We start from the raw sequence: 144,179 nt of genomic DNA, 5'->3' as shown, positions 1-144,179 counted from the left end.
GGAATAAGGGGAAAGTAGTCATTGTAAAATACACCTAAAACTTTTTTTTTGTTGTTATTTGTTTGTTTTTAAAGCCTTGTACTCCAGGTTAAAAATAATTTTCCAGAGCTTTATCCCAGTGGGGGAAAATGTATTTTTCCAATTCAGTCACTTATATTTATATCATTTCATCTAAGGGAGTGGAGAAACATAGTCAAAAAGAGTTGAGAATAAGGAAATAGATTGAGAATGTTGCAGCTAAGGAAGGAGCTAATGGGCATGAGAAACAAAGCTTTACAACTCAGAAAATATTTGTGACAGTCATAGCCAGAGACAGAGGTTTATAAAACACTGAAATTTAAACAGAAGATGAAAGAATATTCCCTTTCTTCACACTTTATCATCACACTAACTGGTTCTAGTCTAATACCAGCCAAATATGATCTAAAGCACAGATTCTTGCTGAGTAGAATTGGTTAGTGAAGTCTAAATTCAAGAAAGGAAACACAAATAAGGACACAAGAGGAATCTGAAAGTTCAAGCACTTATAACTACATATAGGAAACATTAAACACAGTCTGACCCCTACTAAGGTTACTGTAAATCCTCATGCTAAAGACCTTTTTACCTCATGTTTGTTCTTAGTCCCCAATGTAACATACTCAGATTTTAAGAAAAAAAAAAATACAAGACATGACAAAAAGCAACAAAAACACAGTCTATCTATAATATAGAAATGATCAGAACCTGACATATGTTGGACTTATCGGACAAAGATTATAAAATAGCTATGATGAACATGTTAAGGACTATAACAAAAAAAGTAGATAAAAAGTAAGACAAAATGTGCAATTTAAGCTGAGAAATGCAATCTCTAAGAAAAAATCCTAAGGAAATGCAAGAATTGAAAAACACAGTAAAGTGAAGAAGGTTTCAATGTCCTCATTATTGGACATAACACAGTCAAACAAATAATTGGTGAGCTTAAAAATAGTTCAACCAAAATTTCTCCAACTGCATTGCAAAAACAACCACCACCACCAAAAAAAAAAAAAAAAAAAAAAAAAAAAAAAAAAAAAAAAAAAAAAAAAACCCAGAATAAAACATTCAAGAAATACAGGACAATTTCAAAAGATGTAACATATGCACAATTCAAATCTAAAAAGAATAGAGAACAGAGTGGAGCACATGAGAAGAATAAACACACACACAAATAAAAATGAAAACAAAAAAATTTTGGCATATAATACTCAACCTGAAAAACATAAAATCAAAGAGAAAATCCTGAAAGAATTCAGAGGGATGAGAACAACTCGACTAACGATGAAGCAGTATACATATCATACCTCAATTGTTGTCAGAAGCCATGCAAGCCAAAAGTGAGTGGAATAAATTATTTAAACTATTGAAAGAAGAAACAACACAATCTAGAATTCTATATCAAGCTAAACTATTCTTAAAACATGAAGGAGATATAAGGACTTTCTTAGATAAATTAAACTGACAGAATTAATCACCAGCAGAACTGCATTGCAATAAATGCTAACAAACAGTGTTCTAGCAGAAGTAAAATGGTATAATTAGCACTTTGGATCTACATTTAAAAAGAAGAGCATCAGAGATAGAAAAAATGTGGGTACAATAACATCATTTATTGTTTTTATTCATAATTGATCTAAAAATATATGTTTAAAGTAATATTTACTAATAAAATATGTGTACTGTGATTATAGCACATGACAAAATGAAGTGAATGACAGCAGTATCACAAAAGATGGGGGAAAAGTAAAAATACTCTGTATCACTGAAAGTTCTCTAGGGGGAAAACAATAAAATATGCATATCTATCTATCTACCTAGATATGCATAGAGAGAGAGGAAGAGAGAGAGAAATAGATTTATTATGAAGGATTGACTCATGTATTATCAAGACGGAGAAGTCTCATGATACGCTGTCCACAAGCTGGAGGCCCAAGAAAGTTGTTGATATAGTTTCAGTACAAGACCAAAGGCTAGAGAATCAGAAGAGTTAATGGTGTGAGATCCAGTCTGAATCTGAAGGTCTGAGAACCTGAAGGTCCTGATTTCCAAGGGTAAAAGAAAATGAATGTGCCAGCTCAAGTAGAGAGAAAAAATTCACTCTTTTGATTTGTTGTTATTGTTGTTCTATTAAGGCCCTGAAAAAAATGGATAACGCCTACCTGCATTGGTAGATCATTGGTGAGAGTGATCTTTACTCAGTCTACTGAATCTCTTCTGGAAATACTATCAGAGACACACCAAGAAATAACATTTTACCAGCGATCTGAGCATCCCTTAGCCCAGTCAAATTGACCCATTAAATTAGCCATCATACTCTGCTATAAGGCATCTGCACTACACATAAATGGATATTCCGTTATTCGAAGGTAGGCTTATATATGTTAAAAATGTACCAAATGTACATTATAGATTTGATGGCAAATACCAAAAAATTTAATAAGGAAACAAAACTGATTAAAGTAATAACATAAAATCATATGAAATGGTCAGTTAATTAATATTTTTAATATACTTTAAGTCCTGGGATACATTTGCAGAACGTAAAGGCTCATTCCATAGGTATACACATGCCATGGTGGTTTGCTGCACCCATCAACACATCATCTACATTAGGTATTTCTCCAAATGCTATCCCTCCGCTAGTCTCCCACCCCCTGACAGGCGCCGGTGTGTGATGTCTCCCTCCCTGTGTCCATGTGTTCTCATTGTTCAACTCCCACTTCTGAGTGAGAACATGCAGTGTTTGGTTTTCTGTTCCTGTGTTAGTTTGCTGAGAATGATGGTTTCCAGTGTCATCCATGCCCTTGCAAAGGACATGAACTCATCCTTTTTGATGGCTGAATAGTATTCCATGGTGTATATGTGCTATATTTTCTTTATCTGGTCTATCTTTGAGGGGCATTTGGGTTGTTTTCAAGTCTTTGCTATTGTGAACAGTGCCATAATAAACATTTGTGTGCATGTGTCTTTATAGTAGAATGATTTATAAGCCTGTGGGTATATACCCAGTAATGGGATTGCTGGGTCAAATGGTATTTCTGGTTCTAGATCCTTGAGGAATTGCCACGCTCCCTTCCACAATGGTTGAACTAATTTACATTCCCACCAACAGTGTAAAAGTGTTCCTGTTTCTCCACATCCTCTCCAGCATCTGTTTTTTCCTGACTTCTTAATGATTGCCATTCTAACTGGAATGAGATGGTATCTCATTGTGGTTTTGATTTCCATTTCTCTAATGACAAGAGACGATAACATTCTTTTCATATGTTTTCTGGCCACATAAATGTCTTCTTTTGAGAAGTGTTTGTACATATCCTTTGCCCACATTCTGATGGCGTTGTTCATTTTTTTCTTATAAATTTGTTTAAGTTCCTTGTTGATTCTGGATATTAGTTCTTTGTCAGATGGATAGATTGCAAAATTTTTTTCCTTTTCTGTAGGTTGCCTATTCACTCTGATGATGGTTTCTTTTGCTGTTCAGAAGCTCTTTAGTTTAATTAGATCCCATTTGTCAATTTTGGCTTTTATTGTCATTGCTTTTGGTGTTTTAGTCATGAAGTCTTTTCCCATGCCTATATCCTGAATGGTATTGCCTAGGTTTTCTTCCAGGATTTTTATGGTTTTAGGTCTTACATTTAAGTCTTAAATCCATCTTGAGTTAATTTTTGTATAAGGTGTAAAGAAGGGGTCCAGTTTCAGTTTTCTGCATATGGCTAGCCAGTTTTCTCAACACCATTTATTAAATAGGGAATCATTTCCCCACTGCTTGTTTTTGTCAGGTTTGTCAAAGATCAGATGGTTGTATATGTGTGGTATTATCTCTGAGGCCTCTATTCTGTTCCTTTGGCCTATATATCTATTTTGGTACCAGTATCATGCTGTTTTGGTTACTGTAGCCTTGTAGTACAGTTTGAAGTCAGGTAGCATGATGCTCCCAGCTTTGTTCTTTTTGCTTAGGATTTTCTTCACTATACGGGCTTTTTTTTGGTTCCATATGAAATTTTAAGTAGTTTTTTTCTAATTCTATGGAGAAAGTAAATGGTAGCTTGATGGGGATTGCATTGAATCTATAAATACTTTGAGCAGTATGGCCATTTTCATGATATTGATTCTTCCTATCGATGAACATGGAGTGTTTTTCCATTTATTTGTGTCCACTCTTATTTCCTTGAGTCCTGGTTTGCAGTTCTCCTTGAAGAGGTCCCTCGCCTACCTTGTAAGTTGTATTCCTAGGTATTTCATTCTCTTTGTAGCAATTGTGAATGGGAGTTCACTCATGATTTGGCTTTCTATTTATCTATTATTGGTCTATAAGAATGCTTGTGATTTTTGCATGAGAGAATGTATAAAGAGAGGGAGAAAATGAAAGAAACAACTAATAAAATGTGACAAATAGAAAACACAATCATAGTAGATCGATAATTGCTTTAAATCTGAACTGCCTAAATATACAAATGAAGAGCAAGAGATTGTCAGAGTAGGTAAAATAATAAAACAAGACAGACTCGGTTATATATTTTGTATAAGAAACTCACTTTAAACCTACATACTAAGAGAGTTAAAATCAAGGGCAAAGGAAACCATGGTAACACTAATCAAAAGAAAGCTGGGGTTACTATATTAATTTCAGGCAAAGTTGACTTTCGAACAAGGAATATAATAATGGTTAAGGAAGATAATTCATAATGCTAAAGGAATAAAAAAGTAGAAAACTTCAAATAAACAACCTATTGATGTATATTAGGTTTTTCTAGAAAAACCTAAGCAAGAGCAAAACAAGAGCAAACCAAACACAAAATTTATAGGAAAAAGAAATGACAAAAGAGCAAAAATAAATGATATTGAATCAAAGAAAACAACACAAAGGTGAACAGAAGGAAAAATCACTATTTTAAAAGACAAAGAAAACTGACAAAAACAAAAAGAGAGAAGATTCAAATAAATCAGAAATGAAACATGAGACATTACAAACGATTCAACTGCAGTTCAAAGGATCATCAAGATGAATTTGGACATTCATCAAAAAAGACCATATTCTTTGTCATAAAACACAAAGTAACACATCTAATATGATAGCAATTATACAAAGTATCTTCTCATATCACAGAGGCATCAAATAGAATGGGAAATCAGAAAAATAGCTGAAAAAAATCCCCAAATATCTGGAAAGTAAACAACATAAATCTAAGTAACCCATGGTTTGAACAATACATCTGAAGAGAAATTTAAATAATATTTTGAACTAAGTAAAATGAAAATACAACTAATCAAGATTTGTGCAATATAGTGGGTTTATCTTTCTAAGTCAATAGATTTGGCAGTGGCAATATTAGATAGCAGAGGTCACTGTTGGGTCACCATGGGTTTGGGGATGATCTCTTTATATTTCTTATTCTTTTAACAACTTTCTGGCCAGTAACACATGATCAGAAATTGAGACAACTATAACTCTTGAAACTTCATTGCTGACATTTAAAGGAGAGAATCATTCATATATTTCATTATTGTCATGGAATTTACTATTCTGGATTCCATTTGCTCCCTAATCTAGAAGCAGTGAGTTATTATTATATAAGAAAATGAGGCCCTTTTACTTTTACTCTTTATTTAGCAGGGCTCTTCATATACAAAATATATCACCAAATAAACATGTATCTTGATCTAATCACAGGAAAACACTGTCTTTTCTGCAGTTAGATGTAAATAGTCTTGATATTTACCAATATGGTTTGTTATTAATGATCTTGGCTTCCTAAGAATTTCATAAGAAACATAAAGTAAATGTGTTGATCGTTTGAAGAATTATATCCATGAATTCCATGTGCCACTCTTGATTTTCCCCACCATGGTTTCATTAGTGGAGGCAAAGTCCATTGCCTGGATTTCTTCCATGTCTAGCACTACAGAGTTGCTTATTACATCAATGTTAACTCTTAATTAGAAGTTAATAACCAGAAGAAACTTATTGAAGTCTCCCCACAACCACCACTATCATAATCTTTGTAATTTGGGAACTACTTGATACACAAGTAAAGTTCTTCCATGTTTACTTTGGATGAACATTTTATGTACATATTTTACCCTCTCTGTTTCTATTTTTTTTGAAAAAGACTATGAGATAGTCCTCAAGATATCTGTCTGTTGAGCTATGGATTATTTTTAATTTGCTTATTGACGGAGTTTTGCTCTTGTTGCTCATGCTGGAGTGCAATGGCGCCATCTCGGCTCACTGTAAACTCCGCCTCCTGGGTTCAGGCGGTTCTCCTGCCTCAGCCTTCCCAGTAGCTGAGATTACAGGGATGCACCACCAAGCCCGCCTAATTTTGTATTTTTAGTAGAGAGGGGTTTCACCATGTTGGTCAGTTTTTTGTCGAACTACTGATCTCGGGTGATCCTCTCGCCTGGACCTCCCAAAGTGCTGTGATTACAGGTGTGAGCCACCGCCCCTTGCCAAGTGACACTATTATTTTTGGTAATTATCACTGGTAATGAGGCTGCCCATTACCTTTTTCCTAATAACTGACTTCATATTTTGAGAACAAATCCAAGATATTTTGAGTTCATATTCCCTGCATCCCGTAATTTTCCTCTATTCGATTTCATTACTATTAACTCTAGCTATGTACATGGTAATTACTTAATGATGAGTATATGTTTGCTTATATGTTCACACATGTGCATACAAATTTTAAGTGTCAGTGACATGAAGAATGAACCTTGCATAATTAATCTGATAGATGGTATATATAAACATGACTGTAAGGTTGTTATTTAAGGGTTTTTTTTTTTTAAAATGACCATGCCCAAATTTCTTGATTTTTTATTGAATTATACATTAGAAAATAAATGTTCACAGAAAATATATTTTTCAATTCTAGCCCAGAATCTGTAAGTTATGAACTTTCATAAGTTTTAAGCTCCCCTCGATTTGCATCCCTGAGTGAAATCTATTCACTTGAAACGATAAATATTTTTAAGCAATTTTCATGCTCAAATGGTCATGAAATTGAGGGGGCTTTCAGGTTCAGCAAGTCGTATACATTTCCTGTTCTCCTTAACTCACTTTTCTTTGTGCAGACGTGGCATGTGTTCCTATGTTACTAAGGGGAATCCTTTTGGCAAGTGGGTACCATTAGGAAGAATTTTATGTTAAATTATTTTCAGCTTTACTTAAAGGAAATGAAGAACAATTCAAAATGCCATGAAATATAAAGCTTATATCAAAACATCACCATTAAAAACATATAGAATAGAAATTTTCATTGCTTCATTTTGAGATCAAAGACAATAATTAGTATTAATCCAACAAAAGAAACTATAAATAATAGACACTATTATGTCACTCTTTTCTATTTTATATTGCCTGTCATGCTTTTGTTAACATTAAAACATTATTAAATTCCTATAACATATTAATAGCCTCATCATGCTGTTTCCTACTGCTTTTCATGTATTACTTTTTTTTTATTCTCACAAAAAACATACCAAAGCAAAATCATTATTATTTATATATTACAGATTTGGGAAAAAATTTAGAGAAGTCATACAACCTTCACCAATTCTGGATTAAGTGTGCTTAATTCTCACACTATATTTCGTCTTCTCTTCTTACATATTTCCTTCAAAATAGATCAATCAGGACATGATATCAGCTATTTATTGTCTATGTTAAAATTTTATTCAAAATTGGTTAATATTCCTACACATATATTTGTCATTATATGTTTTTATTTAAGATTATTAAACTGTAACATGTGCATTGATTTTCACTTTTTTTGCATGTGTTGTGAATACAAATAGTGTGAATTCTAAACTTTATCGAGGTTTAATGATGCAATGATGTTATATTAAACATAGAGAGGTCACATATTCTAAATGAAATTCAGCTAATCATAATGCATGATAAAAATATATTTATTTTGCGATTTTTCTGTGGACCAGTCAGGACTATGACAAAGAGATACTTCATGAGACTGATTTATGGGAAGAGAATAAAATTAGGAGAAAGTTGAAGATACTATTGTAATGTTTCCAGAATCATATTTGTTTTTAAAAAAGGTTTTACAAAAAAAATGTATCTCTGTGTGTAAGACTTGGATAAGGTTAATACCATTTTTATAATGTCATCAGGCCTCTTATGTTTGATGATAAATTTTGCAAGATTTACTCAAGCCATTGAAGTCTCTAATCTGGTACATTATGTTAGAATCCTACAGGAATACAACTTTTAGAAAAGTGTTTTGAACTCCTAAATCATTTTTTAAATGGTTACTCAAGAAATGTTTATATGATGCATCATTTTCCTATTAACATTGTCTCTAAAATACATTACCCAAGTAGATAATATCTGAAATACAACACGTTATATAGCTTCATAAATTATTTATGGACCAGAAGGCTCTATACAAATGTGCAATATCACATACACATAACGATATTCAATAAGTATAATCCATAATAGTGCAAAAACTGTTTTTGTAGGGAAACAATACGTAAGTAATAATATCTGCTTGGAGTCCTTTTTTTAACAAAACAGTATAAGATAACTTGATTTCCAGGTTTCTCTTAATAGTTTACAGATATGAAATGAAGTCCAGATGAAGTCCAAGATATGTACAATTTCATATCTTACATTTGTAAACTACACTAATGTGCTTCAATTTTAATTAAAAAATGCATATTAAGCAATGATTATTATGAATAACTTTATCTTTAAAATGATGTTGTGTAGAAAAGGGGGTCTCACTGTGTTGCCCAGGCTGGTCTTAGACTCCTGAGCTCAAGTAATCCTCCTGCCTCAGTCTCCAAAAAAGCTGTGATTATAGCCTTGAGCTACTGCACCTGGTTGATTATGTGCAATTTTAAAGGCAATTTATATGAAAGAAACTACTAATAACTCTCTGTGTTATATAACATATCACATTCCATTTTGATAGTTGAAAGATGTTTGAAGATTGAATATTTGGGTGATAGTAATACTATTTTAAGAGCAAATACTGGTAATATTAGTAGATGTTGGATATGAGGAGAATTGACTTTGACACAAGAATATTTCAGTGTTGATAAGAGCATAATGACTTATTAGGACAAGGCACCATTCAAATTATTCAAACTGGTTAATATGGTGTTTTCAGGAATACTTTTTTAAATTGAAACCATTAAGTTTTTAGAACAAAACAAAATGCTTTATTTTTGAAGGTGTTTTTATGTGAAGACAAGAGAAACGTCATAATAGGTCTCCTCATCAGCTATGAAAGTCTGTACAACTATCCATGGCCCTTGGATAAATGAGAATTTAATCAAGATTAGTAGGCATCATTTCCCAAAACATCTTTATACAAAATTTACTTCCACACATAAATTGCTCATATTTATCTTAAATTGTGCTTCTATATATATATATAGTGTGTATATATATACACTATATACTTTAAGCTCCCCTGGGCCTCGATTTACATCCCTGAGTGAAATCTATTCACTTGAAATGATAAACATTTTTAAGCAATCTTCATGCTCAAATGGTCATGAAATTGAGGGGGCTTTTGGGTATATATATACACATATATACATATATGTGTATGTGTGTGTGTGTATACATATATATGTGTGTGTGTGTATACATATATAAATATATGTGTGTGTGTGTCTACATATATACATATATGTGTGTGTGCGTGTGTGTCTACATATATACATATGTGTGTGTGCGTGTGTATGTGTCTACATATATACATATATGTGTGTGCACATGTGTGTCTACATATATACATATATGTGTGTGTGCGTGTGTGTGTCTACATATATACATATGTGTGTGTGCGTGTGTGCGTGTCTACATATATACATATATGTGTGTGCGTGTCTACATATATACATATGTGTGTGTGCATGTGTGCGTATCTACATATATACATATATGTGTGTGTACACATATATACGTGTGTGTGCGTGTGTGTGCGTGTGTGTACACATATATACATATGTGTGTGTGTGCGCGTGTGTGTCTACATATATACATATATGTGTGTGTGCATGTGTGTGTGTCTACATACATACATATATGTGTGTATGCGCGTGTGTGTGTCTACATATATACATATATGTGTGTGTGCGTGTGTGTCTACATATATACATATATGTGTGTGTGCGTGTGTGTCTTCATATATACATATATGTGTCTGTGCGTGTATACATATATACATATGTGTGTGTACACATATATACGTGTGTGTGTACACAGATATACGTGTGTGTATGTGTGTGTGTACACATATATACGTGTGTGTATGTGTGTGTGTGTACACATATATACGTGTGTGTGTATGTGTGTGTACACATATATACATATGTGTGTGTGTACACATATACATATGTGTGTGTATGTGTGTATACATATATACATATGTGTGTGTATACACACATACATATATGTGTGTGTGTGTATACACACATACATATGTGTGTGTGTGTGTGTATACACACATACATATGTGTGTGTGTGTATACACACATACATATATGTGTATGTGTGTGTGTGTGTATACACATATACGTATATGTGTGTGTGTGTGTGTATACACATATACATATGTGTATGTGTATGTGTGTGTGTGTATACACATATACATATATGTGTATGTGTATGTGTGTGTGTGTATACACATATACATATATGTGTGTGTATGTGTGTGTATACACATATACATATATGTGTGTGTGTGTATACACATATACATATATGTGTGTGTGTGTGTATACACATATACATATATGTGTGTGTGTGTATACACATATATGTGTGTGTGTGTGTATACACATATATGTGTATGTGTGTGTATACACATATACATATATGTGTATGTGTGTGTGTATACACATATACATATATGTGTATGTGTGTGTATGTACATATAGGTATGTGTATGTACATATATGTACATATATGTATACATGTGTGTGTATATATATATTTTTTCTTTTCTAATGGCCAATGTTATAAAGACATCCACAGGCTAACTTAAGAGCTCATAGAGATTTTAGGATTCAACCACATTTAAGTATTTGCAGGACTGAGGAGGACTTCATACCATATATCCATATATTTCAATATGTAAGTAATGCTAACAAGTTATTAAATAAAACATTCATTCTGCCTTGGTAAATATGTGAATTATACAAAATTTAAAAATATGTACATGTACTATGACTTAAAACATGAATTTATCAAAGTTAAGTATATTTAATTATTTTGATTCTGCTGACACCCATGTCAAAGCAAAAATTACACTGGGCAAAGTTAAACAGGCAAGGAAAAATGTAGTCAAGGCTAATGCATTAAGAGAGAGAGACTGCAACCTGAATTCCACTCCACTGAAACAGAGGCCTGGAGAGTTTTAAAGACCTAAGGTAGGATGGGGAATAGGGAAGGATTGTAGGACATGTGTGTTTATTAAACATAAACTTTCTCATATTGTCATAATAGAAAATAGTCTTATTAGTAAAAGAAAGTATCCACAGAAGATAGGCTCCTACTCACAGAGAATAAGAGATAAGCGTTCTATCTTCTTTCATAATTATATTTCAAAGGCATGGCTGTCATGTTCTTGAATAAGACAGTCCTGGATTATAAAATTGGCCAGAGGCTTTTCACAAAGGTTTACATCTCATAGGGGCAGAGAAAATTTATAATAACAAGTTTTTTAAAGTAAATATTTCAAGAAGAGAGAAGGAAGAGACCTCTGAGATTATTTTATTTGGATTTAGATTTTGTAATGGTCAGGGTGAGAACAAGGTCTAGAGACGGGAAGAAATGTGACCATAGTTTAGTCAAGCTGAGGAAAACAGAATGCTTATTTTTGTTACTTCAATAAGTAATAAAATAAAAATATGCATTATTTATAAAATATTACATTTTTAAATTTATTTAGTCAAAATCAATATTAAAAATAATGCTCTTTAAAAAAGCCAAAAACAAGATATAACTGTGTTTGAAATATACAAATTGAATGTAAAATAAATTTAAAATTAAAAATAAACCATTGTATATGTTTTTCTTCAAATGTTATATTAATATTAAAAGGAAGATACATGTTATAGTTGAGTCATACTTTTTTATCTAAAAAATTGAAATTGAATATTTAAAAGTGAATTTATAAAAACATAACTACGTATCTTTTAAAATATTTTGATAAAAATGAAATGGCTTTACTTACTATTCTAATGTTCAATGTCTCTATAGAAGGCTATGTTAAGAATTGGGACCATGTTTCTTGAATGTTTTATCCAGATCTATCCATCCAACTTTCAGAATATTGTGATTTATAAAATAGGGAAAAATGTTCCTCAGCCATTTTGTAAAAAGGATTCTCAATTCCTTCAGACAAACTGGAACACAAAAGTAATATCTTTTACTTGTTTCTGTAATTCAGATCCTCCACATTCACAAGCAGTGTCTGATTCCAGGCTCAGTAGCAGCACAACCCACAGATTTTCATGCTTTGGGATTATCACCTTTGGCTTTCAGGGTGTGAATCTGCATGTTGGTAATGACAGAAAATGTTTCCAATATATGATGTCCTTGAGCTCAGCACTGAATTTAAGTGTCATCTATATTTTCTTCAATGTATTTATTTCATATATGTGCTTGTGATATACAGGTTTCTTTAGAGTGTGAGGGCCACGATAGTGGTTCCTCTTACCAGTATCTATGCAGAGAGTTCATCCCAGACTAAATTCTACGAGGTATAGAATCACTATCACGGTACACTTTTAATTTTTTATTAAAACTTTAAACATTTGCCTGAACTTTGTTCTAATGATACTATAGTTTTGATAATAACAATGAATTAAAAACTTGTGTGGATCTAACACAAATGTATGGGATACTATGTTCAATTACCTGAATGTAGAGAAATAAAAGCATTAATCTGTCTACATTTGGTTTATACCTTTATCGAATCCACATAGCATTCTTTGACCTATACAATTAAGACAAATAGCATGTTCCAATGAATGTTTCATTGCAATAATTCATATCTATCAGCCAATTTCTACTTAGTGAGACTGTGTACTTGATAGAAATGCTAATATTTGTTAGAATAATGCTGCTGTTTTTCACAGGCTAAAAATATTAGGAATGGAATCAAAGAAGAGAAAAAGATTAAACTCAGAAATGAGAAACTAACTCTTTTTTTTTTTGAGATGGAGTCTCGCTCTGTCACCCAGGCTGGAGTGCAGTGGGCGATCTCGACTCACTGCAAGCTCTGCCTCCCGGGTTCATGCCATTCTCCTGCCTCACCCTCCCAAGTAGCTGGTACTACAGGCGCCCACCACCACGCCTGGCTAATTTTTTTTTTTTTTTTTTTTTGTATTTTTAGTAGAGACAGGGTTTCACAGTGTTAGCCAGGATGGTTATTTTTAAATTATAAATCAAAAATAATGTTTATATCACTCCAAAACTTCATCGTTATCTAGTCACAGAAGGTTTTTTTTTGTTTTGTTTGTTTGTTTGTTTTTTACAGAGGTCTTGCTATATTGCTTAGGCTGGACTTGAATATGGGGCTCATGAAATCCCCCCACCTGTCTCAGCTTCACAAGTAGCTGGGCTGCAGTGGCTGGCTTATAAGATGATATTTTAGTAAATGACTTGACTGAGGGTTGTAAATGTTTCCATCAAACCAAAGTGAAATATTTGGCTCCAGTAAAATATATTCATTTTAATTAAAAGTGTATGGCACAAATCCATTGTGAATACTTGAGCTATGTGTTAAAATATTCCTGGGCATACTAGTAATATGTAAAAGGCCAGCAAGAAAATTGGAACTAGAAGGTAAACAGAATCTCTGAGAATATTGAATCAAATTTGAGAACATTAAACTCTTACAAGGTAAGAATGTTTTTTGAGTAAAACTGATACATCCTATAAACAAAAGTTTACTCTAAATCATATCCATGTATACAATTAAGAGGCTGTAGAGCCATTGACCATGAATTACCACAAGTAATAAGGCATAGTCCATTTCCCAATATTGAAGAATAAATTGTCTGTTACTTGCTTTCTTAGGCACACCAGCAGTCAAGGTGCTGGCATATGACATAAACCTCTGCAATCACTTATGCCTTTTGGAGTTGAAGATACAAAAAGTAGTAAGTGTGAGGAAGCTATTCTCCTGAGGTCTGTACCAGGGAAGGCAGCTATATCTACATTCAGGTGGCAGTACTGGAAATGATTTGAGCAATGCTCTCAGTATGCAGAGCTGGTGGAATCAGAGATGCATATTGAAGTGTCTGTACTGAATGACAGCTACGGTCTGAATGTATCCCCCAAAATTCATGCATTGGAAACTTAATGCCCAACGCAACAGTGTTGGGAGGTGGGGTCTAATAAGGGGTGAATAGGTCATGAGGGGTCTGCCCTCATGAATGAATTTATGTTGTTGTCTCATGAGTGTAGTCATCACAGTAGTGGGCTTTTTCTAAAAGGAAGTTTGGCTTCCTCTTGCTCTCTGGCTCTCTTAGCCTTTAGCCTTGTACCATGGGATGATGCATCAAGAAGGCCCTCATCAAATTTGGGCATCCCTATTTTGGAATTATCATGCTACACAACTGTAAGAAGTATTTTTTTAAATAAATTACCCAATCTATGATAGTCTATCATAACAGAACAAAATGGACTAACACAAGAACATTATTAGCAAAGGAGCATTTGTGCATTTATTATGTGATATAACCAACTTTTGACATTACCCTTGGCTACATCAACTCTGAAGTTGATTCCAGAGATCCCCCATAACTTGTATGAGCTATCAAGATTTTTATCTGAATATCCTTTCTGCTTAAATTAGCCAAAACCAATATCTGATGCTTGCAATTAATAATCCTGATGAATGTAGGACACAGATTAATTAAAATACTTAAAACACTGTCTTCTAAAAATAAAACTTTCCCATAGTTCAAAACTTTTTATGTCCTTAATTATATAAACAAATGGGATATACACTTATTATATGTGACTTTCTATGGTAGAGATAACAATTTTTGAAGTACCTTGATTCTCATGCTTTATTGTAGTTATTCTTTTATTTTTAACTAGATTCTAACTGCTTATTGACAACTGGAAAGCATTTTCTCATGTGACTCCCTAAAGGGACCAGCTTTATTTCAAGTCAAAGCTGTTATAAAAACATCTTTGTAAAATTCTCTCTTTATCTGTTGTTTATTTCATAATTGATATATTTCATTATATCATTATATCAATAACCAGTGAGTTTGCCATTGTTAGCATCCATTTATGTACACAGTCTGCTTTCTGTATTTGCAGGTTTTGCACTCACAACTTTAACCACAGATGAAAAATCTTTATAAAAAATATAAAACAACAATAAAAATATAAAAAACTAAATGTTATAAAATAAATGTACATAGCATTTACATTGTATTGGGTGCTACAAGTAATCTAGAGATGATTTAAGGTTTATGTAAAAAACATGGACATTTCATACATTTTGTTATCCATAGGAGTCCTGTAACCAATTCCCTGTTAGAGATGACTGTATACATTTGATATATCTATATCAACATCTATCTCGCTGTCTATAAAGAGAGGACTTTTTTAAAAGTAAAATAAAGGAAAGATGCTCTTTAAATATTTTTCAAGTCAAGTATCTTGAGGAATGAATTGAATTATCCAGACAATGCTTCTACTTTATAAATAGTTCACTTTTTCTCCATGCCTAACACCATGGGTACTTTATTTAAGACACCTAATACTATGGTTTTAAGCTTAAGATTTTATCCTACAATTTGTGTTTAAGCACTAAATTCTTTTTTGTTTTTGTTTCCCAGCCTCAATTTCTTTCTTTGATAATTAGGTTTTCAATCTCTGTACCTCTGCCCTCTCCCCTTTCCCCTGTTCTTTGCATATGAAAGCTTGATTGCAAGGTTTTCCTGAGCATAACTGTGGTTTTCCCCCCAAGCCTCTAGTTCTACTTTGCTCCCCACATCTTCAGGAAAGGCAGCCAGTGAGTTGTTCAGCTATATCTGACCTTGATGCAGGTTTGCTGCATGCTGTACCTGGCCTGACACTCACTCCATGGGATCCAGCCTGGGGGAGGAGATAATCTGACAAGAATAACTTAATAGCCAGAGGCAGCCTGCACACCAAATACATAGATGCCAGGACAGCAGAAATGCTAAGTTTACCGTAAGGGATGAGCAGCTTTTTCAAAGTGTCTAACTGCAGGGAATTAAAGCTTCCAGATGGCAGAATGGCTGCTGATCTGCATCCAGACACTTACCCTGCAATTCCTTAAGACATAGCCCTATTTTCAGCAATTCTAACCTTAAATTCAAAAGACAGTCTTCTTTCCTTACCCACTTTACCTTTTATCTACCCTCGCAAAATGTGTAGGACATACTTATTTTTTTCTTTTCAAACTTTAGGTACAAACTGATACAAAAATAGTATGTGTAATTTAGGTTGGAAAATAATGAAATAGATCCAGAAGACAGAGAACTATTTACTCTCTCTCACACACACACTTGAGTCAAATAGTGCAAATAATTATACCTGCCTAGGCTTCAGGTCATTCTTTTGAAAAAAAAAAATATTGTTTACAATATTCTGTGACAGAAAAAGTTACAGCTTATTGATTTAATAAAGAGCTACTGTAAAAAGTTCTAAAATCCTAATGCAAAATATAGTAATGTCCTACGATCTCACCATCTGGAGATCAGACTCTTGGCAACTTGAAACACAGACATGATTCCAAACTTAGGATAATTCAAAAAGGTTCTGGGTATTAAATATAGACTTCAGATGTCCCAGTCACTGTACTTCCTTCATTAAAGATGCATTGAAACTATATTATAAGGCTTAAGAAAGTTGTTCATAAATGAAGACAAAAGTGAAATATTTTATTTCTAAACAAAACCAGGTACATATTAACAGGGCTCAGCAGTATATCATCTTTTATCTTAATAACCCATTGTTTCAGAACCATTTATTAGATAAGCTAATCTCTACTGATTTGTAAAATCATCTCTGTCATAGATGAAATTCCTCTGAATGTGTGGGTCTGCCTCTAGGTTCTTTCTTCTGTATCTTTGATCTATTTCTCTATGTTTATTTCATAATAACATAGTTTTAATTCCTAAGCTTTATAGCATGTCTCTAAATTTGACAGAAAAATTTGCATATTTTATTTTGCAAATCATCTTGCCTATTCTTAGCCGTTTACTTTTATGTTACATTTAGGATACACTTCTTGAGTTCCTTTAAAAAGAAAACATGGGAGCTGCATTTCATGGTTTCTATTATGTATTGTGATGACCAAGGCAATGAGACAATTGAAAAGTAAATGTTAAAAACACAAACACAAAAATGAGAATAAAACATTTTGTTGATGATACATTTTAAATTCCTGCTAAATAGAAATTATCAAATTTTAAATGTTGATCTTGTATCCAGTTCACTTGTTCATCTTATACTAACATTTTAAAAGTTCTCATATAAAAGTTAGAGTTTATTCTCCTTTTTCTTTTTTCTTTTTTTTTTTTTTTTGGTTTTTGTTTTGTTTTGTTTTGTTGAGATGGAGTCTGGCTCAGTAGCACAGGGTGGAGTGCAGTGGCTGGATCTCGGCTCACTGCAAGCTCCGCCTCCCGGGTTCACACCATGCTCCTGCCTCAGCCTCTCGAGTAGCTGGGACTACATGCGCCCGCCCGCCACCATGCCCGGCTGTTTTTGTATTTTTAGTAGAGATGGGGTTTCACCGTGTTAGCCCAGATGGTCTCGATTTCCTGACCTCGCGATCCGCCCTTCTCGGCTTCCCAAAGTGCTGTGATTACAAGCGTGAGCCACCGCGCCCGGCCTATTCTCCTTTTTATATTTATGTTTTCAACATTTACTTTTCTATTATTTCATTGCATTGCTCAGAACAGTACATCATAGAAACCCTGAAATATGGCTTCCATGTCTTGCTCTTAAATTTAGTAGGAATTTATTCCATAGTATCTTTATTATTAGTCATGGTTTCTGTATATATTAGATGGTTTTAATTATGTTAATACAGTTCCCTTTGATTCAGTTTGCTAAGAAACTGTCTTTAATGCCATGAATGAGTACTGAATTATATTAGGTGCTTTTCTGCATGTATTGAGGTAATCTTTTTTAATGTCAGTTAATTTGATGTATTACATTGTCGGATTTTTGAACTATATTTCTATGCCATCAACAATATTTGTTTCCATTTTTTGATTCCATGTTTTTGAACTATTATTTAGAACGTCTGTATTTGAATAGTGAATGAGATTGAGATTATCTCTCTATCTCTGTATTTATTTGGGGCCTAATTAGCTTAGGACAATCAGGGATAAACCTGTAGTTTAAGAATGCCAGGGATGATGACTTATAAAAGAAATCAAAGTCTAAACCCACCATGGACATCTCACGAAAAACTGGAAAACATAAAGTAATTATGAGACTTTGGAGAAAAGTTGAATTTATGTAAGATTTAAATGTAGTGTTTTAATTGGTTCAAATCAAAGTAGGGCTGTTTGTAAAGGTGTCAATCTGAACATGGGACTGCAAGGGGAACCCAGTCTTGTATTCCTTTGAAAACTACAAACTAATGATGAACGTGAAATGCTGTGTTCATAAACCCCTTATCTGACATTCTCCAACAGGACTGGAAATCAAGACTGCTTCTCTGTGTCAAAGCCCCAAGTAGATCCCCCAGGTAAGACTAAGATAGTGCATTTACACTGATATAATTTTAAACAACAGAGTTTCTGGTAGTCTTCCATTTTGGAAATAGAGAACACAATTTTGCTATAAATAAGAAAGAAGTAGTCACTCGAAGGTATTGCTATGATTCTTTAAAGTTGCTGATTGATCTTGCCAAAAAAAAAAAAAAAAAAAAGTTTCTTATTAACTCAGTAGCTAGCTTTATCTTCACCTGTCATTCCAGCCTGATTAATGCTAGAGCAGATTTTGTGCTCTCCCATTTGCAACTGATTACCTGTCTCTGTCTCCACTTCTCAAATACATTTGTATTTATACTTGTATACAAACATGCATACATTTGCCGGGCGCGGTGGCTCAAGCCTGTAATCCCAGCACTTTGGGAGGCCGAGACGGGCGGATCACGAGGTCGGGAGATCGAGACCATCCTGGCTAACATGGTGAAACCCCGTCTCTACTAAAAAATACAAAAAACTAGCCGGGCGAGGTGGCGGGCGCCTGTAGTCCCAGCTACTGGGGAGGCTGAGGCAGGAGAATGGCGTAAACCCGGGAGGCGGAGCTTGCAGTGAGCTGAGATCCGGCCACTGCACTCCAGCCTGGGAGGCAGAGCGAGACTCCGTCGCAAAAAAAAAAAAAAAAAAACATGCATACATTTATACATCAACACATACGTACACTGGTAATAATACATTTATATTATAAACTAATGAGATATTATAATTCACAGACTAACAGTCTCACACAGACACAAACACACACATAATAATTTTATACTTTTACTGTTCCTGCTTGTTTCAATACCAAATATTTCATTGTCTGCAAAGTTCAGTTATGCAGATGTCCCACTTTAGGAAAGTGTAATCATCCAAATTGTTAACAACGTGCGTGCCGTCTTTCCATTTTTTGTTATCAATGTTATAGTTTCAAGAATACAGATACGTGTAGAAGATAACCTAATAAAATAAAACCTCCTGTGGCCCTACTCACACACTTCAAAAAATATTGTCATTTTGCTAAATGTGCTTCATATTTGCTTTTCATTGAGGAACACAGTGTTACAGACATCGTTATTATCTCCTAATCCTAATCTCCTCTACCCCTCCCTACCCATTGTTATCAACTGAATTTTAGTTATGCACATATACCTAAACAGAGTAAAATATATACAAATATATAAATATAATTAAAATGAACAATCACTGAAAAACAAAAATAATACATACACACACGCCTATATATACACACACACACAGATATATTATTTGTTTTTCGATGATTCATTTTCATTTCCATGATAAGTAATTGATTGCTGTTGTTGTTGTTGTTGTTTTAGACAGAGTCTTGCTCTGTCTGTCACCCAGGCTGGAGTGCAATGGCGTGATTTCAGCTCACTACAATCTCTGCCTCCCGGGTTCAAGAGATTGTCCTGCCTCAGCCTCCCAAGTAGCCAGGATTACAGGTGTGAACCCATGCTTGGCTATTTTTTTTTCTTCTTTTTTTTTTTTTAGTAGAGATGGGGTTTCCCCATGTTGGTCAGACTGCTCTCAAACTCCTGACCTCAGGTGATCCACCCACCTCAATCTCCTAAAGTGGTGAGATTACAAGCTTGAGCCACAGCACCCAGCCAATAGTTTTTATATCCATTCTTATTTCTTTTATTACTTCCTAGCATTGTTTCATAAAATCTTCGAATTTTGTGGTGTTGTTTGATTCCGTTTGTTTTGCTTATTTTAGTTGTCATGTTTTTGTTTTAGTAAACTAACCATACTTATTTCAAGTTTTATTTTCATATATATACCTTTTTAATTTTGTCAAAATTATATTTCAGTTCTTGTTTTGGTAATATATTTATTCATCTGTTTCCTCAAAATATTCATGAATTTTGATTTTCAGCTTTATTAGGGGTGGAACACTTATTTTTTCTCCTGTCTTTCTGCATTGACATTTGTTTGTCTAATCGTTTTGTATTTGCTTATTTTTAGTTTCTGGGGAGTTGCCTCTTTTGAACTGAATTGATGGACTTTGACTATCTCCCCTTTCTTATAGGGATGGGAATACTGAAAATAAATTAGACCCAATGAGCAAGCCATCAGTAAATTTGCCAACTTTTGGATGTAATGTGTTGTACTCTTGTCCATGTTTGTAGCTCCAAGTAAGTCATTGCTCAAATAGCCCTTAGTTTGAATTTTTCTTTAGACGTGTTCTTGAATAGGGGAATCCCTTCCCATTTCTGGATGCAGGTATTCTGTATCAAGCCCTTTTAGTCTGTCTGCCACTGATATGAATAAATTCGAATTTCCATTGTTCTACACTTCTTGCCATGTCTATCTGCTTTTGGTAGCCATACCTCAGCAGCCTATACTTTCTGCCTTGTTCAATGCTGTGAATTTTAAATCACAGATATTCTCGTTTTTAAATATAGTACTATGTTGTTTTAATTCATCAACCATTGCTATGTGTTTGCAGTAATGGAGAAGAGAGACATTTCCCCAACATAATCTAATAACACCATCTTGTAAATAAAGCATATTTACCTTATTTTTGTATTTATAGCGGAAACCCCTATAATTGCTTTACTGTTGTGTGTGTTACATCCCTACTATTTTCCCAAAGGTAAGTTTTGTTGAATAAATGAATGAATTAATGAATAAAAATTAACAAATGAACATTTCTTGACTTGGTAGGGAAATATTACAAGAAAAAAAAACTTACAGTATTACCATCATTAACTTACAATGTTCACATGTAATTCAGGTGCTATATCTTATTTGATAATTAAAATTATGTGTGTTTTAGATTCCTCTTATTTTACTTGAATGTTTTCCTTTTGAAATGGCTAGTTCTTTACTATGTTAGATAAATATTTCAGAAAAATAAGATAATATTTTTCTAAGGATGTGAGAGTTTGAAACTGTACTTAACGTAATGGCATAAAAAATAATCTTTTTCTACTGGGAAAGCTAACTGTATTTTAAACTTCTTATTAATGAAATAATTATTTTGGATCATCGGAAAGAAATACATTTTCAACTATTTTTAATATTAGAAAGGATTTGAAACGGCATTTCTACTAAGTGTATTTCTGTTAAATAAGATCAAACAATTTTCTTTCTTAAACAAAACGTAATTTGAAATAAGAGTCTCATGGAAATATTGCTCAACATGCCAGGTGACATCATAAAATAATGAAATCATTTGAACATAAATGGAATTGTTAAATATAATTTTACAGAATTATTCAGCTTTTTTAGTGAGCTAGGAAAATAATTTTTTTAAAATATTGTATATTATTACCCTTATAATACAAACATTTATAACAGAGACTTTCAAACATTCTATGAGTATACATATGCTATTTTCTGATATTTTAGTGTTACAAATATATTCTTATGCCTGTTTCAATGCAGTGACACCCCTTTCCTCCCAACAGTTGTTTGTATTTTTCTTTGTTGTTTATTCCTAGCATGAGCTGCTTCATGATTGATGATCCAGCAGGCTGTTACAACCATTCAGAGAGCAAGCTATGTCTTCATTTTTACCTTATTAACTTAAATGCCAGGGCTCATTGGCATGCTACAATTGCTAAAACTCAATCTGACCAAGCACATGGAAGAAAAAAAAGACTGAAAATATTGTCAGAAATCTCTTGATATATAGGTATCTATCACATTACTTATGAAAGTTGTCTGGTCAAAATACAGGCTTTGCCAACTATGGTTATAAATCTAATGGCAAACTTCACATGGTTACCTGTATGATTGTACTTAAAAACAGACACACATCTGGTAATGCCATTACTGTAGTTAGAAATGTTTGACCGCAGTGAAACTTTTTAAAAAATTACCAGAAATAAGTTAAACTTCATCCATAAATATATATAAATAAATGCAAACTTAATTGTTATTGTCTCTAAATCTATCCTCATGATCTTATTTTACCTAGCTGTATCTTTTACTCTACACTGCTGGGAAATTCTAGGCTCTATATTCCCGCAATACAGACCATAAATAGTCCTGCCACCGTGTCACCTACTTTACTTCTATGCCTTTGTTCAGGCGATTTTCATTTTTGGAATACTCTCTTTTTAACTGTACAACAAATAAAATCCTGCCTGTCCCTCAAGGTCTGGTTGTAAACATTAGTGCTACTTGCAGGTAACCTCAGTTCTGAAGACAGAGTTGTTATCTTCCTCTTCTGTTCTCACAAACGATTTCATATCTACTGATATAGCTAGGGTATTTGTTCCTGCCCAAGTCTGAAGTCGAATTGTAACCCACAGTTCTGGAGGTGGGGTCTGGTGGAGGTGTTTGAATCATGGGGGGCAGATTCTTCATGGCTTGGTGCTGTCTTCATAATAGTGAGTTCTCGGGACTTCTGGTCATTTGAAAGTGTGTGTGGCACCTCTTCCTGGACTCACTCTTTCTTGCTCCTGTTTTCACCATGGAACATGCAAGCTTCTGCTTCACCTTCTGCCATAAGTAAAAGCTTCCTAAGGCCTCACTAGAAGCCATGTTTCCAGTGCAGCCTGCAGAACCGTGAGCCAGTGTATTGGCCCATTCTCATGCTGCTATGAAAAAATACCTGAGACTGGGTAATTTACAAAGGAAAGAGGTTTAATTGACTCACGGTTCTGCGTGGCTGGGGAGGCCTCAAGAAACTTACAATCATGGCAGAAGGCAAAGGAGAAGCAGGTACCTTCTTCACAGGGCAGCAGGAAAGAGTCAGTGCAAGCAGGGGAAATGCCATATGCTTACAAAACCATCAGATCTCTTGAGACTCACTATCATGAGGACAGCATGGGGAAACCGCACCCATGATCCAAATACCTCCACCCTTGGTCCACCCTTGACATGCGGGGATTATGGAGTATGACGGTTCATACTGAGTGTCAACTTGATTATATTGAAGGATGCAAAGTACTGATCCTGGATATGTCTGTGAGGGTATTGCCAGAGGTGATTAACATTTGGGTCAGTAGGCTGGGGAAGGGAGACCCACCTGTATTAATTTGTTTTCACACTACTGATAAAAGTGTGCCCCAGACTGGGCAATTTACTATAGAAAGAGCTTTAATTGGACTTATAGTTCCACATGGCTGGTGAAGACTCACAATCATGGCTGAAGTCAAGAAGGAGCAATTAACGTCTTATGTGGATGGCAGCAGGCAAAGAGAGAGGTTGGGTAGGGAAACTCTCCCTTGTGGTACCATTAGATTTCATGAGACTTATTTGCTATCATGAGAACAGCACAGGAAAGACCTGGCCCATGATTCAGTTACTTCCCACCAGATTCCTCTCACAACACTTGGGAATTCGTGATGAGATTTGGGTGGGGAAACAGCTGAACCATATCATTCCACTCCTGGCCCTTCTGAATCTCTTGTCCTCATATTTCAAAACTAATCATACCTTCCCAACAGCCCCCCAAAGTCTTTACTCATTCCACAATTATTCAAAATTCCACAGTCCAATGTCTCATCTGAAATAAGCCAAGTCCCTTCCGCCTATGAGTCTGGACAATCAAAACCAAGTTAGTTACTTCCTAGATACAGTAGGGGTACAGGAATTGGGTAAATATAGCCATTCCAAATAGGAGAATTTGGCCACAACTAAGGCCATAGCATGCAGTTCAAAATTCAGTAGGGCAGTCAAATCTTAAAACTCCCAAATAATCTCCTTTGATGCCATGTCCCACATCCAAGTCATGCTGAAACAAGAGGTGGGTTCCCATGGTCTTGGGTGGCCCTACCCCTGTGACTTTGCAGGGTACAATCTCCTTCCCAGCTGCTTTCACGAGCTGGCATTGAGAGTCTGTGGCTTTTACAGGTGTGTGGTGCAAGCTGTTGGTGGATATACCATTCTGAAGTGTGGATGATGGTGGCCTTCTTCTCATAGCTCCACTAGGTGATGCCCCAGTAGGGACTCTGTTGGGGGTGCTGCAACCCCCATTTCTCTTCTTCACTGCCCTAGCAGAGATTCTCCTTCAGAGCTCCACCCCTGCAGCAAACTTCTACCTGGACATTCAGGAGTTTCCATACATCCTGTGAAATCTAAGCCGATGTTGCCAAATCTCAATTCTTGACTTCGTGCACTTGCAGGCTCCACACTACGTGGAAGCTGCCAAGGCTTGAGATTTGCACTATTGGAAGCCAGGGCTCGAGCTCTATGTTGTCCCTTTTCGGCCATAGTTGGAACTGCTGTGACACAGAGCATGAAATCCCTAGGCCACACATAGCATCGGGACCCTGGGCCTGGCTTAGGAAACCATTTCCTTCTAGGCCTCCAGGACTGTAATGGGAGGAACTGCTGTGAAGACCTCTGACATGCTTTGGAGACATTTTCCCCATTGTCTTAGGGATTAACCTTCGGCTCCTTATTTCTCATGCAAATTTTTATAGCCTGCTTGAATTACTCCTCAGAAAATGGCTTTTCCTTTTCTATTGCATTGCCAGGCTGCAAATCATCCAAACTTTTACGCTGTGCTTCCCTTATAAAACTGAATGCCTTTAACAGCACCCAAGTCATCTCTTCAATGATTTGCTGCTTAGAAATTTCTTCCTCCAGATACCCTAAATCATCTCTCTCAACTTGTAAGCTCCACAAATCTCTAGGGCAGGGGCAAAATGCTGCCAGCCTCTTTGCTAAAACATAACAAGAATCACCTTTGCTTTAGTTACCAACAAGTTCCTCATCTCCATCTGAGACCACCTCAACCTGGATCTTATTGTCTATATCACTATCAGGGTTTTGGTCAAAGTAATTCAACAAGTTTCTAGGAAGTTTCAAACTTTCTCACATTTTCCTGTCTTCCTCTGAGCTCTCCAAGCTGTTCTAACATCTGCCTGTCACCCAGTTCCAAAGTTGCTTCCATGTGTTCGGGTATCTTTCTGCAGTGCCACACTCTACTGGTACCAGTTCACTGTGTTAGTTCATTTTCATGCTGCTTATAAAAACATAATACCCAAGACTGGATAATTTACAATAGAAAGAGGTTTAATTTGACTTACAGTTCTACATGGCTGGGGAAGCCTCACAATCATGGCAGAAGGCAAGGAGGAGCAAGTAATGTCTTACGTGGATGGCAACAGGCAAAGAGAAAGATTGGGCAGGGAAACTCCCCCTTATGATGCCTTCAGATCTCATGAAACTTGTTCACTATGATGAGAACAACATAGGAAAGACTCACCCCCATGATTTAATTACCTCCCACGGGTTTCCTTCCACAACATGTGGGAATTCAAGATGAGATTTGAGTGGAGACACAGCCAAACCATATCAGGTGAATGCTCAGCCTCACCAGGGGGCTACTGTTAAAAAGAGGACATTGCTTGGGGAAAAAAGTGGGACCCTGTAATCTGTAATGGGGATGTATGGGAGGACCCTGATGACGCTGGAGACACTAAGCTCCCAAATTCTGTTTGGCCTTTTTTGCCAGAGGAAATGGCTTCCTTATCCCCGGTGGTGGCAACCTCCCCTCCCCAACCCAGGCTGGTATCAGCCTTTCCACCTTTGTCAGAGGAGATTAATCCTGCATTCTCTGAGGAAGCAGTAGTGACCTTAATATCACCACCCTTAACCTGGGTGGGCACCATCTAATCAGCTGCCAGAGAATACAAAGCAGGCAGAAAAACATGAAAAGCCTAGACTGGCTTAGCCTTCTAGCCTATATCTTTCTCCTGTGCTGGATGCTTCCTGTGCTCAAACATCGACCTCCAGGTTCTTCAGCTTTGGAATTCAGGTGGCTTCCTTGCTCCTCAGCTCTTGTGATTGTTTAAGTTAATACTACTTAATAAGTTTCCCTTTTTATATATGTATATATCTATCATATTATCTCCATCCCTACTGAGAACCCTAATACAAGGGGATTACAAATCAAGATGAGATTTTGTGTTGGGACAGAGCCAAACAGTATCAGCCAATGAAACTTGTTTTTGTTTGTTTGTTTGTTTTTTAAACTACCCAGTCTCAGGTATTTTGTATCAATATATTTATATAAATTATAATACATAATATATCTATATTAATTATAGTAATTTGATTTAAACTAGATCCAACCCAATCAAATAAACTTGTTTTGAGTGAGATTCTATTCCAGGCAGTATGCTAGTCATATACATACATAATCTCCTTTCAATGAATTTACAGATTGATAGAAAAGTAAATAACTATGTGATCTTCTGTATGTCAAGTGCAGCAATAAGCAAATGTATTACAAGATAAGCCTATATGGTCTAATGAAGAATATTAGAACTATTATTTCATAAGCTTAAAGTACAGAGCAAGGAATTACATGAGATCAAACTGGAAATATAGGCTGAAGACATATTATGAAGGGTCTTATGAGATATATTAAGGAGTTTGGAATATTTCACTTTATGTATTAGGGAGTGATAGAATTATTTGGAGTAGGAAGAATAAAAAAATTGCTAAAGAGAAGGAGTGATAGGGAATAAATAGTTGTTTTTACAGTGATTATGGAGTAAAATAAATAGGACCAAATCTTAAATTAGAAGTATGAAATGGAAGAACAAAAGTGAGGGGGAGTTCCAAATATTTAGGAAGTAGAAAAACAAGCAGCAATTGATTGCATGCAGTGAAAAAACAAAAGACTTAATGCCATCTCTTGACATTCTACTCACCCTTTGTGAGGTAGTAATGTAGAGGTTTGTACTGTAACACTATAGAATCCCCCTGTTTATAACTATTTTCTACCAGCTACTCAATCTCCTTTTCATTAAAGACTTGGCCTGAAGTGGTGGCTCATGTCTGTAATCCCAGCTCTTTGGGGGGCCTAGGCAGGTGAATCACCTGAGGTCAGGAGTTAGAGACCAGTCTTACCAACATGGTGAAACTTCATCTCTACTAAAACTCCAAAAATAGCCAGGTGTGGTGGCACGTGCCTGTAATGCCAGCTATAAACTAGGTAGTCTGAGGCAGGAGAATCACTTGAACCCAGGAGATGGAAGTTGCAGTGAGCCATAATCGTGCCACTGTACTCCCGCCTGGGCTATAGTGCCAGTTCATGCTTTTCCTTTCCACTCTAAGTTCTATAATTTTTCTATGTTGTTCTTAAGGATGACACATCTACCGCCTGGCCTCTTAGGTCCAAAACTCCTCAATTCTAATTGATTCCTAAGGCCAGACTCTTTAGATTGTTATTGACAACCTCCTTTCCTTCCAATTCATTGCTCCCAATTGCTTCATCTGTTTCATCTCAACAACCATCAACCTGGAATATCCCCCACTTTTCAGAGCTAATTCCTAAGCATTTTTCACAATTCAAAGCCAATTAGGGATCATGCTTCCTACCTCCAGTCTAAATCAGTCTCCCTTCCTGTTCTCTGCAGGGTCCATCTTCACAATCATTTTTTTAGCCCCAATTGCATTGTTGCTACATAGACCTCTGAAACTAAGTTCAGCTGAACTTAGCTGAAGGAAAAGACAAAACAATGCAGACAGGACTCCCTTCAACTTTGTGACTACTAACCTTACGTGATCTCAGATGACTGCCATGGATTACTACAACATGCTTTTATTCTATTTATTCTCTTACTCTACTGGATAACTACTTCATTATTTTTCTCTTTCCAATCCTCCAAAATTTTCTCTTTCCATACTCTCAGCTGATTGTCTTTTTTCCTAACTCACTTGCAAAACAGAAGCAACAAAAACAGATCCTGTAAAACTTCCTCATCACAACCATTTCCTATATAATTTTTTTCCTCTTGGATGCACTAAATTCAGTCTTTCCTTATGTGCATGAAAACCTGGACCTTCTCATCTTTTCAACAACACCATTTTTATTTGTTTTGGTACCTATACTTCATTGGATCAGTCCTTTATCATACAAAAAGTTCCTATTTCCAGAGTTTATATAAATTAACAAGGTGACACACAAAACTTACCCTAAACATGTATTACCCCTCCTGCTAAACCCCACTTTCTTCTCCCTTTTTAGAAAAATAATCTTAAATAATTTTCTATCCATACCATCTCCTATTGTTCGCTTTCTGTTTTTACTTAAACCAATCCAATCAGGCCTTTGCCATACCTATTGCTACTGAAAATTTTATTGTACTGTTAGTACTAATTTCCAATGATGAAGTCTCAGTTTTCACCTGACTTAACCTATCAAGCACTTTTGACATAATTGATCTAATTTGCTTAATGTGGCAGGGGTACACAGGTGAATTATTTGTAGTAGTCAAAGTGGCAGCTTCACTATGCACAATCAGACTTCTGCATTCCCAAGCAAACTCATCCTATTAAAGGAATTTAGTTACAAGAAATAATACAGCTGATCCAGATATAATGTGATGGCTTTGGATTTATGAAAATTGAGAGAAGCTTGATAAAATATAAAAAAAGAAAGATAAAATATAAGAAAAGGAATATAAGAAGGATATATTTAAATCATTTTCTAATATTCTTTTTATATTTATATTATTTTATATACTTATAGGAATATAAATCCTTCAAAGTACACTAATACTTATGTTCATCTTGCCCATAACAAATAATTGTGTATAAAAACTGCCTGTTAATTACTAAATTACTCAGTATCTGTATTTTTTTTAAAGATTCCTTTTCAATCATTGATCATGTGAGACAAAAGGGTCTGGGTTCTAAACTAGATATATTAATAGTTTCCAGATAAGATAAAATAATAATATTAGTGGAGGCAGACTTACAGCCTTAAGTTATCTTCAGGAATATCATCGTTATCTATTTTTAATTTTTAAATTATTTTTTAAATTTTTGTGGGTACATGGTAAGTGTATATATTTATGGGGTACATAACATATTTTGATACAGACATGCAATGTGAAATAAGCACATCATGGCCAATGGAGTATCCATACACTCAAACATTTATTCTTTGAGTAACAAACAATCCATAAAGAGAGCTATATTTGCTCAAACACCATTCCTTTGTTTACCCAAGGTTAAGAGAGACACAAAGGAATAATCTCCTGAAAATACTTCATTATGTATATTATGAAAATAATTTTGTGACTATTTTATTTCTATGGCTTTCAAATCCATTTTTGTTTACATTCATTATGTAAATGTCAATAACTTATAGTATAGACATTTTCACATTTCTACTATCATACATAATTATATTTAATCCATAAAGAATAGATATTATCCTTTCACTTAAACCATCATGTTTGTAAATACCATTATAATTTAAGTGTGTGTGAGTGTATATTTGTATGCATGTACACATATATAATATACATATTTCAAAATGTAAATAGGTTTGCCCTGCTGTTGCTTTGACTCATTTAAAATGTTCTGACTTTAGTTTATGTAATCATAACTACTTATAGTTCATAAAAGGAGATTTTCATAGGAAATTAAAGATGCAAGGCCACACACTAAAGATGCTGAAATGTGTGCAAAGAATGCCTGTTTAATTTTCAGCAGTGTAGGTGTGAAATAGTCTTTCTTTCCCTGAGTTTATCATTTAGTTATAAAATATTTATAACAGAGGCAAAAATCAAAATATAAAAGCTGTAAAGAATGGAAAATCAAAGGTGATGAAATAAATTTGATTAATTCTGAAACAGAAGGTGAAGCAAACACTGAAACACTGTTACAAGCAGTTGAACTAGGGATAGACATGCTTCAAATCCAAATGCAGGCTAAGGAAGGTAGGCGGCCTCTAGAAGCTGGAAAAGGCAAGAAAACAGACCATCTCATAGGGCCCCCAGAAAGAACACAGCCCGGTGCCACATTGATTTTAGCCCAGTGAGACCCATTCTGACTTCTGACCTCCAGAACTCTAAGGTGCCCCAAATATTCATACATTTGTGCTGTTTTAAGCTATTAAGTTTGTGGTGATTTGTTACAATAGTAATAGAAAACAAAAGGCTTTACAAATTATTACATTTTGATAAAGATAGGTAAATTTTAAAGATAATTATGTGTTTGCAGGCATGTATGTATCTCAAAATGCTCATGTTTTGCAAACAACTGGGCTTCAAAGATTGTGGTTTTTGTTATCAATTTGGAGATGTATTCAGAAAGTCAGCTTAAGGTTATTTATACCCTGCTCAAAGGCATTGTTCATAGAAATCTATCACTACCATATGAATCAAGAGAGAAGTATATTAGATAGAAGGATGCACTAAGAAAAGATCACTCACTAACATTCTACCTAATCCTTCCCATTATTCTATTCTCACAAAGAATGATTAGTTCATGTCTGGTTGGCTTTCCCTCAGTATCTAAGAAAATAGTTATCACTAGTAATAATGTATTCCTTACAGAATACTCTTTAATTTTCTTTCCCCCCAGCCATGCTCCCGACCCCACCCGCCATCCTAGTTTGATGGAATTAATACTTTTACTCTTGGGAGGATTACTTGCTTGGCTACTTTTAAAATGATCAACTTTACCCCTTGGAAAACTTTTCTTTTTTTTTTGTCTTTTTCTTTTCTTTTTTTTTTTTTTTTTTTTTTTTGAGACAGAGTCTCGCTCTGCCGCCCAGGCTGGAGAGCAGTGGCCGGATCTCAGCTCACTGCAAGCTCCGCCTCCCGGGTTTACGCCATTCTCCTGCCTCAGCCTCCGGAGTAGCTGGGACTACAGGCGTCCGCCGTGTCGCCCGGCTAGTTTTTTGTATTTTTTAGTAGAGACGGGGTTTCACCCTGTTAGCCAGGATGATCTCGATCTCCTGACCTCCTGATCCGCCCGTCTCGGCCTCCCAAAGTGCTGGGATTACAGGCTTGAGCCACCGCGCCGGAACGGAAGACTTTTCTTTCTTCTAACCTAATGCATGTGAGTTGAGCTCTCCTTATAGAGAAACTGATAAGAATAAATGATCTTTGATAAGAACTGAATGCAAATATTCTAACATCAGTCCACATATATCAGTTGTTTGACATTGGGCACCTAGGAAGACTGGAAAAGACACTAGGAAAGCAAACTACTTGTGGGTCTAGCTTGACTATACTCATCGATCTATTTCTGGTTTTCAAAGTACTTCCAGACTACTTAGTTTTGACGTGATAACTGGGTATCATTTTCATAGGTACAATTTTCTTGACGTTGTTTATTTTCCATTACTCAAAAGAGAAGCAGTATTGTGTCCCATGTACACCATGAGGATAAGTTTTCTTCAAATTTGAGAACTCTTAATTTGGTTAAGAATCACTATATTTTTACAATAAACACAGTTAGATGAGGCTTGGTTCTTTCAGAAAATTTGAAGCTGTTGAATTCTTTAGCAAATTATGCCACATTTATCCAGGATACTTTCTTCTTATTGTTAAGGATATTCCTTATTTTCCTTATTTCATAATTTTGTTTTCTTTTTAAAAAAATATTGGTTTAATTGTGATCAGAAAATGAATCTTAATTTAGAAAAACAATCAATATCAGTAATTCCTTACAACCATTGATAAACTGCCTTAGCTCTTTGGTGTTAATCTATTCAGGTCGCTGTAAATACAGATAAACACAAAAAAAGCTGAGACTATATTTTGTATATTATATTTTACAGAAAATTGATTTTTACTTAACAGAAACAAACACCACTTCGTGATAATATATTCACACTTTTAAGTGTCAAAAGACCAACAATTCTAATTTCTTATCTGCCTAGTTTTTTTCCTCCTCTACCTTTTCTTCTATCCTTCTATGGCAACTCAAAGAAACACTTATTAAAGTTCCTACTAGTTATGTAACTGTGCTAGTAGTGGCTGCTAAATCGTTTTCACAATGGCAGGTCTTCCAGAGGCAGAGTTTTCATTGCTTACAGACAGAAGGAGATTCTTCAGGGAGTGTAAATTTAGCTGGATATGGAGCAATAGGATTGGCAGTTGTGATTGGAAAAGTAAAATAGTGAAGACTAAATACTGACCATAAATACAAAAGGTGATGACAGCAATGTTAATATGTTTTTCTTATAACTTGCATATATAAGAACTGTGGCACAAGGTCACAAATAATGATCATACATTTAATACATATAGCAGTTGGTTATCACTAATACTATCTATCTGAGTGTACGAAATGACTAAATGGGCTTCGACATAGCAAAAGTACGTGGAGATACCAGCTAAGTCAAAGCATCCCAATCAGAGAGCTTCTATTAAGGCCCTGCTGAAACAAATCCGAATTTAATTTAAACTCCATGGGGAAGGGTGCTCTTTGCTCTTCAACTGCTGCTTTTGCCTCAACACCCAGGAGTGGGACTATTTATCAGCCACCTGCTCCTCCACAGAACTGTGTAAACAGAAATGGATATTTATTTTTATTTGTATTTGTATGGTTTTCAACAGTCTGGGTCATGATCCAGGACTGCTGCAGAGATATTGCAAAGACAGAAAAATTATAAAGTCTCTGAATATTTTAATCAGCTTAAGCAGGGTAGGAAGACTTATGCGTAAAAATCATTACTTAACACATGTGCTGGACAATGAGTGGAAGGGGAGGCCAGTGGCATTGCTGCTTCAAACATTGTGCTAAGTACTTTCAAAAGAGTGAATACAATTCCCATTGGAAGATGTTCTCTTTTTAATTATTTCCTTCTCTGCATAACACAAAACATTCTGAGGCAGATTTCAGACTATAGTTTCTCTTTATAAACAGAAAGTTTTGTTTCAAAAAAATGCGTACCATTTCTTGAGTTAGAATAGACGAAGTATAAATGCTACGGTGCCATGGACTAAATCAAGGTGGTGTTTAAAACACTATTTCAACAAACCATTCCTTGGCTATGCTGTACTTCTACATCCTGATTAGTAAAACTCGTTCACATGACAAAGGAATTGGGAAATGGGACCAACTGTGTTATGCTGGAAAGAACTCTAAACCACGAATCCATTCTGATTCTATCACTTTCAAGTTGTCCTCTTCATGCTCACACAGAATATGCTTTATTTAGTTTACAAATTGGAATGCAGCAATAGATATTTTAAGCATGAGTATCACATCTTGAAATGTTATGAGTTGTATTTCCCCTGAGAAATTTTTAAATTGCTTTAGCAACTTTATTTTGCCTGTGTATTTTAGATTCCACAGGCATTGTGTACTAATATAAATTAAATATATTTTGCTGAATAAATTAAATTTTATTCTTACTAAGGCCTTTGAGAGAATACAAAGTTGAATAAAATTTAACCCCAGCCCTCAAATATATTTTAATATAAAATTGAAAAAAAGACGTGTCACTTAAGGATAGGATTACATTCAGCTGTATTTTTAGTTGAATTAAAGAAATTTGTAAGACTCTGAAAGGCTTATAAATAGATTCTTTGGGCTATTAGCTTAGTCATCATGCTGGTTGTAGAGGGGAAATATTTGAATGTCACTATTGACTAATTTAGCTTTAGGTAAACAAAGAAAGAATGGACATGTTTCAGTAAGTGAGTTCCATGGTCAATTTCCAAAACTCCTAGAGTATACAAACAGGGCAGCATAGACATAATGAATAAAAAATGAATAAACAAATCTGTTAGTAAATAAAATATTAAATATTTTGTAACTTGTTTAATTTGGAAGTTGAAGAAACATTAGGGAGAAGGGTGATTAAAAGATAAATCTCACATTCGACTTTGAAGAACGGTATACTGCTACTAGAAACTGAGAAATCTAGATTTTTTTAGACTTTTGTGCAGGGAAGGTAATTCAGTGTTGAAAATATTAAATTGGCAATGCTAGGGATTTCTGGTGAAAATTTCGATGAGGTTGTTTGAAATGTTGAACTAAAACACGAATATACTGACAAATGATTAATTTAATAAAAGTAAAAAATAAAAGTTTGATCTATTAATTTGATTATAATGAAAAAATTTCAATGGTTGATAGTGATAAAGCCAAGTAAAAGAACCTTGTGAATGCTAATATGTAAAAAATTACCTCAGAATTTCTGGGAGAAGATTACAGAAGCCTGGGAAAATAGATAGCTCTCTGGATAGCGAGAACATATTGTTTTTGTTGCTTATAATTATTTCATTTTATTTATTGTCAGTTTATCATCAACATGCTATCATTTATATATAGATATTTTTATCTTTCAACAAAATATAGTAAGAGAAATTAAAATGTAAAGTAGAACAAACAAAAATTTCCATATCCTTTTAGGTTAGCACGTGAGTAGTCTTTAGTAGTCTTAATATTATGGTCAGACTCCAGCCCCACCCCTAGATTCTCATATAATTTATCTGGCATGAGCTCAGATATTAGTATTTTTAATATAACTTTGACATCTATTGTAATCAAAGGTTAAGAAGCACTGTAGTCCATATTATGCTTATTGTCATTTGTTTAGCTATTAAAAAATGAGGACTATTCTAAGACATACTAAGAAGGAAATAATCAGTGATTTTTTTTTTTCCTAAGGCAGACTTATATCCAACCCTTTTGACCAAAAGTCTTAATTTTATTTATTTATTTATTTATTTATTTATTTATTTATTTATTTATTTATTTTGTATACAGAGTCTCGCGCTGTTGCTCAGGCTGGAGTGCAGTGGCATGATCTCAGTTCACTGCAGCTTCTGCCTCCTGGGTTCAACCAATTCTCTTGCATCAGCCGCCTCAGTAGCTGGGACTACAGACACCTGCCGCCATGCCCAGCTAATTTTTTGTATTTTTGTAGAGACATGGTTTCACAGTGTTGCCCAGGCTGGTCACAAACTCCTGAGCTCAGGCAATCCTCCTGTCTCGGCTACCCAAATTGCTAGGATTGCAGGCGTGAGCCACAGCTCCAGTCCAAATCTTGATGTTTTAAAGATTAAAAAGACCTCTAACCATTTTTTATTAAAGAAACCTGAGTTGCACAGACTAATGATGAGTTAACATACCTTTATGGAGGCAAATTGTGGGCCTGGGACTGTTCTAAGCACTTTGCATATATTAACTGATGTAGTACCCATCATTCACCATTGGGATATTCATTATACAGATGAATAAATTAAGGAGAAGCATACAGGGGTTATGTATCATGCCCAAGGTCATACATGCATTCTATGGAATATCCAGAATTTCTTTCCAGGTTGTCCAGCTCCAGAAGGCATCTTCTGAGTTACAGAGTTGTTTTTCAGAGTTCTATGGTTTTCCTGACTCTATTCTCAATTTTCTTTTCACTGTATGGTGCTATAGTTTTTTTGAGGCAGAAATTCTGGAGGTGAAAGGGCTATTTGGGGCACAAAAGAACACTTTATAGAAGAAAAGTAGAAATATAAATGAGTGAATGTGTACTTGATGTTTTTATTTATAGAAATGGAATCATGGACATATATTGGTAATATCATTGGTATTTTCACCTTGACAAAAGTATATGGGCGCTTCTCATTGAACTACTTCCTTCAAAGTTAGAAATAATGGATTCATTCAAATTAGAAAATGCAGATTTTATTTATCATATGATACAAGTAAGCTATTTACCAATAAGTTTATGACTTTTTAGTCTTAAACATTACATTTAAAACAGTACAATTTGCAACAAACTCATCATTCCTGTAAAAATCATCTTCATTATCAGCAACTTGCATTATGTATGCAATTATGTGAAGATATACTGGATCACTTGTTTGTGCTAATCAAAGAAAGGGTGCACTAAACCCACCTAGTAAAATATTACTATAGAGTAGGTATGTCAAGGGTAATATGGTTACAATATTTTTTTTCTGCTCTACTGTATTATTCAGCTGTGTACATAAGAAGTAAAGACAATTTTAAAAATTAGTGAGAGCTTGACTAGTTGTTTGGGATTTTTGTAGAAACTATCTCACAAAAGTGGCAAGTTATACAGTATTATATAACTAAGGTGCTAGGTTACTAATGGATTTTTTCTCTAGTAAGAACAATAAAAAAACATATTCATCAAACATTGATTTTGATTGTGTAAGAGACACGCATCTTTGATACATCTGTGTAAATAGAAACTCCTTAGCAACTGCTTAGTGAATTAATGTTAAATGAAAAAGTTATTTGCTTTATTCATTTCATTAATTAGTGATACCATTTTGTATTAGACATTTGTTGTGTTTTCACTGGCTATCACAAAACAGACACTCTGCTGATAAAATATCCCCACAATAAGCATTTTTTATATCTTGCCTCTCATCATAGAAGCTAAGGTAGCCAAATGTTTCCCTTTCTTACTCATGGATATAAGAGCCTAAGAAAGTTAAATTATTCTTTATTGGCCTGAAACTTTATAACCTTTATAATATGATGAATAAAATTGCCTTTTCTTGAAAAAAATACTTACAGATAGTGGCTGAGGTCTATTTTGCTCAAGTAAATCACCTCGAAATCTGGGTGTGTTTTATCCAAAAGACAATTTACAAATAATGCAATAAGCTGAACTTATAAAATAACTATAAATAAATTTCTCTTCAGAGATGAATTTTGGCATTTGCAGCTAAGAACCATGACTGAGTATCATGTTTGTATTTTTAAAGCACACAATAAAATCATGTTCTTTTTACTATATTAAAAAGTCCAAGAAATGTATGATATGTTGAAAAATTATTTTTTCATCTAAAAGAGTTTAAGGCAAATGTGCAGTTGCCATAGGAGAGTTCAGAAAAATCTATGTTCTATTTAATCATAATTTGCAACAACTTACTGACAAAAAGGATTAAGGAGATAAAAGGTGTCAGATAAAAAACTCTCTAAAAGTTTATTTGAACATTAAAAAGTGACAAAATAAAACATTTTATATTTAGTATAATGATAAAATAAGATGTTTGCTTTCATGTTTAACACTTTTAGTCTTCTGAAATGTTGCTTTTAAACAAATGTCTTCCATTATTATGAAAATATTTGTTGTGTTAGTTTATATTTCTTCCTCTAAAATTCCTCAACATTGTTCCAGAAAGTTATGACATATTTATAAAATAATATTTCTGTTTGAATCACAGATACTCAAATATTTTCATTCACATGACAAATACATTCTGGGGAAATCCTTAAAACTAAAACATATAAAAGTAGAGAGTTTCCTTTGGAAGGTATTTAACTAAGTTCTTTGATTTTATTTATTTATGATTAAACTATTGAAAGTATAGTTTGCTGAAATACCAGTTTAACAGAGTACTTATATCAAACCAACTTCTAATTGACATATATGTAAGCTTTAGTTGCTCTTTGTTTCAAGAATAAATGAATGAATTTTCATTGTTAAAATGTTTCTAGCCTATGGCAGGTATATTTCTAAGTTGTTTCCTGTATTACAGTACTGTGATAACAAAGTACCAGAGACTGGATGGCTTAACAGAATTTTTTTTCCTCACAATTCTGGAAGTTAGAGATGTGAAATCAGGATTACTCTTTTCACTTTCATTTTTGTAGGGTCGATAAATAATCTTTCCTTCACTCATTCCAAGGTTCATAACTAATGAGATCAAAAGAAGAGATCAACAAGAGAAAAACTTATACATGTACTTAACATAATTTCTACATGACATGAGAGGCCTAAGAAATCAAAAACTAAATAAATATGTAAATAGGTATATTTTTATGAATAGTTGTGCAGAAGTAAAATTTGAAGACAAAGGGATATGATTTAATGTTGATAAACAGGAGAGAGGGTCAGCAAGGCCTGTATGTTCAGACTATTCTTGGCATCCATAGATGGACATTCCTTTCCTGTTGTAACTGATTGCAACTGATTGGCAAACAAAACATTAAAGAACCATTTTTTAACACCATGAGGGTTCTCAGGGGAGAAGATGGAGAAAGCCAGGGTGACGTAGGTTATATAGTTTGCTTCAAGAAAAGGCAAGAAGAAGGTGGATATGGACTTCCTCCTTCTGCTGTCTTCTTAGATGCCAAGGTGACATGTGTTGGGTTAGCTTGTCTTGAACCCCGTTATCCTCCTGTATAACACTTCCCAAAGAAGTTTCACAGTTCACAGACTACATTGGTGGATTATCCCATAACACTTTGAACTAGTGTCTCAATCCAGTTAGACGGTTAACAGATGTGTCTCATTTAAGAAGGTGGTATTGCAGGTGGGCTTCCACAAAAGTTAGATTTCTAAATGGTACTTATCAATCAGGTATTTAACCTGAGGCATTCTGATGGAATCAGGCATAATCAGAGGCATTCTGATGGAAACAAAAGAAAAACAAACATTAATGGTTAGAAGAAACTATAAATTCAGTTTGTGAGTTTAGAGGATAGACAGTTGAGGAGATTTCTACAAGTTGAGCTCTAAGCATCCCAGGTAGAGTGAAGTCAGGCAATGACAATTTGACAGGTTTTCCTGGTTTACTGTTAAACTTGGGTGTTCTGCTGGGCTTTCTGAGTGATAAGACGAAGTTTGTCCATGTATAACCTATTGTAGATTTATCTGAAGTCTATATAGAGATATCCAGTTTTACTTGCAGGACTTCAGAAATAGGGAAGTTTTAATTTTAAGGATTTCAACCAAGAAGGATTGGAGAAAAATTGAAAATATTGTTAATTTGTAAAGTTGTAACCAGATATGAAAGAAAGCTGGAAGAATTCAGAATTCAGTTCAGATCATAAGTAAATAACAAAACCTCCAAAAGAATAAACAGAATGAGGATCTCATGCCCACAAGAGTTTTAGTTTATCATGAAACATAATTTTTCTTTCTGGAATCATATTAACCTTTTTTTTTTTCCAAAAATAATTAAGGTAAAATTTATTTATTTGCAAAATATTACTACTCTCATTAAGCGTGGCCCAATTCATTACATAAATACAGCAAGAATGGTGATTGTTCACATAGTCATTTTCAGTCTTTGCAGAACTTTGAATAAGGTATCTCAGATTGGAAATTTAAAAGCTTTGTGTGGCTAACAAGTCAAGTGTTCACTATTTGATTACTTCTGAAATTCCTATAGACTTGACTGAATTCCACTCCTTTGAGGTTATTCCAAATATTCTGAAGTTCCTGGGCTTGCTAGAAACACATTCTTTACTCACCTGTAAGGCAACCATTTAAGAATAAAATGTATGGGAACCACACATGCAGAATTGCAGAATACCAGGGTTTTTTTTTTTGTTTGTGTTTTTGTTTTTCTTTTTTTTTCAACGAATTTTATTTTATTTTTTTATTTTTTTAATTTTTCTATTATTATTATTGTACTTTAAGTTCTAGGGTACATGTGCATAACATGCAGGTTTGTTACATATGTATACTTGTGCCATGTTGGTGTGCTACACCCATCAACTCGTCAGCACCCATCAACTCGTCATTTACATCAGGTATAACTCTCAATGCAATCCCTCCCCCCTCCCCCCTCCTCCCTCCCCATGATAGGCCCCGTTGTGTGATGTTCCCCTTCCCGAGTCCAAGTGATCTCATTGTTCAGTTCCCACCTATGAGTGAGAACATGCGGTGTTTGGTTTTCTGTTCTTGTGATAGTTTGCTAAGAATGATGGTTTCCAGCTGCATCCATGTCCCTACAAAGGACACAAACTCATCCTTTTTGATGGCTGCATAGTATTCCATGGTGTATATGTGCCACATTTTCTTAATCCAATCTGTCACTGATGGACATTTGGGTTGATTCCAAGTCTTTGCTATTGTGAACAGTGCCGCAATAAACATACGTGTGCATGTGTCTTTATAGCAGCATGATTTATAATCCTTTGGGTATATCCCCAGTAATGGGATGGCTGGGTCATATGGTACATCTAGTTCTAGATCCTTGAGGAATTGCCATACTGTTTTCCATAATGGTTGAACTAGTTTACAATCCCACCAACAGTGTAAAAGTGTTCCTATTTCTCCACATCGTCTCCAGCACGTGTTGTTTCCTGACTTTTTAATGATTGCCATTCTAACTGGTGTGAGATGGTATCTCATTGTGGTTTTGATTTGCATTTCTCTGATGGCCAATGATGATGAGCATTTTTTCATGTGTCTGTTGGCTGTATGAATGTCTTCTTTTGAGAAATGTCTGTTCATATCCTTTGCCCACTTTTTGATGGGGTTGTTTGTTTTTTTCTTGTAAATTTGTTTGAGTTCTTTGTAGGTTCTGGATGTTAACCATTTGTCAGATGAGTAGATTGCAAAAATTTTCTCCCATTCTGTAGGTTGCCTGTTCACTCTGATGGTAGTTTCTTTTGCTGTGCAGAAGCTTTTTAGTTTAATTAGATCCCATTTGTCAATTTTGGCTTTTGCTGCCGTTGCTTTTAGTGTTTTAGACATGAAGTCTTTGCCCATGCCTATGTCCTGAATGGTACTACCTAGGTTTTCCTCTAGGGTTTTTATGGTATTAGGTCTAATATTTAAGTCTCTAATCCATCTTGAATTAGTTTTCGTATAAGGAGTAAGGAAAGGATCCAGTTTCAGCTTTCTACTTATGGCTAGCCAATTTTCCCAGCACCATTTATTAAATAGGGAATCCTTTCCCCATTTCTTGTTTCTCTCAGGTTTGTCAAAGATCACATGGCTGTATATGTGTGGTCTTATTCCTGAGGACTTGGTTCTGTTCCATTGGTCTATATCTCTGTTTTGGTACCAGTACCATGCTGTTTTGGTTACTGTAGGCTTGTAGTATAGATTGAAGTCAGGTAGCGTGATGCCTCCAGCTTTGTTCTTTTGACTTAGGATTGTCTTGGAGATGCAGGCTCTTTTTTGGTTCCATATGAACTTTAAAGCAGTTTTTTCCAAATCTGTGAAGAAACTCATTGGTAGCTTGATGCGGATGGCATTGAATCTATAAATAACCTTGGGCAGTATGGCCATTTTCACGATATTGATTCTTCCTATCCATGAGCATGGTATATTCTTCCATTTGTTTGTGTCCTCTTTTATTTCACTGAGCAGTGGTTTGTAGTTCTCCTTAAAGAGGTCCTTTACATCCCTTGTAAGTTGGATTCCTAGGTATTTGATTCTCTTTGAAGCAATTGTGAATGGAAGTTCATTCCTGATTTGGCTCTCTGTTTGTCTGTTACTGGTGTATAAGAATGCTTGTGATTTTTGCACATTAATTTTGTATCCTGAGACTTTGCTGAAGTTGCTTATCAGCTTAAGGAGATTTTGGGCTGAGACAATGGGGTTTTCTAAATATACAATCATGTCATCTGCAAAGAGAGACAATTTGACTTCTTCTTTTCCTAACTGAATACCCTTGATTTCTTTCTCTTGCCTGATTGCCCTAGCCAGAACTTCCAACACTATGTTGAATAGGAGTGGTGAGAGAGGGCATCCCTGTCTTCTGCCAGTTTTCAAAGGGAATTTTTCCAGTTTTTGCCCATTCAGTATGATATTGGCTGTGGGTTTGTCATAAATAGCTCTTATTATTTTGAGATACGGTCCATCAATACAGAATTTATTGAGCGTTTTTAGCATGAAGGACTGTTGAATTTTGTCAAAGGTCTTTTCTGAATCTATTGAGATAATCATGTGGTTTTTGTCTTTGGTTCTGTTTATATGCTGGATTACGTTGATTGATTTGCGTATGTTGAACCAGCCTTGCATCCCAGGGATGAAGCCCACTTGATCATGGTGGATAAGCTTTTTGATGCGCTGCTGGATTCGGTTTGCCAGTATTTTACTGAGGATTTTTGCATCGATGTTCATCAGGGATATTGGTCTAAAATTCTCTTTTTTAGTTGTGTCTCTGCCAGGCTTTGGTACCAGGATGATGTTGGCCTCATAAAATGAGTTAGGGAGGATTCCCTCTTTTTCTATTGATTGGAATAGTTTCTGAAAGAATAGTACCAGCTCCTCCTTGTACCTCTGGTAGAATTCAGCTGTGAATCCATCTAGTCCTGGACTTTTTTTGGTTGGTAGGCTATTAATTATTGCCTCAATTTCAGAGCCTGCTATTGGTCTATTCAGGGATTCACCTTCTTCCTGGTTTAGTTGTGGGAGAGTGTAAATGTCCAGGAAATTATCCATTTCTTCTAGATTTACTAGTTTATTTGCATAGAGGTGTTTATACTATTCTCTGGTGGTAGTTTGTATTTCTGTGCGGTCGGTGATGATATCCCCTTTATCATTTTTTATTGCGTCTATTTGATGCTTCTCTCTTTTCTTCTTTATTAGTCTTGCTAGCGGTCTACAAATTTTGTTGATCTTTTCAAAAAACCAGCTCCTGGATTCATTGATTTTTTGGAGGGTTTTTTGTGTCTCTATCTCCTTCAGTTCTGATCTTATCTGAGTTATTTCTTGCCTTCTGCTAGCTTTTGAATGTGTTTGCTCTTGCTTCCCTCGTTCTTTTAATTGTGATGTTAGAGTGTCAATTTTAGATCTTTTCAGCTTTCTCATGTGGGCATTTAGTACTATAAATTTTCCTCTACACACTGCTTTAAATGTGTCCCAGAGATTCTGGTATGTTGTATCTTTGTTCTCACTGGTTTCAAAGAACATCTTTATTTCTGCTTTCATTTCATTATGTACCCAGTAGTCATTCAGGAGCAGGTTGTTCAGTTTCCAAGTAATTGAACAGTTTTGATTGAGTTTCTTAGACCTGAGTTCTAGTTTGATTGCACTATGATCTGAGAGACAGTTTGTTATAATTTCTCTTCTTGTACATTTGCTGAGGAGTGCTTTACTTCCAATTATGTGGTCAATTTTGGAATAAGTGAGATGTGGTGCTGAGAAGAATGTATATTCTGTTCATTTGGGGTGGAGAGTTCTGTAGATGTCTATTACGTCTGCTTGGTGCAGATATGAGTTGAATTCTTGGATATCCTTGTTAACCTTCTGTCTTGTTCATCTGTCTAATGTTGACAGTGGGATGTTGAAGTCTCCCATTATTACTGTATGGGAGTCTAAGTCTCTTTGTAAGTCTCTGAGGACTTGCTGTATGAATCTGGGTGCTCCTGTTTTGGGTGCATATATATTTAGGATAGTTAGCTCTTCCTGTTTAATTGATCCCTTTACCATTATGTAATGGCCTTCTTTGTCTCTTTTGATCTTTGATGCTTTAAAGTCAGTTTTATCAGAGAATAGGATTGCAACCCCTGCTTTTTTTTTTGTTCTCCATTTGCTTGGTAGATCTTCCTCCATCCCTTTATTTTGAGCCTATATATGTGTATGCATGTGAGATGGGTCTCCTGAATACAGTAAACTGATGGGTCTTGACTCAGGATCAAGTTCACACATAACAATATTAACATTAAATGTAAATGGAATAAATGGTCCCATTAAAAGACACAGACTGGTAAACTGTATAAAGAGTCAAGACCCATTAGTTTGCTGTATTCAGGAGACCCATCTCACATGCAGAAACACATAAAAAATTTTTCTATTGTGGCTACCATGAGGATTAGCATAAACATTTCATACATATAACAAATTGTTTTAAAGAGATAAGAACTTAAATTACAAGGAAAACAAGTAGAAACAAAAAATATTTTAAAACTTTACACTTTAATGTCATCCCCTCTCATTTTGACTTTTTGTATCCTCTTTTGTCCTTGACTTTGGACAGTTTGAATATTACAAATTTGGGGGTAGTATTATTTGGGTTAAATCTCTTTGTTGACATCTACCCTTCCTATACCTGGATATTCCTTTCTTTCCCTTGTTTTAGAAAGTTATCTTTTATTACCTCTTTGAATAAGCTTTCTATGCATTGCTTTTGCTTAACTCGCTCTTGAATATCTAATTATTAGGTTTGGACATTCGTGGTAATTTTTTATATCTTGTGGGCAATCTTAATTCCTTTTCATTATTTTTTTCTTTTCTGACTGTGTATTTTCAAATAACCTGTTTTTAAATTAACAAATTCTTTTCTTTGCTCGATTCTTTCTGCTGTTAGAGCCTCTAATACAATTTTCAGTCATAAAATGTACTTCTCTTTTCAAGATTTTTGTATAATTTAAAAAATTATTTTAATGTCTATGTTAATTTTTCATGATGAATTTGTGAATTGATATTCTGTGTTATCTTGGAAGTCACTGAGTTTCCTTAAAGCTGTAGTTTTGAATTGTTGGTCAGAGAGCTCACACACTACCATTTCATGAGAGTCACCACTGGTTCCTTACTTTGTCCATTTGGGGAGATCACAGTTCTCTATTTTCCCTCTCTGTTTTTTTATGCAAATGTACATCTATATCTTTGTAGTGAATGATTAGATACTGATTACAGTATTCTCTGTCTTGCTTGTTTTGATGGCTATTGAATATATTTGTTTAAGGATTCTTTACTGCTGGGGGCTGCTTCCTTTTTAGGCTCTAGGCTGTGCCTTAACTCCAGGTTCACCTCACCTATAGTAAAGGTTTGGAGTGCTGCCATTTCCAAATGAGAAAGACTCCAAAGGGGATTTCCTTGCAATGTGGGAAGGCAGGCTAGGTATTTGTGCCCAGGGGACCTGTGGAACAAATCTTCTAAAGTGTGTGCAACTGAAAAGCCACTCTGATTTGCCTTTGGCTAAGTCACAAGGCGCAATTTCCAGGGCGGAGGATAGTAGTCCTGCTTCCTCTGCTTTCCTCAAGAATACACACACACACACACACACACACACACACACACACACACACATTTTTTTGCTTCAGGTATTTGCATTGCTTCCTGGAATTAAGGCAGGGGCAATATGCTGCCAGAGAACCCAAAGTGGTGTGAAGACTCATTGTCCACTTCTATCTCACTTTTTTCAGTGTAGAAACCATGAGTTGGGAGCAAATCTTCGTGCATTGATGACAGGCTGAATGGGGAGAGGGGAATCTCAGATATGGAAATCTAATTCCACTACCATCTGTTAAGAGTTTCTCATTTATTATTATTATTATTATTATTATTATTATTTTAATTACACTTTAAGCTCTGGGGTACATGTGCAGAATATGCAGTTTTGTTATATAAGTATACACATGCCATGATGGTTTGCTGCAACCATCAATCCATCACCTATCTTACGTATTTCTCCTAATGCTCTCCCTCCCCTAGCTGCCCACCCCCTGACAGGCCCCAGTGTGTGATGTTCTCCTCCCTGTGTTCATGGGTCCTCATTGTTCAACTCCCACTCATGAGTGAGAACATGCAGTGTTTGGTTTTCTGTTCTTATGGTAGTTTTCGGAGAATGATAGTTTTCAGCATCATCTATGTCCCTGCAAAGGATGGGAACTCATCCTTTTTTATGGCTGCATAGTCTTCCATGGTTTATATGTGCCACATTTTCTTTGTCCAGTCTATCATTGATGAGCATTTGGGTTGATTGCAAGTCTTTACTATTGTGAACAGTGCCACAGTAAACATATGTGTGCACGTGTCTTTATAGTAGAATGATTTATAATCCTTTGGGTATATACCTAGTAGTGGGATTGCTGGGTCAAATGATATTTCTGGTTCTAGATCCTTGAGGAATTGCCACACTGTCTTCCACAATGGTTGAATTTACACTCCCACCAACAGTGTAAAAGCATTCCTATTTCTCCACATCCTTTCCAGCATCTGTTGTTTCCTGACTTTTCAATGATGGCCATTCTAACTGGCATGAGATGGCATCTCATTGTGGTTTTGATTTACATTTCTCTAATGACAAGTGATTATGAGCTTTTTTTTTCATATGTTTGCTGGCTGCATAGATGTCTTCTTTTGAGAAGTGTCTGTAGATATCCTTTGCCCACTTTTTGACCGGTTGTTTGTTTATTTTCATGTAAATCTGTCTACATTGTTTGTAGATTCTGGATATTAGCCCTTTGTCAGATGGATAGATAGCAAAACTTTTCTCCCATTCTTTAGGTTGCCTGTTCACTCTAATGATAGTTTATTTTGCGGTGCAGAAGCCCTTTAGTTTAATCAGATCCCATTTTTTTAATTTTGGCTTTTTTTTTAGCATTGCTTTTTGTCTAGGCAATACCATTCAGGATTTTTCTCAATTTTCTGTGGTCCTGGGAACTGTCTCATCTTCACATTTTAGTTCTGGAATATTGCTGGTGATAATACTGGTACTGTATAATTGCATAACTGTTTTAGGTTTTCTGTGGTGAGGAATAAAGCTAGCTTGCTTCTTCACCATGGGAACTGAAGCCCTCCAAAAAAGTTTGTGGTATTTTCTTATGGCATCAATGAGAAACTAATAAACCATGCTTCAAGGGTGACACAGAGGTGGAGTAGACACTACTCCAGGCACAAAGTGCCCTGGACAAAACAGCCATCATCAATTATTGCAACAGACTGGAAATTGGAGGTTAATTTACTGTTTGGGGGGCACAACCTGAGCTTCCAAAATTTTTGTGCAAACTCAAAAATTAAGGGATGGCTATAGTAAGTTCTGTGATTAAGCTGGACATAATTTTAAACAAGGAAATATTATCATTTGTGTGCCTGAGTTTATTTATTAAGATGTGTTTCCACTTCCCCAGGATAAACTGTCTATTATATTTTCCAGTATATTTCATCCTCTGTGCTAATATTTCAAATGCACAATATATTTATATTTATGTCATATGGTCTACAAGCCTCAGCTTATTCCATCAGCCTCATTTCATTAGGTCTTCCAAGGTCTTTCAGAATAATACTCTATGCTCCAAATATCACCAATATATAAACTTTGTTTTGTTGGTATTTTTTAAATAAATTTAACCAATATATTTTTACTACCTATTGTATTAAACAAGTCCTTCTAGTTCTTTCATATAACTGTATTTAATAGTATCATTCATCATACTAACAAAACAATTCATCTCTTGTGTATATCATGAAACGTAAGCTCAAATACTTAAGTTTGCCTAGGATGCTCCTTTAATAAAAAGCAAAGCAAGGAATCAAATTCATGTCTGCTTATCTCCTATTGTAAGATATAGCTACTGACTCAAGCATCAGTTGGTAAGTAACCATTTAACAAGTAAATCCTATTGGAAAATCGCTGTAGACTGCCTAATGCATTACCCTTCCCTGTGTTTTTTTTTTATTTCAACAAAGCAGGAGTCCTTGAATCAAAAGAATGAAAATTCAAGAATAGAAAAAATAATCTAAGGAATTGAATGGAAGTTGGCCAGCAGTAGTACCATCCAAGCACTATTCCAGCTCTGATATCATGTTAAGTAAAAATTGCATCTAGTGAAATGGATTTGAATATTTTTTTTGGCATCTTCTTCCCCCAAGGCAATAATGCTGCTTATGACTTAGGTTCATATTGTTGTTACTACACCTCCTGCCATCATCGTTTCTCTAACACTCCCTCTTATTTATGCACCTTTAGCTACCTAGCCTTTATGCATAAGCAGAAGGAAGGTCGATCTAGGTGTGGATCTAGGCATCTCAGTGAGAGAATGTTACATAATGGTCTGTCCCTCAAGCACTGGCCTTTGGATTAAGGCTTGTCTTAATGCTCTCAGATACTTGATGTGTGTCTTAATTATCATAGTTATTTTCCTACAATAAGTACCAAAAATGAAATATTTATTATTTCAAGCTAACACTAATAGGCTGATTTAAAACATATTAGTATTCTTAACTCACTTAAAATTGTAAATTTAGTAAACTTCATTAACAACAGAGCAACTCCTGCTTTTAATGTGAATCACAGTTGAATAAAAGCTGCCACTTGGCATGAAAAGGTATATTATTATAAGTTACTGTGATGTTTCTTCAGAAACTGGAGGGACATTAGAAATAATTCTTATTGTCAAAGGGCTAACTTCTTCAAAATCTGAACTTTTAACTTTAAAGCAATATAAAGTTTGTAAGAAAAAAGGAAAATAAGAAAATGAATTGTAAAAGTGCAAGTGAAATACAGCGTTACAAGAACAAAGCTGAGAAATATGGCATTTCTATTTTCTTCAATAATTAGATAACTCTCTTCTTGAACTTAACATGATGTCAAAAAAAAGTTTTTCTTCAGTTGAGTATTTTGATTGTTAACCTAAGTTTATTATTTTACTTTTCCTTATTTCCAAAGCTGTTTAGGGCATCTGCTAGGAAGAGTACATTTTATACAACCTTGGTTCAGCATAGTTGCAAAAATCAAGGGCCCTCTGATGATCAGAATGTGTCCTCTGAATGACATTAGTTCCCAGCTGCTAATTTTCCTATAAAACTTTTAGCAGTGTGAAATCCCCAGGGAATTGTGGGATAAATCATTAGATATTGGGACCATTACTTCTTTATGGAATATTTCAAGCTAAATTTCATTCCTGAATATCTCCATCAGTGCAGTTAAAGAAATATTAGAGTAGGATGTTTTAATTTTTTTTGTATCTACAATATATTAATTTTTAAAGATGGAATTTTGAGAAATGTGCATCTAGCCTACCTCTTTCTTCTTTTTTTTTTTTTATCAGTCTTAAAATTTTAATGTAAGTATTGCCATCTCTTTAGGCCAATATGAAAATATTACAAAAACTAAACCAGAAATTCAAATGGAAATATACCACTTTCAGAGCTAGAGAAATTCTCCTGAATAGCTAGTGAGTTTCCAGTGATCCTTACAAGGAAAACTTTTTTTTTTTAATTAATTTATTATTATTATACTTTAAGTTGTAGGGTACATGTGCATAACGTGCAGGTTTGTTACATATGTATACTTGTGCCATGTTGGTGTGCTGCACCCATCGACTCGTCATTTACATCAGGTATAACTCCCAATGCAATCCCTCCCCCCTCCCCCCTCCCCATGATAGGCCCCGGTGTGTGATGTTCCCCTTCCTGAGTCCAAGTGATCTCATTGTTCAGTTCCCACCTATGAGTGAGAACATGCGGTGTTTGGTTTTCTGTTCTTGTGATAGTTTGCTAAGAATGATGGTTTCCAGCTGCATCCATGTCCCTACAAAGGACACAAACTCATCCTTTTTGATGGCTGCATAGTATTCCATGGTGTATATGTGCCACATTTTCTTAATCCAATCTGTCACTGATGGACATTTGGGTTGATTCCAAGTCTTTGCTATTGTGAATAGTGCTGCAATAAACATACGTGTGCATGTGTCTTTATAGCAGCATAATTTATAATCCTTTGTGTATGTACCCAGTAATGGGATGGCTGGGTCATATGGTACATCTAGTTCTAGATCCTTGAGGAATCGCCATACTGTTTTCCATAATGGTTGAACTAGTTTACAATCCCACCAACACTGTAAAAGTGTTCCTATTTCTCCACATCCTCTCCAGCACCTGTTGTTTCCTGACTTTTTAATGATCGCCATTCTAACTGGTGTGAGATGGTATCTCATTGTGGTTTTGATTTGCATTTCTCTGATGGCCAGTGATGATGAGCATTTTTTCATGTGTCTGTTGGCTGTATGAATGTCTTCTTTTGAGAAATGTCTGTTCATATCCTTTGCCCACTTTTGGATGGGGTTGTTCGTTTTTTTCTTGTAAATTTGTTTGAGTTCTTTGTAGGTTCTGGATATTAGCCCTTTGTTAGATGAGTAGATTGCAAAAATTTTCTCCCATTCTGTAGGTTGCCTGTTCACTCTGATGGTAGTTTCTTTTGCTGTGCAGAAGCTCTTTAGTTTAATGAGATCCCATTTGTCAATTTTGGCTTTTGCTGCCGTTGCTTTTGGTGTTTTAGACATGAAGTCTTTGCCCATGCCTATGTCCTGAATGGTACTACCTAGGTTTTCCTCTAGGGTTTTTATGGTATTAGGTCTAACATTTAAGTCTCTAATCCATCTTGAATTAATTTTCGTATAAGGAGTAAGGAAAGGATCCAGTTTCAGCTTTCTACTTATGGCTAGCCAATTTCCCCAGCACCATTTATTAAATAGGGAATCCTTTCCCCATTTCTTGTTTCTGTCAGGTTTGTCAAAGATCAGATGGCTGTAGATGTGTGGTATTATTTCTGAGGACTCTGTTCTGTTCCATTGGTCTATATCTCTGTTTTGGTACCAGTACCATGCTGTTTTGCTTACTGTAGCCTTGTAGTATAGTTTGAAGTCAGGTAGCGTGATGCCTCCAGCTTTTTTCTTTTGACTTAGGATTGTCTTGGAGATGCGGGCTCTTTTTTGGTTCCATATGAACTTTAAAGCAGTTTTTTCCAATTCTGTGAAGAAACTCATTGGTAGCTTGATGGGGATGGCATTGAATCTATAAATTACCTTGGGCAGTATGGCCATTTTCACGATATTGATTCTTCCTATCCATGAGCATGGTATGTTCTTCCATTTGTTTGTGTCCTCTTTGATTTCACTGAGCAGTGGTTTGTAGTTCTCCTTGAAGAGGTCCTTTACATCCCTTGTAAGTTGGATTCCTAGGTATTTGATTCTCTTTGAAGCAATTGTGAATGGAAGTTCATTCCTGATTTGGCTCTGTGTTTGTCTGTTACTGGTGTATAAGAATAGTTCTGATTTTTGCACATTAATTTTGTATCGCGAGACTTGGCTGAAGTTACTTATCAGCTTAAGGAGATTTTGGGCTGAGACAATGGGGTTTTCTAAATATACAATCATGTCATCTGCAAACAGGGACAGTTTGACTTCTTCTTTTCCTAACTGAATACCCTTGATTTCTTTCTCTTGCCTAATTGCCCTAGCCAGAACTTCCAACACTATGTTGAATAGGAGTGGTGAGAGAGGGTATCCCTGTCTTGTGCCAGTTTTCAAAGGGAATTTTTCCAGTTTTTGTCCATTCAGTATGATATTGGCTGTGGGTTTGTCATAAATAGCTCTTATTATTTTGAGGTACGTTCCATCAATACCGAATTTATTGAGCGTTTTTAGGATGAAGGGCTGTTGAATTTTGTCAAAAGCCTTTTCTGCATCTATTGAGATAATCATGTGGTTCTTGTCTTTGGTTCTGTTTATATGCTGGATTATGTTTATTGATTTGCAAATGTTGAACCAACCTTGAATCCCAGGGATGAAGCCCACTTGATCATGGTGGATAAGCTTTTTGATGTGTTGCTGAATCCGGTTTGCCAGTATTTTATTGAGGATTTTTGCATCGATGTTCATCAGGGATATTGGTCTAAAATTCTCTTTTTTTGTTGTGTCTCTGCCAGGCTTTGGTGTCAGGATGATGTTGGCCTCATAAAATGAGTTAGGGAGGATTCCCTCTTTTTCTATTGATTGGAATAGTTTCAGAAGGAATGGTACCAGCTCCTCCTTGTACCTCTGGTAGAATTCAGCTGTGAATCCATCTGGTCCTGGACTTTTTTTGGTTGGTAGGCTATTAATTATTGCCTCAATTTCAGAGCCTGCTATTGGTCTATTCAGGGATTCACCTTCTACCTGGTTTAGTCTTGGAAGAGTGTAAGTGTCCAGGAAATTATCCATTTCTTCTAGATTTTCCAGTTTATTAGCGTGGAGGTGTTTATAGTATTCTCTGATGGTAGTTTGTATTGCTGTGTGGTCGGTGGTGATATCCCCTTTATCATTTTTAATTGCGTCGATTTGATTCCTCTCTCTTTTCTTCTTTATTAGTCTTGCTAGTGGTCTGTCAATTTTGTTGATCTTTTCAAAAAACCAACTCCTGGATTCATTGATTTTTTGGAGAGTTTTTTGTGTCTCTATCTCCTTCAGTTCTGCTCTGATCTTAGTTATTTCTTGCCTTCTGCTAGCTTTCGAATGTGTTTGCTCTTGCTTCTCTAGTTCTTTTAATTGCAATGTTACAGTGTCAATTTTAGATCTTTCCTGCTTTCTCTTGTGGGCATTTAGTGCTATAAATTTCCCTCTACACACTGCTTTAAATGTGTCCCAGAGATTCTTGTATGTTGTATCTTTGTTCTCATTGGTTTCAAAGAACATCTTTATTTCTGCCTTCATTTCGTTATGTACCCAGTAGTCATTCAGGAGCAGGTTATTCAGTTTCCATGTAGTTGAGCGGTTTTGATTGAGTTTCTTAGTCCTGAGTTCTAGTTTGATTGCACTATGGTCTGAGAGACAGTTTGTTATAATTTCTGTTCTTGTACATTTGCTGAGGAGTGCTCTACTTCCAATCATGTGGTCAATTTTGGAATAAGTGTGATGTGGTGCTGAGAAGAATGTATATTCTGTTGATTTGGGGTGGAGAGCTCTATAGATGTCTATTAGGTCTGCTTGCTGTAGAGATGAGTACAATTCCTGGATATCCTTGTTAACTTTCTGTCTCGTTGATCTGTCTAATGTTGACAGTGGAGTGTTGAAGTCTCCCATTATTATTGTATGGGAGTCTAAGTCTCTTTGTAAGTCTCTAAGGACTTGCTGTATGAATCTGGGTGCTCCTGTATTGGGTATATATATATGTAGGATAGTTAGCTCTTCCTGTTGAATTGATCCCTTTACCATTATGTAATGGCCTTCTTTGTCTCTTTTGATCTTTGATGGTTTAAAGTCTGTTTTATCAGAGACTAGTATTGCAACCCCCGCTTTTTTTTGTTCTCCATTTGCTTGGTAAATCTTCCTCCATCCCTTTATTTTGAGCCTATTTATGTCTCTGCATGTGAGATGGGTCTCCTGAATACAGCAGACTGATGGGTCTTGACTCTTTATCCAGTTTGCCAGTCTGTGTCTTTTAATTGGAGCATTTAGTCCATTTACATTTAAGGTTAATATAGTTATGTGTGAACTTGATCCTGTCATTATGATATTAACTGGTTATTTTGCTCATTAGTTGATGCAGTTTCTTCCCAGCCTCGATGGTCTTTACATTTTGGCATGTTTTTGCAATGGCCTGTACCAGTTGTTCCTTTCCATGTTTAGTGCTTCCTTCAAGGTCTCTTGTAAGGCAGGCCTAGTGGTGACAAAATCTCTAAGCATTTGCTTATCTGTAAAGGATTTTATTTCTCCTTCACTTATGAAACTTAGTTTGGCTGGATATGAAATTCTGGGTTTAAAATTCTTTTCTTTAAGAATGTTGAATATTGGCCCCCACTCTCTTCTGGCTTGTAGAGTTTCTGCCGAGAGATCTGCTGTTAGTCTGATGGGCTTCCCTTTGTGGGTAACCTGACCTTTCTCTCTGGCTGCCCTTAAGATTTTTTCCTTCATTTCAACTTTGGTGAATCTGGCAATTATGTGTCTTGGAGTTGCTCTTCTCGAGGAGTATCTTTGTGGCGTTCTCTGTATTTCCTGGATTTGAATGTTGGCCTGCCCTACTAGGTTGGGGAAGTTCTCCTGGATGATATCCTGAAGAGTGTTTTCCAACTTGGTTCCATTTTCTCCCTCACTTTCAGGCACCCCAATCAGACGTAGATTTGGTCTTTTTACATAATCCCATACTTCTTGCAGGCTTTGTTCATTTCTTTTTCTTCTTTTTTCTTTTGGTTTCTCTTCTCGCTTCATTTCATTCATTTGATCCTCAATCGCAGATACTCTTTCTTCCAGTTGATCGAGTCGGTTACTGAAGCTTGTGCATTTGTCACGTATTTCTCGTGTCATGGTTTTCATCTCTTTCATTTCGTTTATGACCTTCTCTGCATTAATTACTCTAGCCATCCATTCTTCCACTTTTTTTTCAAGATTTTTAGTTTCTTTGCGCTGTGTACGTAATTCCTCCTTTAGCTCTGAGAAATTTGATGGACTGAAGCCTTCTTCTCTCATCTCGTCAAAGTCATTCTCCGTCCAGCTTTGATCCGTTGCTGGCGATGAGCTGCGCTCCTTTGCCGGGGGAGATGAGCTCTTATTTTTTGAATTTCCAGCTTTTCTGCCCTGTTTTTTCCCCATCTTTGTGGTTTTATCTGCCTCTGGTCTTTGATGATGGTGATGTACTGATGGGGTTTTGGTGTAGGTGTCCTTCCTGTTTGATAGTTTTCCTTCTAACAGTCAGGACTCTCAGCTGTAGGTCTGTTGGAGATTGCTTGAGGTCCACTCCAGACCCTGTTTGCCTGGGTATCAGCAGCAGAGGCTGCAGAAGATAGAATATTTTTGAACAGCGAGTGTACCTGTCTGATTCTTGCTTTGGAAGCTTCCTCTCAGGGGTGTACTCCACCCTGTGAGTTGTGGGGTGTCAGACTGCCCCTAGTTAGGGATGTCTCCCAGTTAGGCTACTCAGGGGTCAGGGACCCACTTGAGCAGGGAGTGTGTCCCATCTCATATCTCAACCTCCGTGTTGGGAGATCCACTGCTCTCTTCAAAGCTGTCAGACAGAGTCGTTTGCATCTGCAGAGGTTTCGGCTGTGTTTGTTATTGCCCTGTCCCCAGAGGTGGAGTCTACAGAGACAGGCAGGTTTCCTTGAGCTGCTGTGAGCTCCACCCAGTTCGAGCTTCCCAGCACCTTTGTTTACCTACTTAAGCCTCAGCAATGGCAGGCGCCCCTCCCCCAGCCTCGCTGCTGCCTTGCCGGTAGATCACAGACTGCTGTGCTAGCAATGAGGGAGGCTCCGTGGGTGTGGGACCCTCCGGGCCAGGTGTGGGATATAATCTCCTGGTGTGCCTGTTTGCTTAAAGCGCAGTATTGGGGTGGGAGTTACCCGATTTTCCAGGTGTTGTGTGCCTCAGTTTTCCTGGCTAGGAAAAGGGATTCCCTTCCCCCTTGCGCTTCCCAGGTGAGGCAATGCCTCGCCCTGCTTCAGCTCTCGCTGGTCGGGCTGCAGCAGCTGACCAGCACCGATCGTCCGGCACTCCCCAGTGAGATGAACCCAGTACCTCAGTTGAAAATGCAGAAGTCACCGGTCTTCTGTGTCGCTCGCGCTGGGAGTTGGAGACTGGAGCTGTTCCTATTCGGCCATCTTGCTCCGCCCCCCTACCTCTTTAATCTCAAACATTTTATACTTGTAAAAGTTAGGGGATTGCCACTCTACAATTTTAAACTTCTATTGGCATAGAATTGCCTTAGTTTGTCTTCTAGATTATATTATCTTTCATAGCAATTACTCAAATGTTTATTAATGTTAGCATTAAAACTCCATTAAGGCAGTCATTTAAATATTGCTTACTTCAGGAAATATACCCAGATGGTTGAGCTAAAAACCTACATGTTCTACTTGATTTCTGCCTTTAAGTAATCTTCTTGCTTCTGTTCTTTTGTCCCTTGTTATTCATTCTACAGCAACCAGAATGGTCTTTGAAAAGTTCCGACCAAAGCATGTTACGTCCAAGTTAAATTCATCAAATGAGTTTCGTTTGCATTTAAATATTATCCAAAACTCTTTACCTTAACTTTTAGGGCCCTACACAATTTGTCATTTTCTCCCTTTCCAACCTCATGTTATAACACTGGCCCTGATCTTTGCATTGGTCAAGTTAGACTTTGCTGAACTAGCCTTGCATCCCAGGGATGAAGCCCACTTGATCATGGTGGATGAGCTTTTTGATGTGCTGCTGAATCTGATTTGCCAATATTTTATTGAGGATTTTTGCATCGATGTTCATCAGGGATATTGATCTAAAATTCTCTTTTTTTGTTGTGTCTCTGCCAGGCTTTGGTATCAGGATGATGTTGGCCTCATAAAATGAGTTAGGGAGGATTCCCTCTTTTTCTATTGATTGGAATAGTTTCAGAAGGAATGGTACCAGCTCCTCCTTGTACCTCTGGTAGAATTCAGCTGTGAATCCATCTGGTCCTGGACTTTTTTTGGTTGGTAGGCTATTAATTATTGCCTCAATTTCAGAGCCTGCTATTGGTCTATTCAGGGATTCAACTTCTTCCTGGTTTAGTCTTGGAAGAGTGTAAGTGTCCAGGAAATTATCCATTTCTTCTAGATTTTCTAGTTTATTGGCGTAGAGGTGTTTATAGTATTCTCTGATGGTAGTTTGTATTTCTGTGTAGTCGGTGGTCATATCCTCTTTATCATTTTTTATTGCGTCTATTTGATTCTTCTCTCTTTTCTTCTTTATTAGTCTTGCTAGCGGTCTGTCAATTTTGTTGATCTTTTCAAAAAACCAACTCCTGGATTCATTGATTTTTTGGAGGGGGTTTGTCTCTCTATCTCCTTCAGTTCTGCTCTGATCTTAATTATTTCTAGCCTTCTGCTAGCTTTCGAATGTGTTTGCTCTTGCTTCTCTAGTTCTTTTAATTGTGATGTGAGAGTGTCAATTTTAGATCTTTCCTGCTTTCTCTTGTGGGCATTTAGTGGTATAAATTTCCCTCTACACACTGCTTTAAATGTGTCCCAGAGATTCTGGTATGTTGTGTCTTTGTTCTCATTGGTTTCAAAGAACATCTTTATTTCTGCCTTCATTTCGTTATGTACCCAGTAGTCATTCAGGAGCAGTTTCCATTTAGTTGAGTGGTTTTGATTGAGTTTCTTAGTCCTGAGTTCTAGTTTGATTGCACTGTGGTCTGAGACCCAGTTTGTTACAATTTCCGTTCTTGTACATTTGCTGAGGAGTTCTTTACTTCCAATTATGTGGTCAACTTTGGAATAAGTGTGATGTGGTGCTGAGAAGAATGTATATTCTGTTGATTTGGGGTGGAGAGTTCTATAGATGTCTATTATGTCTGCTTGCTGCAGAGATGAGTTCAATTCCTGGATATCCTTGTTAACTTTCTGTCTCGTTGATCTGTCTAATGTTGACAGTGGAGTGTTGAAGTCTCCCATTATTATTGTATGGGAGTCTAAGTCTCTTTGTAAGTCTCTAAGGACTTGCTTTATGAATCTGGGTGCTCCTGTATTGGGTGCATATATATTTAGGATAGTTAGCTCTTCCTGTTGAATTGATCCCTTTACCATTATGTAATGGCCTTCTTTGTCTCTTTTGATCTTTGATGGTTTAAAGTCTGTTTTATCAGAGACTAGTATTGCAACCCCTGCTTTTTTTCGTTCCCCATTTGCTTGGTAAATCTTCCTCCATCCCTTTATTTTGAGCCTATGTATGTCTCTGCGTGTGAGATGGGTCTCCTGAATACAGCAGACTGATGGGTCTTGACTCTTTATCCAGTTTGCCAGTCTGTGTCTTTTAATTGGAGCATTTAGTCCATTTACATTTAAGGTTAAGATTGTTATGTGTGAACTTGATCCTGCTATTATGATATTAACTGGTTATTTTGCTCGTTAGTAGATGCAGTTTCTTCCTAGCCTCGATGGTCTTTACATTTTGGCATGTTTTTGCAATGGCTAGTATCGGTTGTTCCTTTCCATGTTGAGTGCTTCCTTCAGGGTCTCTTGTAAGGCAGGCCTAGTGGTGACAAAATCTCTAAACATTTGCTTACCTGTAAAAGATTTTATTTCTCCTTCACTTTTGAAACTTAGTTTGGCTGGATGTGAAATTCTGGGTTTAAAATTCTTTTCTTTAAGAATGTTGAATATTGGCCCCCACTCTCTTCTGGCTTGTAGAGTTTCTGCCGAGAGATCTGCTCTTAGTCTGATGGGCTTCCCTCTGTGAGTAACCCGACCTTTCTCTCTGGGTGCCCTTAAGATTTTTTCCTTCATTTCAACTTTGGTGAATCTGGCAATTATGTGTCTTGGAGTTGCTCTTCTCGAGGAGTATCTTTGTGGTGTTCTCTGTATTTCCTGGATTTGAATGTTGGCCTGCCCTACTAGGTTGGGGAAGTTCTCCTGGATGATATCCTGAAGAGTGTTTTCCAACTTGGTTCCATTTTCCCCCTCACTTTCAGGCACCCCAATCAGACGTAGATTTGGTCTTTTTACATAATCCCATACTTCTTGCAGGCTTTGTTCATTTCTTTTTCTTCTTTTTTCTTTTGGTTTCTCTTCTCACTTCATTTTGTTCATTTGATCCTCAATCACTGATACTCTTTTTCCAGTTGATCGAGTCGGTTACTGAAGCTTGTGCATTTGTCACGTATTTCTCGTGTCATGGTTTTCATCTCTTTCATTTTGTTTATGACCTTCTCTGCATTAATTACTCTAGCCATCCATTCTTCCACATTTTTTTCAAGATTTTTAGTTTCTTTGCACTGGGTACGTAATTCCTCCTTTAGCTCTGAGAAGTTTGATGGACTGAAGCCTTCTTCTCTCATCTCATCAACGTCATTCTCCGTCCAGCTTTGATCCGTTGCTGGCGATGAGCTGCACTCCTTTGCCGGGGGAGATGCGCTCTTATTTTTTGAATTTCCAGCTTTTCTGCCCTGCTTTTTCCCCATCTTTGTGGTTTTATCTGCATCTGGTCTTTGATGATGATGGTGATGTACTGATGGGGTTTTGGTGTAGGTGTCCTTCCTGTTTGATAGTTTTCCTTCTAACAGTCAGGACCCTCCGCTGCAGGTCTGTTGGAGATTGCTTGAGGTCCACTCCAGACCCTGTTTGCCTGGGTGTCAGCAGCAGAGGCTGCAGAAGATAGAATATTGCTGAACAGCGAGTGTACCTGTATCTTGCTTTGGAGGCTTCCTCTCAGGGGTGTACTCCACCCTGTGAGGTGTGGGGTATCAGACTGCCCCTAGTGGGGGATGTCTCCCAGTTAGGCTACTCAGGGTTCAGGGACCCACTTGAGCAGGGAGTCTGTCCCTTCTCAGATCTCAACCTCCGTGTTGGAAGATCCACTGCTCTCTTCAAAGCTGTCAGACAGAGTCGTTTGCGTCTGCAGAGGTTTCTGCTGTTTTTGTTGTTGTTAATCTGTGCCCTGTCCTCAGAGGTGGAGTCTACAGAGACAGGCAGGTTTCCTTGAGCTGCTGTGAGCTCCACTCATTTAGAGCTTCCCAGCAGCTTTGTTTACCTACTTAAGCCTCAGCAGTGGCGGGCGCCCCTCCCCCAGCCTCGCTGCTGCCTTGCCGCCAGATCCCAGACTGCTGTGCTAGTAATGCGGGAGGCTCCGTGGGCGTGGACCCCTCCGGGCCAGGTGTGGGATATAATCTCCTGGTGTGCCTGTTTGCTTAAAGTGCAGTATTGGGGTGGGAGTTACCCGATTTTCCAGGTGTTGTGTGTCTCAGTTTCCCTGGCTAGGAAAAGGGATTCCCTTTCCCCTTGTGCTTCCCAGGTGAGGCGATGCCTGGCCCTGCTTTAGCTCTGGCTGGCTGGGCTGCTGCAGCTGACCAGCACTGATTGTCTGGCACTCCCTAGTGAGATGAACCCAGTAAGTACCTCAGTTGAAAATGCAGAAATCACCGGTCTTCTGTGTTGCTCGCGCTGGGAGTTGGACACTGGAACTGTTCCTATTCGGCCATCTTGCTCCACCTCCTGTTTTTGTTTTTCTTGAGAGACTTTATTGACTTCATAAAGTCAACCAAATTTAAACTTGTCTAGTTATATCTGAAAATGTAACATTCCAGTTAAAGCCTTGGTACTATAACTAGAGTTTTCAAATTTGTTCCATTACAAGGATGACAGATTCTTATTAAACTTATGCACATAACTATATATTGCCATACAATTTAGAATACTAATGAGTAGTTTTCAAATTCTGGAGGAATCAGGTAGGGAAAAAATAATTGTTGAAATTTTGTTCACCATGATATACTTTTCAAAATTTTTGTAAGCCATAGATAGCTTAAGAAAAATAAACAATAAGGTTCCTTAAATCTGGAAAACAAAACATTAAATAACCAGCAATGTTTCAAACAAAAACTCACAAAAACATTTATACCCCCCACTTCATTCAGTCCCATGTAATCACTTCTTGTTCCACTTAATCTGATAAATAGTTTCAAAAACTCATCAGTTTCTTCATTAGAGTTCTGGAAATTCTTACTTAGTCCAATGGTATGATTTAAAGTTATTGGAAACCTGCATTCTAGGTAAATTGTCAGAATCTTTTTCTTATGTCATTGAAAAAAGAAGCAATTTTGGAATGTAACTGATTGCAAACACTTTCATAAAATAATTCGAGTAAAACAATAATTGGCTATGGATGACAGAAGACTTAAAATAGTCACGGGTAAGATCTGATGAGAGTATATTATAATAATGATGCAACTGACAATGAAATGTTATTATTTCTGTGGCATACAACATTTTGAGATAACCGAAATTATTACCAATAACTTTATACAAGGCCATATACATTTGTGGAAATTTTATCCTTTTTTTGAAATAATCATATCAATAACAAATATAACTTAAAAAAAGTTTAACATCACTTAATATTTGACAATGACTCCTATGTAGGACATATCAAATATACCTAATCAGTTTAAAATCCCTCTTTTATAAAGAGAGACAATAAATTATTTTCAGATATTTCAGAGGCCCATCTGAAAAGTCTAAAAATTAGTGCAAGATATTTTCAGATGTTTCAGAGGCCCATCTGAAAAGTCTAAAAATTAGTGCAAGACAAAAAAGGCTTAATTTATAATTTGATTTTGGGAAGTTGTCAAAAATGTCAAAGGTTTAAAACACTTGAGTAAATGGGATTACAGGTCACTCTGAAATAATACCAAAGTAACAAAAGTTATTAAAAGCAAATATAAAAAGTTAGTTACATATAGACATAGCTTTTTTAATATTGAGAAGACTCACTTTTCTTAAGTAATCAAAGACCTAATGAGGATAATGTAAAGCACAGAAAGTTATCTTAATGAAAAAAAATATTTGTTTCTGAAGCAGATTACTTACGAGGCTGAAAAACAAAATTTTTATAATTTCTTAATTAAGAACAGACCACCAACACAAACAAGAAACCCAAACAAAAAAATTCTTTTTCATTTTGAGAAAAGAAAACAAATTTTAGTTTTGCATCAGTATACTATTAATACTAGGACTATTAAAAAATAAATACATGCATCAAATCTTAGCCAGCTCTGACTGCACAAGATTTTTTTTCAAAAACGTTTTTCTAGAAACCTTTCTTTGTTCCTCTTTCTTTTTTTCTGTACATTTTCTCTTTTTTTATTGTGGAATAACCAGTTATTCTACTTTAATACTGTAATGGTTAATAATGAGTGTGAACTTGATTGGACTGGAGGATACAAAGTATTGAGCCTGGATGTGCCTGTGAGGGTGTTGCCAAAGGAGATTAACATTTGAGTCAGTGGACTCGGAAAGGCAGACCCCCACCCTCAATCTGGGTAGGCACAATCTAATCAGTTGCCAGTGCAGTCAGATTAAAAGCAAGCAGAAGAACGTGGAAAGATTAGACTGGTTTATTCTTCTGGCCTATACCTTTCTCCCATGCTGGATGCTTCCTGCCCTTGAACATTGGACTCCAACTGCTTCAGCTTTGGGACTCGAACTGGCTTCCTTGCTCCTCACTTGCATCTCTTGTGATTGTGTGAGTCAATACTCCCTTTTAATAAACTCCCCTTTATAAATACATCTATCCCATTAGTTCTGTCCCTCTAGAGAACCCTGACTAATACAAATACAGAATTATTCCTTTTTCTCTTAACCACAACAAATCATCATGACTTATAACTTATCTTGTCAAAAATGTATTTCATTTTTTCTTACACATTTAGCATATATAATTGTCTCCTTTATAATTTGCAGTGGTTTTAATTCTATTTGTTAATTATAATTTTTAACCTTTAGTAACCTTAATTTCTAGTGAAAACTGAAAAGAAACTGTGACGTATTATACCAACATTGTATAGATGAACACAATTTCATAATTTGTAGAAACACATCCTTCTTCGTCATATATTTTTTCATGTTTATTAACTAACAGACTCAAAGTATTTTATTTTTCTGTGCAATTTAAGAGCCCAAAAGTAGATAAATTCAGGTTCAGCAGTTAATGTTTCAGTACCACATAGATCTGAAGTGACCCAGACATTTAATTATTACCTATTACTTCATTTAACTTTGCATAATATTAGAATTACACTTACCAAGAAGATTTTTAAGTACTTATAAACATAATGGTATGTGAGAAGTTTATTTATACACATTTTTCCAAGTTATATCCTATTTAACACCCTTGTTCTTAACAATTATGATTGAACTCCTCATCAAAATTCCATTAGACACTAGTCAAAGCTAACCGCTATCTTGTTTTTTCTAGTTGACAAGTCAAGCAAGTATCACAAATATCACAGAAGCAAAGGAAATTAAACGTGGTTTTCCCCCTCCCTCCCTCCCTTTTTTTAAAGTTCTATTCAATCAGTCAATTCATTTTTATTGCATATTTTGCTGTTAGTTTGTAATTATAGTTTTGTAACCTTAAACATCTGGTAGAGATAGCATAGAAATGTTTGACTAGTAAACCTGGGTAGAAAAAAAATGTGTATAATGACAATTATTCATACATTCTTGTTTTTATTTTACCAGTACTATTTAAACTAGTTTTATCTATCAAAGCTTATTTCATGTTAGGTCAAGTTGGAAAAAAAAAAAAAAAAAAGGAAAAAAACTTGGGTTAGTCTCTATACGTCTGAAAGTTTTAGGAACACATAATATACATAAGCCCTCATTTATCTCTAAGCAAATTTGAATAGAACTCATTTATGAGATAATATAAATTAGTAATACCATCAAGAGGTAGAGAAAATCACACACAGAAATAACCTACAAAAATAAATACAAAAACATATACAAATGTACAGACAGATACACATATCATAGTTTCCATTCTAAAATTTTGGTCGTGAGTCAGTAAAACATGGAAATATAAGCTTACTGGCTAATCTCAGCTTACATTTTTATTAAATTGTGTTTCTGACAAAAATGGGACAACTTAAGGTTACTGCTTACACGGAAAAAAACATTTTACTATTTCTGGAAAAGACTTTTAAACTTTTTCATTTGCCCAATTTCCAAATTGTGTGTGTGTGTGTGTGTGTGTGTGTGTGTGTGTGTGTGAGAGAGAGAGAGAGAGAGTAATCTCTTGAAGTTTTTAATTCCCAAAAGATAACTACCACATTGTAAAAGAGACAGGATACAAAATTAACATATCAGATGAACACAGAAAGAATCCACATTTCTCTATGAGGGAGTTTCAGAGGATATTTGCCTATTAACAGAGGTCAATCTTCCAGAGGTGGTGGGCTAGCTTTTAGGCAAATGACTAAGAAGAAATCTAGCAGCTGTTTTTCTCCAAAGCCCTTCTAAATGGACAGAATACTCATTTCCAGATAGTCTTATTTTATTTTTATCTTCAAGTGGTTACTTTAGGGGGAGCTTGAGATCCTTGAAAACCAGGAACTCAAGGGACTGAGAGGCTGGAGTGAAAAAATGTCTGTCAGGTGTGGACAGAGAGATGGAGGAGGTAACAGCTTGAAGGGGGAAGTAGTGGATTGAAAAGGGATACATCAAGGATTGAAAAAGAAAGAAAAAGTGAAGGGAAAATACAAAATGTCAAAAAGTAGAAGAAAAAACCGGAAGTAAATGGAAAGAAGAGGTCCTAGAGAAGCCAGTATGGGGAGATCTTACGTTTCTCAAAGAGACCAATGAATTTTCACATTATTATTGGCAACGAACATTCCAAGAAAAAAAAAAAAGGAAACTAATACGAGAAGGCAGAGCATATAGTTAGCAGGGATTTGAAGAGGATTTTAGTCCGCTGAGAAAAGTTCACAGGAAAGCAGAATCCAACAGAGACAACAGGTTTATACACTTACAAACCTGAGTAGAATACTACATATTCATAGTATTTAATGACAATTCTGAATTTCTGAATACATTTTTATATTATATGTAATATAATCTTTTATATATGTTGTATACAGTTTAAATAGGATATATATGATATATACATAGCCCAAATCTGAATATCAGCTTTCAGTTAAACCAACTTCTGACCACAGAGCTCTTAAAAATAAGTTTCTCAAATATTTTATCAAGTTTCAGTCAGGACAAACAACAGATATTTCTAGAAGTATTGATCTCCTTTTTTCCTTTTTTTTGGAGACAGAGTTTCACTCCAGGCTGGAATGCAATGGTGCAATCTCAGGTCTCTGCACCCTCCGCCTCCCAGGTTCAAGCAATTCTCTTGTCTCAGCCTCCTGAATAGCTGGGATTACAGGCACACACTAGCATGCCAGACTAATTTTTGCATTGTTAGTAGAGACAGGGTTTTGCCATGTTACCCAGTCTGGTCCCCAACTCCTGGCCTCAAGCGATCTGCCCACTGTGGCCTACAAAAGTACTGGGATTATGGGAATGAGCCACCACACAGGGCCCTTCTTTTTCTTTTAAACTAACGGTACCTCTCAAGTGACTCAGAACTCAAACCAATAAGCCTTTAATAACTTATCCATGGACAAAAGAGATGTCCTTCCAATAGGATGCAAGGCAGGGTGTGGTGGCTCATACCTGTAATCCCAGAACTTTGCGGAGACAAGGTGGGAGGATCACTTGAGTCCAAGAGTTCAAGAACAGCCCCTGCAAGATAGCGAGGGACCATCTCTACTAAAAATAAAAATTAGCCAGGTATGGTGGTGCATGTTTGTGGTCCCAACTACTTGGGAGACTACTGAGGTGGGAGGATCACTTGAGCCCAGGAGTTTCAGGCTACAGTGAGCCATGATTGTGTCATCGCACTCCAGCTTGGGTGACAGAGTGAAACCCACTCTCAAGCAAAAAAAAAAAGAAAAAAAAAAAAAAGGAAACAGAAAACAAACTGGGTGCAGAAAATAGATGCAGCCCTCCCAAGATTTAAAACCACTTCCAAAGAAAGCAATAAGAAAGAAAAGATCTTTGTTGCCTGTAAAATGACATCTCTCATCTCCTATAAAACATAGAATGCCTCTGGTCACAGATTACTAGGGCGAATAACTAACCAAGCAAGAAAGGCTGAGATAACAAACTCTCTTGAGAGCTGGTACTGCCAAACAAAGAAAATTCTTGGACTCCCAGCCTATTCTACTGGCTGCCGGATACAAAACAATACTTGCACCCTCCAGCTGTGAGAAATCAGAAAGAATAATCTCACTGGTTGTAAAGCCAAGCTCACAGGACATAAAATTGGATGAACAGGAAAGAGATTACCATCCCTGGGAGAGAAGAAATCAATAACTAATGGATCTTCTAAAACCAAATTTACACAAGAGTGACCTTTCAAACAAATGATTTTATCCTGCTACTCTGAATTTGGTAAGTAAGGGAAAGAAGAAATTTTCTGTCCAACTGGACACCACCATCAGAGATCAGGGAGGGCTGATCTGGGTAAAAATTCTTACCTTTCTCTCTGCTTTTTGTCAGTTGTCCCAGGATCTCATCTGTAGGCTGCAGAGTGAGTAGGTGTCTCAGCTTTCCGGGGTTGGGTACCAGAAACTGTAGGGGATAAAAATAATAGCTTTTCCTCACCAATCACAAGGCTGATGGCTGAAGCCCCCATAAAAAAAGCTAATTAACAAGAGAAAAGCATACAAATTTATTTAATATAAATTTTACATGACATGGAAGCCATCAAAAATGAAGACTCAAAAAATGGAGAAATACGTGTATTTTTACGGACAGATGTGCAGAGATATGATATGATTGGAGGACAAAAGCGTACAATCTATTGTTAAAAAACTGACAAAGCCTGTTTTTTCAGATTCTTCTTAACATCACTATGTGTCATTCCTTTCCTCCGGGTAAGGCAGGACACCTGCCACATTAAGGTTTTCAGGGAAGATGGAAGGGAGAAGACCAGAGAGTGACCCTCCTAAGTTTTAGGGGTTGCTTCAGGAAAAAGAATGAAGAGAAGGTGAATGTGTCTTACTGCTTCCACTGTTTTCCCAAATGCCAAAGTACCATATTATGGGGTAGCATGTCCTGAATCCAATTACTAGCAGATAGTGGTCTTCTCCCTGCGTCCTTCCGCCATCTTTCATCTGTGTGTGTATGTGTCCAAATTTCCCCTTCTTATAAGTACATCATTCGTAGTGAATTAGGGCTTAGCCTAGTGATTTCATTTTAACTTAATTATCTCTTGAAATACTCTGTCTCAGGACAAAGGTACTAGGAGTTAGGATGGCAACATATGAATTTTGGAGAGATGCAATTCAACCTAAAATAGTTTCCATCATTTTCTACTTACTCCATGTACATTTCTATGGAATATTTTCTTCTTGAGTAAATAGACAGGGCTGGAAAAAAGATGAAACCTGACTCTTTTGATTAGCTTATTAATCAGTTGACTTTGTGTTAATAAAAATAAGAAAACTTTCTGAATGTATTTGACCTAATCAGGTGAGTTCTCTAAAAGAAAGTGTAGTATAAGACAAGATACTCTCCGGCTGGATGCAATAAGAAGCAAACTGCTGTGTAACAGAGCCTATTGAGAGGGTTGCATGGCAGGATATTGGAGCTGAGAGAGGTTTTTAGGTGACAGCCAACAAGAAGACTAGACCTCAGTCACAGAGCCACAAGAAGAAACATTCTGCTAACAACCATGTGAGCTTGAAAGAAGACAGGAGCCTCAGATGAGATCAAAGCCCTACTGAAATCTTGCTTTCACCTTGGTGAGAGGCAACTAATATGTATTCAAATCATGTCTCACAAAAAACATGAGATAATAAATTTATGTTGACTTGAGATATGAAATTTATGGTAATTTGTTTTATAGCAATCAAGAACTAATTAATGATCTAAAATGAAACACATTCTATATGCACGTATTTTTCTTCATAATTGATGCATTATCTATCAATAATAGATATTTTAATGATTAGATAGCATTGTTACAAATGTGCCATCTCGGTCTCAGACACTTGAGAATCTTAAGCAATACATTAAATATTTTTATCTCAAATTTTATTTTCAAAAAGAAAAATATATTGCGTATTTGTGTTAACTTAAAACTACGCAATAAAATGCTCAAGAGTTCTATATTTAACACTTTGGCCTTTATTCCACTCAATTTTTTATCAGATGTTATAAAACCAAAGAAAAAAGAAGCATGTATGGAGAAAGCATATAGAAGTATATATAAAGGAAAATATAGAGATGTTAATTAACATTATAGTGGTATTCACATATACATTAAAATAACTAAGAATTAGGACTTAAAGATTCATGAGGCCAGTTAAAGTAAGACAGAAGGATGTGATTCATCATGTTACATATAAATTATTTTTAAAGCATGACGTGAGAATTAAATGAATAATAATATGAAGTAAACATCAAATTGAAAACAACTTTTGGACATTTTTGGCCACTGTGTCTCAGAAAGTAGAAACAATATAGAATCTTTCCTGCTAGTTAAGTAATTGAATACATGGACCACATAGGCTTCAAGAGAAAAACAATATTCTCCAGTGTGTTTCTTTAAGAAATAATTTGATAAAATATGAAATTGCCTCACCTATTCTCAGAGAACAGCTCTATGATACATATATGTTGAGTTGACTGAGCTGAACACCATATGGAGGACTTACTATTTATTTATTAATGCCTTTTTTTTTTTTTCCTTTGAGACCCTGTGGTGAGTACAGCTTAAGTCCCTGACACGGAAAGGTGTTGAAAAAGCCACTCACCCCACATTTGCCTTTTGTCCTAACAAGAGAGTTCATCTGTACATTGAGGCACAGAGACATTTTATAGCTCCTTATTTAATGACTCAAATCTCTCACTAACCAGAACAATGAGCTCCTATTATTACAACATATTAACATATCTTCATCTTCCAAAAGTTCTGCATAATTATATTTCTACAAAATTGCGTATACAATTTGACCTTCATTCCTAAATTGATTTTTTTGGGGGAACAGGTGTTATTTTTTCTAAAGCAGTGTTACATATTTTTTATTTCATCTTTAACTTTATTGCCTGCTGTTCAGAGATTATTGGTGATAACTATGCAGATCATTATAAAGTTTCACAATTTAATATAATTTTGAAAGAGCATTGCATTGAGATTATGAATTTTTAGCATTATCTTAAATATAATAATGAACATATATGAAAGGATGATGTACAATTACATATTTGATATTTCAACTTATCAATTCATTTTCAAGTCCTAAATTTTCCTTAATAATTTTTGGTCAGAGACATAAATATGCATTATATTTTTCTATATTAATTGTATTTTTTTCTATTTTATTGGTTTTAATGAATACTATGCAAATTACAGTACTTTGTTGTATTAACTACCTTTTGTTTCCTCTTTTACAACCCTTGATTTCATGTGTTTTTGCCCTAAATACAGCATTATCTCAAGGAAAGACTCTTATAATCAAACTGTAAAATATTTGCTTTTACATTTCAAATGTCAGAGTTTAAATAAATAAATATGTCGTGAGAAAATATGTGAAAGCTGGGCGTTCTTCTCTCCTGATAATAGAAGATGAAGATTCTCTTAGCTGGGAGAGTGAAAAGAATTAATTAGAAATCAAGAGTTATACTCTCTTGAACTTCTATGTATCTTAAAGAAGAGACTTTTAAATTTAACTTTTATCGTAGCAGAGGAGAAGATACATATTGAAAACAAAAGTGTGTTTGAAGGATCCAAGAGAAGAGGGCCAATGTATTGCTGTTACGAAGGAGGAACTAAAGTGTATAGCATACAAGCAGTAGTTGAGGACATGGCTCCACTTGTTATTTGGGCAGAAATTCTTGGCCCCATATTCCCTCGCCAAGTTTTCCTATGTTCACTTTGACTGAGAAGCAACCAAATGACTCTTATAAGGTCAGGAGAGATATAGAAGTAGCCAATGGAAAGGGATAGGCCTAAGAGAGCTTCATGTATGGTTTAAAAGAGAAGCTGCAATGATCTACTAATAGAGACTTTCTGAAAGCATAAATGTATTAGAAAAATCAGCACACACAGGTTAAAAACAACTCTGGTAAGTGGGCTGGATGCCTGGATTGACTGAGGAAACTTGAAAAGACTTCACTAAAATTGACAGATTAGGTTTCTGGTATCAGGGGAGTGAATCTCAAAATAGGAATTAAATTCAGACATAAATAAACCGATTATATATATATGTATATATAGCCTTTCTTAAACTCAGAGAGACAAATATATATCTATATATACTTTTACATGTATATTCACTTATATAAATGCAACTATTTTTCATTTTTCAATTACCAAAAAGGAAATATGTATGTTTAGTTGATCTATATGTCTACATAAATACGTAAATAAACACATAAATTATGCTCCAGTCATTTTGAGATCTAAGATTACAATAAATGATACCATATAATTTATTTTTAATACAAAATGCATTTTAATAGAAAAATTTAATAAATTGACAGTAATTTGCATGGCTAATTCATCAGATGTTACTTGTCTCATAGTGTGTAGAATATCTATTTTGTTACTCCTTTTGATTTTTATTAGTTTATCTATCTATGTCTCTATAGATCATAATTTATTTGAATATATTTTCAAATATTTCTCATCATAAATTCCATATACATATTTTGCTATTCTTAAAGTTGCTAAAATATTATTCTTCATTTTCTGTTTTAATCATCAGTGATAACATTTTATCTTTTGAGCAATTTCTTATATATGATATAAAATGAGAAAATAATTTTATTTTTCTTCACAATGTCTTTCTACAGTTTATTTCTACAATCTGAAATTTTTAGATGCTTACTGTTTTGAATATTTTAGTGTTAATTATTTTTCCTTTACTGCCTTTTTTCAAAATTTCATTTGATGTGTTTCTAACAATTAACAGCAATTATATTATTTTGTATGTTGTTTTGCTTTATTTGCTTATCGTCAGCCTTTTATATATTGCACAGGGAAGGTGAGATGTACATTGACTGTTTCGTTCTTTGGAAATACAGATAATAATATATTGTTACTGTTTTGGATCACTTTTTTGTTTGTTTTGGGGTTTTGTTTTTTGTTTTTACAAGCTGGTTGTATGCAAGTCTCTTCCTTTATTATTAAAATTTATAGTTACCAGATTTTCACTGTGTGTATTTTTCTTCTAAGAAATTTTACCTAATAACTGATTAGCTTTTTGAATGTAGTTATATTTCCTTCAGCTTAAAGAAATAATTATCTAGCATTTGAAAGAATTTTGCTAGCTGCTCTTATAATTTGCTGATTAAATTTGTTATATCTAAACTTTATTAACTATTTTATTCACTGAAGTTTGTCTTTCATTCCTTGTTTACTTACAATAGTAACACACGGATATAATCTTGATAATCATTATTAAGTGGTACAGATAAAATAAATGTTACTCCTTGATTAGTCTCAATTTTCAAACCATTCTCCTCTACAGAAGGTGTTTTTTTTATAGTGAGAACTTAAGATATCTAGTTCTTTTTTCTATATATTTATAATTACACATGGGCATATTCACATGTACACACACACACACACACACACACGGGAGTTTTGATTTGTCAGTTTTTCCCATAAATGAGATAAAGCAATAAAATGTCCGTCTTCCTTTTGCCAGTTAACATGTCTTTAAATTTTTTTATGTGATTTTACAAGGTTTTACACATTTTTTAAAGTTTTGACTTATACTTTCTGGTATGGATATAAAACAGCTCAATATTGGTAAGCATTCAATTACCTTTATTTTTTTACTTTATAAATGATTATGCAAAGCATATCTTTTGACTAGGTTTGTTTTTCATCTCCAGGCATCTGTCTCGTTCACAAGTATTATCTCAACATGCAACGCAGCGACCAACGACAGTAAGTGCAACAGAGTGTATGTAAATTATCAAAACCTTTGGAGTAGTTATAAGCAATAACAAAACGTTTATATGAATTTGACACTTGCTATGTACAAACTATTAACCAGGCCTGGAATGGTAGCTGGTGCCTGTAATCCCAGCTACTTGGGAGGCTGAGGCAGGAGGATCATTTGCGCCTAGAAGTTTCAGGCCACAGTAAGCTATGATCACACCACTGCACTCCAAACTGGGTGACAGAGTGAGGATCCATTAAAAAAAAAAAAAAAAATCAATGGTGCTACATAGATTCCAATGGAAAGTACCCTAAGATCGTTGAATGATGTAGGTGTTTTCTGTTTGACAATAACATGATAGAAATGGATACTATGTAATCATGTTTTTAAAAACAACTTGAGTTCTTGAAGCACATAATTTTTCTTCAAAATAGAGGAAAACAATTTGTTTTTGGAAGTTTCATGTGTGAACCAGAATCTTTTAGCTTAAAAAAAAAATCTAGGGTCATTTTCGCTATTGGCTAAAGATAAGCAGAAATTGATGAAGGGGTCAATTTTCAATAATGACAAATTATAATATAAATATTCACCATGGAAGATGGTCAAAAGGCAGAAAATATTTAAGATAAATATAATGCAGATGCTAACCGAGGAAAAAGTCATTTCCCGTTGACAGTTTTCAAGTTTTGATTTCCTAGTTTTTCCAGTTAGTGCTCTAAAATGAGTGGTTTAAGCATTTTGACAAGGAAACGTAAATTAGTTATGAACTACTGTTGGCTCTCTGGAATGACACATTTGACCCTGGGCTATGACTAATTGGGACATATACTCATGGGCTCCAGGCAGCAGACATCTTGGCAGAGGCTCTGGAAGGCTGATGATAGTAGTAAAAGATGTGGATGAACTAGGTCTTTGAGGTGAAAAAATAAGGGAAAAGAAATCAAGATTGAAACTCATTCACATATAATCACTCCAAACTCTCTCATTTATTATTTATTAAGTTTAGCATGCCAGCATCATAGTCCTCACACTCTTTTTTTGCCTGAATGTTGCCATTTTCTGTTTTTGTTGTTGTTTTTAAGATTTCCCTTTTTCTCATTTTAGGCATATTTCAGTGGATTGGAAAGAAGAGGTGTCACAATTTGTTTGGGAGATGAATTGTGAATTATAGTTCTGCTTTTTCCATTGTAATTTTCTCAAGGTTGCATGACATAATATTATACTTTAGTTTTCAAAAGTCTTTGACTATGTCAGCAATATCAGAGCAATCAGTCAAATCCAACCCTCTTAAATATCTAAGTTTAGGGTATAATTAGTATGATTCTCAGTACTGTATTACAACAGATATGGGAATAATATTTTCAAGGAGACCAATCCTAATACAAGAAGAAATTACTCAACTCAAATAATAATCTAGTCATTTTCATAGATTCATTCAGAGACTCTGTTAGTCTGCTCGGGCTGGTTTATGGTTTGAATGTTTGTCCCCTCCAAATCTCTTGTTGAAATATAATTTCCAAAATTGGAGGCAGGTCTTGGTGGGGGTGATTGACTCATGGGACAGATCCCTCATGAGTGGTTTAGCACCATCTCCTTGGTAAAAGTGAGTTACCCCTCAGTTCACATGAGATCTGGTTCTTTAAAAGAGTCTGGGACCTGCTGCTTCTCTTTCTCACCATGTGATGTATTGGCTTCCCTTTGCCTTCTGCCTTGTTTGTAAGCTTCCTGAGCCCCTTGCAAGAGGCAAATGCCAGCACTATGGTTCTGTACTGGTTGCAGAACCATGAGCCCATTCAACCTCTTTTTGTAAGTTACCCACTCTCAGGTGTTGCTTTATGGTCATACAAATTGACTAACATAGGCTGCCATAACAGAATACCCCAAACTGAGTGTCTTAAAGCACATAAAATTAATTTTCTCACAGTTCTGGAGCTTAGAAGTCCAATATCCATCAGAGTTGGTTTCAGGTAAGTTTTCTCTCTTTGTCTTATAGGCAGACACCTTCTGGCTATGTACTCACATGGCCTTTTCTCTATGCCTGCAGAAAGAAGGAGAAATCTCTGGTGTCTCTTCCTCTTATTATAAGGATATCGGTCCTGTTGGATTAGGGACCCATTCTTATGACCTCACTTAACCTTAATTACCTCCTTAAAGGACCTATCTTCAAATACAGTTACATTGGAGGTTACGGCTTTAGGACATAAGTTGTGGGAAAACATAACTCATTCCATAACAGAGATGATACTAAAAATATTTCACAATTAATAGATCATGACACCAACCACTCACAATGGGAAACAATAATGACCACAACAGTGTCATAAAAACCTCAGTAAAGTCTCTATAAACTGATTTTTATTCTAATTAGAATTAGTTTATTAACATTTGGTCTTATTAAACCATACATTAAGTCTGTTCAATATCAGTATAATTATGCCCATATTAACTCCTTGAAGGTAATATTTACTTCCACAAACTTAAAACTTACCAAGTAAAACACACAAAAAAGTCTGTATAGGATAATAGTAATAACTATAATGCCTCTCAGCTGGATGCTACTATAATCTAGCACTAATAGTCATAGTCATCAAAATTATTATTCTTGGCTAAAGATTAAAAACGATTCTGTATATGCTCTAAATGCAATGCACACCATAAGAAAACTACAATTGATTTTCATTACCTGAACATCCAACTTTATAACTAAAAAGTAACATTTTCCTGTTACTGATATAGCTTACACTATTACTGTCCTTTAGAACAGGCTTTATAATTTTCTTTTCTTGGGATTAAAGTTATCAATTCATCAATGTATTTTCTATTTAAGTTTTTAAAAAATGTGTTAACATTTATTTGCAAGATTAAGAAGCATATTTTAAAAAAACAAAAAATTCATGCAAATGCGTAAATATCTTTTTCTACTTTAACATAGTGATGTTGCAGCTGACAGTGTTAACATTATGTCTCCAAAAATTAAGTCACAGTTTCCATAAATCCTAATTGGTAATGCCTTACTATTCAGAAGAAGTTTTTTTTTTTTCTTTTCTTTTCTTTTTTTAGAGGGAATCTCACTCTGTTGTCCATCCTGGAGCGCAGTGGCACAATCACTGCTCACTGCAACCTCCACTTGCCGCATTCAAGAGATTCTCCTGCTTTAGCCTCCCAAGTAGCTTGGATTACAGATGCATGCCGCTGCAACCAGCTAATATTTTGTGTGTGTGTGTGTGTGTGTGTGTATATATATATATATTTAGTAGGGACAGAGTTGCACCATGTTCCCTAGGCTGGTCCCAAACTCCTAAGATCAAGGAATCCACAGGCCTTGGCCTCCTAAAAGTGCTAGGATTACAGGCATGAGCCACCGTGCCTGGTCTTGGAAGATTTTAATTAATTATTTATTTATTTATTTATTTATTTATTTATTTATTTATTTTTATTATACTTTAAGTTCTGGGGTACATGTGCACAACGTGCAGGTTTGTTACATATGTACACATGTGCCATGTTGGTGTGCTGCATCCATTAACTTGTCATTTACATGAGGTATATCTCCTAATGCTATCCATCTCCCCTCCCACCTACCCACAATAGGCCCCAGTGTGTGATGTTCCCCTTCCTGTGTCCAAGTGATTTCATTGTTCAATTCTCACCTATAAGTGAGAACATGTGGTGTTTGATTTTCTGTTCTTACAATAGTTTACTGAGAATGATGGTTTCCAGCTGCATCCATGTCCCTACAAGGACACAAACTCATCCTTTTTGTGGCTGCATAGTATTCCATGGTGTATATGTGCCATATTTTCTTAATCCAGTCTGTCACCGATGGACATTTGGGTTGATTCCAAGTCTTTGCTATTGTGAATAGTGCCACAATAAACATACATGTGCATGTGTCTTTATAGCAGCATAATTTATAATTCCTTGGGCCTATCCCCAGTAATAGGATGGCTGGGTCAAATGGTGTTTCTAGTTCTAGATCCTTGAGGAATCGCCATACTGTTTTCCACAATGGTTGAACTAGTTTACAATCCCACCAGCAGTGTAAAAGTGTTCCTATTTCTCCACATCCTCTCCAGCACCTGTTGTTTCCTGACTTTTTAATGATTGCCATTCTAACTGGTGTGAGATGGTATCTCATTGTGGTTTTGATTTGCATTTCTCTGATGGCCAATGATGATGAGCATTTTTTCATGTGTCTGTTGGCTGTATAAATGTCTTCTTTTGAGAAGTGTCTGTTCATATCCTTTGCCCACTGTTTGATGGGGTTGTTTGTTTTTTTTTCTTGGAAATTTGTTTGAGTTCTTTGTTGGTTCTGGATATTAGCCCTTTGTCAAATGAGTAGATTGGAAAAACTTTCTCTCATTCTGTAGGTTGCCTGTTCACTCTGATGGTAGTTTCTTTTGCTGTGCAGAAGCTCTTTAGTTTAATTAGATCCCATTTGTCAATTTTGGCTTTTGTTGCCATTGCTTTTGGTGTTTTAGACACGAAGTCCTTGCTCATGCCTATGTCCTCAATGGTATTACCTAGGTTTTCTTCTAGGATTTTTATGGCTTTAAGTGTAACATTTAAGTCCCTAATCCATATTGAATTAATTTTCATATAAAGAGTCAGGAAAGATCCAGTTTCAGCTTTCTACTTATGGCTAGTCAATTTTCCCAGCACCATTTATGAGATAGGGAATCCTTTCCCCATTTCTCGTTTCTGTCAGGTTTGTCAAAGATCAGATGGCTGTAGATGTGTGGTATTATTTCTGAGGGCTCTTTTCTGTTCCATTGTTCTATATGTCTGTTTTGGTACCAGTCCCATGCTGTTTTGGTTACTGTAGCCTTGTAGTATAGTTTGAAGTCAGGTAACGTGATGCCTCCAGCTTTGTTCTTTTGGCTTAGGATTGTCTTGGCAATGTGGACTCTTTTGGTTCCATATGAACTTTAAAGCAGTTTTTTGTTGTTGGTTTTTTTTTTTTCCAATTCTGTGAAGAAAGTCATTGGTAGCTTGATGGGGATGGCATTGAATCTATAAATTACCTTGGGCAGTATGGCCATTTTCATGATATTGATTCTTCCTATTCATGAGCATAGTATGTTCTTCCACTTGTTTGTGTCCTTTTTTATTTCACTAAGCTGTGATTTGTAGTTATCCTTGAAGAGGTCCTTCACATCCATTGTAAGTTGGATTCCTAGGTATTTTATTCTCTTTGAAGCTATTGTGAATGGGAGTTCATTCATGATTTGGCTCTCTGTTTGTCTCTTATTGATGTATAAGAATGCTTGTGATTTTTGCACATTGATTTTGCATCCTGAGAAATTGCTGAAGTTTCTTATCAGCTTAAGGAGATTTTGGGCTGAGACGATGGGGTTTTCTAAATATACAATCATGTGATCTGCAAACAGGGACAATTTGACTTCTTCTTTTCCCAATTGAATATCCTTCATTTCTGTCTCTTGCCTGATTGCCCTAGCCAGAACTTCCAACATTATATTGAATAGGAGTGGTAAGAGAGGGCATCCCTGTCTTGTGCCAGTTTTCAAAAGGAATGCTTTCAGTTTTTGCCCATTCAGTATGATATTGGCTGTGGGTTTGTCATAAATAGCTCTTATTATTTTGAGATATGTTCCATCAATACAGAATTTATTAAGAGTTTTTAGCATGAAGGGCTGTTGAATTTTGTCAAATGTCTTTTCTGCATCTGTCAAGTTAATCATGTGATTTTTGTCTTTGGTTCTGTTTATATGCTGGATTACTTTTATTGTTTTGCATATGTTGAACCAGCCTTGCATCCCAGGGATGAAACCCACTTGATCATGGTGGATAAGCTTTTTGATGTGCTGCTGGATTTGGTTTGCCAGTATTTTATTGAGGACGTTTTCATCGATGTTCATCAGAGATATTGGTCTAAAATTATCTTTTTTGTTGTGTCTCTTCCAGGCTTTGGTATCAGGATGATGCTGGCCTCATAAAATGAGTTAGGGAGGGTTCCCTCTTTTTCTATTGACTGGAATAGTTTTAGAAGGAAACGTACCAGCTCCTCCTTGTACCTCTGGTAGCATTTGGTTGTAAATCTGTCTGGTCCTGTACTTTTTTTGGTTGGTAGGCTATTAATTATTGCCTCAGTTTCAGAGCCTGCTATTGTTCTATTCAGGGATTCAGCTTCTTCCTGGTTTAGTCTTTGGCGAGTGTATGTGTCCAGGAATTTATCCATTTCTTCTAGGTTTTCTAGTTTATTTGTGTAGAGGTGTTTATAGTATTCTTTGATGGTAGTTTGCATTTCTGTGCGGTCAGTGGTAATATTCCCTTTATCATTTTTTATTGCATCTATTTGATTTTTCTCTCTTCTCTTCTCCATTATTCTTGCTAGTGGTCTATCAATTTTGTTGATCTTTTCAAAAAACCAGCTCCTGGATTCATTGATTTTTTTGGGGGGTTTTTTGTGTCTCTCTCTCCTTCAATTCTGCTCTGATCTTAGTTATGTCTTGCCTTCTGCTGGCTTTTGAATTCGTTTGCTCTTTCTTCTCTAGTTCCTTTAATTGTGATGTTAGTGTGTCATTTTTAGATCTTTCCTGCTTTCTCTTGTCACGACTTAGTGCTATAAATTTCCCTCTACACACTGCTTTAAATGTGTCCCAGAGATTCTGGGATGTTGTATCTCTTTTCTCATTGGTTTCAAAGAACATCTTTATTTCTGCCTTCATTTCGTTATGTACCCAGTAGTCATTCAGAAGCAGGTTGTTCAGTTTCCATTTAGTTGAGCGGTTTTGATTGAATTTTTTAGTCCTGAGTTCTAGTTTGATTGCACTGTGGTTTGAGAGACAGTTTGTTATAATTTCTGTTCTTGTACATTTGCTGAGGAGTGCTTTACTTCCAACTATGTGGTCAATTTTGGAATAAGTGAGATGTGGTGCTGAGAGGAATGTACATTCTGTTGATTTGGGGTGGAGAGTTCTGTAGATGTCTATTAGATCCACTTGGTGCAGAGTTGAGTTCAATTCCTGGATATCCTTGTTAACTTTCTGTCTTGTTGATCTGTCTAATGTTAACAGCGGGGTGTTAAAGTCTCCCATTATTATTGTATGGTAGTCTAAGTCTCTTTGTAAGTCTCTAAGGACTTGCTTTATGAATCTGGGTCCTGCTGTATTGGGTGCATATATATTTATGATAGTTAGCTCTTCTTGTTGAATTGATCCCTTTACCATTATGTAATGGCCTTGTCTCTTTTGATCTTCAATGGTTTAAAATCTGTTTTATCAGAGACTAGGATTGCAATCCCAGCCTTTTTTTGTTTGTTTGTTTTCCATTTGCTTGGTAGATCTTCCTCCATCCCTTTATTTTGAGCCTATGTGTGTCTCTGCATGTGAGATGGGTCTCCTGAATACAGCAAATTGATCAATCTTGACTCTTTATTGAACTTGTCAATCTGTGTCTTTTAATTGGACTGTTTAGTTCATTTACATTTAAGGTTAATATTGTTATGTGTGAACCTGATCCTGTTATTATGATATTAGCTGGTTATTTTGCTCATTAGTTGATGCAGTTTCTTCCTAGCATCAATGGTCGTTACATTTTGGCATGTTTTTGCAATGGCTGGTACTGGTTTTACCCTTCCATGTTTCGTGCTTCCTTCAGGATCTCTTGTAGGGCAGGCCTTGCAGTGACAAACTCTCTAAGCATTTGCTTGTCTGTAAAATATTTTATTTCTCCTTCACTTATGAAACTTAGTTTGGTTGGATATGAAATTCCGGGTTGAAAATTCTTTTCTTTAAGAATGTTGAATATTGGTGCCCACTCTCGTCCAGCTTGTAGAGAGTTTCTGCCAAGAGATCTGCTGTTAGTCTGATGGGCTTCCCTTTGTGGGTAACCTGACCTTTCTCTCTGGCTGCCCTTAACGTTTTTTCCTTCATTTCAACTTTGGTGAATCTGACAATTATGTGTCTTGGAGTTGCTCTTCTCGGGAAGTATCTTTGTGGCGTTCTCTGTATTTCTTGAATTTGAATGTTGGCCTGCCTTGCTAGGTTGGGGAAGTTCTCCTGGATAATATCCTACAGAGTGTTTTCCAACTTGGTTCCATTCTCTTTGTCACTTTCAGGCACAACAATCAGACATAGATTTGGTCTTTTCACATAATCCCATATTTCTTGGAGGCTTTGTTCATTTATTTTTACTCTTTTTTCTCTAAACTTCTCTTCTCACTTGATTTCATTCATTTGATCTTCAATCACTGATAGTATTTCTTCCAGTTGATCAAGTCAGTTACTGAAGCTTGTGCAATTGTCACGTAGTTATCGTGTCATGGTTTTCATCTCTATCAGTTTGTTTATGGACTTCTCTGCATTGGTTATTCTAGTTATCCATTCTTCCATTCTTTTTTCAAGGTTTTTAGATCCTTTGCGCTGGGTACCTAGCTCCTCCTTAAGCTCTGAGAAGTTTGATCGACTGAAGCTTTCTTCTCTCAACTCTTCAAAGTCATTCTCCATCCAGCTTTGTTCCGTTGCTGTCAATGAGCTGTATTCCTTTGGAGGGGAAGATGTGCTCTGATTTTTTGAATTTCCAGCTTTTCCGCACTGCTTTTTCCCCATCTTTGTGGTTTTATCTGCCTTTGGTCTTTGATGATGGTGACGTATTGATGGGGTTTTTGTGTGTGTGTCCTTTCTGTTTGTTAATTTTCCTTCTAACAATCAGGACCCTTAGCTGTAGGTCTGTTGGAGTTTGCTTGAGGTCCACTCCAGATGCTGTTTGCCTGGGTATCAGCAGCAGAGGCTGCAGAAGTTAGAATATTGCTGAACAGTGAGTGTTGCTGTCTGATTCTTGCTCTGGAAGCTTCAGAGGTGTACCCAGCTGTGTGAGGTGTGAGGTGTCAGTCTGCATCTAGTGGGGGATGTCTCGCAGTTAGGCTTCTTAGGCTTCAGGGACCCACTTGAGCAGGCAGTCTGTCCGTTCTCAGATCTCAACCTCCGTGCTGGGAGAACCACTGCTCTCTTCAAAGCTGTCATACAGGGACATTTACATCTGCAGAGGTTTCTGCTGCTTTTTGTTTAGCTATGCCTTGTCCCCAGAGGTGGAGTCTACAGAGGCAGGTAGGCCTCATTCAGCTGTGGTGGGCTCCACCCAGTTCGAGATTCCCAGTGGCTTTGTTTACCTACTTAAGCCTCAGCAATGGCAGGCACCCCTCTCCTAGCCTCACTGCCACCTTGCAGTTAGATCTCATACTGTTGTGCTAGCAATGAGGGAGGCTCTGTGGACATAGGACCTTCTGGGCCAGGCATAGGATATAATCTCCTGGTGTGCTGTTTGCTAAGACCCTTGGTAAAGTGCAGCATTAGGATGGGAGTTACTCTATTTTCCAGGTGTTCTATGTCTCAGTTTCCCTTGGCTAGGAAAAGGAATTCCCTTCCCCCTTGCACTTCCCACATGAGGTGATGCTTCGCCCTGCTTCAGCTCTCGCTGGTTGGGCTGCACCCACTGACCAGCACCAACAGTCCGACACACCCTAGTGAGATGAACCCCGTACCTCAGTTGAAAATGCAGAAATCACCCGTCTTCTGTGTCGCTCACGCTGGGAGCTGGAGGCTGGAACTCTTCCTATTTAGCCATCTTGGGCACCCACCCCAGGAAGATTTTAATAATAGCACAAATCTTCTCCTTTAAATCCCATTGACAAAAACTAAGTATCTTGTCCATCCCTAGTGGCAAAAGAAAATGAGTATAGTTCATTTTAACCTTTATCTAAACATGGGTTTGACAGTTGTCATTTGCCATACTCTGTATTAGGCAGAAAATATTATTTCTTAGTCTATACAGCAACCAAACAAGGGATTTATTTTTATCCTTATTTTATGAATGCTGTCACATTGTCACCATAAATCACTGAAAGACACGAATATTTTGTAATGTTGGGATCTAAAACTAACTCTACTGTATCTACCTACAAATCATGTTCTCAAACTTTGCCAAATTTTAAGTTATTTTTTCAGTTTAAAACATATGATCACTACTTGTGTCTATTAGGTACATTGTATGCTACAGACTGGAGGTGACACTCCTTTATGGCTCTTACAAATGTCATGAAAATTTACTTCTATTTAGTTATAGTGTTTGAGTTAGAATATGCCTTTTGGTGGGGAGAGTGGGTGTGGAGAACAAAGAAAAGAGAGAAGGAGGGAAAGAGGGAAGGAAAGATTCAGTTGGAAATGAAAACATTCTTATGATTCAATTAGACTTTTATCTAATTTTGCTTATGGTGAGCCTTGAATAAAGGTATTATTCAAGGAAATAAAGGTATTATTAAAGGAAAGCCATTAAAAGCAATTTGAATTCCCTTAATAAATATTTTGAAAGTACAAAAGTAGTACTGAGCATATATAATAGATATAATATTCAGAATTTAGTAATTACAAGATGATTTGTCCTTTGAATCTAAGTTCAATTTTATTCTAGCTTTCATTCATTAAAAAACCTCTTATTTTTATAATATTAAAAAATTATAATTATCACTAATACATTGATAAACCAATTTTTGAAGTAACCCTAGTTTAAAAGAAATATCTTAATGTCTTAATGTAATATATTTAAATTTCCAAGAAAAGAAAATCAGAACTCATTTTTTAATTGCTAAAGAAAATACTAGCCATTACCTAGATATCAGTTAATAAAATATATATATATATAGTGTTATATTAATGTAATGTATTATTAATTTATATGTAGGGAAACAGGTCTATTGTTTACTATCTTTTACTAAATTGTCTAAAGTACAATTTATATCTAAATATAAACAGTACTGTTTCTAGGTATATAGAACAATGCTGCAAGTCTTATACTTCAACAACTGTTGCTCTACACAAACTTGAGAACAACATGTTTTGATGGGAAAGTGGTAGAATCTATAACCATCTCTGAATTTTAGTTTCCACTCTTTCATCTGTTAACCTCATGGTGCAGATCAGACAAGTCTACATTTCCAATTGGAATCTTTATCTTTATTTTATAAAACTATTAACAATAAAACTCACTCAATGCCTTAGTCAGTTTGGGCTGTTATAACAAATTACGATAGACTGAGTGGTTTATAAACAACAGAGACTTATTAGGTTGTTTATAAACAACAGAAGCTTATTACATTGGCCATTAAAATGGCAAAACCACAATTACTTTTTCACTAACATAATATTTACCATAGTTCTGGAGGCTGAAAATTCAAGACCAGGGTGCCAGCATGGTCAATTCTGGTAAGATTTTTCTTCCATCTTAGAGACTACTATCTTCCTTTGGCACCCTCACATGGCAGAAAGAGAATAAGAGAGTTTTTTGTGGTCCTTCTTATAATGGCACTAATTTCACTTATGAAGGCTTCACCTTTATTACCTAGTTACCTCTTAAAAGTCCCACTTTCTAATATCATCACAATGAGGATTAACGTTTGTGAGGAAACAAAAACATTTAGTTGGTTGCACCCAGTAAGCTATCATGAGAATACAAAATAGGTGAAAACAATTACTATATCCCTCACACTCAAATTATATTGATTTTCTTTCTTTCCATCGTATCACATGATCTGAAGACACTGATATCTCTAAATACCTACAATTCCTTCATTCCTTTTGTTATCAGTAAAGAAGAAAAAGGAAACATATTTTCTGATTACAGATTTTGTGGCTAGCATTATACACAGATTTAAACATTGTATGTCTAAGCCACTCCACAAACCTAAAAGACTTTTGTTTATTCCTACACATTAACTGATATCTAAACACTTAATGAATTCTCCAATTTAGCCAAAAAGTGATCAAAGCAGGGTTCATTTCAACCATTTGATTTCAACTCTAATTTCTGCAATTTGCATTGCTTTATTATCCAAGGAGTAGATCTAGTGATTTCTAAAAAATGGAAGAAAATACAAGTGTATAGTTACACTGGAGTAATGAGAAAAAATATTCATACATATAGCATAATTTGAGGGAGGGGGAGGATATCAATAAACAGATAAAATCTAGGCATTTTTCTCTCAGAAATGTCATATTTTATGTATTTGAAATAATCTAGGAATATTAAGATTGATGTGGAAATTGTATACCTTGTTAATTGTTTCCTTAAAGAGATACAAGATCAACAGAGTAGGAAGTTCTTCATATCAAAATAAAATAAAATGCTCCCAAACTTGTATGTCTTTTGCTGGAATTTAGCTTGATGTTATCATTAAAATTCAACAGTTATTTCATCCTCAGAACATTAGTAAATGGACTGATTACTTTGATAATAGTAATAGCTGTTAGGCACTTCCCTGATAAACCTCTTAAATTTGGAGGACTTTGAAGCAAGCTTACTAGAAAGATATTGCACTGTTCCTTTATCTGCAAAAAAATTTCTCCCACAATTTAAAAAATAACTCCACTAGGATTTAAATTTATTATTGTTCAAAGGATTTTCAAAGGAAAGGAAGGTGCTGCTAAATACGTTTAAGGAAGTTTTGATGTTTTCAACCATTATGAAACCATTTTGACTTAGTAACATATAAATAATTATTTGTACATAATTTTTTACACAAATACAAATAGTTGCTTTTCATTTCTAGTTATGAATATAACATTAATACATGAGAGGAAAATGGAAATATAGAAATTACGTTATATGTAATTAAAAAATATATTATATGCCTAAACACAAAAGCTAAAACTATTAAAGTTCAGGGAGGAAAAAAAAAGAAAAGAAAACATAATTGTGACCATGAGTTAGGCAAAGCATTTTTAGGACAGGATAAAAAAATAAAAAACATAAAAGACTAAATAAATAAATAAATAAATAAATAAAAAGATTTAGACATCATCAAAATTTAAAATTCTGCACTTCAAATATATCATGAAGAAAATAAAAGAGGAAATAGACTCAGAAAATTTCACAGTAAAAATATCGGAATAAAAAGGACAACATTTTAAAAATATAAGATCATAGAAAACAATTACTGTTATGTTTACTCTTAGAAGCAACACACTAGTGATGACGGAAAATTACGTTACCTTAGTGGAATATTTTATAACCCTATCTTGCACCGACAATTAAAGATAACTAATGAAATAATGCCATATTATTAACAATGCAAAATAGTACAAATTCAACTGGAGTTCTATCTGAAAAAAACGTGAACTACAAAGTATATATCTCAAAGCCCTTAAAGTTTTAGGTATTAACACTTGAAATAATTTATTCAAACATTTGAGTTACATCTTACTTTTTATGATTATACACTTTTTAGGAAAGAAAAGAATGAAGGAAGCACAATAAAAAACAGAAAAATAGTTTTCATTAATTTTCCAATGAGTTCTCAGTGCCTGCAGTTGGTAGTTAATTGAAAGGTTTCCAGTGGTGTCAAAGGAAATAACATAAGTTGCTTTAACAAAAAGTTGTAAATGAAGTCCACCTTTTTAATTAGTACCCTGAATGTTGACCATTCTAAGCACTAATTTGTTACTGGCCTTTTTAACCTCAGCTATGAACAATGTGCTATAACGAAATTTAATTTGACTCCTACATTATTTTTTTAAAAAAGATTGTTAATACTAAGCCTATGAAATTATTTTTTAAATGTGGACAAGTTCAATTAAGACACACAAAAGGAAGTGAGGGTGTCATCTGGAGGAGACCTCTGGCCACGCATACTTGTATCTTAATGAATTAATCATTGTCCAGACTGACATTTGGCTTGCAGGACAAGAAACTCAGTCTCATCACCATCCCAAAGCTGTTTCAGCTGGGTAATATTAATTTATGTCAGTCAAGCTAAGAAAGATTTAGAATAAAATTTAAAGAATATGATATGAGGTATTACTCTCAGGATATTAGATAGGTGAGACAATCAGACTACCTCATACTTAATTTTAAAATAAGTTACCCAGTAGAACAAGTAATCAGAGGCTGAGTTTATGCTCAGATAAAAGAGACACATAGTTTAACAAATCAAAGTAAGAATCCAACAGGCTCTAAAAGTTGTAGATAATATAGCAAAGTTTGCCAGATTCTTACTTGGGGTGTCAGGGAACTGCTTCGGGACAGTGACTTAGTTCGCATTGCCTTCCATTGTGCCTGTGATACTTCAAAATGTGTGTGAAATTTATCTCTTATTCTAAATGATTTAGATTTTTTTTCTGATTAGGTTGATATGTTAAACTATTTTGTGTTTATGCTCTATGGGTACTGGAGTTGTCCTGTTAGAGAGTGTCTTATAGTCAATCTTGATATTCCACAAAAAGTATTGTGCCTATAAGTGCAAGTTTATTTTCTTCTCTGAAAAAAGGATTTCATAGTTTTGTTAAATTGGCATCACATCTAAAATTTGTAATCCGCTGATTTAAAGCAAATTGGGCATCTTTCTCTTTAATTCGCAATTTTGATTTCATAGGACAATCTTGTTTACCTTATTTCCTAGAACTGAAGAGGCATATGACTTTTGCCCCTTGAATGAACTAGAAGTTTAATAATCACAAAAGCAAAGTTATGTACAGTTTTTGAAAGCATGTGTATAAATTTTCTATTGCTGCATAATGCATTAACATAAACTTTTTAGCTTAGTAAACATTTATTTATTATCTCACAGGTCTATAGGTCAGATGTTCAGGTGGGTTTGGCTGGTTTGGACAATATCTCACAATACCTAACCTAGAAATAGGCACTTGTCTGGAAACTGAAAGAATCCACTTTAAGCTAAGTCATATGGTTAGCAAAATCTAATTTTGACAGCTGTACAGGAGGCAAAATTTTATCTCTATTCTTTTAGATTTTGGGCTAGGCTTGAGAATTAAGTGGACATAAAACAGATTAACAGGAGAAAAATGTACATATTTATATAAGTTTTATGTGACATAGGAGCCCTGATAAAGAAATGAGGACCCAAAGAAGTAGCAAAACCTAAATGTTTTTATATTAGGCTAAACAAAGACAGGCAATTGTGGAAAATTAAATGGTGTGGGGAGATAAAAAGACAAACAAGAATTATCTTTACATGATCTGCTTGTGCAGAATTCTCTTGGTTATGACTCTTAGTTATGTTTCTTTTCTCCTAGTATAGGCAAGGAGGGCATCTTCACTGGGAGTTTTTTTTCTGTTTTTTGTTTGTTTGTTTGTTTGTTTATTTCTCTATTTTTTTTTTATTATTATGCTTTAAGTTCTGGGGTACATGTGCACAACGTGCAGGTATTTTACATATGTATACATGTGTCATGTTGGTGTGCTGCACCCATCAACTCATCAGCACCCATCAACTCGTCATTTACATCAGGTATAACTCCCAATGCCATCCCTCCCCCCTCCCCCCTCCCCATAATAGGCTCCAGTGTGTGATGTTCCCCTTCCCGTGTCCAAGTGATCTCATTGTTCAGTTCCCACTTATGAGTGAGAACATGCGGTGTTTGGTTTTCTGACAGAATCTTGCTCTGTCGCCCAGGCTGGAATGCAATGGCATGATATCTATAGCTCAAAGTAATCTATATTACGGAGTGGTATATTCTGCCACCCTTCACAGTGGTAAGTCTGGAATCTCTGTAGCCTTGCTGGCTGTCAGGTACAGGCCACTCACTGTTCCTAGAGGCCACAGCCTTCTTCTCATGTGGCCTCCTCCATCTTGAAATCAGGAATTGGCTTAGACAGATGAGACAATCTAACTAACTCATACTTAATTTTTAAATAAGCTACACAGTAAAACAAATGATCAGATGATATACAGGAATTGTATATTAAGTCTTTACCACAATTTGGCATTTCTCAGAGTTCCCTGTTTGCCATCAGTTGGAGAAGGCTCTCTATTTTTAAAATGATTCATGTAATTAAATCAGTTCCTCATACATTATGTCCTCTGTGTGTGTGTGTGTGTGTGTGTGTGTGTGTGTGTGTGTGTGAGACAAGGTCTCATATTGTCACTCAGGCTGGAATGCAGTGCCACAATCACAGCTCACTGCAGCCTCGACCGCCTGGGCAAAAGTGGTCCTCCTGCCTCTACCTCCCAAGTAGCTAGGACAACAAGCATGCACCACTATGGCCAGCTAAGTTTTTTAGTTTTTCCAGAGAGAGGTCTCACTATGCTGTCCAGGCTTGTCTCAAACTCCTGAGCAGAAATGATCCTCCTGCCTTAACCTCCCAAATTGTTGGGATTACAGACCTGAGCCACTGTGCCCGTCCTAAGGTCAATTTCTTATTTGTAGGATCTGAGGACAAAGTCAGGACATTGTTGGGGTGCCTTTCTAAAATTTTGCCTGCCACAGTTGAAAAACCAATCATTTACTAATTTAAAAATATCTAAGATTCTGGCCAGGTGCGGTGGTTCACGCCTGTAATCCCAGTACTTTGGGAGGCCGAGGCGGGCGGATCACGAGGTCAGGAGATAGAGACCATCCTGGCTAACATGGTGAAACCCCGTTTCTGCTAAAAATACAAAAATTAGCCGGGTGTGGTAGCGGGCACCTGTACTTGGGTGACTGAGGCAGGAGAATCGCTTGAACCTGGGATGGGGAGTTGGCAGTGAGCCCAGGTCGCTCCACTGCACTCCAGCCTGGCAATAGAGCTAGACTCCGTCAAAAAAAAAAAAAAAAAAAAAAAAAAAAAAAAAAAAAAAAAAAACAGCAACAACAAAAATACATGTATATATTTTTAGGTTCATATTCCCAAGGTACTTATGTAAACTGGCTCAAACATAATATTTTCTGTGGAATTTTTCACTATTTTAACATACATAATATCACCAGCTATTATCAAATATACTTAAATAACTTAGATAACTCTATCTATCTGTCTGTCTATCTATCTATCTATCTATCTATCTAGATGATTCTATACCAGAAAACTCAATATCAAATTTTATAAAGCTTTTCTTTAAAGAAAATTAAAAAGCCAAGAAACTTTGTGACTGTATAAAATTAAAATCAAGTGATATTCATTTGATTGTTAAAGTTAAAGTCTATTACTATTTATTCTACATTTGTAAGCTTAAGGTGACATATAGAGAAAGACATAAAAACTCTTCTGGTATAGTAAGTAAATTCTGTAGTCATTAAGATTTCCAGGTTTGTATTATCATAGATTTGTATTGTATGCCTGATAGGTAATATTCATCCCTCGAACATATTTTAAAAAGTAAAATTTAGAATAATTCATTTTAGTGACAATAGACTTTATAGTGGAGAATTGAAGTGGTGAAAAGTATTATTAAAAAGACATTTCTTTATATGAGCTGATTATCTTGTGAATATATCACACTGAAAAAATATAATGAGAAAAAATCAAGCCACTCATGCTTAAAATTATAATTTTCTAGGAATTTTAAAAATATAAGCTCAACTGTAAGGCAGGAAATAATTATGTTTGAGTAACATCAATTTTCAGAATTTATTTTTATATCTATGTGAAGATTACACTACTAATACTCTTGGATCATTTGAGAAATCTCTGCTGGATATCATCTTTTACTTTTCTTACATTAATTGTAAGGCAAATATATATATTTTAGGTTCATATTCCCAAGGTACTTATGTGAACTGGCTCAAAAATAATATTTTATGTGGAATTTTTTCACTATTTTAGCATACATCATATTACCAGTTATTATCAAATATACTTAAATAACGTGAAATCTTTGAGTATAATTATTACTGTGGCATAGGACTCTGAGGCTTTATCATGTTCTTAAGTACTACCTTTAAAAGGTAATCATTTAATTTAATTTTTGAGGAACTGCCTAACTGTTTTCCATGGAGGCTGCAATATTCCCCTTCCCACTAGCAATACACAAGGTTTTCAATTCCCTACATCTTTGCTAACACTTATTATACTCTCTTTTTTTTAAATAACCACTGTTGTAGGTATAAGGTAATATTATAATATTGATCTGTGTATCCCTAATAACTAATATGTTGGGCATCTTTTTATTTGCTTATTGGCCATTTGTATATCTTCTTTGGAGAAATGTTTATTCAAGTTATTTGCCCATCTTTTTAAACTGAGTTGTTTGTAGTTTAGTTGAAGGAGTTCTTTATACGTCCTGGATATCAATCCTTCATCAGATATATGCTAAATATATTCTGCCATTCTCTAGGGTAGTTTTTTACTGTATTGATAACATCCTTTGATGCACATAAATTTTAAAATTTAAATCCAATTTATGATTTTTGCTTTTCTGTGTGTTTTTGGTGTCACATCCAAGAAAACATTATGCTAAGTAAATGATATAATTATTATCGTGGCATAGGACTCTGAGACTTGCTTCATCATGTTGTTAAGTACTACCTTTGAAAAGTAATCATTTGCCTCATAAAATCTATACTACATCATCACATGCTAAATATAAACTCTTATTAGTTTTCACTGGGGTATAGTATAAGTAATATAACAATGTTATTTTAAATATTTTAAGTGTGTAATTCACTGTTACTAAGAACAGTCACAATGCTGAGTAACCATAACCACTATCAATTTCCAAAACCGTCTTATCATCTGACACAGAAACTCCGTAAACCATTAGGCAGTGACACTCTGTGCTTTCCTCTTCCCAGCCCTGGTAAGCTATATTTTGTTTTCTGTGTCTTTGAATTTGCCTATTCTAGATACCTCAGATAAATAGAGTCATACAATATTTGTCATTTTGTGACTGCCTTGTTCTAATTAACATAATGTTTCAAGGTTTATTTACATTGTAGCATGTATCAGAAATGTATTTCTGTTATTGTGGGTAATATTCCAATGTATGTACATAGCACATCTATTTATCCATTCATCTATTGATGAATATTTGGATTATTTCCACCTTTGGCTATTGTGAATAATGCTTCTACGGACATTGATATACAAGTATGATTTTGAGTCCCTGTGTTCAATTATTTTACATATATACCTATGAGTAGAATTGATGGTTCATTTAAATTAATTTTTGAGGAACTGCTGAACTACTTTCCACAGAGGCTGCAATATTTCACATTCCCACTAGCAATACATGAGGTTTTCAATTCCCTACATCTTTGCTACCACTTATTATATTCTTTTTTTAAATAACCACTGTTGTAGGTATAAAGTAATATTATAATATTCATCTGTGTATCCCTAATAACTAATATGTTGGACATCTTTCTCTGCGCTTATTGGCCATTTGTATATCTTCTTTGGAGAAATGTTTATTCAAGTTCTTTACCCATCTTTTTAAATTGGATTGTTTATTATTTAGTTGAAGGAGTTCTTTATACATCCTGGATATCAATCCCTCATCAGGTACATGCAAAATATATTCTGCCATTCTCTTGGATAGTTTTTTACTGTATTGATAACATCTTTTGATGCACATAAATTTTTAAATTTAAATCCAATTTATTATTTCTGCCTTTCTGTGTGTTTTTGGTGTCACATCCAAGAAAACATTGCCAAAAACAATGCAGTGAAGCTTTTCCCCATATTTTCTTCTAAGAGTTTTATAATGTTAGCTCTTAAGTTTAGGACTATTGTTCTCTTTAGTTGCTACTTTTATAGGTACAATGTAAAGGTACAACTTCATTCTTTTGCGTGTGGATATCTAGTTTGCCCAGCATTATTTGTCGAAGAGGTTTTAATGTAGCAACTCTGGAAATCTGATTCTCCTACTCCCCAGCAATCACTGATTTTCAAAGTTAACGGTAGGGAAATTCTTAAGTAACACAGTTTTCAATTAAATTAAAAATCCTAATTTTTAAGATAAACGTGGCCAAAAATTTTGGCATGACATATGTATTTTTTTACCCAGATATTGAGGAAAGCATTACTGCAATCTTGCATTTTGTTTCTTTTGAAAGTTTTATATCTTTAAGACACAATCTTGAGCGAAATTTAGTATGGTTATCAAAATAACAACAACAACAACAAAATTGGCATGTTACTATAAATTAATTGGAAACCCTTTCCTTACAACTGAGATGATCTTTATTTGGATATGTTAAACTAGGAATTTCTGGATTACCTGAAACCAAGAGCTATATATGGTGTTTTAAAAAATTTAGACAAATTAAATTTAGCCGAGTTTATTCCAGCAAAAATGAGTCCTAAATCAAACAGCACCCTGGACCAAAAGAGTTTCACAAAACTACATCAAGCAATGTGGTCAGACAGTATTTGCAGACAGAACAAGAAAATGACTTACAGAAACAGCTTGATGGAATACAGCTCAGAATTTGCCTTATGTGGACATGGTCTGATCAGTTGGATGTCTGCCTTGGCCCAAGATATATATACAGAAATATACTCTTAAGTTAGGTTGCAGTTTGTTTATATACTAATTTAGGTTGCAGTTTGTTATGTAGGAACGCAAAGTACCAAGGGAGCCTCAAACTAAATTTAGTTTAATTTAACAGTTCTCCTTCAAAACTGAAAGGATGACAAAAATCCTGGGCATTGATAGCACTCTGTTACCATCATAATTGACTTCTTCGTCTCAGTATGGAATTCACAATTCTTGATAAGTCAGCTGCATATTTATTTACGTTTTCTTCACAGTTTCATTTTCTAACCATAGACAATTTGATGTATAAGGAATGGCTGCATATTAACATTTAAGATTCTTGAGAATATATGAAATTCCAGGGACACTGTTATGATAGCTATTAGGTGAATAATACTAGGAAACTAAAGTATACTCTTTAGAAGGAGCTCCCATAAACCAAACTGATGAAAATAAAACACATCAAAAACGAGCCATAAAAGGAATCTACTTGTTTTAGCCAGATATCTTGTTGAGTTTTAATCATAGCAGATATATTTATCCAAGTACAGTAGGAGGTGTTAGCTATGGCATACACCCCCTCTTCAGCCAACAGGTAAGTTAAAGCAATTGTTTGATCTAAAACAATTTTAGCAAGAGAAGTTTGCTGGGCAACGGTAGCTTTTGCAGTGGAGTCAGTACATTAGCTAATGTTTGAAAAAGATGTTTAATCATAACCTTATTTACATTTAGCCAGAGAAGGAGCATTCTCCCAAAATATGCCCATTTGGAGGAATTTATGACTGCTGGCAAGTTCCTCTTTATGCCATAATGCAAATTAAGACGTGTTCAGTTTCCAATTTGGTTTGGAGAGACCATGGTACTATTAGAATCTCTAATCCACATTGGCCTCTAATTTTCCACTTATGGGTACATGAAGTTGCCCACATGTTGAGCATTAAATCCTGTAGAGATAAAGTATACCCTAGTGGGGCACAACAGAGAGGCCTCTATGAGATGCCTTGTGAATTAGGGGTCACGAGCAGGGAAGCACTAGTAATATTTATCTGAGGCTCCATTATTATATGATTGCCTGGTTGGAGGTTACTAATGATTAAGGGATTAAGATGATATATTTGCCTATAAACTTTCAATTATCCTTTTTTTGATTCCTTTTTTAATTTCTGGCATAATTTAACTATAAAACCCTCATTATAGGTTTTTCCTACTGCATCTGAATGCCTGAAACTAAAAATGTAAACCTGTAGAAAAAAACACACATTCCACTTAGAATATCAGTAAAATTTGTTACAGGATAAGCCAAACAATCTCTAGTAGCATGTAAGGATTTAAGTTTATCATGACATATCTAACATTCAATTAAGTTCCCTGTGGAAGCTATTGATTAGGAAATCTTAATTATCTTGTCATACATAGACGGAAAAGAAACATAGGCAAAGAAGAAAGGTGAAAGAGATTTTATGATGGCAGAGGAGAGCGGTCTTGATCTGTAATCTTAGGAAAGCTGACTAGGCTGTCACCCGGTTTTGAGGAAAAACGTCTCTTGTTAGTTTTACCTTGAGGTCTTCAGTGGATTTAGAGTCCCAAGATTCTGAAGGGGCTCTGTTAGATTGAGAAATGTGGATCTAAGCTCCTTAAGTTTTACTGCCACGTGGATAGATCTTGGTATGGTCTCCTCCAACAAACTTCGAAAGCAGTCTTTTTGTGGTGTAATTTCCAAAAGGACCAATCTTCAGGTTCTAGGTTGTAAATGCTTAGGCTGTTGTTGGGTCATGAAGGGCTTTTACTGGTGAAAATATACTTTGGCAAAATGCTTTAAAGCCTGGCAATATTGAGTCATGTCAGAATTCATGAATGTGAGATACATGAAGTTCTATTATTAGGGGCATAGGCCTTCCAATGACTGTTTGTAAGGGGTCAATTAATGTTTCCCAGTGGGATTGGATCTGATTGCCATCAATTGATAATACCTTCGGCCAATCTAATTTATTCAGTTAGGTTCCTGGTTGCCATTGTGTTTGAAACACTTGACTATTTTGCAACTCGTCCAGTAAAATGAGTACCTCTATCACTGGAGATTTCTCCAGGAATATTCCATAAGCAAACATATTTTCTCACAAAATAATTATGTATTTAACCAGAGTGATAATCCAAATAATTCAAAGGAAAATACAGTCAGTTACATAGTTGTAGGAAAAAAAAATTAACTTTTTAATAGAGAAGACTTGGTTTTTCTTAAGAAGTAACAAATTAAATAATGACAATATGAAGTGCAAGATACCTTGGTAAAATACTAAACCTTTGTTTCTTAGGCCAGTTTCTCAAAAGGTAAAGGAAAAGCTTTCATAATTACCTATTAAGAGCAGTTCAATACCCTAATAAAATCTTTCTGTTAACAGAGAGGACCAAATTCTAGTTTTACATGAATGTATTTTGATATTAATCTTAGTTTTAGAAATACTTATGAAAAATTACCTTCTAAAGTTGGTCACATATAAAGTTTATTTTACAATATTCATCTTTCATAAACTTCCATAATCTTCTTTTATCCTTTTGGTTATCTGTCTTATAATTTTGCTTTTTTTATTTTGAAATAATCATTCTATTCTAGGATAAAAATTACTATTTTTCCCTTAAAAAACACATCTTTGATTTAAGATTCACTTACCAAAATCACGTCTTCCATTTCTCATCTAAGTTGTTTCCTTTTTTATTTCTAGTTTTAATTATCATATATTAATTAGAATCTTAATTCTTAGCAACTGTGAATCAGCATTTTGTAGACTAATGAAATTTTATAATTTCTGGAATTATGTGTTTCCTTAAAGTGTAAGTTTTCATGTTTATTAACAATCTCAAATATATTTAGTTTCTCTATACCATATTAAAAACAATATGGCAGAAGTGCAGAAACATAAACCTGTTCAGCAATTAATGTTTTAGTATTATATTTGTAAATTATCTATATGTTTAATGAATATCTATCATTTAATTTAACTTGGTAAACCTCCAGTGGTGTACGTTTCCAAAGAGATTTGTAAAGCTATTTTGAAGTACACATGTCATAACCCAAAACAAAGCAAGGCACCCAAGTTATTTCCTTGCTAACTATTTTTACTGCATATGCATCTTATATAGTCATCACAAAAGTAATGAAACTAAAGAGGTAAAAACAAGATTTTTTTTCATGTTTTGTTGCTTGATATATATGAAATAATGGATATTATACTTCAGCTTGCACATTTGTTCTTAACTTGAAATTACAGTTTATTATTTTAAACATCTAATAAAGATACAAGTTATTGGCCTGCATCATACTTAATGCTGATAACTCTGATGACATGCCTGCTTGTATTACACCAACAATATTTTTATTTATCAAGGATCACCTAAGTCATGTGAACTTAAAAATAATTTGGATTGGTAATCATTTTTTGAAAGAACAATTAATGTATCTATTTTTAAAGCCAATTAAATAAACCTCTTTAACAATGTAATTTGACAATGTAATAAGATTTTTGAAATCACACATAAATACCATACATTCAGACATACATAGACATATTTAAAAACTATGTGTCCAGCACAATACTAAAAAACGTAATAATTGATGAAAGCATCCAGATTGGATCTGATAATTAAGTAGACTCAGTCGTAAAAAGTTGGAGAGTCTAATACACAAATTTGAGAAGCTCTAATATGAGAGAGAAGTCACCCATAACCCTAATTGCTTAAAGAGATTAATGGACACAATGGTCCTTGGAAGGTACCTTTGCTTGATCTCTTGATGCCCCTAGGGTTGATGGAGGTCTATTTTGGATCTAAATACTGACACACCAAATGGTTATAAGACTTTAGATAAATACATTTAGCAGAGTTTACGTGAGCCAAGAATGATTCATGAATTAGGTAGAAACTTGAACCAGCCGAAGTTCAGAGAGCACGACCCACTAATGTGAGCAGATCATATTTATAGATAGAAAAAGAAAGAAACACACAAAAACAGCTTGATTGATTACAGCTGGGCCCTTTCCTTATATGGACATGGTCTCGTAAGTTGGGAGCCTGCGATTGGCAGAAGTTTGGTTGCTGTGATTGGCTTAGGCCCAGGTAGTTGTTCAAATAATGTACTCCTTAGTTAGTGTGGAGTTTGTTTGCATACTATGTTAGGTTACAGTTTGATATGCAGGCAATTAAAATACAAAAGCAGGATTAGGCCAAATGTAGTGTAATTTAACAGTGGTGAATCAAAAGCAATATAATATCCCTGAGTATCAATAAAAAGTGCTTAATAAAAAATAGTCATGATTACAGGGAACATATTACCTACAAAATGTTATTGTAATGTTGCAAATTTGGCCAGCACAAAGTTGGACAAAACCTGGCAACTGAGAAGATTCAACGTGACCTAGAGATGGCCAATATTTTTTTTGGTGTGTGTGTATGTGTTTTAATCTTATTGTGTAAAACAATTAACATGAGATTTGGCCTCTTAACAAATTTTAATTGTACAGTACAATATAGTTATCTATAGGCACGATGTTGTACAGAGGATTCGTATAACTTAGCTACAGTAATTGAAATTTTATACTCATTGATTAGCAAATACCCCTTTGTCCCTCCTCCAGCGCCTGGTAACCACCATTCTATTCTTTGCATCTATGAGTTTGATTATTTTAGGTAACTTATATAAGTGGGGTAATAAAGTATTTTTCCTTCTGTGACTGGCTTGACTTAACATAGCAATAGTAGTAGACTTCAATATCTCACTTTCAATAATAGGTAGAACAAAGAGACAGAAGATTACCTAAGAAACAGTAGACTTGAATAACATTATAGTTCACAGGCACCTAGCAGACCTATTCAAAACATTAAAGCCAACAATGGCAAAATATATATTCTCCAAGATAAATCACATATTAAATTACAAAACAAGTCTTAACAAATTTAAGAAGGTTGAAACATACCAAGTATCTTTTAATCACAATGGAATAAAACTAAAAACCAACAGCAGAAGAAAAACTGAAGAATTCACAAATATGTGGAAATTATATGACATATATTTGAACAATCTCTGGGTCAAAGAAGAAATCAAAAGGGAAATCATAAGATATCTTGAGAAACAATAAAACTCAATATGTTATAACTTATGGGATGCAGCAAAAGCAGTACTAAGAATAAAAATTTTGACCATAAATGTCTATATTAAAATGAACAAATACTTCAAATAAACAACCTAATTTTATATCTCAAGGAAGTAGAAAAAGAGAACAAACTAAATACAAAGCTATCAGAAGGAATCAAATAATAAAGATGGGAGCATAAATAAATAAAATAGAGACTAAAGAAACAATAGAAAAAATAAAACTCAAAATTAGGAGTCAATTTTTAAAAGAAATAAAATTGACAAAACTTTAGCTAGACTAAAAAGAGAGAAGATTCAAATCAATAAAATCAGACATGAAAGAGGAGGCATTACAGTTAGTGCCACAGAAATAAAGAGGATCTTCAGAGACAAATATGAATAATTATGTAACAACAAAAACTAGAAAATCTAGAAGAAATGAACAAATTCCTAGAATTCAACGACCTACCAAGGCTAAATCATGGAGAAATAGAAAGTCTGAAGAGGCTTATAATGAGTATGGAGATTGAATCAGTAATGAAAAACATATCAAGAAGTAAAAATCTAAAATCAGATGGCTTTACTGGTGAGTTCTGTCAAACATTTAAAAAATAAACAGTGTCATACCTTCTCAATTTTTTTTTCAAAAACATGAAGAGAAAGAAGCATTCCCAAATTCATTTCAGGAGATCAGGACCACGCCGATACCAAAACCAGACAAAGACACCAGAAGAACATAAAATTACAAGCCAATAATCCTGATGAACATAGACGCAAAAATCCAGCAAAGTACTAGCAACCAAATTCATCTGCACGTTAAAAGGATCTTACATAATGTCCAGGCATGTTTTATCCCTAAGATGCAAGTGTGGTTCAACATAACCAAATGCATAAATGTGATATACAGCATGAAAAAAAAATGAAAGATAAAAATTACATGATTGCCTCAATAGATGTAGAAAAAGCACTTAAAATTATTAACAAGCATTAATAATTTTAATGCTTATTAAAATTAAGCATTTGACAAAAACTCCCAAAAAAGTAGTAATATGAGAAAATTACCTCAACATAATAAAGGCTTTATATGAAAAGTTCATAACTAACATTATATTTAACATACTTAACATTCATCATACTTTGTGAAAAATCTTTCAGTTTTTACTATTAAAAACTGACAGCTTTTTCAGTAAGACAAGGAACAAGGCAAGGATGTCCACTTTTCCACTTCTATTAAACACGGTATTGGACATTCTGACCAGTGAGTTAGGAAAAAGACATAGAAGTCATCCAAATCAGAAAGGAGAAAATAAAATTGTCCCTGTTTACAGATGACCTGATCTTATATATATTAAAATAGAGCATAATTAAAAGAAAAATAAGAAAACAATGTTATTTATAATAGCACTAAGAAGAATAAAATATTTGGGAATGAACTTAAAAAGTGAAAGACTTTTACACTGAACTGCAAAACATTAATGAAAAAAATTATAGAAGTTACACAAAGAATGGAAAGACATTTTATGTTCATGGATTGGAAGACTTAATATTGTTAAAATAACCATACTTCACAAAGCCATCTACAGATTCAATGCAATTTCTATCAAAATTCCATTGACTTTTTTCTTTTTTACAGAAATTTTACATGGAACCAAAGAAGACAGCATATATCTAGAACAATCTTGAAAAGTAGTAAAATATGAGGCAGTATACTTTCTGATTTCAAAATATAAAACAAAGATTTAGTAATTAAAACAGCACAACATTGGCATAAAGACAGAAGTATTGATCAATGGAAAAGAATAGAAAGCCCAGAAATAAAAACATGCAAAATATGAACTTTCTACTTGAAGATCTGATATTACTGATCTAAAACTTGCATCATTTAATTATTTGCTATGTTCTGCCAACAGGTTATCACATGAGTAACCGACTCCTTATTATGTGTACATGACAAAAGGAGACTGTTTTCTAAATTCATAAAATTAATTGATCTAAATGAAAAATCATGCTTTACAGAATGTAAGCAATAGTATTTTCAGCAGCTGCAACCCTTTGTCTTTTGGAATGGTCTTCCTAAGGCTACTACATTCACAGAATGTTGAATTATCAGCCTAGAGAAATCTCCTAGGCCAAAGGAAGTATCTGGGTAGCTATTGAAAATGCCTTTGCAGGCTAGGCGCGGTGGCGCACGCCTGTAATCCCAGCACTTTGGGAGGCTGAGGAGGGTGGATCACTTGAGGTCCGGAGCTCGAGACCAGTCTGGACAACGTGGTGAAACCTTGTCTCTACTAAAAATACAAAAATTAACTGGGTGTGGTGATGCATGCCTGTAATCCCAGCTACTCAGGAGGCTGAGGCAGGAGAATCACTTGAACCTGGGAGATGAAGTCTGCAGTGAGCCGAAGTCACGCCACTGCACTCCAGCCTGGGCAACAGAGTGAGACTGTCTCAACATAATAATAATAAGAAGAATACATTTTTTAAAAAGGGGAAAAAATTCCTTTGCCAAATTATGACAGTAAGATAAATCTGACATAGTTGACTCCATCATGCTTCTGACCTCCAAATTGTCCTTGATCATTCCTGGGCATACTAGGCCAAGCAAACTTTGGGAGGAATTTAGTTTATAGTTTAACCTTAAAACAAGGATGATAATAGTGATTCCCAAAACAAAACTGTGTAGTTTCTGTAGTTGCTTAGTGCTCAGGGGTTATGTGGCCAGAGGTCACAAGATGCGTGACTATTACAACTGCTTCTATAAATAACATAAATATTGTAGAATCTAAGATTGTTTTTTTGAGATGTTTTCCAGAGTGACTCCACCTGGACTTCTGACTCATGACTCAATTGATCTTGTGGCCCCCATCTAGAATTACATACTATTTTGATTAATTATGAAATGACATATAACAAAAAATTCCATTGGGTAAATAGTCTAGACCACTGGTTCAAGCTATTTTATTGTTTTTATGTTTTTTCCCTTAAATACTTTTCAAATTCTATTACATCTGTTGATTTAGCAAATATTTATTTGCTTATAGTGTAATGAATAATCCAATGTGTTCACAGATGAATTTTCTGATTAATATTCATAATACAACTTTAAGGAATACTTGATTTTGAACGATCTTAACTACATTCATCCTGTTTCATTTTTTAACTTTTAAAATTGTAAAGTTTTTCTTTTAAAACAATACATTAAAACTATGCTTATGATGTATAGAGAGATAGATAAAATGAAATTATGTGTGGGATTTATTGTAAAGTAAATCAGGAGGGAAGTCATTAGATAAAGCTAGTGTCATTGATGAGTAAATGGGAGCCCATTACATTTTTCTCTTAAATTCTTTATATTTGAAAATGTTCAAAATAGATAGCAACAAACAATTATAATCCTATTAGAAAGTAATTGTTTAGAAATATTTCTGACTTTTTCCCAAAGTTACCTATTTGAATCTTTGTATTATGTTACATGAGATTAAAGTGTTTTAAAAATTATACTTAGAGTCTGAGTGCAGTGTCTCACACCAGTAATCCCAGCATTTTGGGAGGCCTAGGCAGGCAGATCCCTTCAGCCCAGGAGTTTGAGACCAGCCTGGGCAACACAGCAAAATTCCTTCTCTACAAAAAATAGAAAAAATTAGCCGGGTGTGGTGGTGTGTGCCTGCCTGTAATTCTAGCTGCTCAGGAGGTTGAGGTGGCAGGTATACATGATCCTAGAAAGTCGAGGCTACAGTGAGCTGTGATTGTGCCACTGCAGTGCAGCTGGGGTGACAGAGTGAGACTCTGTTTCAAAACAACAACACAAACAACAAATATGTGTATAAATGTATGCATACATATTATAGTACTGAAAGGTTAGAAGTCACTTCTTGGCTACCAGGAATATTTTTATATTTTAATGCATCAATTTTCTTTATAAATATATTTCTTTCATTTTTTTCACCTAAGTTCAAGTTATGATGTAAGAAGGTAGCATCAGATATTAAGAAAAATAATGTATCTCACTGGTACTAAGAAAGATCATTATGTATTATTGGGTATACCAAGTTAAGTACATTAGCCAAATATTTATGCCAAAGTAAATATTGAAAGAACAAATCAAGCAAATCTAAATTATTTTTTATTGTTTTATTTCTCCTTTATTAAATCTAAAGATAAAAGAATACATGTGTAGAGGAAGCAAAACTTTCTAATTACTCTTTTAAGCCCTAGCTGGACCTGAGAATCAACTTGGTATAAGATAGATTCACAGACAAAAACCATTCAGATTTTATTTAATGAAAGTTTTAGATCATCTGGGAGCCTTAGTAAATAAGTAAAGACCCAAAGCAGTAGCAAGAACTACTTTTTTAAAAAAAAATTCTAAGTTGACCAATGTGAAGTAAGTTGTGTGTGTGTGTGTGTGTGTGTGAATGTAACTAAAATATGTGGGGAGGCCAACGAAGATAATTATTTCAAAAAAATGTACAGAAAGTTTTCAGTTTTAACCTCCATTCCTTTATGGTAAGAATATATATATGTTTTTTTTTTTTTTCGCCTTTTTCCTTTTTTTGTCTGAGATGTAGTCTCTCTCTGTCACCCAGGGTGAAGTGCAGTGGTGTGATCTCAGCTCACTGCAACCTCCACCTCCCGGGTTCAAGAGATTCCCCTGTAGTAGAGACGGGGTTTCACCATGTTGGCCAGGCTGGTCTTGAACTCCTGACTTCAGGTGATCCACCTGCCTCAGCCTCTCAAAGTGCTGGGATCACAGATGTGAGCCACTATGTCAGGCCGGTAAGAATTTTTTCTTTTATCCTCCTGGCATAGAAAAGGTAGCTTTCATACGGACACTGTATTTCTTATTTTAAAAGAAAGAGGATTAGAGTACTCTTCTTACATCTGCTGTTTTTCAAATGACTTTAACTCAAAATAGTCAATTTGCTAGAATAGCATATTTTCAAGTGTCACATTCTAATCTCCTTCACACACCTTAAAATATTCTGAAAGCCACATACATGATCATTTATCTTTGTTTTGCTTAAAGATTTAATTAAAATGTAACAAATTCATAGCTCTCTCCCCATTCAATATGTTTTCTAGATATTCTCTAACTTGTTAGGTACAGACCTTTTTAAGGTCTTGTGTTGTCTTTGCTAATGTTCATTGCGCATCAGAGAATGACTCATTAGGTTACTGTATTTTTGAAAACACAGTTCACCTACATGTTGACATTAATTTTTAATTACAAGTTTTACAAATAAAACAGCTGTCCCCCTTCTTGGTTTTGTTTCTGTTCTCTGAATGAATCTATTTTCCAGTTGACATTCACAAGTTATATATGTATTTTTATGACTTTTCTAAATATAAAACAAATTATATATCTAAAAACTTTTAAAACTCCTATAATGCAGAGAAATGTCTAGAAATAACCTCAAAGGAAGAAACTATAAAGATAGAGGTAGTTTTAAATACAGAAATACTGTCTTAATTTTCAGAAAGTACAAAATTAAAAGTCACATGAAACGTGGGAAAAAAACATGTGATCATGAGCTTCTGTTCATTTTTACGTCTTTCACATCACTATACTGTGAGCTCGTTGGTTACAGGAAATGTATTTTTATAATGAAAACAATGCTTTTTAGCTACTTCTGCAAGTCTTATATCAGCCTATGTTCTGGACTATGTTTGCAAGGATATTTGTATAGCAAATGGCAGATAACATCCCCTCTGAGTGAAATGGCAGATGTGTTTCCACACGAGAATAATGAAGATAACATCTCCCTCCAGGGAAAGATCAGCTAAATTTGCTAGCACCATGGTTAAAAGATCGGGAATGTCATGTTCTCTGGATTTCTCAGTTGTGACACAAACACACTCAGGGTGCGATATCCACCTATATCAAGACCTGCCGACTATGGAGTCAAGGGAAAACAATGTAAACATAAACTTCATGCTGCCTGGTGTGCCATAAATAGAAAAGTCTTCTTCCATGAACCTAAGAATTTCATACCTTCTCACAGTATCTATGAAACTGTCCAGCTAATTTGTTAGCTTCCAATCCCAGTAAAATATCAGACCTTGCAAAGTTCTTCACCTATCAAGTCTTTGCCTGATACCTGTGTATGAACCTTATTGGAGACAAATACAATAAATTTGAATCAAAAAGTAATAATTGAGGCCAAGAATGTTGAATCTTGCAAGAATTTTGAAGTCTGCATCTTTAGTAACTAAAATAGTGTCTGACACCATTGAGTTAAAACCCAAAAAATTTCATAGGCATGGGCAAGGACTTCATGTCTAAAACACCAAAAGCAATGGCAACAAAAGCCAAAATTGACAAATGGGATCTAATTAAACTAAAGAGCTTCTGCACAGCAAAAGAAACTACCATCAGAGTGAACAGGCAACCTACAGAATGGGAGAAAATTTTTGCCATCTACTCATCTGACAAAGGGCTAATATCCAGAACCTATAAAGAACTCAGTCAAATTTACAAGAAAAAAACAAAACAACCCCATCAAAAAGTGGACAAAGGATAAGAACAGACACTTCTCAAAAGAAGACATTAACACAGCCAACAGATGCATGAAAAAATGCTCATCATCACTCGCCATCAGAGAAATGCAAATCAAAACCACAATGAGATACTATCTCACACCAGTTACAATGGCAATCGTTAAAACATCAGGAAACAACAGGTGCTGGAGACGATGTGGAGAAATAGGAACACTTTTACACTGTTGGTGGGACTGTAAACTACTTCAATCATTGTGGAAAACAGTGTGGTGATTCTTCAAGGATATAGAACTAGAAATACCATTTGACCCAGCCATCCCACTAGTGGGTATATACCCAAAGGATTATAAATCATGCTGCTATAAAGACACATGCACACATATGTTCATATGTTTATTGTGGCACTATTCACAATAGCAAAGACTTGGAATCAACCCAAATGTCCATCAGTGATAGACTGGGTTAAGAAAATGTGGCACATATACACCATGGAATGCTATGCAGCCATAAAAAGGATGAGTTTGTGTCCTTCGTAGGGACATGGATGCAGCTGGAAACCATCATTGTCAGCAAACTATTGCAAGAACAGAAAACCAAACACCGCAAGTTCTCACTCATAGGTGCGAATTGAACCATGAGATTACTTGGACACAGGAAGGGGAACATCACACACCAGGGCCTATTGTGGGGAGGGGGGATGGCAGAGGGATAGCATTAGGAGATATACCTAATGTAAATGACGAGTTAATGGATGCAGCACACCAACATGGCACATGTATACATATGTAACAAACCTGCACATTGTGCATATGTACCCTAAAACTTAAAGTATAATAAAAAAGAAAAGAAAAAATAAAAAAGCCAATCAACCACAACAAATGTATTGAACAAGCAAACGAATTAGAATTGAAGTATTTTGTCTCTATTTTAAATGTTTTCCTACTGCACTATAAATACTAGCTAGACTTATAAAATATAGTTTAATTATTTTAGTAAACTTGACACTTAGGAAAAGTCTATCACCACTTGAACCTGTTAATTCAAACTGCTTGTTGATAGAGGGTTCTTGATTCATTTTACATGCCAAAAACATCATCATTGGAACATTTTATTTTTGAAAAACACCACAGAAATATCAGTCTAAAATTTTCCTTTGCATATAAAATTAACTAAATGTTAATACTCTGTTTTCAATATAATCATTTCAATGAATTAAATATTTTATATTTTTAACTCATATGTAAAAGTGTCTATTCACATAGTATCAAAGTCAGTAAAGTGCTAAAAATGTGCCTTTTACTGCTTTTCTTTGTGTACTTTTGCACTGAAATTAAATTGAGTGGGAATTGTGTTTTTGTCATATGTGATTCAAAGTGGAAGTGAGCTCTCCAAATAAATATGTCTGAGAGATAAGTAAGCATGTCAGACAGGATACATGAAGAAAATAGATTGTGTAAAGAGAACTAGACATGGTATTTAAAAATGTGATTTCACGAAAACTTGTAAGTGAAACAACAGGAATTTATATTGAATCATGAAGAACATTTGCAAAGAATGGTGAAAATACTGATGAGAATTACAAAGGAGGTCACTGAAGAGAGAAATGAGGCTTGCTCAGAACAATGAATTTTTTCTTGTAAATGAACTGGGTTCTGAAAAGAGATAGTCACTTCATTTATCAAAACATTGGTGAATGAGTTGTCTCCTTGCCATCACCAAAAGACCCCAGACAGTAGAGCTTAAGGTAAAAGGAGATACGGAGGAGGAAGAGGAAAAGGAGCAGGGAACCTCATGTAAGGACTCTGTCAAATCCCTTGGGAATGTGAAATAGTCTTGGGAATCTTTTTTTTTTTTTTTTTGAGACGGAGTCTCGCTCTGTCGCCCAGGCTGGAGTGCAGTGGCGCGATCTCAGCTCACTGCAAGCTCCACCACCCAGGTTCATGCCATTCTCCTGCCTCAGCCTCCCGAGTAGCTGGGACTACAGGCACCCGCCACCTCGCCTGGCTTTTTTTTTTTTTTTTTTGTATTTTTTTTTAGTAGAGACGGGGTTTCACCGTGTTAGCCAGGATGGCCTCGATGCCCTGACCTCGCGATCCGCCCGCCTCGGTCTCCCAAACTGCTGGGATTACAGGCTTGAGGCACCGCGCCCGGCCAGTCTTGGGAATCTTAAGACATATCAGAGAGTGCAGCTTCTTTACCAAAGCAAAGTACGGAATTGTTTGGGGAAAAAGTTGCAAATGAAGTAAATGGGTGGGAAACAAAAAACAGTATAAACATGTTTTAAAAATGTCATCAACCAATAGAGTCTAGAATGACAAAAGATACAAGGCCTCTTCTAGAAATGAGGTCTGGTAAGAACTTTGTTACTCCCCATCATCATTACAATTGTTTTTCTGCTTGGGAGTGAATCTAGCCCAGTATACTAGGATCTACCTGCTTAGAACTTATTTTCCAAATACATATAGTGTAAAGAAGACCCAGTAAGGGATATATTAATTATAATAATTAATGTCATAATGTCTTTGCAATGTGTAAATCTTTTGATAAATAAGAAACATGTTAAATCCAGGTAATACAGATTCAAAAATGTTAAAATGCCTTCCATAATTCCATTGATAGAGGCAGAAGTCAGAGAAATTCTAGGTGGACAGGGGTGGGTCTCCAGTAAAACCCCACCCTCAAGGTGAAAAGTCTGAAACCCATGGCCCAAAGTGATAATTTCTATCCCTGTTTGCCGACTCTCTCCCAATTATTTGTTTCTAAATAATGTCTTTTTACAAATCGAATGTTGCCTTTTCCAAAAGTATCAATGCTCCGCCCCCCACCCAGCAGCTCCCGTGCTGGACCTGTAAAGACCCCAGACTCAATCAGTAGAGAGGGGGATGCAGCTTGACTGGAAAGAAGCAACTTGATTTGAGAGGTACGGCTGGACTTCAGGGGAGAGATGGCTTCACTTCGAAGAAGAGCTGGCCAGAGATAGCTGGACTTCAGGGAAAATTGCTTGCCTGTCCTTCCACCCCTCAAGCTCCCCTCTCTTTTGAGAGCCATTTTCATTGCTAAATAAAATTCTCCACCTCCACCATACTTCAAGTGTCCATGTGACCTCATTCCTCTCAGATCCTGGACAAGAGCTTGGGACTCATTGAGCATGGGTACCTGAAAAAGGCTGTTACACTGCCCCTTTACCATCACTGGCAGAGGGCAGCTGCCCCACCTGACAAGAAAAGGTACCCATTGAGCTGACAACACACTGCTGTCCATGGATGGTGGAGCTAAGAGAGCATTGTAACACACACTCTGGGGCTTCGAGGGTCACAGGCACCCCTACTTGGGCTCCACCACGGGGCCCGCACAGAGCCTGCGCTGGCCATTGACCAAAGTGGCCAGCCAGATCCCACACTCACTTGCTTACTCTCTCCTTCCCATAAGAGGTTGAATACAGCTGGCCGAGTAAATGGGGCAACCCTGTTGTAAGTCCAACGCAGGGGTCGAGAAAAATTCCGGCATCACCATGATATAGAGATAATGGAATGAAATGTGAAAGTCCCATTTGTTTTTTCCCAACAATTTAATTATAGTTGTGCTTCAGGCACTTGGTTGATGACTGGGGATAAAATGACAAATAATATAGCTATACCCATAAGGAGCACATATTTTATTAAAGAAATAAGAATTAGGTACAGGAACAACAACAACAAAAACCTAGAGGTTTAAATATGCTATGAAAGGCACTGGTTGAATGTTGGCTAGAAATTGTTAATGTTGCTGAATAAAAAGTTACTTTAAATGGGATAGGATAAAAATATTTCTCTGAGGTGGGGAGCTCTAAATTGAGTCCTAAGGGATGAAAACTTCCACGTGAGGAAGCATGGTGAAGAATATTTTAGGCATAGGAAACACACAGGGTGACTATAGAAAATAAAAATGACAATGTCACCAGATTAGATTGGAGAGAGAAAAAGTGCAAAAAATATTGCAGTGTCTTGTAGACCAATCATTAATGATTGATTCTTCTACCCAATTATTCAATTAATGTTTATTGAGAACCTATTATGTGCCAGGAACTATTCTAGGCATTTAGGAATATTCTCTATGGAGTTTACATTTTATGTGAGAGAAAACTGACAGTGAATGCAAAAGAACAACACTTAGTATATTGATGGGTGATCAATGCTTTGGAGAGAAATAAAACCGTGAAGGGAAAGAGGGAGTAGCTCCATGGAGAATTGGCTTACAATATTTATTATGGTCTATGTAGATAGTACAGATAAAGGCAAGAATAAAGGCTTGAACTGATTTGGGTGTAATGTTCAGTGTTACATTTTAAACATGCTAATGAAATTGTCCTTGCAAAATTATGACAGTAAGAGAAATCTGACAGAGTTGACCCTAGCTTGCTTCTAACCTCCAAGCTGTCCTTGGTTATTCCTATACATAGGCCAAGCTAACTTTGAGAGAAATTTATAGTTTAACTTTGAAACAACAATAATACTAATCCCTACCAAAAATTAATTCCCTCTCTCTTCCTGCAGCTATAAGTGCTTTGTAAGACTGATGAGAGGTTATGAGACACATGTAGTTTCTATAGTCCCTTACTGCTCAGGGGTCATGTGGCCAGAGGTCACAAGATTTGTGATCTTCCCAATTGCTCCTATGGATAACATCACTACTGTAGAACCTAAGATTTTTTGTGTGAGATATTTTTTAGAGTGACCTCACCCAGACTCCTGACTCAGGATTCAACTAATCCCGTGGCTCTATCCAGAGGAAGATGCAAATGGTTTTCCATACCTCCATAATTTCATCTCTAACCAAGCAGCAGTACCCATTCCCTAGTCCCCTGCTTTCCAGAGTGTGCATAAAACCCTTGGAGTCTTTGGGAAGACTGATTTGAGTAATAACTCCAGTTTTCCCTTGTGGACCGGTCTTGCATCAGTTACATTCTTTCTCTACTACAATACTGTGGTCTTAGTGGATGGATTTTGTCTGGGCAGTGGGCAGAAAGGACCTGGAAGATGATTACATTAAGTTGAAATTATTCTTAGATACCAAGTGAAAATTAGCTGGCTATAGTAAAAATTTAATTTTAAGTTACGGAAATTTTCAAGATCTTTTCACTATTTTATTTTATTTTATTTTTATTTATTTATTTTTCTTTTTTTTTCTTTATTATACTTTAAGTTCTAGGGTACCTGTGCACAACGTGCAGGTTTGTTACATATGTATACATGTGCCATGTTGGTGTGCTGCACCCATCAACTCGTCAGCATCCGTCAACTCGTCATTTACATCAGTTATAACTCCCAATGCCATCCCTTTCCCCTCCTCCCTCCCCATAATAGGCTCTGGTGTGTGATGTTTCCCCTTCCCATGTCCAAGTGATCTCATTGTTCAGTTCCCACCTATGAGTGAGAACATGTGGTGTTTGGTTTTCTGTTCTTATGATAGTTTGCTGAGAATGATGGTTTCCAGCTGCATCCATGTCTCTACAAAGGACACAAACTCATCCTTTTTTATGGCTACATAGTGTTCCATGGTGTATATGTGCCACATTTTCTTTATCCAGTCTGTCACTGATGGACATTTGGGTTGATTCCAAGTCTTTGCTATTGTGAATAGTGCCGCAATAAACATACGTGTGCATGTGTCTTTATAGCAGCATGATTATAATCCTTTGGGTATATACCCAGTAATGGGATGGCTGGGTCATATGGTATTTCTAGTTCTAGATCCTTGAGGAATTGCCATACTGTTTTCCACAATGGTTGAAATAGTTTACAATCCCACCAACAGTGTAAAAGTGTTCCTATTTCTCCACATCGTCTCCAGCACCTGTTGTTTCCTGACTTTTTAATGATTGCCATTCTAACTGGTGTGACTGGCCATCAGAGAAATGCAAATCAAAACCACAATGAGATCTTTTCACTATTTTATAAAAGAATATCCTGATAGATGTTTCGAGAATTGGTAGGAGTCTACTTTGAAGGAATGTGATCATGGAAGATTATTAATACTGTTTGAGGATAAAGATGTTGACTTGGACAGTGGTGGCAATAGAGTTGGAGAAGAAACAGATTTTAAATATATATATATGTGTATATATATACATATATATATGTGTGTATATATATATCCTTTAGCGTTTTACTTCACAATGGAATCAGTAGTTAGTACAGGAATCTGTATCAATATTGTAATATGAACACTAGATATTTTGATTATTCACTTGATAAGGAAACTCTGAAAATATAATGAATTCAAAAGGCCTAGGGTTTAATGCTTTTATATAATTCAATATTTGTAGCAGTACTGCAAATGTTATAAATTCCCTTGGTTACAAGGCAGACAAAAATTTATTAGGATTTGTTCCATCCATAAGTCTGAATTACTTGTACCATATCACATTATTTTAATTACTATGTTTTTGTATTATGTTTAACAATTTAGTTGATGAAACCCTGTCTCTACTGAAAATACAAAATTAGCCAGGCATGGTGGCAGGTGCCTGTAATCCCAGCTACTTGGCAGGCTGAGGCAGGAGAATCGCTTGAACCCGGGAGGCAGAGATTGAAGTGAGCTGAGATCGCACCATTACACTCCAGCCTGGGCAACAAGAGCGAAACTCCATCTCAAAAAATAAATTAATTAAAATAAAATAAAAAATTAAATATATTTTAGAAGAAGAAACTACTGAAGACACGATAGATAAGATATATGACATAAAAAGAGTAAATATTGAAGAGTGCTTTGGAAGTTTTGGGTTTGAAGAAATCAATGTTTATTCAGGGCACGACTAAACTATTAGAAGGTGAAGAATAGTCAAGACATAGATTCTATTTTGGGTGTAATGTGGGAGGGAGCTAAAGTCAAGGGTTTCTCTTTAAAATTTGCAAAACGACACATAAAAGCGAGTTGATTAGTCAGCAAGTTACTGAGAACTCTTTTTAAGCTCTTGTTTTGTGTCAGACACTGCTATAGTCTCTAAAGGACACAAGAAAACAAGGTAGAGGTTTCTTGACATCTCTAAGCCTCATTTTCACTCTTCTATAAAACTAGTGTCTACTAAATGAAGTTGTGAGGATTATATAATAAATAACCATGCTTTTCCATAGTAATTATGTCTGCTAAAAGGTGACCACTATAGAATAAATCTGAGAGTGCAAATTAAATTTGGAGGAATATATTTGATTGAAATTTAAATGTTAAGTAAATAATTGTATGCAAACAGTTAAAGACAACTCTTCCTGCAAAATAAAATATTCTAAGGGTTTGAGGTTCCCAGGGAAGAACCTGGGGTCCCATAAAACATAGTTTAAGAAATTAAAGTCTAAATCTATGATTTATTACTTAGCAAGTGGTGGTTAATTGTCTTGTCTCAAACATTCTGTTTTCTACCTTTGCTTTAATTTCCTCAAGTAAGTGCATTATATTTCCCACACTGAGATATTAGAAAACAAAGTTAATCTACGCTCCCAAGGAGAATCAAATTAATTTAGTCACCAAAATTTAGTAATGTTGTTTCAGTGCTGTCAGATTCTATTTTGAAATCTGTCAAATTTTCATGCATCAGTGATCAAAAGGGATCCCCCCAGTTTGATTTCTTTAATATATAGATAAATTTATTGACTGTTTTTCTTTAAAATGTCTTTTTTCTCTTCTTTTATGTTTTGTTGTTGTTTTCCAGTGAACAATTTACTATTTTAAACACGCTTGCTGCTACCAGCGTTGAAAGCAAAAATTATGGCTTCAACTACATTTTGTTTTTCACTTATAAGTTTATATATTTTCATTTAGAGAAAAGGAAGTTCTCTGTTATTACCTACCATTGAAAAGCAGAATAAGAGTCTAGATTTAACAACTGTATAAATCTACCAAGGATCTTTCATTTTGGTGACACTATTAGTTGAGTTGATAGGTTGACTATCATGACTCATCTTCCATTTGTTGTGTGGGTTGAGGATTTCTTTTTGGGAAAACACTAAAAAGGGAATATTTTTAAATTGTAATTTCCTTCATATTTTTCCTGATTGATTGCACAGCTTTTTCTCTGTGGCTTCTTCCTCATCCAGCATATTTCAGCTTTAATAGCATCTTTTTTAGAGAGGCTTTCACTAATCACTCCGCAGAATTAACTCTCTTTGTACTGTGCTCTATCCGTATACCTTGTTTATTTCCTCAACAGCACTCATCAAAATTTCTGATTATCTTCTTACTTTTTTATCTACTTCACTTTATTATAATTTCGACAAGGTCAGAGACCATTCCTGCTTTATGCACTCACTTAAAACATTTATAATTTTGCATAGGACTCTTTTCAGCTAGTTCTCTAGCTCCTGTCAGGCCAGTGCTGTGGTGACCAGGTCCTCATAGGCTTGCACCAACTTCATAAAAGCATCTCATCTGGGGCCCATATCCATCACTTTCCTCCTTATTATGTAATTTTTTCTGTGTACCTGAGAGAGATGTGCCCAGTAAACCCACTTAGCCCTTACACACACAAAACCTCAAACTGTGGAGAGGTCAATGCCTGTGAATTTCTGGATCAATGGGGAATAAGAGCAAAGGACAAATGCTTGTCCTTTTAATCTTCTGAGTGGACAGTTTTGAAATATATGTCAGAAAGCTCCTCAGACGTTCTGAAAAACTGTATGTGAATTGCTATAATCTGTGGCCAACTTGATAAAGCATTCATATATTAAACTTTTCTTCTTCATCTCATTTTTCTTTTCCCTCATCCTTACTCCCTGGTATAACATTAGCAAACAAACTAACTCCTTGCAAACCATTGTCTCAGGCTCAGTTTTTTATGCTACCCTAAAATAGGCTATTTCAGTTTAAATTAATTAATATAAAATAAAAATTAAAAATTAGTTTATTAACAAAATCAATGCACAAAAATTAGTAGCATTCCTATACACAAACAACAGTCAAGTCAAGAGCCAAATCAGGAATTCAATACCATTCACAATTAACACAGAAAGAAATAAATATCCAGGAATATAGCTAACCAGGGAGATGAAAGATGTCTACAAGGAGAACTACAAAACTGCTCAAAAAATCAAATGGAAAAACATTCTATGATCATGATAGGAAGAATCAATTTTGTTAAAATGTCCAAACTGTTTATAAGAATTTGAAGATTCAATGCTATTCCTATCAAACAACCAATGACATTCCTCACAGAACTGGAAAAAACCCTATTTTAAAATTCACGTGGAACAAAAAAGAGCTGAATAACCACGGCAATTCTAATCCAAAAGAACAAAGCTGGAGGCATCAGGTTACCTGATTTCAAACTATACTATAGAGTTACAGTAACCAAAACAGCATGGCACTGGTACAAATACAATCATATAGACTGATGTAACAGAATCAAGAGCCCAGAAATAAGGTCACACACCTAAAACCATCTGTTCTTTGACAAACCTGACAAAAACAAGCAGTGAGAAAAGAACTCCCAATTCAATAAATGATGCTGGAATAACTGGCAAGTCATATGTGAAGGATTGAGACTGGACCCCTTCCTTATACCATAGGCAAAAATTAACTTGAGATGGATTAAAGACTTAAATGTAAAACCCAAAACTATAAAAAACCTGGACGACAACCTAGGCAATACCATACTGAACATACAAATGGGTAAAAATTTCATGATGAACATTCCAGGAGCAATTGCAAAAAAAGCAAAAATTGACAAATGGGATTTAATTAAACTAAAGAGCTTCTGCATAGCAAAGGAAACTATGAACAAATGGACAACCGACAAAATGAAAGAAAATTTTTGTAGACTAGCATCTGATAACAGTCTAATATCCAGTGTCCGCAAGGAACTTAAACACATTTGCAATAAAAAATCAAACAATCCCATTAAAAAGTAGGCAATACGGCTGGGCGCAGTAGCTCATGCTTGTAATCCCAGCACTTTGGGAGACCAAGGCGGGCGGATCACGAGGTCAGGAGATCGAGACCATCCTGGCTAACATGGTGAAAACCCGTCTCCACTAAAAATACAAAAAATTAGGCAGGTGTGGTGGTGGGCACCTGTAGTCCCAGCTACTTGGGAGGCTGAGGCAGGAGAATGGCGTGAACCTGGGAGATGAAAGTTGCAATGAGCCAAGGTGGTGCCACTGCACTCCAGCCTGGGTGACAGAGCAAGACTCTGTCTCAAAAAAAAAAAAAAAAAAAAAAAAAAAGTAGGCAAAGGACATGAACAGACACTTTTCATAAAAAGACGTACATGTGGGCAACAATCCTATTAAAAAATGCTCAACATCACTGATCATTAGATAAATGCAAATCAAAACCACTGTGAGATACCATCTCACACCAGTCGGAATGGCCATTAAAAAGTAAAAAAAATAGGGCCTGGCGCAGTGCCTCAAGCCTGTAATCTCAGAGCTTTGGGAGGCCGAGACGGGCGGATCACGAGGTCAGGAGATCGAGACCATCCTGGCTAACATGGTGAAACCCTGTCTCCACTAAAAAATACAAAAAACTAGCCGGGCGAGGTGGCGGGCACCTGTAGTCCCAGCTACTCGGGAGGCTGACGCAGGAGAATGGCGTGAACCCGGGAGGCGGAGCTTGCAGTGAGCTGAGATCCGACCACTGCACTCCAGCCTGGGCGACAGAGCGAGACTCCGTCTCAAAAAATAAAAATAAAAATAAAAAAATAACAGGTGTTGTGAGTTCACAGAGAAAGAGGACACTTATAAACTGTCGGTAAAATTGTAAATTACTTCAACCGTTGTTGAGAACAGTGTGGTGATTCTTCAAATACCTAAAAACAGAACTATCAATCAACCCAGCAAACCTACTACTGGGTATACATCCAAAGGAATAAAAATCATTCTATTACAAAGACATATGCATGCATATGTTCATTGCAGCACTTTTTACAGTAACAAAGACATGAAAGCACCCTAAATGTCCATCAATGGTAGACTGAATAAAGAAACTGTGATGTATATACATCATAGAATAGGTAGTAATAAAATGATAGATTATGTCCTTTGAAGCAATATAGATGAAGCTGTAGGCCATTATGCTTAACAAACTAACACAGGAAAAGAAAACCAATTACTCATGATCTCACTTATAAGTGGGAGCTAAATGATGAGGACACATGGACACATAGAGGAGAACAACACACAGTGGGTACTTTCAGAGGGTAGAAGGTGGGAGGAGGGAGAGGATCCAGAAAAAAATAAGTAATGGCTACGAGACTTAATAAATGAGTGATGAAATAATCTGCACAACAAATCCTGATGGCACACGTGTATCTATGTAACAAACTTGCCTACACATGTAACTCTGAAATATATATATATATATATATCACATATATATATCATATATATATGATGATCAGTCTTACTAGCCACATTTTCTTTTTTTTTCCCTCTTTTTTCAGAGAGGGTCTCTCTCCCTCTGTCACCCAGGCTGGAGTGCAGTGGTGCCTCTGCTCAATGCATCCTTGACCTCCTGGGCTCAACGGAACCTCCCACCTCAATCTCCTGAGTAGCTGAGAACACATCACAACAGCTGGCTAGGTTTTCTTATTATTATTATTTTAAATTTTTTGTAGAGATGAGGTCTCACTATGTTGCCAAGGCTGATCTTGAACTCCTGGACTTAAGCAATCCTCCCACCTTGGCCTCCCAGAGTTCTGGGAATATAGGCATTTGTCACTGCACCCAGCCTCACTAACTGTGTTCCTAACACTCAATAGTCCCATGTGTCTAGAAACTACCACACTGGAAAATAAAACTTTAGAACATTTTCATAAAGATGAAGAAGTTTATTGTATGACACTTACTAGTCCACTGACTAGTGCACCACAGAACCCCAGTAGACAAGTGAAGGCACGTCTAGGTAGGAATTAATCCACCTTTCTTATCTAGAGAGATAATCAATAAGCCTGATCGTTTTGATAGGATTTTATTGACTGATCCCTTTCACTTATATCATATGCTTTAATTTCCAAGACTCACTAATTTGTAGGAGTTAACAAATGGCTATGCCAATTGTGAGACTTATTGGAAGAAGATGTGAATAATTTATAAAGACAACACTAGCATAGGAAAAGGTGATTACAGTTTTTTTAAATTGAAAACAAACGTATTCACTAAACATGTAGAAGAGATACACTACTTCTATATTAAATACATATTTTTAGATCAGTCCACAAAATGAGTTTGACAGTCAATCTTAAGGTATAATTTAAAATAAAATTCAAAGAAAAAGAACAATTCAGGTTTAACCAAATAAATTGGGACGATTAATTAAACTAATTATTGGCATGATAAGTAATCAAACTCTTGTTTTCTCAGTTAGAGGGTTATTTGAAATGTTTCTTGAAATTAAATTTCTGCTAAATAATTTTTGCTTTAAAAAATGCTTTTTGGTTTCAAATAGTAATGTTGTGGTGATGCTTCTAGTTGTATCACTTCAGGCATCAACGTTTTAATTTGTACAAACTGGGACTTCATTTCTGTCTTACTCGTCGATTCTTTGAAATACTCATTATGTTTATTTATAGTTACAAGACGGACATTATTTGTTGGCTATACCACTAACCTTTATCTCCTCTAGAGTCATGAATATTTTCACCAGAGGCGGTTGGCTCACAAAGTCAAGAGATCGAGAGCATCCTGGTCAACATGGTGAAACCCTGCTTCTACTAAAAATACAAAAATTAGCCGGGTGTGGTGGCATGTGCCTGTAGTCCCAGATACTCAGGAGGCTGAGGTAGGAGAACTGCTGGAGGTTGCAGTGAGCCAAGATCGAGCCACTGCACTCCAACCTGGCAACAGAGTGAGACTCTTTTGGAAAAAAAAAAAAAAAAGCATACAAAACCCCATTTCCTTTGTAGAAAGGTAAGCGTATCAGCTTTATAAACATGCAATTTCTGATATCTAGTGTGTTTTATTCAAGTCCCCAGTGAAGTCAAAAACAAGCATTCCCCCAGTGTTGACTGAATCTGAATTCTTGTAAAATTGTGCCTACTTTTCTTTATACAAAGCTGGAAATACATATTTATATATTTAAAAATAAATGCTTATCAAGTAGAATCATTACATTTATCATATATGCTAAAAGTAACTCTATGTACTAAATGATGATTAAATATGTACAAATGAATATTAATTTGTTGTCTCTTCAACTTTATGAAAAATCTTCAAAATGAAAATCAATTGGTTATAATTAACAAATAGTACAAGATCTAAACTTTCAGTATAATTGTACTTATAAGTTAAATATCTTTCACAGTCAAACTGAAGTGGTGAAGCACCCCAAAAGTAAGTTACCAAAAAGAAATACCAGTGACCCATAAATATACAAAAGTGTATCTAAATGATCAGTATTCAGCAACTAATTTGGAGAGATAAAAACGGATGATACTATAAGAGTAAGTATAGATTTTTTTTTTAAACAATATTTGACAAAAAATTCAAAACAAACTTAATGCCAAAATTTTGACCAAGGCATACCATATGTATACATTTATTCTATGAAGAATGAAACAAAGAAAATCACAGAAATGCTTGTTTTAGAATATTTATCATACGATTGTTTATGATGGAGAAAAAAGTAAAGAGCTGTAATATGCTACTTTAAGGGTCTGAATTATATAATTGGATAAATTTTTTTTTACACATGACTTTTATAGAGCCACAAAATTATGTTCTTATAAATCTAAAACTCTTCTAAAAAGTAAAGTCTCTTTAAGTAATATTCTTAAATATATTTATAAATCTGTAGATATTCTTACAATATATTATTAGGTAATTAAATCTAATTATGAAGCATTGTTATGATGCCAACAATATGAAATGATAAAAACTTAAATAGAGAGAGAAAAAAGATTGTCATGGGCCAGGCACAGTGGCTCATGCCTGTAATCCCAGCACTTTGGGAGGCCGAGGCAGGCAGATCATGAGGTCAGGAGTTCGAGACCAGCCTGGCCTACATGGTGAAACTCCATCTCTATTAAAAATACAAAAATTAGCCACGCATGGTGGTGGGCCCCTATAATCCCAGCTACTACGGGAGGCTGAGGCAGGGGAATCACTTGAATCTGGGAGGTGGAGGTTGCAGTAAGCTGAGATCACACCATTGCACTCTAGCCTGGGCAACAAGATCAAAGCTCCCTCTCAAAAACAAAAACAAACAAAAAAGATTATCATGATGTAATAGTAAAGTACTTTATGGCGTGCTATAAGCACTTTGAGATGTCTCGTTTAATCATTACTGTTCTTTATGTAGTGTGATTAATTACTGTTCTTTATGTAGTGCTATAAGTGCTTTTATATTTCCAAGACAGATATTACTTGTTGGCTATACCACTGTCCTTTTTCCCCTTTCAGTTCATTCTGTAAAACTCACTTTAGTTTTTCTTTCAAGACAGGTCTAGTAGTAATGAACTTCTTCAGCTTCTGTTTGTCTGAGAAAGTCGTAATCTCTACCTTATTTTCAAAGGATAATTCTGTTGAATGTAGGATATTCTTGGTTGACCGTTTTATTATTCGCACTTCGAACATGTTGGCCCACTGCCTTCTGGCATCCAAAGTTTCTGATAAAAAATATGCTTAAAATATTTTAATGGATTTCTTGTATGTGACATGTCATTTCTCTCTTGCTGCCTTCAAGAATGTCTTTGTCTTTCAGAAGTTTGATTATAATGTGACTCGGTGTGTGCCTCTTTGAGTTCATGTTAGTTGGCATATGTTGCGTCTCTTGGACGTTTTTTCAGGTCTTTCATCAAATCTGGGAAGTTTTCAGTGTTTACATTTTCAGATAGTCTCTCTGTGCCTTTCTTTTATCTAGCTGCTTCTTCTAGAAATTCCACAATCCATATGTTAGTCAGCTTGACGGTGTCCTATAGGTTCTTCAGGATCTGTTCAATTTTCTTCAAATTGTTTTTTTCTTTCTGTTCCTCAGGCTCAATAGTTTCCACTGACCTATTGTAAAGTTCATTATTTATTCCTATTCTTTATTTTGCTTTCTCATATTTGCCTTTGAATTTGTCTAATTTTTCGTTGCAGTTACTGTACTTTTCAGATGCAAAATTTCCTTTTTTTAGTTTTTTCTCTTTATTATTATATTTTGTTCATGTATCATTTTCTTAACTTTTGAAAAATGTTTCTTTAGTACTTTGAACATCTTTTGAAAGAAAAATCTTTGTTTAATAGATATGTCAACAGCTCCTTCTCATGAACAGTTCTTGTCAGTTTATTTATTTATTTATTTTTCTTTTGAATGGGCAGTACATTTATTCTTCTTTGTCGTTCTTGTGATTTCTTTTGTTGAAGATTAGAAGCATAAATCTGATAATTTGTAACTCTGGAAATCAGATTCTTCCATTACCAAGGGTAGGCTTTGGTGTTATTTTGGTTATGACTTTTGTTTATTGTTTTTATTTTTTGCTTGTTGTGAGCTGTGCCTATGCCAAGTATCAGCTTAAAGTGTAAACTTAAGGTCTTCCCATTTCTTTTGAGCCTTGTGTTTCCCTGAACATGTGTGGTCATTTCTAATGTTCCTTATATATAAACTTACTTTTTCATATTCTAGCTTTTAATGTCTGGCTCTCAAAATGGGAAAGGAAGAAAATTGAAGAGTAGGGAAAAAAGAATATAATCCCTTTACATCTTCTGGAATTCACTTCAGCTGCTGAGGAAGGAGGCTTTAACCATGGGACAGGTACAGCATCAGACCATCCCCTGGAAGTTGGAAGCATTAGATAGACTCCTTCTATGACAAAAAAAGGACTTCTGATATCTGTCATTTGTCTATCTCAGTCATCTGTAACTATCCACATGTAGCAAGAGAGATGCTTTCATTTGACAGTATGTTTTGGAAAACACTCCATATCACTACACAGATATATTTTCAATTTCCTTTCATGTGTGTATAGTAACTCATTTATAAATGTGTCATTGTTATTTCAATCAATTCCTTAATGAATATTTGAATTATTTCTAATATTTGCTATTACTAATAATGGCACTAATAATGAAGAAATTTTGTGCATTTCAATTAGCTTTGCATGAGTATGTTTAAATACCTATAAACAAGTCAAGGAGTAAATGGATATGTGATTTGCTAAATAGTGTCAAGTTTTCCTTCAAAAAATTTGCACGATTTTATATTACCACCAATAGTATGCCATTTCTGTAAACATTTAAAAACTATTTACTACTTAAGTTTTTGTTTTTTTTTGTAATATGATAGATGAGAAATAGTGTTACTGTAGTGTTACTTATCTCCTTAAGAGTGAGATTAAGCACCTTCTTATATGTTCAGAGATGTTTGCATTTCTTTTCCTATATATTGAATTTATTTATTTTTCCTATCATAACATTGGTATATATCTTTTTTATTTTGTAGGAGCTCTTTCTATGTTAAGGACATTAACATTTGGTTGTCATATAAGAATATTATAGTTTCTCTTTTTAGGATGATTTTTGTCAATTATTTTATCTGCTATAATTTCTGATTTGCAAAGTTGCTGCAGGTTATTATGCACAGATAATAATTCTTATATTTTTATGGGACATTTAGAGAGCATGAAGTAGCTCTTTTTCTCTTATTTTTGGCATAAATTCTATTTTTTTAGATATGAAGATTATGGCTTATTTTTCTTTTATTTGCATTTGTCAAGTTTATGATTCCCAATGTTTTTCTAAAATTTACTTATTTACAGTTTTTTTTTTTTATTTAAAAAAATAGATGTAAGTCGCACTATGTTTCCCAAGATAGTCAAGACCTCCTGGCCTCAAGCAATCCTGCCTGAGCACCCCAAGGTGTGGGTATTATAGGCATGAAACACTGCACTCAGCCGTGCTTTTTTTTATTTTTAAACGTCCAAAATAATTTAGTTTGATTTTTTTATCTTCTTATTTTTGCATTGAATGGCTGAATTTTACATTGTTAACAAATCTTAAAAAATTGTCATTTAAAGGGAGAATTTGACATATTTATATACATAAGATAGATGTTTGATCTCAATTTTGTCATAATGTTTCATTCCACTACATATGCAAAGAAAAAAAAATACTATGAGGTTTATTTTTTTATCATTTTTCTTTTGTTTGGGTATATTTTTGGAATTTAGTAAGTAAGATTTCTTGGCTGCTTAAAATAAGAGTAAATATGATTAGCAAACAACGTTTTATCCTTTTTACCTTCTCTCACTCTATTAAAATATTATCACTAATATTATCTTAATTCGGGTATTTTCTTTGTCCTGTTTAGTGTGATAAATGTAATTGAACTACTTAATTTTTTGGCATGAAATGAATTTTTTTTGCATCTATCTGACATACACCCTGCCTTTTTTCCCCAAATATCTGTAAGTTCTATACTCTTACATTATCAGATCATTTGTATTTACATAATATCCTATTGCAGTTATCTCTATTTTTAATCTTAATTTTGTATTTAAATATATTTAATGTATACAAATGACCTGTTGCAAAATCTTCAATATCTTGTTTGTTTGAAGTTCTTTCTTTGTTCCTCAGGTACACTGCCCGAATATATTAATGCAAGAGGATTTTTTGTTATTTTGTTTTAGATGCTTTTAGCCTTTATTTACTTTTTGTACTAAAATTTCTTTTGGTTGGATAGAGAAAAATACTTGATTCATATTTTCTTTCTGTTTGTAACCAGTATCTTTGGTATACAATGTTACTCTTCAGACGTTTGATGAAAGCCTGATTTTTCTAAATATAAGAAAATTGGTATTCATGCCTAGGTTCTCAGAAATTTTTTTCTTTGTTTTTGTAGTCTAATAGTGTTGCTATGATAGTTCTCAGTGTCAATAATTATTACTCAGTTTCTCCAGGTAAATAGCATGCCTTATCAGTGAGAATATTTCTGAAATAAGGTTCTCTTGACATAGGTCTATATATTTTTAACATTATTTTTTGCTTTTGGGGGGAAGATAGAGTACTTTTGTGGGAGCTCAAATTAAACATGTGCTAAATAACTTCATCTTCTGCTTATATCATTTTCTCTTGAAATATTTTTTTTTTTTTTTTTGAGACGGAGTCTCACTCTACTGCCCAGGCTGGGGTGCAGTGGCCGGATCTCAGCTCACTGCAAGCTCCGCCTCCCGGGTTTACCTCATTCTCCTGCCTCAGCCTCCCGAGTAGCTGGGACTACAGGCGCCTGCCACCTCGCCTGGCTACTTTTTTGTAATTTTTAGTAGAGATGGGGTTTCACCGTGTTAGCCAGGATGGTCTCGATCTCCTGACCTCGTGATCCGCCCGTCTCGGCCTCCCAAAGTGCTGGGATTATAGGCTTGAGCCACCGCGCCCGGCCTTCTCTTGAAATATTTTCATGCTTTTCTCTGTATCTTGAACTTTTCAATATTTTTCTATTCTAGTCTCTATTTTTATCACAGGGCTTTATGAAGTCTGTATTTGCTCTGTGTTAATTCTACACTGTCATTTCTGAATTTCTTTTATGTTTCACCTACTTGTTTTGTCTAGTTAACAAGAAGAAATTTGGAAGATTTAAAATTATGCCATGGTTTTATTTTCTTGGAACTGAACGTCTGGATTACATAATAAAAATATCTATTCTTTAAAAAGTTAGTCTAATTTGTGAGAATACAATTTGGGCCTTTTAAAATCACTTTTTTGTGTGTAGAATATTATTATAAATCAGAATTATCTTTTGACTTACAGGAAAACTAAAAATACATGGACCTAGAATGTATTTCCAATTCCCCTAATTTTTATAGCACAATAAGGAGTCACCCGAACAATGTGATGAGATAGACAAGTATTAAACATTTTTAGATTCTCATTAAAGAAAAAAAAATGACCACAAATGCCTTTTTTTTTTTTTTTTTTTTTTTTTTTTGAGATGAAGTCTCACTTTGTTGCCCAGGCTGGAGTGCAATGGTGAGATCTCAGCTCACTGCAACATCAGCCTCTCACGTTCACAGCAATTCTTGTGCCTCAGCCTCCCGAGTAACTGGGATAACAGGAGTGAGCCACCTCGGCCAGCTAAATTTTGTACTTTTGGTAGAGACGGGGCTTCATCATGTTGGCCTGGTTAGTGTCTAACTCCTGACCTCAGGTGATCGGCCCGACTCGGCCTTCCAATGTGCTGGGATTACAGGGGTGAGCCACTGCACCCTGCCACAAATGCCATTTTCTGATAGAACCAGGAACTCCCTCTCCTAGTTTTTCTTCGTTTGATTCTGCACATTGCCTCATTTCTTTCCTTTCCGGATAAATTAATATTAGCTAACTTAAATTGCCATGGACCGTGAAAATACATGCTTTCTTCCCACCCCTTCAGGTACTCTGCAAGTGGTAAATACCTTCCCTAATTTACTAAGGATAATGAAGTCGCATTTACTAAGGATAATGAAGTCAGCATATTCTCAGCATACGTAATGAATAGAGTCTCAATCTTCTGGCCTTTAAAATCTGCCTATTTTAGTCGGCAAATAGCAAAACATTCAAATATTAAATTTTCAGTTTATTTCTAATGGTAATATACTTAAAATTTACTTTGATGACTTTTTACAGAATTGAAGTATCATTTTGTCATGAAGGAAAAATATGATTCAGCATCGGTAAACCTATTTTTCCACAATCCCTCTAAAACTGACAATATGCCAGACAGAGACAGATTTAGATAATTTGAGACAGGTGCAACAGTATGCGTATGATAAATCTGTTCTCTACAGACAATGATGTGGATCAGATGGGCCAGGTGTCAAGAACATAACAACCAGCATCAACTAAGAAGACAGGTTTGGAACTGATACTGTTTGAACAGGTGCAAGGTATCTACAAATATAAAAACTATCCATCTATTGAATGGAACATGTCCAGTTGGAATCAGTACTGATTCATAACAGATGAAGAAAATCCAGCAAACACCTGTTAGGTTTTCAGAAGAGAAAATATGTTGGTGCTGTTAACTAGGTTGTCAAATAATTATAAAATGCTATTATAAGACAACTGAAATTTAATTTTAATTTTCCTGTAATGCATCACCATACTGAACTACTTCCCCTAGAGATACGGGTGATAGGAACTCGCCATCAGCAAAGCAACTTCTCCACAGGAGATGCTGGAGGACATCATTTAACATAAATTGGAACTTCACATTTATGGGCAATACCATAAATAGCTTCACAAAATACAACTGAATTGGCTGACTTAACTACATTCTTATAATTGCTATTCAATTCAACGATAGAATTGATTTATCTGGTAATGTACTAGCTCACAGAAGGTTGAAAATTGGATGTCGGATTTTCATTTTAAATCAAATGTGTTGTTTGTTTATGGTCAAATAACTTGTCAACACAACCAAAATAAGGACAAAAACAAAATAACAATTGAAACTACTCACACACATATAGAGATATCAGTCTGAGGCTATTGTAAGTCAGTTCTAGTCTAAAAATTGAAACAAAAGTATGGTTATGCTTGAAAGTGCTCTAAAATATTTCCAGTTGTAGAAATTGGTATTTAATTTGAAGATAAAAATAAATACTTTATAATAATTATTATATATTGTAATGTCTCAGTGTTAAATGCGTATGATTTACAAAAGAAAATATATAATACCTACCAATAAAAAACCCTTAATTGTGTATAATTCACTTGAAAGATGAAAAATCTAGCTTCTCCCTAAAAAAAATAACAAATACATATGCAAATATGTTTGAAATGATATTAATTAATTTCCAAATAATTCAATTTAAATTTTATAAAAATTTTAAGGATGTTATAACAGCAATATAGATTAATTTGGACTATTTATTCTAAAACTAAAATTGAAACCATAACCTTTTCAGAGCAATATCAAATATTTATATTTAAAAATACTTACTAAGTAAAAGTATGCCCACACCTAAAATGGACAAAGTGATTAAATATGCACACACTTGTCATTAATGTCAGTTTGTAATAGATGTCTAAAATATCATTTCTTTAGCATACGTAGTCTTCAAATCTCTGAAATAAAGTGAATCACAAGGCCAACCAATTTAAGTGAGTATAATTCTTGCAAACAATTAAGAGTACATCTACTGAAGCAGTGTTTAGCATCTGAGTTATCTCTGCTGTCATTTCTTTTCCTTAAGTTAATTATTTTATAAATTAGAAAATGAATATCAGAAACTTTAATGAAGACAGTCACAGAAATTTAGCATAGGCCTAGGTTAAGTAGCTAAAACATCTCACCACAGTCTGTTGCTGTTAGAAGGTCCAGAATGAAATCCAAGTACAATATAATAAATTAGCACCTATATATGTAGGCATAAAATTGGTGTGATTTGTAGTGTCTTATCTGCACATACTTTCAAATGTATAATTTATTTTTAATATGCTTAAAAATATGTGCATTTTTGAAGGAAGCATATAATAATTCCTAATAAATACACTGAATGTTCTTTGAGATCTATGGCCTTCCTTTATTTTAAATCTTCACTTCTTTGTATTAGTGTGCTTACCACCAAACTATTGTCTCAAGTTACTTTAAAAAAAATCATCTAGCCTGTTATATTTATTACTTTAATTAATACTCAAATGCTAATTCTTAAAACGTTTTCATCTTTAAACCCCAGTAATCTCTGAATATGATTAAATGGTCAAAGACTATGACTGGTGCCACACATGAGGTGGTTACAGTATCTAATACTTGCCTAAATTTTTGAAAGTAAATCCAGCACAACAGATGCAAATGACACAGTGACTGTATCAAAATCCATTCTCAAGCTATGATTCTTTCCTGTGTTCAGAGGTCCTTTCTATTTTGAATGTTTAGCCTCTGCTTGGCCGAAGAATCTAGCAAGTGACTCTCCATCTCTCCTCAAGGATGGGTCACAACTGGTCTTAGCTAGGCAGAGTGATGTCATTCCTTTTAGAATGATTGTTTTAACAGAGACATGTATTTTTTTCCAGCCAGCGGGATATGAAATAAATTCTGTGGGAGTCATGAATAAGGTTTGTCTTCCTTATAAAAGGAAGCACTTGGGAGTAATTGCCTGTCTTCTTTGCTGCATCACATAACTGCATGTGATACCTAGAATTACTGCAGCAGTCATCTAACTGGAGAGAAGGGCGGAGGAGAGAAATTATTAACACCTGTGGTAATGACAGAAGTAGGAGATTAAAATCACCTGGATCCCTGTGCTATCTATCATTCAACCAGCAGCTCTAAAGTTCTGGAGACTCAGGAATTCTTTACAGTCTTAAAAATTACTGAGGATTCCAAAGAGCTTCTGTTTATGTGGATTACATCTCTCAATATTTGCTGTATTAGAATTTTTTTAAAAGAAAATAAAACATACTATATATTAATTCACTTGATATCAATATATTTATTACACACTATCATGAATAACATGTTTTTTATGAGTGATAACTATATTTTTCAAAATAAGATAATTGTGGAGAGGCATGGTGGCTCATACCTGTAATACCAGCACTTTCAGTGTCTGAGGTGGGTGGATCACCGGAGGTCCGGAGTTTGAGACCATCCTACCAACATGGTAAAACCTCATCTCTAGGGGAAAAAAAATTAAAATAAAATAGCTGGGCATGGTAGCACGCACCTAATAGTTCCAGCTACTCGTGAGGTTGAAGTAGGAGAATTGCTTGAACTCGGGAGGTGGAGGTTGCAGTGAGCCTAGATCACGCCACTGTGCTCGAGCCTGAGTGACAGAGTGAAACTCTGTCTCAAAAATAAAATAAAATAAAATAAAATAAAATAAAATAAAATAAAATAAAATAGACTGTGTGAGAGGGAGCATAACTTTACATTGTGTTCTAATCTCTTTAATATTTGGCTTAATAGCAGAGGGTGGATTCTTATATAATTTTTTGCATTATCCAGTTGTGATATCACACATAATATAGCTCCTAGAAAATGTCACTGTACACTCATGAGAGAAAGAGAGAAATAGGCAAATAATATCTGAGTATTATCTGGAAGATATTTCAGATCCACACTATGAAAACTGTCTTATCAATTCACCCTGAATTAAACACTTTCTAATTATTGTTTTGTGAAATAACATAACTTTTATTACTTAGAGTCCCTTCAATTGATTTTCTGCTGTTTTTGGCTAACACAATTTTAAGTAAAACAACAGTCAAAAATATTTCAGTCATGAGTCACAGATTGTTTTTTAATCTCAAAAAATAGTTACTAAGTTTAGAAATTGTTATTCTCTGTGCTTACTTTCACCTGTGTGTTGTATAACTGGTTCTAAAAGTTGCTGACTCTCTAGGCAAGGAGGGCCATTGGATTAAAAATACAGTATAAATAATTCTTTTGTATTACTAACATATTTGTTATGTTTTTACTTATTTATTTATTATTTATTTATTTTTTTTGATATGGAGTCTCTCTCTGTCACCCAGGCTGGAGTGTAGTGGCGCAATCTCTGCTCACCGCAACTTCTTCCTCCCAGGTTCAAGAGATTCTCTTGTCTCAGCCTCCTGAGTAGCTGGGATTACAGACGCCCGTCACCATGCCCAGCTAATTTTTGTATTTTTAGTAAAGATGGGGTTTCACCATGTTAGCCAGGATGGTTTCGATCTCCTGACCTCATGATCCGCCTGCCTCAGCCTCCCAAAGTGCTGGGATTACAGTTGTAAGCCACCTCACCCGTACTAAATTATTTATTATTAAGAGGTGTTCATTACAACATCTATTAGTTCCTGAGGAGGAAAATTAAAATTGTCATGTAGAAAAGAAAAAAGTATTTATTCCTAATATCTGACTCATATGCAAATTTATAAATATATGTATAAGAATTCAATAATAATTAATAATTTTGCACATATAATTTGGTTATAATATATTGATATTGCCCAGTTAAAGAAAAATAAAATTGTGTAGCTAGAGATAAGTTCAGTGTCAACAAAACTCTAATAAAAACCAACTGTAAAATGGTTTCAAATTTTAAAATGGATTATGTAAAAATAGCAGGAGTTAAAAAATTGTTTAGGTGTAAAGGAACTCACTCAAAGATTCTAATCCTGATTTTATCTTTTATTTTTTGTAATTGCTACAAAAATGCTAAATTAAGACAGCAAAGGCTGTAGAGAACATTAGTTGAAGTAGGAAAGGTGAGATTATACTTGTTTTTTAGGTGAGATTTCCTAGCCACAAAGTCAGAATTGTTACATTGCAACTGTAAATCTGAGTTTTTAAATATTTATTATTAAATAATGAATTAAAATTAAATATGTGTTATAAATTTACAGAAAATTATATACTGGAACTGGAATTTAATTTATTGAAATGGAGAACACTCAAAGAGCAAGCACTTTAATTTGACAATTTGTGGAGTACTAAAATTGATTCCATTACAATTTGAAGTTCAATACTTTTTTGCTAGACAAAATTATAGTTAGAACAGAAAAATTAGTATTTGCATATTAGAGACAGAAATGCATTAAATTTGTGATGATCAGTATTTAAATTGATTTGATAATTTAAAACATTTTAAATAAATTAGAAACAAAATATTGCTTGAGCATGATTTTGAAACTATCTTTTCTGGAAGTAAAAATAATAATTTATTTTTTAAAACGACGTAGAAAATTAGCCTTAGAAACATTTCTTTAATTTTGAAGCCATAGGATGTAATATTCAATTACATTTATCACTACATATTTCAAGCTAATTCTGAATTCATTTGAACTACTTTGAAATATGAGCTGAGTATTGTCGCATTATTGTTGTCTAATCCAACACTGAATTAGTGTTGCCTGTATTTCCCGAATTTGACATGCAGCGAAAGTAAACAAATCTCAGTAAAAAATATTAGCAGCTGCAGGGCGTGTTAAACTAATTTATCATGAAATGCTCGCAACTCAGAAAATTATGAAAATGTTTTACAAGTGACCAAAATAATGTGAACTAAAAAGATATTTTAAACCTTAATTTATTTTCTAGTAGTATTCTAGAATTAAATATTTGAGGAAAGACATTAGTGGAAAATCAATTTAAATATTAATGAAACACAGAAGTTTTATAATGCTTTGAAACTTGGTCTATTGTAAAATTATTTCTTTATGAGAACTAATGGATTTTTAAAACTTAACACCATTGTTACATTGTCTTGTCTTATCTTGCTTTTGCTTTCTGAGTTAAACCTACACCCGAGTTGTCAAGTTTTTGTTTCTGCCATCTGCATTGAAACTGTCATTCAGTTGCCAGGTTTGGTGGCTGCTCCACCATTTTGGCCAAGCAGTATATTCTACCTCTTTGGAATGCTTTCAGTGGGGGTACAGGTTATTTGATTCCACTTAACAGTAAATATTTCTCTTTTTGTGTATGTTTCCCAACAATCTACAACCCCAGTCGAATCTAAAATTTTAATGAGAAAAAAATTAGAAAAACCCTAATTGGTATATGTTCTACAAAATATATGACCAATATTCTTCAAAAGTGCCAAGGGCATGACAAACAAGAAAGGATCAGGCAACTACCAAAGATTTGAAGGACACTAAGGAGACATTATTACTAAATGCAATGTGGTATAAACTGTGCCTTAGAGTAAAAATAAGGCATTAGTGGAAAACTTGGTGGAATAAGTAGCTTAGTTAATAATAGGATTGTATTACTATTAAATTCTCAGTTTTGATGAATGTACCATGATTATGGTTAGAGGAAGATGAATAAAGCTATATAGGAGTTATTTACTATCATTGCAACTCTTCTGTAAATTTATGATTTTTTTTTGGTTTTTTTTTTTTTTGAGACAGGGTCTTGCTCTATTGCTCAGGCTGGAATACAATAGTGTGATCACAGCTGACTGTAACCTCAAACTCCTGGTTTCATGTGATCCTCCCACCTTGGCCTATTTTAAAACTATTTGAAATAAAAAGTACAAAAAGGTAAGTGAAAATATAATAAAAATTGTCAAACCTTTGAGGCTTTCTCCAGGAATTTATGTTATCTAACTATGGATGGGACCAGTAGTGGGAGTGGGAATGGTGAGAAACAAGACAGACATTCTTAATGTATGGCTTTGGGAGTGCCAAAGGTTTCTCAGCCAGAAGTTATGTATTTATCTAGTAAAAAATAAAGTATAGGTCTTCAATTAGTTTAATAACTATATATTAGCAACTATTTTGGCAGGAAGATGGGTCAGGATTTATGTTTAGCGTGAGTAAAATGCTGGGGAATATGATAGTCAAGTTTATTATCCTTATAAAACTTGCATTCTAGTGAGGGAAAGAGAAAAAAGAACAATTAATAAGAACATTGCAGAAATCTATGAATGCCAAGAAGGATGTAAACATGGACTCTTCAAAGGCAATATGGCAGATATTCATGGGCCCTAAATCTAGACCCTGCAGTCTTATAGGGTAAACTGACTCGTGCTTAAACAATAGTATAGAGATCTGTGATATTTGTAAGAGTTTGCAGGATGCAGAAAATATTTTCCCCAGATAACATGTTGTGAGAGTGATGTTCATTGTATTTGTTTGGATTTTAATATGTCCATAGGATTTAAGGAGGATCTAAAAACAAGAAATTCTGAGCCAGCAAAGGATTTACATGGAATATGAAAAACCTGAAGAGAAGCAGTGGAATATTTTTGGGTCCTCTGCAAATCTGACCCCAAAATTTATGTAGTTATTGATCAACAAATATTAAACAAATACATGACAAAGTATAAAGCTATAAATTTGGGATATACAGAAGTCTTTAAAAGCCAAACTAAGGAATTGTAGTTTTACTTATGTGTCACATTAGAATAAAGACAAATTTGAGTTATCAGGTAGTTTCAAAAGATAAAGTTGATAGTGTGGTTTCAAAAAAGAACGGTGGCAGAAAGTTAAATTAGGATATAACAATAAATAATATGTACTTTATGTTTATTAGCCAACCTATAATGTAAGTATAAATTAAATATATATATATATATATAAAAATAAAATATGCACTAGTATCCCTGTTTTGTGGATAATAATGATGGTATTTTTCCAAAGATTAGAAAAAAAATATACCATTATGGTTAAAGAATTTCCCCAGTATCAACATTTATTAAGTGGTAGAGTAGAGATTCAAACCTAAGGATCAAAGAGTTTGAATTCTTAAACCAAGATGCACTGTAATGGGAGAATATGTTTGATCCAAGGTGGTGACCATGGGAATGGAAGGAAGCGTAGATTAAAATACTATTATGAATAAAATCAATAGAATGTGGTTATTTCACAAGGGTTGGAATAAGAGGAGTAATTGATGACACCAATGTTTCAATCCCCTGGGGGGGGGTGGAAAAGGGATTTACTAAACAAAGGATGTTCTTTTTTTGTGAGAATAATGGATGAGATCATCCCAGCAGAGGCTGAAGTAGTAGGGTAAGTTTTGTTAATAAGTACGTATGTTAGATCTCTGTAAGTCAGGAAATGAGTACAGATGAATATATGTAGACATTAGTTGGTGAGTTTTGTAACCTCATCTCTCATTTTGAAAGTTCATGTTTTGGCAAAAAAAAAAAAAAGCAAATGTGCACAATACTATATCTACAAAAATACAAAAGGAATATTAAAAATTAATTTAATTAATAAGGAATTTCCATTGCAGGTAAAGCAAGTGATAAGTGAAGTTTCAGATCTGTTATTAGTTATTTTCATGAAAGAGTCTTGTATTTTTGAATTGTTTTAAAATAATTTTGAATATTTTATGCATTTTCATTTTTATTAATATACATTATATTCTTCATCTTTTCTTTGCTCTCATTCTTTCTTTTGCCATATAAAGCATCCCTAAACAACATTATTTTTAATTCTATTTGCTTCATATAAATAGAAAATGAGATCTAATTGGTTATGGTATCCACTAGCACCTGGGTAAAAGAAACTTTAGAGAAAAAACAAATTTCTGCCTTTCTTTGTCAGTCATTTCATTTAACAATGGTAAATCATTATTTTAATGCATAGGTATGCCACTCAATTTGAATCTAAGAAGTTCTCTTAAACTCTCTTACAGTGAGATTTAGCTGCTTTCTATCTCTTAAGTATATTTCCCTGCTGTTTGATAACGCGATTCTCAGACAGCAGGATCAATGATGTTTTAATGTTCCAGGTATAGAAAAGGTTCACTGCACTTGACCAAGAGTCAGCAGGATGAGCAGGTAACTCATGTCATTTTCTATACAAACATTTTTCTTCAGGGTATCACACATATTTTCTTCCAGTGTCTTCAATGTTCTTGCAAAAGTCTTATCATATAAAGGAGTACCATGAATTAACTCATTTAAATCTTACAAAATTATAGGCAATATTAATTTCATTTTTCTGCCAAGTAGAGAAACATGATAAGTAACATGACAAGAAATCATGCTCAGCCGTTTGCTTCCAAATTAATGTGATTTTTTTTTTCTTTGCTCTGCCCCATGTTGTGGTGGCTCTGTTATTGCCTCCTATGTGACATTGCAATGGGACTTTAGCAAGGTCTTTCCTAGAATGTTTGGAATCACCAGTTGTTGCTTCTACACTTCGTTTATGATATGTTGCTGTCATCGCCATTACAGAGTCTGTGAAGCTGGATTAAAGGACCATCCAAAGTTGCGGCACCAAAACAAATGTGTAATCCCACTGCCACTAGGAGTCTGCCTGTGGTAGATCAGTCTCATCTTAGTTAATATGACATTGTTTGTGTTGTTGCCATTCCACTAAGATACAGTGAACTCTCAAAACATTTTCTCTATGTTTACTGGGATTACCTCTAATTTACATTTCACATTATTTTGAACACTTAAATTTCAAGTGATTTCTCTAAGATCACAGCTACAACTGAAAAAAGGATGAGTGCTTGCCTATACACCTTGCAGTGACTACTCCAGCATGATTTACAGCTCTTTCCTAGTGACATTTTTTTTTTTCCTGATCTATCCTTAGGACATGTAGATCTACAGGAGCAATAATAAGGCATCTATGCCTTTATTTTACTTGATTTTCATTTTTATGGATACATAACGGTTTTACATATTTATAGAGTACATGTGATCTATTCATACATGTATGTGTAATGAATAAATCTGGATATTTGGTATATCCATCACCTCAAACATTTATCATTTCTTTTTGTTGGGAACATCCCAGATCTTCTTTTCCAGTTATTTTGAAATATACAATAAATTATTGTTAACTGTAGTTGCCCTATTTTGCTATTGAACACTAAATCTTAATCCTTCTCTCTAATTGCATTTTTTTTTACCCATTAACCAACCCTTCTTTATTGCCCCTCTCCACTACCCTTTCCAGGCTCTGAACACCACCATTCTATTTGTTACCTTCATGGACTCAATTATTTTAGCTTCCACATGTAAGTCAGAACATGCAATATTTGTCTTTCTGTGTCCGGCTTATTTCACTTAACATAATGTCCTCCATTCCATTCATGCTGCTGCAAAAGACAAGATTTTATTCTTTTTTATGGTTGAATAATATTTCATTGTGTGCGTATAACACATTTTCTTTATCCATTTATCTGTTGATGGACACTCAGTTTGATTCCATGTATTCACTATTGTGGATAGTGCTGTAATAAACAAGAAGGTACAGATATCTCATTTATATACTGATTTCTTATTTTGGATATATATCCAGCAGTAGGATTTCTGGATCATATGGTAATTCTATCTTTAGTTTTCTGAGGAGTCTCCATATTGTTTTTCATAGTGATTGTACTAATTTACATTCCCACTAACAGTGAAACTATGCTCCCCTTTCTCCACATCTTCACCAGCATGCATTACTGATTGACTTTTTAAAAATAACATTTTTAATTGAGCTGAGATGATGTATCTTTGTCGTTTTGACGTGCATTTTCCTGATAATTGGTGAAGTCAAGCATTTAAAATATATACCTATTTATTATTCTATGTTTTCATTTTAGAAATGGCTATTTCAGGGTAAAAAGAACCCCTCCTATCAGGCTCTTTAAATATTAAACAGCTTGGGACTTTGAGACCACTTTTCCATGACATCTTAACCAGGGGAATGCTAACCAGGATTATGCAATGCAATCCTCAAAATTTCTCTGACTCAATTAAAATGGCTGGCTTAAAAGTGGAAAACTCCTAGGTTTGAAGACTAGATAGATAGATGATTGAGATAGATAGATAGATAGATAGATAGATAGATAGATAGATAGATAGATAGATAGATAGAGTCCTCTGAAAGTGAGTTGAATTATCAAGGCATGAGATTCTGTTACAGATTGTTGTAAGTATCTCTTTTCATGTAGGGAAAAACTGAATAAAAAGAAAACAAAATACAAATAAAATTTTCTAAAATATGCAAATGGAAGTGTGATGAGAGAGCCTCATTGAAGGTCAGAATATTCTTCTAAATTATTTAGGATTTTAAGAGGCTATACACACCATTCTCTTCATATTGACAAACAGTGAGAAATTAAAATCTTCCCTTGAGTCCATTAGGTTCTTTGAAAAGTTTCTGCAAATAGAGCGTTGACACAATACTTATTGCTACAAACCCATGTCTAAAATCTTCTTTAAATATATATGTCTTATGTTTTAGCCAATGATGTGGTATATCTCATAGCCATATTCATGTAAACTATTTCAATTATTTGAACCGATCAACTCGTGCAAGACATGCATATATATGCGTCTACATCTATGTATAAATGTATATATAAATATATATATTTATATGTAAAAACATGCTCTTAAAACTTAATGGACTCCAAGAGAGATTTAGTGTGGGAAGCATCAGAAGTTCTTACTTTAAAGAAATGAAAAGCATAGGAATTTTTCAGGGAAATTTAAATGAGAGGATTTAAATTAGAATGTTATTTCTGGTTCTTTATAACCCAGCAATGTTTTTATTAATGGTATTAAAAAAAGAAAAGAAAATGTATAAATAAGGCTTTGTAGGAGCATTTTCACATTTATCAGTGACTACATAAAGGTTAAAAAAAGTAAACCCCACCATTGATTGCATCACTCTAATACACACATCATCATAATTGTAGTGAATATCTCTTCACTTATTTTATTATAAATATATAGGCTTATGTACCCATTGAAATCTCATCTACTATTTTATCAATGCTGTCTTTACACTGAGTTATATTAACATGTGGTCTTTATGTTTCCTAATTCCAGTATTCACCTGACCTCAATCAAAATAGTGTTGACTACAAAAGGCTAAACATACATTTTATCACATATATATAAAATAATGCTCCCAGAAACATGCCCTCTGCTTAGAAACATTGGTTATCCTCATTCTTTTAGGAAAACAGACACATATATCATGATAAATATCTTACTTTTCTCACTTATTTTATGGTGCAGGTACAGTGTAGAAATTCTGATACTCATATGACATTTAGTTCTAAGGAATAGCCAAATAATATTTCATGATCTTGAAATATTTATGCAACTTTTCTCCTAGTGCTTCCTTATTGAAGCACTTTCACTTTCTTTCTTTCTGGGTTTTTTTTTGTTTGTTTGTTTGGTTTTTTTTTTGCCTTTGCTACTACAAACAATGGTACATAAAACATTCTAAAGAATAAATTACTGAGAACAGAGCTTTCTAATATGATATTCTTTTATTTTTTTGATACAGAGTGCCAGGAATTGAATTGCTGAGACAATGAGTACATGTTTAATGCAATAGTTTTAAAAATATACTTTTACTTCTATAGTATGGAGTCCCAGAAATGTGGTTGCTGAATCAATGGGTACATTCGTAATGAAATTGCTTTTGAATTACATTTTTATTTCTATACGATAGTGTTCCCTGAATGGGATTGCTGAGTAAATGTATACGTTTTTAATGTAATAATTTTCAAATAGTGATCTAAGAAAACCAAGAGTTTGGAAAAGGCTTTTGTTGTTATTTTGGCTGTTTTTTAAAGGGGCTGAGAGAAATGTCTACTGGGTGATACTGGGTTCACTTTCATGTTTCAACCACAGAAGTCTTCCTTTTATACATTTGATATATTGCTATCGTAGCTGTTGATAGCTATCTATCAGAATCAATTTTCCTTTCCCTGGGCATACATCAACACTATATTTTCTAGCTTTCCTTGCTTTTACTTGCCACTGTGTGACAGAGTTCTCGGCAGCCGAAAAAGAGCAGAACAAATGAGATCAGTGACTTCCAAGCTTGTCCCATAGAAGAGTCCCATATACCCTCCATCTATCTTCTTTCTGACTGATCCAGAGGAGGCTATCATGGTTGGTGAACTTGTAAGCCACATTTTGAAGCTTGGAGAAGCTCTGTAAGTCTAAGTGATTATGGGGAGAAAGTCCTATTGCTGACTAGAGAAACTCGTCTTGGAAAAATAATTTGTTTAAAAAAGTATTATGTTTGAACCATGATACACTTTGAAATCAATTTGTTACACAGGTAGCACCAACCTAACTAATAATTGCATGACTTGAGCAGAGAAAAAGCTTTTTGAAGTCTGGTACTCTGTTTCAGTAATGTCTTACTTATTTTTTAATATAATTTCTGAAAGAATAAATAACTTAATTTTCTAATAATAGTGACAAAGATGATGATTTTCAAAATGAAATAAAGCAAGTTGTTTAAAAAAGTGCAATGTGCTCTTACAAGCTTGAAGCTTAGGAATTATTTCCAGCTTCAGATCACAAGAAAATAACACTAAGCCATATATATATTTCAATTTTTCAACTTCTATTTCAGAGTCTTATAAAAGATAAGAGTATGGTCTGTCTTTTAATAAATTAAGCTTTGGATGTTGATAAATGTGTGATAGTCTTTAATAAAATAGGATAAAATCAAGATTAAAATGTGACCACTGATAATACTTGTGATGCCTGTTAACAAGAGCAATAGTAATATTACAAAATAAAGACCAGGAGAAAGACATTATTCCTTTCCATGAAATAGAAATACATTACATCAGTTTCTTTCCCTTTTCATATGTTTCCTTCCATCATTAATTGTATCATGAAGCAAAATTAGATTTGTCTTTCAATATTTGTTCAAAGAAAAATATTATTTTTTCTCTTTATTTCCTTCCTTCCTCCCTTCTTTAATAATGTCATCAAAAAGTCATTAAGCAAACAAGCATAGAAAGAGGCCTGGTGAGTCCTGCGGTCCATGTGAGGAAGCAGGAAAAATATAGTGTAAGCTGTTGGTGTCATAATGTTGGTTATGTATAGGAGATTGAGAAATAACTAGTAGATAGATTTCTCAATATTAGATAAAACAATTACAAGTTTGAAAAGGAGGGAACCTAGAATGAATATTGTGGTGATGGGATAGAATTGAAGTTATTACTGTAAACTAATATAGACACACACATATATACATATATAAAATATATTTAAAATAGATATATAGATATTTATATATTACATACATATTTACATACACATACATATGTATGACTCAAAATTATGTACACATATGTTCATCTATGTAGTATATGGCTACACACACACACACACACACACACACACACACATCTTTGTCCTCCTTTTGCCCAGTAAAAAGGCCACAGAGTACCAAGCAGCAATAAAATAAGTGCTGAAATCTTGGTTTCTGAATTCATTTCCCGCTAAAAGGAACCAGATCTCCTTGAAGAAATGGCTACTTCTAAAATTGAGAAAGGGAAAGGACAATATAAACCTGTAATATCTCATGTCAAAAATTACAGAATAGAAGTCATTTATAAAAGATTAAGTTTAAAAATAGAACATTGTATACTTGCGGTTTGGTTTAGAATAGTATTTTTAATCTACAGTTTATGGCTTTAAAATTATAGTTACATAGTGGTCTATATAAAAGTTAAAAACAATATACAATAAACTATTTTTACATTTTAAATATGGAATTCTATTTCATTATGATTATTAAGTTATAACTATCATATTTTCTTATATAAAATGACATCAGAATATATCATTGTTATGATAATTTTGTGCTAGTTTAAAGAGAGACAAAGTAGCCAATGGAACAGAAGAAAGAGTCCAAAAACACACCATACTTCTGTGGTCACCTTATTTATCCCAAAGGCAATAATACAGTGTAAAGAGGAGAAGATGGGCTAGGTGCAGTGGTTCACACCTATAATCCCAGCACTTTGGGAGGCCGAAGTGGGTGGATCATCTGATGTCGGGAGTTCGAGACCAGCCTGACCAACATTGTGAAATCCCGTCTATACTAAAAAAATATATACAAATTAGCTGGGCTTGGTGGCGGGCGCCTGTAATCTCAGCTACTCGGGAGGCTGAGGCAGGAAAATCACTTGAACCTGGGAGGCAGAGGTTGCAGTAAGTCGCGATCTCACCATTGTACTCCATCCTGGGTGACAAGAGTTAAATTCCGTCTCAGAAAAAGAGAAGAGAAGACGGTATTTTTGAAAAAGTCTTTTGACCCATTACCCTCACTCACATCATACACGGAAGTCATTTTAAGATGTATTGAAAATTTAAACAACAAGTAAAACAATAAAATTTTTAATTGAAAATATAGGAGAAACTCTGTTACCTTGGAAGAGCAGACTTTTTTGACACAACACAAAATTTATGACAATGACCGAAGAAAGCTAAAATAAGCTTTATTAAAATTAATAAACTTACATTTAACAAAATATACCATTAAGAGAAAAAATCGTAATCTACTAATTGGGAGAAAACATTAACAACATATACATCCTTCAAATAACTCATTATATACATATAAAGAGCCACAAATTAATGAAAACACAGATAACTCGATGGAAAGAAATGCACAAAACACTTGAATGGATAGCTTGATAAAAGAAGATATCCAAATGGCCAATAAATATCTGAAAAATTCTGCAATTTCATTAGTCTTCAGATAAATGCAAATTAAAACCACAACCTGATACCACTGCATGCACTTCAAGGTAATGGAAAAGCAGAACATAATGTGAGCCAACCAACACTATCATGTACTATTTATAGGAATATATGTTGACACAAACACTTTTCTAAAGTGTTTGGTGGTATCTGTTAAATATGAACAAATACATACCATATGACCTAGCAGTTTATTCTTAGGTATATGCCCGATAGTTATGCCTGTGTATATTCACCAAACAACATGTATTGAAATATTTGTAGCAGCACTATTTTTATTAACCCTAAAGTTTCAGCTAATTGTGTGTGATTATTAGGAGAAAGAATAAATAAATTATGGTACATTAATGAAGTGGAATACTATGCAACAATGAGTACAAATGATATAGCACTACCTGGAAAAAAAAAGAGATAGATTTTATAATCATAAAATTAGGTGAAAGAATCCAAACTTAAATGATTGCACTGCATGATTCTATTTACATAAAGTATAAAACAGCCCAAACTATTTTTTAGGTTAGAAGTAAAGAAAGTGAGTATCTTCAGTGTGAGGAGGGTATTGAGTGAAAGGAGCATGAGACCTCTTCTAAGAAGCAGATAATGTTTCTCCTTAATTTGAGTGCTAATTACACAGATGTCTTCATTTTGGGGAAAATGCATTGTGCTGTATATTTATTTCTATGCGCTTTTCTGTTTTATATATATCTCAATAAAAAACTGAAAAAAATGGAAGTTACGAAATAAGAATAGATCTTCATCATACACGGAATGGAAACTGAATATAAGAAAGCACAAAAAGTATGAAGCTTATAAATGTGAATTAAAAGTTTATAAAGTTAGATGTTACCCTGATGTGATTATTATGCATTGTATGCCCGTATCAAAATATTTAATGTACCCCATAAATATATCCGTCTACTATGTGCCCATAAAAATTAAAACAATTTTTTTAAAAAAATTAAATGTATTCATAATTACTTTAGTAACTTATTGACAGTCATATTTAAATAAGTGTGCTTTGGAATAAATCATATAACTCGATTAAAACTTTCTATAGCTTTTATGAATGCTAATAAGTTTCATTTCTGCAGTGTCACTAGGTATACTTCTGAAAAAGAGTCTAGTTTCACAGCAGTTCTCACTATAACCATGTAGGAATTTCTGACATGGAAATGTTTTCCCTGTAGTTTTGTAAAATTTACTCTCCCTCTATATATATATATACACACACACACATATACACATATATACACACACACACACATATTTTATATAATTAAATGTGAGACATTTAATATTATATATACCTTTAAATATATAATTTATATGATCTATTTAATGTCTCACATTTACTTCTTAAATATAGATGGTCTGAAATCTAACAGTGAATTTTACTTTTAGAAATTTCAATCATTCAATCAGCACTTATTAAAAATTAATATAGTGGATAATTTAGTGAAACACAACTCAAGTTACGCGTATTTATTCCTTGTTTGCTGTTTTATTCTTTTTGCTTGTAGTAAGTAAGTCCTAGAAAGTTATGTTTTCTTTTTTTTTTTCTTTTTGGAATCTTTGATCGTGTTCAACCTCATGAAGAAGTCAGTTGATCTCTACTATTTTGGGAAAGGAGGCAAGGTGAAAGAGCACTTTGAGTTTCATAGTAAGAAAGAGAAAGCTCCCTGATCCTTAGTTTGATCACCAAGCTTGTAAAAACAGTAACAGTTGTAAATTTGCAAAGTGAACAGCTAAACATACACTTCTGAGGTGTCAAGCAGCTTAGAGGATTATGCATTTGAAAGAACTGAAACCTAAGGAATATCTCCCTGGGAACTCAGGGAACAATCTAAGTTGAGTCTGACAAGGAATGAGTGGAGTTGCCCCTGGAATCTGTTTCTTGTGAAAGACTGCTCTAGACCCTGCCTAGATCAGGTCAAGCAAGATAGAACTGCATTAGGATCTTGACTGCAGCAGTCAGACTAGGAAAGTTTAGCGCTCAACAGCAACACATTTTGGTAGCTATATGTAAGAGTAGCCATGGGTTGACTGAAAACCAAAGCCATCTTTGCATGTGTATGGAAATGATTGGATGTCTTTAGGAATGTGAAGATTATTTGGAAATGAATTATAAGAAATAATCTTAAGATTGAAAATGAGGGGTGGATAAGGTGTCAAAGAAAAAGCTATTAGGCTTTCTGCCACCCTAGCCAGCAGCTCCCTGAAATGAATTTAATTTGAGAAATAAAGGAAATTAACCCTGCATCTGAATGTTGTGGATCATTTCCTATTGTTTACTAGTTACCATATACTTAGGTACCAAAAAGATAAACAACCAAAACAGAAGCAAAAATTAAAAAAAAAAAAAATTACCCTAAAAGAAGTAAATATAGAGGCTGAAGAAAGCATGCAAGTAAAAGATATATTGGGATATTTGAGATTTTATCTAAGTAGCAGGTAAAGCATAAAATGTTTCTGAGAAAAAATTCAATGTAAAGCAAAATAATGAAATTATATGACAGTGATGCAGAAAGACTAAGTTAATATGTTTTTGTTGTTTGTACTAGGATGTAGAATATTGCAATCAGCTTGGGTCACCATGTCCAAAAAGAATATTGAAAGAATAAAACTTAATAAATCAAAATAAAAGCATAAATGATAACAAATAGGGAAGATGGAGAAAAAATTTAAATGCAAAAAGAAGAGAATGTTTGGATTTTTTTTTCTTTCTTTCTTTTTTTTTTTTTTTTTTTTGAGATGGAGTCTCTCTCTGTCGCCCAGACTGGTGGGCAGTGGCGCGATCTCGGCTCCCTGCAAGCTCTGCCTCCCAGGTTCACGCCATTCTCCTGCCTCAGCCTCCCGAGTAGCTGGGACTGCAGGCGCCTACTACCACGCCTGGCTATTTTTGTATTTTTAGTAGAGACGGGGTTCACCTTATTAGCCAGGATGGTCTGGATCTCCTGACCCCGTGGTCCACCCACTTGGGTCTCCCAAAGGTGCTGGGATTACAGGCGTGAGCCACCGCACCCGGCCGAGAATGTTTGGATTTATATTAGCTATAAATACAAAGACACTCAATTAAAAATGTTCTTATCCTAGAATGCTCACTTAGAAATACTCAAAATACAAGTATTTGGATGTATAAAACTCATGACAAAGATGGTATACAAAAGTAGATAAGTTAAAGTATTTTTTTTCTTTTAATGTAAAAACTCTGACAGAGCTATCTTCAATGGTTTGATTCTTTACTAATAATTTCTTATTGTTGACAGTTGTATCTAATAATTTCTTTTCTAGCTTAGTGATTTTTTTCATAGAAACACTGATGTAATTAATAATAGAACCATTTGTTATTTCCTTCTTTTATATATAGTCAACATATTAATATATATTTGTTAGATGTTAAGCAATGCACTAAGCTATAGGAATTCACTAGAAATTCAATCGCGACCAAAATATACTGTTATTTCTAGGTTTTTAGTTCCTCTCTCTCTCTTCTCTCTCTCTCTCTCTCTCTCTCTCCACACACACACACACACACACACAGATACACACAAAATGCGTGTGTATCTATATCTATATTTATCATATTGTACGGTAGTCAACAACTTATGGCCCGTGGACCAAATTCTGTCTTTCTCCAATTTTTGCATGGCCCATGATTTTTACACTTGTAAACGGTTGAAAAAAAAAATCAAACGATAATATGTTGACATGTGAAAATTATGCAAAATTGACATTTCAGTATTCATAAATAAAGTTTTATTGGAACACAAGTGCACTAATTTGCTTATGTATTATCTATGGCTGCTTTTATGCTGCGATAGCAGATTTGAGTAGTTGCAAAAGAGTGTATATCACTTGAAAAGGCTAAATTACTTACTGTGTCTACGAAAACTGGTTGTTGTAATAGATACTTGCATTAAATGTATCTTTTTCACCTTTATTTATAAGTGAATATGCCTATATGTATACCCATCCTAGAAACAGAATGAGTCATGGGAAACCAGGTTGTAAATATAATGAAAAATGACATATATGTATTTCTATTGGCAACATAATTTAGATCAAAAGGATTACAGTCTAACGTTTTAAAAATGATGCAGGGGAAAAGGCGAAGAGAAGAAAAAAGTGAATATTTATAAATTTATTCATAAAATCTTATAAATTAAACAAACTGTCGTGTGCCTTACATATGCTTTTTTAATGGAAAATATATATTTTAAGAATAATTCGGGCCTGGCGCGGTGGCTCAAGCCTGTAATCCCAGCACTTTGGGGGGCCGAGATGGGCGGATCACGAGGTCAGGAGATCGAGAGACGATCCCGGCTAACACGGTGAAACCCCGTCTCTACTAAAAAATACAAAAAAAAAAAAAAATAGCCGGGCGAGGTGGCGGGCGCCTGTAGTCCCAGCTACTGGGGAGGCTGAGGCAGCAGAATGACGTAAACCCGGGAGGCGGAGCTTGCAGTGAGCTGAGATCCGGCCACTGCACTCCAGCCTGGGTGACAGAGCAAGACTCTGTCTCAAAAAAAAAAAAAAAAAAAAAAAAAAAAAAAAAGAATAATTCATTAAAATTTATTGATAGGTATAGGAAGGGGTAACTACCTATGTGTATATCTTTTTCTTATATGAAAGTGTCATCCTTTCATAGAGTATTAAAACATTGTCTTACAACTCATACATTGAAATAAAACTTTCATAGGACTTCATGTATAAGAAGACATCACTTTAAAGAAAGTCAGTAGCAGTTCTAGAGTATTTGAGAGTCACCTTTTCAAACCATTAGTTCATATAAAAAGTGAAAGCAAGATAGAAAGGTACAATGTGGTTATGCCATAAGATTTTGCTGTTTTTCCATAAGAATAATGAGTGTTTTCATTTTAAAATACAATTTAAAATATGATGCAAAATACAATGCAAAAACCACAGATGAGTTTTTCTACACAGTAATGACTAGGTAATACTAAATCACATTTCATCTAAACTCCAAAATGTTTCATAATTACATTGTGGTTTGTACCCTTGTTCATGTTCATGCCTTGTCAATATGCTTCTTATACATTCAATTTATTTTTGTCTTGCTCTGTTAGCCACATCACCCTCTAAATTAGTAATGGATTTAATTGGATAGAGTAATAACCAAGAGCATTTTATTTTCAGAAATGAAATTATATAAATTGTGGTTTGCTTAGTTATTTGTAAATTATGAGTTTTATAAATAATAGCAAACCGTCATATGTTTAGTTTATCAGAAATTTCAAAACTTTTTATGTCATAGTGATATAGTTTGGTTGTTTTCCCAGTCTGGTTTTACTTCTTTTGTGTTTGTTAACATAGCTGTACTTCATTTTGATGCTGATTTGGCAACCACTTATACCGCTGCCTCTTGTGACTGATCTTCAGTGTGTTATGTCGGTCCATCTCGTATACAAATAAACCAGAGACAGAGAGAGACAGAAACAGACAGAGACAGAGAGATGCTGCTGTGACAAAATTTTTAAAAGTTGAAGAGAAAATTCTTCCTGACTAGGGAAGGTTAAGAGATCATCAGGACATCTGTAATATAGTCAAGCTAAACATAGTGTGAAATCCAGATAAGTCACAGATGAGATCAAGTGGTTGAGTCATTTCCAAGTTGTTACAACCTTCAAATGTCACTTTCCAATATAATAAACTTCAATAAGATTTGTGGAACCTTATTAGATACATAGTTAACCTTGTTTGATTAATTTAGGCAGTAGACATAAGAGATTCCATTCATGTTTGGTCTGGCAATATTCACAACTTGATACTTAATGAATTAATATTTCTTCTTTTCTTGCATTGGTTTTGAGGAATTGTGATTTGTTGTACCTTAATTGCAACGTCCATTTAGCTATTAGAATTTTTTTCACACATAATTTTAATGGATGTTAAAATTTCTTCCATTGTCATGCAATCACTAAAATTTTTAATACCTACAACGTTGCCGAATGTAATCACATTTGTAATCTGCAAGTTGGCCTCTTATACTGCTGAATTCAAGTAGCTCAAGATTATTATTGGATATTCATTTTCCATTTAGTTAAACTTATGAATAATAATCCTTTTTATTTATGATTTCCTCTTAATTTCATCAAAATAAAAATATACTTATGACAGCATGTGATATTTTAAGTGAAAAATGTGGTTTCCAAAAATGAAAAGATCTACTCATTCAAAATCCAAAACACAAAATCTAGAATAGGTAATAAAAATGTATTGGACACATTAGTAAAATACTATTTAAAAAGGAAATAGCACTGAACCAGTGGTCAGTATTAGAGTGGAAGCTTGAACATGACACATGCCCTCTGCACATCACTTTCTCCATCACAAGATTACACAATTGGAATACATGCTTTCTAACGAATCATCTAATTCAAATAGTTTTGATTCATAGAGAGTCAGCTTTTAATCATCTGTAAGTGAACTTAATTATCTATTCTTTACTATCCAATGGTATATGAAAGTTGGGCTTAACTATATAGATATTAATGTCATCATAAGTAAAATGGGTACATGTATGTACACACACATCCTCTCTGTATTATCATTCTGTCCATATATTCAGAGCACAATATCTCATCTGGTTAAATTCTCATGTGTCGTCATA

The 144,179-nt window shown here is 34.8% G+C and overlaps 1 long non-coding RNA gene across 1 annotated transcript; it reads left to right on the top strand.

Moving 5' to 3' along the window:
• Positions 1-31,300: 31,300 nt before the first annotated feature.
• Positions 31,301-115,565, top strand: LOC135969508 (uncharacterized). Its single transcript, XR_010584770.1, has 3 exons — positions 31,301-31,545; positions 70,833-70,887; positions 115,303-115,565. It is a non-coding gene; the product is annotated as an uncharacterized lncRNA (long non-coding RNA).
• The last annotated feature ends 28,614 nt before the right edge of the window (positions 115,566-144,179 follow it).

The sequence above is a fragment of the Macaca fascicularis genome, chromosome 2 (genome assembly GCF_037993035.2).
Source record: "Macaca fascicularis isolate 582-1 chromosome 2, T2T-MFA8v1.1".
Taxonomy (NCBI): Eukaryota; Metazoa; Chordata; class Mammalia; order Primates; family Cercopithecidae; genus Macaca; species Macaca fascicularis.
This window is presented reverse-complemented; position numbering and strand designations above follow the sequence as displayed.